Source organism: Quercus lobata, chromosome 7 (genome assembly GCF_001633185.2).
Source record: "Quercus lobata isolate SW786 chromosome 7, ValleyOak3.0 Primary Assembly, whole genome shotgun sequence".
In the NCBI taxonomy this organism is placed as follows: Eukaryota; Viridiplantae; Streptophyta; class Magnoliopsida; order Fagales; family Fagaceae; genus Quercus; species Quercus lobata.
The window spans coordinates 371,670-515,848 of NC_044910.1; the positions used below are offsets into that span (position 1 = coordinate 371,670).

Genomic DNA, 144,179 nt, shown 5'->3' on the forward strand with positions numbered 1-144,179 from the left:
GATTTGTGGGCTACTGGTGTTTGGGTTTGTTTATTTGTTCTTCAGTGTAGATTTGTTCCTTTAGATTTGTGAAATTTGTAACAATTTTGGTCTTTGATTTGTGTCTTTTGGTTGAAGTTGGATCTGACCGCCGTCCACTTGAGCCCGATCTGACTCGACCCGTGGTTTTTTGCAATTGGCGGCGGGCCCGCCGTCCTACCTCCCAACAGGATCGGGTCAGTTTCGGGTTGAGTCCAAACCCAACCGATTCGACCTGTGGACACCCTTACTTCCAATGCCAAACACCAGAATCCAACATTCATTGAGTCCACCACCCCGTTGTTACTTCAAACTAAACTTTGATGATGCGGTCTTTAACGACATCAATGCATCGGGAGTCAGGGCAGTAATTTGAAATGATTTGGGGGAGGTTATGGGGTCACTGTTTGCTAGAGGTCCACAGGTTTTCAACAGTGAGGAGGTAGAGGTACTGGCTTGCCGCAAAGCGTTGGAGTTTGTTGTTGACTTGGGGTTCTTAGAGCTAATAATTGAAGGAGAATGAATATATCGTGAAGACCATTGCTGGATCGTGACCGAGTTTATCTCATCTGGGACACTTGTATGCAGACATCCATTGCATAGTCTCAGGTCTATATTCTGTGTTTATTACTTGTGTACAACTTGATGCAAATAGTGTTGCACACTCTCTAGCCCGACATGCTAGAAACATAGATGATAAAATTGTTTGGATGGAGGACTCCCCTCCACCTTCACTAGAAGCATTGTACTTGGATTCTTATTAATTCAATCAATATATAAGTGTTTCAGTTTCAAAAAAAAAAAAAAAGTGTGGATAAGGAGAAGTTATACATGTACTGAGTATATGTTACCTCTCAGGTAGGTTAGAAATAGAAAAAAAAGTACTTATTTTCTTGCCCAGTGTCTTAGGTGGCAGTTGGGAAGGCAATGTGTCAAACTCTCCAGTCTCTAAACTCTCAATATCACTTCAAGCTAAGTATATCATGCATCTAGTTCATGTATATTTACTAACATGTGTGAGATCTACCTCCATATGAGAGAGAGGAAATATACTTACACTCAATACATGATGTATTTTCTCCACTTTCTATAGGTATAACTCTTTTGGATTGTACATTTACTATGCATAAATTGTTTTACAAAGCCATTACAAGGTTGACATTTTATGTAAGAGTGAAGCTTATGGTTAATATAAATTTTATTATATAAGTTTTATAAATTTATATGTTGAATTTCACATATAAAACTTAAAAAAATACATTGAAAAAAATGTATTTATCATGTTATGGATGCATAACATCCATCAAATATATTCATTATCACCGCTATCTCTCTTCATAGCCGCCAATAGTCCACTGTAAATCCTTCACTTCTTCATTGTTAGGTTTGAATTTCACTCTCATTTCTTCAACCCAATCTGTTGCTGCAATTTGGGAGAGTTCAAACTCTGTGCTCTGAAGCAATTTCATCCATTTATGGTTCAAACTTATCCTATTGACTGTATCTTTTCATTTATTTTCTATCACAAACCTATATGTCACACAATTATAGGGAGAGAGAGCCAATATATATAATCATTCCTAGACAATTGAGACATATTTTTACAAATCTACCCAAAGAAATAAAAGAGTCATATTGACGAAGAGAAGTAATGAGGTAGATTCCAAATTCCAGTGGGTCATTGAGAGAGAGAGCTTTAAATTTTATTGATGAAGATGAGTTCAAGAAGTAAAAAGTAGTCGTTCTATGAGAGATGAAAATTTGGAGATTTCCAACGCGTGAAGAAGAGAGAGAGAAAAACAATTGTGTTTTGTTATATCAACTGACTATGTGTGGGTCTCACGATTTTCACAATATTACAATTGTGCCATTCAGAACTGTTATTTAAATGTTGAATACACTTCTTTAATGGTTCTCTAAATATATGTTTTAAGCCACCTATATTGAGTATTGTTGTCTAAATACCCATGAAATAGTATCCTTACCAAACAACTCACTCCAAAGTGGGACCCATTGTTTTGAGCATTTAAATCATAGAAAACACTCTTCAAAAGCCCTTACCAAAGGAGCCCTGAGAATCATTGTTTTCTCCATGGGCTTTTGCTTTAAAGTTTTAGCTATATGGGTAAAACTTGATTGACTTTGTTTTGAGCCGAAGGGAGAGTTTTATAGTAGCTTTTAGGGGAGAAAATGGGCAAATGCCTATTTCAAAAAAAAAAAATCTAGCATTTTGCCCTATTTCCCAAACTAATTAGGGAAATGCCTCTCTTTTGAAACTCGATTTTTTCAAAATCGAGTTATAAAAAAAAAAAAAAATTCTGGAGCCCTATAGTGGCGTTTTAAGGAGCCTATAGTGACATTTTAAGGACCTATAGCGGCGTTTTTTAACTCGATCTTCATGAAGTCGAGTTACATGCAATTTTTTTTCTTTTTTTTACCTATAACTCGATTTCATGGAGATCGAGTTACAAAACGCCACTATAGGACCTTAAAACGTCACTATAGGTCTTTAAAACGTCATTATAGGCTCCTTAAAAACGTCACTATAGGGCTTAACTCGATTTTGAGAAAATCGAGTTTCAAAAGGGAGGCATTTCCCTAATTAGTTTGGGAAAGAGGGCAAAATGTTGGATTGTTTTTTTGAAAGGGGCAAAGGCCAATTTTTTTTCCGCTTTTAAGTGTCCTTAATGACTGGTTTTTAGGCTAAAAGATGAGGCTATGGACATTCAAGGTGCTAAATTGATCTTTAGTTTCTGATTTGCTTTGCTTTAATTAGGTAAATGAGTTAACTTGCTTTATGCATAATCTGGGAAAGATTTGACTAAGCCCCCATGGGCTCCTCCTTTTCAGTTGTTTTGGACTCTTTATTGGAAGGCTCACCTAAAGTGAGGGTTAACAGCTGTAGTTGGCCAATGAGAGCTAACTATGTTTTAGAGACAAAAATGGGTTAAGTCTTATAACTTCTAGTTTACTCATACTCCATTTGTTTTTCAATGTAGTCCTTGCATCCACTTCAATTAGAGAGATTTCAGTTGTGTCCCAAAACGACGTAATTTTGGTATTTTTTTATTATAAAAAAATTACAAAACAACATCATTTTTAGGATACCTATCTGCACAATGTGATAGAATTAGACAAATAACTGCATTGAATAAAAGTAAAACTCATAAAATTGAAATGAATAAATCTAAAGTTACAAGACTTTATTGAATTTCGAGTAAAGTTAGAAAATCAATTTATAATTGAGTAAAACTATATTCATAATATTTTCACAATAGTAAAGCTTAGATGACAATCTGTTATTAATTATCATCAGGCTTATCATTTAAAATTTTTTGTGAAATTATTGTGTCTCTACTTTATTTTTTATTTTTTTGATAAAATGTCTCTACCTTTATTATTTCCTAGCTTTAGCCCCATGCATATGCATGGATATACTTAAAAGATACATATTAAAATGCATAGCATAATTCTTAAATATATAATTTAAATATTATTGATAGTCATTCTTATATATTTTTTTAACTCTTTAAAAGGTCTTATAAGAATGTTATTAGGTAGAAAATGTAAATTGTCCATTTTTAAAATATTTTTATATTCATTAATTCTAGACTGTTTGGTTTTTGTACAAAATAACTCACTTGACTAGAGATTTATAATATGGTCTCACATTTGATTCAAAAATTGAGAAATAAAACCCTCTCTAAAAATAAATAATTTGGGACACATGACACTAAATTGGACTTTAATTATAGAATCTAATTGGATTTTCTCTAAACTTTACCTATATATATATATATATATATATAATAGGTAAAGTAGAGAGAAAATCCAACTAAATTTCAAATTAGAATTCAATTAGAGTCTAATTTTGCTCCATGTGTCTCACCTAATCTAAATTTTAGAATTTTGTGCCAAGTGAGTTAATTTAGTGTAAAAATTGAATTTCAATTAGAGTTTAATTTTGCGTCATGTGTCCCATCTAATCTAAAATTTTAAATTTTTGTGCCAAATTAGTTAATTTAGTATAAAAAATGATAAGTCCAATATAATAAACCATAAAAAACATAATCACATAACTAAAAAAAAAAAAAAATTCAAATTTATAAGTCATTTATATATGTGTGTGTGTGTGTGTGTGTGTGTGTGTGTATTAATAGGTAAAGGTACCTTTATTATTTCCTAACTTTAGCCCCATGCATATGCATGAATATACTTAAAAGATACATATTAAAATTTATAGTATAATTCTTAAATATATAATTTAAATATTATTAATAGTCATTCTTATATATTTTTTTAACTCTTTAAAAGGTCTTATAAGAATGTTATTAGGTAGAAAGTGTAAATTATCCATTTTTAAAATATTTTTATGTTCATTAATTCTAGACTGTTTGGTTTTTGTACAAAATAACTCACTTGAGAGGAGATTTATAATATGGTCTTACATTTGATTCAAAAATTGAGAAATAAAACCCTCTCTAAAAATAAATAATTTTGGACACATGACGCAAAATTGGACTTTAATTATAGAATCTAATTGGATTTTCTCTAAACTTTACCTATCTATATATATAAAATAATAATAGGTAAAGTAGAGAGAAAATCCAATTAAATTTCAAATTAGAATTCAATTAGAGTCTAATTTTGCGTTATGTGTCTCACCTAATCTAAATTTTAGAATTTTGTGCCAAGCGAGTTAATTTAGTATAAAAATTAAATTTCAATTAGAGTTTAATTTTGCGTCATGTGTCCCATCTAATCTAAAATTTTAAATTTTTGAGCCAAATTAGTTAATTTAATATAAAAAATGATGAGTCCAATATAATAAACCATAAAAAACATAATCATATAACTAAAAAAAAAAATTCAAATTTATAAGTCATTTATATATATATGTGTGTGTGTGTGTGTGTGTGTGTGTGTGTGTGTGTATTAATAGGTAAAGCTTAGAGAAAATTGAATTAGAATTAGAAATTATAATCCAGTCTTATGCCATGTGTCCAAATTTATGTGGGAATTACACCATAATTATCAACTTAAACTTGTGTCATGTGTCTACTTAAGTTTTTTAATCTTTGTGTCAAGTAAGTTAATAAGTGCAAAATATTAAGAATCTAATATTAATGAACTATAAAATAAATAAATAAAACTCACATATACTAAATAAAAATCACCACATATTTCTCAGAAAAATAAATAAAATAAAAATCATCACATAACAAAAATCACCACAGGTTCTATCTTATTCAAAATTAGAAAAAAAAAAGACATAAGTAGTATTAAATTTAGGTAAGAATTTTAATATGAGACTAATCACGTTTATTTTAAAAATATAATTTGACTAATTATCTATATTTTATGATAAAAATTGTGTTTAATTTTAAATATATCTATATGTATGCATGAATGCATGAGTTACATGCTTTAAATAAAAATTAATTTGACTAATTATATATATTTTTATAATAAAAGTTTTGTTTAATTTTAAATGCATCCATGCGTTTGCATGGAGTTACATGCTAGTTAACATATATATATATATATATATATATATAGATGACTTATAAGTTTGAATTGTTTTTAGTTATACAAAAATAATAAAAAAAGGCTCATAAATATAAAATCATTCAAACTCTCTCTTACTCTAATTTTATATATAGTGTTAGATATATGATTATGTTTTTTATGATTTATTTATATTGGATTTCTTGTTTTCTTTACTAAATTAACTCATTTAGCACAAAAATTAATTTTTTTTTGATTAGATGGGACATATATATAGATGACTTATAAACTTGAATTGTTTTTAGTTCTATAAAAAAAAGGCTCATAAATATAAATTCATTCAAAAATTATGTTTTTTATAGTTTACTTATATTTGACTCCTCGTTTTTTACACTAAATTAACTCATTTTACACAAAAATTTAAAAACTTAGATTAATAAACACATGTCGCAAAATCAAACTCTAATTGAAATCTAATTTTTACATTAAATTAACTCACTTGGCACAAAAATTTAAAAACTTAGATTAGATGGGACACGTGACGCAAAATTAGACTCTAATTGAATTTCAATTTGAAATCTAATTGGATTTTCTCTCAACTTTACCTATTATTATATACTAGTTTGTAACCCCATACATATGCATGAATGCATTTAAAGATATATGATAAGATGTATAATATAATTCATATATATATAATTTAAATACTATTGATAGTCATTTTTATATTTTATTAACTCTTTAAAAAATTTTTTAAGGATATTATTAGGTATAAAATGTAAATTGTCCATTTTTTTTTAATTATTGTAAAGCACTTATTTTTTTTATTTTTTTATTTTTTTACGATTCATTTATTCTAGACTCTTTGGCTTTTGTATTTAATAACTCACTTGGATAAATATTTATGATGTGGTCCTACATGTGATTATAAAATTAAAAAATAAAACTCTTTAAGAATAAATAATTTAGGACACATGACGCAAAATTGAAATTTTAATTTGAGTTTCTTTCAACTTCACATATTATTATATATATAGATATATAGATATATAGATTAATTTAGCCTAAAAAATACTGTTTAGAAAGAAGGGTGATTTTGTAATTTCGGCCTCCCCTAAAATAAAATGCTCAGATGCCTCTTCTCGGAGAAATTATACTGTCCTCTGGTAGACCACGTCATTTGTCCACCATTTTACTAATCAGTAATTAGTTTCAATTTAAAAAAAATTTCTAACTCAACAATTTTAAATAGGTAGATCTTTTAGTGAAACGGTGGACTACGCCACTTGTCCACCATAAGAATCTTATCATTTCTCCTCTTCTTGAGCCAATTGCGTTTTGCTTCGATAGTCCGACTTCTCTCTCTCTCCGCCGCTCATCGGTGACACGGGTAAGTCAGTTTCTCTTTCTCTCACTCCTTCAATCATTTCGCTTCATGTTCTGCTTTTCAATTCTTGATAAGTAGGTGGGGCCGGAGTTTCATGTTTTTGCTGTGGATTTCCATTTAATCTTAGTTTGAAATTGTTTCTGTTCGGTTCCCTACGAAAAACTAAAAGTGTGTGTCTTTAAAACTTCCCACTCAAAATACTAATGACCCACTTTGTGTTTTAGAGAAAATCATACTTATTTCACTTTGTCAAAGCTGAATGTGCGACAAAGTTTCCAAAATTTCATTGCAAACCACTCAATTATCTTGATTGTAAACAATTCTGATTGTGCGTTATGTATCCTGAAAATGCTACTGTTATCGGTAGGATTGAGTTTGGGCTTCAATGGCTCAATTTGATTGTGACTATGCTGTATTATGTTTATGTGGATGCATGCTGAGAGCTTTGATTAATTTGTTTAGAATTGAGATGATGTTAGTCTATATAATAATGAGTTAGATGAAGTTATTTTCTCTTTTATTCCTTTTATCTAAAGCTGTCAACCTGAAATGATATACCTATATTAATTGACTAGTATTGAAACATTAATATTTAGTTAACCTTACCAAACTAAAACAGCTTCCAGTATGGTATTCACAAAAATGAATTATCGTATCGGCCGCTAAACAGATTGGAGCTTATATTTGTGTACATACACGTGCATGACACCGACATAGACACACATAAGGGTTATTTAAAATAGAAATATGTACTCATTTGGTACCTGCAGGTCCCTTTTTGTGGGAAACTATAATATTGAATAAAATTCAACGTGTTTGATTAAATGAAATTGTACTTGGCAGAATTTAGAATCAACTAATTTGTGATGCTGGTGCAAATTGTGATTGCTGATATTATATACGGGGTTTTTCCGGTGCAAAAATGTGAATTCTAATTAAATTTTTAATAGGCTCTTTGCTGTTTGTGGAGGATCCCTGTATCAGTTTTTGATCCTTGTTATTTGTTGCTAGGTTGTAGCTCTTACTTTGTTGTTTTTGGATGTTTTCAGCTAGTTTCTGCTTCTTGTTACGTTGGCCTTTAATTAAAAGTTTTCTTGTTCATTAAAAAAAAAAAGAAAAACCAATTCTTCTTTCATGCTTTTTCATCCCAACAAAAATCAAACTTTGATGGTCTGATTATCTGTCAGTTTTTGCAGGATGCTATGCATCTAAGTGGTGTTTGCCCAAGGTAAGATGACTATCCAGAAATTGACAATGTTAGAATGTACTACCCTATATGCTTTCTTTTTTTTTTTTGACACTGAAGATAGAACCCTATATGCTTTCTTGATTTCATTGGTAATGTGCAAACACATGAAAAAATTGCCTCTTAATTGAATCCCTTCAGGAAGGGCTGTAATTGGGACATTCTGACTCAAAATTTTGATTCTGTTCTCTTAAATGATTTGATTGTTGAGAAGGTACTGCTGGAATTGAAGGAGCCAACTAATGCAAAATGGGCTCTAGCTTTTTTCCATTGGTGAGCACAAAGGAAAAAGTTTGAACATGCATGGGAATTGGTCTTACTGTATCACAATTCATATTATGGATGCTCGAGCATTGCTTGAATCAGTTCTGAAAAAAAAAAATGCAGGGAGCCCTTTGAGATTTTTCAGTTGTGGATTCTCTACTTTGAAGTTTCAAGATTACTGTTTCAACTCCATTTGTGTTTGATTTGTTAGTACAGGCTTATGCAAAACTCAGAATGTTTGAGATTGCTTTTGAAGTCTGCTGCTATTTGGAAGAACGTGGCTTCTCTTCAAGCCTTGTAAGTTTCAATACTTTGATTCATGTTGTTCAAAAATTTGATCAAGTCCCTCTAGTTTGGAATATTTATGAACATATGATTCAAAAAAGAACATATCCAAATGAGGTAACAACCCAAACCATGATAATTGCATTGTGCAAGGAAGGGAATTTGCAGAAATATATCGAAATATTGGACCAGATCCATGGTAAGAAATGCTCTCCTTCAGTGATAGTTAATACCAGTTTGATCTTAAAGATTCTAGAGGAGGGAAGAATTGAAGATTGTATGGTATTATTGAAGAGAATGTTGCAAGTGTATGATTCTTGATACAGCTGCTTATTCACTAATTGTTCATGCTAAAGTAAAGCTTGGTAATTTGGAGTCAGCGTGGAAGGTGTATGAAGAAATGCTTGATAGAGATTTACAGGCAAATCCTTATATCTGTACTTTGTTTATAGGAGTACATTGTAAATAGGGAGGAATAGCAGAAGCGCATTGCCTAATGAAGGAGATGGAAGATCTGGGTTTGAAGTTTATAGCAAATGTTTTGATCTTATCATTGAGGGGTGTGCTAAAGCAGGAAAATTGGAAGAAAGTTTAATACGTTGTGAGAAAATGTTGGAGAGGAGACTTGTTCCTAGTTGTTGGGCTTTCAATGAGATGGTAGGAAAGCTCAGTGAAATTGGGAACGTGGAGCAGGCCAATGCAATGTCAACTATTTTGTTAGATAGAGGATTCCTGCCTGATGAGATGACATACTCTCATCTGATTGAGGGTTATGGAAAAAAAGGTGAGTTTCATGAAGTTCTCAAATTCCACTATGAAATTGAGAACAGATCACTGTCTCCTGGATTATTGGTCTATGCGTCATTGATTAGGAGCCTTTGCCTGTGTGGGAAAGCAGAGGAAGCAGAAAAAATATTTGAGGATTATGAAAGAACGTTCACTGGCCCCAACTGCGTGCATTTACGAGACGTTGATTGCAAGCCACTCTAAAAAAAGTGATAGAACAAGGGCTCTTCCCCTTCAGGAGGAAAGTGAGGAAATGGTTTCACAAGGACTGAAGTCTAGTTGTTCGTAGCTTTCTAGTTAAAGTGCAGAGAACATTGAAGACTAGCTTCTTTCAGGAAGCATAGTTAGTATCCACTTGGGATAAAGAGTAACTCCTATTAACTTTAAAAAGCTTGCTCTAGCAATTTGCCAAACAATACTGCTGACCTGGACCCGAATTGCACCTACTCAAGTAAGTAGTACAAGTTGAAAGGATCCCATACATGCACAAAGAGAAGGCCTATACACACGGGAAGGATGGTTTTGGTAGTTCCTTTCCACTTGTACTATTTTTTTATTTTATTTTTTTGGTGTTAATGACTTTGCTGAAAGATGCTACTTTTTTTAACCATTTATACTCTCTCTCTCTCTCTCTCACATAACAAATGGAATAGGAGAATTCAAACCTAATTTTTCAGCAATCGCATAACTTCACAATACCATTGAACTACAGACTCTTATTAATTTATAATTTTCCTCCTTAAAACTGTGCCAAATTGAGGCTTTGGACTTTCTTTCTTGATTATTACAATATTGTAACGATTTGGTCTACTCAAAGTTCCGAACAAACTCAATTGATGGGATGCAATCATACAATGAGCTTATAAGTATTTTTTTTTTATACAAGATAGAATTTCTACTTTTGCATAATTTAAGTATATATGTGTGTGAAACCCCCTTCTGAAGACTTGAACTCCATCTCTTACCCCTACACCCTACAAGCATTTATACTTGTAGAGTGATAACCACACCAAGGATTCGCAGTGGTGAACTTATAAGTATTTTGGTACAAGACAATTTAGTAGTGTCCAATTATTTGTTTATTTTTAATTTATAAGAAAAAACCTTTGATTCCATAAATTCCATGATAAAAGCCAACATTTCCATTTCGAAAGGGAAGAGAAGTACAATTAAGCTATAATAAGTCCATTGATATTTTATTCAATCGCTTGCGTGTCCATAACAAATTCTATTATATTGCATTGGCCAATGGCCACTCATAAGAAACATATGATATTTGCCTCCCTCCCCCTCCCAAAAATAAAGGTTTTTTTTTTAATAATCATGCGCAAAAACATAAATAAATAATAATAAAAATAAGAGGAATATGCATTTTTTCCCTCTCCTTTTATATTTATTTATTTTCTTTTTTCTGTTAGGGTTTAACCTACCTCGAATATTTTTTTAACTGGACATGTTATTTTATTTTAAATATATAATGGCAAGAGGTAGTGGGTTTTAATTTCTACATTTGATTTAGATAGTGGATAATGTGATAATTTCTCATTAAAATAAAAAGAGATTCCAATTAAAAAAGTATTCAAGGTAAGTCAAACCCTTTCTGTTGTATGTTTATGTACATAGGTACATTCATAAACACTTTTTTTTTTTAATGATCAAGTACATTCATAAACACTATTACATTACAAGCTGCCTTTTTTTTTTTTTTTTAATAATTTATTTTTTATTTTTATTTTTTTATTTTTTTATTCCCGCTGAAAAACACTAGCAAGCTGCCTGAGACGTATGTGAGGTAAGGTTTCCATTTCTTAAAATGCAAATACACAACTTAGAAAACATCTAGATTAAGCCAAAGCAAATCCTTGATGACATGACTTGTACTAAAGCGCTAAGATAAGGGAAATTAAAGCATCCGGCAACTCTAATACTCTATAGCTCTAGTGCAATATCAATGCAGAAAATATAAGAACTATTACAAATTGATGTGACAAGTGTTGGAATTATACTTAAAAAGTAATAATTCAAGAGAAACAAATATAATACATCTATCAATTAACAATTATATCATGTGCATATGTAATAAAAATCAATAATGAGATGTGAGACATTTACATACTAGATTATGTTATTCAAGGACCTCACAAGCAATCAGGATGCTCTCCCCAGCTGGTTAGGATTAACAAGAGCTTTATTTTCTCTTTCACACCCCCTTGCAAGTGTGGTCTTAACAATATTTATAACCATAAAATCCTTCCCATCGTAATAACACTTCATGTAACAGAAATGTTACATTTGTTAATAAACAACTTTATTAATTAGATTCATTAATGAAGAAGTTCATTAATGTGTTATTACTTTTGTAACTCCATGCTAATACATGGATTCATCTATCGTTCATATCCAAAACTACTATAATGACAACCTTTAATAGGAGTTCAAGTTACTGGTATTGGCACGATAGATTTATTAAAGCCAACACTTAACGTGCATGAATCTCATTATGGAAGGACTTCCGAGATTATTATGCACTAACCATCGAAAGACTAGCCCTTATTGTCTTCCATAGTTTGAGCAATTTTAAATTGCACCTCCTTTCCATCATGGTCCAACAATGTACTTATCAGAATAGGTTACATCATGATGGATTTGGTTAAGTCAAGGACTACAATGAATGCATTCATAATCTTAGTCTACTTAATCAAGTAGACCTATTTCTATATATCAATATCTTACATCATAAAAACATTGCAAAATTTTACAAGAGACTGAATATTTATTTGTTAATAATAGAGGCATCATATATATTATGTTGGGCCACATTATTCTAACAACAAGAATATGATTGGTGTCACTTAAAAAATATAATAAATAATTGTTTGAATTATAAGTTTCCTATGACTGGTGGCATGTCAATCTGTAAGGTTTATGTTATAAAATTTGTATTATCCCTAACATTATCAATGCTGCATTGCAGTGGCATGGAAGAATATTGAGCAGTGATGACCCACCCTCAAGATATTGATTATAGAGAGGGCATCGACACTGACTTAGAGAATACCCATATGTATGGCATCTTCAGGAGATTTTTGCTTTAACGGTCATATGGTGCCACCATCAGATATGGGGCAGCATTAGAAACTGATGCCACACATCTTCGCTACTCCACCCATTCCAAATAATTAAGGTGCATGATGCCACCACCCAGATCTCCATCTGGAAATTCATTGTGTGATGAAGAAGGTTAATTGAATTGGCATTAAGGGGTATGGAGAAGAGGACTAGAGCGAACTCTCTTGAAAGTGGATTTTGATTTTGGTTTTGAAGTTGGTGGGTGAGTTGTGGTGTTTTGCTTTTTATATTGGTCTTCAAAGAGCATCTATTCCAAACCTCTACTTGTACGTAAAGAAAAAATTAAAGCACAAAAGATAGACGCAAAGTAGATTCCAAATGATTTTTGTTGGTAAAAGAAAACGTACGTGGAATAGGCAAAGAAAGAGGATTCCTACAAAAATTATAATAAAAGGAATGGAACCAGTTAAGTTGCTTCATGAAAAAAGCATGGAACAAATACCAATTTGTAATGCCAAATTTAGTATTTTATAGGTTAAAAAAAATTAAACAAATAAGTAAATAATAAACAAAAGGCTAATAATGTACATTCATATAAGATAAAATGTGAGTTTATTCCATCATTTTCACAGCCCATGTGAATGATTACTTGTCATCTTTCTTCATAGAGAAAAAAAAAAAAAAAAAAATCTTGTCATCTTTAACAACAGATAGATTGATATTATGGATTTAGCCATTTAGGTGAAAGATTTTGATAATCGGAGATACTAATAATTGATTTTATAGCGACTTTGTACTAACTTTACGTGGTGTTCCCTCTATTCCCATTTTTATTTTATTTTTCATCTTTGAAAATTCAACTTTTTATGAAATGTGATTGCTTGATGCTCATTTTGGTAGAAAAGCCCAATAGCAGGAAGAAGCTCAATAATATGGGAAGAAAAGAGTTAATAAATTGGGAGAAAAACCATTAAACCTGAATGATAGGAATAATGGATCGTAAGCCTAGAAAATAATAAATAGGCTTCAGAGGAAGCAGCGGGCCTAGAGAAGTCCAGAGAAAGAAGTAGTAAACTCATGGGCATTATATGGGATAGAAAACAAGCAAGAATGGGCCAAATGGCCCAAAGCAATGAATCAAGTAAGTAAGGGGTTGATGGGAAGCCCATCAACCCCAAAAGTAAAGGATGTGGTAATTGGGTCAGGGAAGCCCAATAGACTTAGCAAAAGCCCATGGGAATGTAAAATTAGAATGGGTCGAGGATGCCCAAGGAGGAAGAAATGGGCCAAGGAAGCCCGTGAGCAATGGAATGGGTCAAGAAGGCCCGAAGAAGCATAAATACAAGCCCAATGATAATACTAGGTCATTGCAATTAAATAAAGGGAAAGCATACAACAGGCCCAAAAAGAGGCCTAGCAAGCACAAACCAAGCAATACCATGGTAGGAATAACAGAAGTGTGTGGCAGAAATGCTAGCAAGTCTACGGAAGGAGCAAAGAATGCGTTAAAGAGAGAAAAGCCCATCATCAGGCAATGCCTAGCCCATGAAGAAAATGAGTCATAAAGAATGAAGGCTCAGAGACCCGTTCACGGCATAAGAGGTTAAGAATAAGCAGTAGAACGCACAAACGGACTCTAGGCCATGGAAACGCATGAGTAGCAGACAAGTTTTGGACACACATGGAAGTGGAGCATGCGCAAGACTTAGGCAACACCAACTTGTATCTAGCCAATACAGGAGTGGTGGGTCATGGGTCAGAGGTAAGAGAGGGTATAGTCTGGTGGTGGAGAGAAGGAGGAGCCTATTCTGGGGTTCCTACTTAAACACTTTTGGGGGAAATGTTCTACTGGGATGACATACCACCAAAAAGAGAGAAAGATGAGTTGAAATTACTAAGTGCATGCCATAAGGGATAGTGAGAAAGAATACCCACCCTTATTTGGATGGGAATGCCACAGTGAACAAACAAATAAAATAGATTTCTTTGTCTGGTAGTAGGATGTGATACAGCCAGCACATATAAGTAATGGTGGCTGGGCAGTTGACAGATTAGTGGGTAGTCTGGAAGAACACCCATACCTAGATAAAGGTGGTTAAGGGGTAAAATGGTAAAAAAAAAGTCATGGTAGGTAGTATATAAAGAGCCTCTGCCGTGCACAATAACACAACACAACAACATTACAACAATCACATCACCATAACACCAGAAAAACAACATCTCATGAGCAAGAACTAAAAAGAAAAGAGTGGGAAAGCAGACTAACAAAACCTAGAAAAGGAAACAGTGAGAAAGAAAAACATAGAGTAGGCAGGAGTGTGATAGCAAGCATGCATCAATAGGCTAATCCCTTCTCTCCTTCTAAAAGCCTACTCTTTATTAAGGATTAAGGATTTCTTGGGCATAAGCCATTTAGAACCATCTTCTCAAATAGGGTAATTTCTATAGCAGGATCTTCTTATGAGATTATCCACATTGAGGAAGTGGTTCCTTCTTTGTTCTTAGCTCTGTAATGCAACTAAGCATGGTAGACTAACATTTTCTTCTTAAATCTTATTGATTGATTATCGGTGTTATCTTTTCTTTTGTTATTATTATTATATCTTTTTTTCTTGTAATACGTTTTCTATTGTTGTGCTGCTCTTTTTGGGAATCCTTTACTTGTTTTGACTAACAGTGAGCGCTTATCATTTATTGTTGTTATGTTGTACTTGCCTCCCATAACTCTTTTTAACAGTTTCATCTACCATGGGCCTATGACCAAAGTTTCAATAAAGGGGCTTTAGTTTGCGTACAAGCTAACTCAAGGTGAGTTGCAATTGAACTGTTCTTGACTCTCCTACCCAGAACCTTTGGGCCGTAGTGTGGCAGGAGGCAGCCTAGCCCACAATCTCAAAAAGGCCCACCACAACATACAAATTATGAAGATATATTATTTTTCAAACCAGCCCTCTTTTGTTTAGCTTGTTTTATTTTATTTTAAACTAAATTATATTTTTAACCCTTAAAGTTTAGAGGTTATTTTCATTGCATGTACTATGTAGTTCTTTAAAATTTTCCTCAAAAATAGTTCTTTAAATTTGAGATTTTTCATTTTGGTCCATTAAATTTTATTATGTTTTCAAGATGGTCTTCCCCTCAATATCCATGACAATTTTTTTTTTTTAGAGAAACATACTAATGGCTAATTTGACCATTAAGAATAAAAGAATAAAAAAGAAACCATCGGTTTGTTAATCTTGATGGCTAGGTTAAGCACGAAGATGGAGATCACAAACTTCTTCTCTTATTTCTGTTGATTATAGATATTTAGCGCGCATTTGGGTAAGAATGAAAAATTAAAATTATTTTACTATCTAGCTTATTTTTGCTATTATTCATAAGTCTCACTGCACTTTTTGGCACTATTCACGACTTCAATATACTATTTCAATTAACTTTTACTTTTATCTACAGCACTTTCAACAATAATTTTTCAGTTTTAACAAATAAGCAGTATCCAAACACATCCTTATTAGTCATAATTAAAAAAAAAAAATTCTAAAGAAAAGCTTTTGTAGTGTGGTTGAGCAATAATTATTTCATGCATTGGATATATACATCATTTTCCTCTCAATATGTGGGTTTTGACTTGAGGCCTGAGAGGAAATATAAAAATATAAAAATTAAAAAAAAGGAGAAGAAGAAATATATAAATTTATAGTACAAATCTTCTTTCTCACCAACATAAATTAAAATTTTTTATAGATAAAAGAAGACACTACAATTGCATATCTTGTTTCACATTTATGAAAAGAATTTCTATTAACATAAATATGTACATTATTATTATTATTATTTTGGATACATACAATGAAATTTAAACCTATAGCATCTACTCTATGATAATTGCTTTTATCATCAGCGTAAAACTCCAATTGGTTGTTGTGTAAGTGGGATTTCAACCTCAATCCCACTTATTGCTAGACATTTCTATATATTATCATATTATTCTACCAAGTTATATATGTGTCATTTTCCATGCAACGATCCAACTTAAGCAATATTTTTTGCAGGAACCAATGGAAGGCGACGTTGTTGATTCACGGGGACCTGCCCATTTACCACATTACGCCGAATGAAATTCTTGAAGACAACAATTAGAAAAATTAGTGACACTGCAAAAGCACCATAAAAAAGGTTCCTATTGAGCAGCAAGTCCAAGCTCAAGTGCATTGTCAACTTAGCCGTGACTTCAAAGATGAAATAGTGGTGGCCAGGCTTCAGTAAATTGATTATAGAGAGGGCATCAACTGTGAAAAGTAAACTCGTTACAACACCTGCAATTTCAGAGAATTTTATCTTTTGGTGATAGGTTGGCCTCAACTGGATATGGTGCCTCAAAGGGACTCATAAGATTGCCCCCTGTTTCTGAAGTCAGAAAACGTAGTCCAAACATAATTATAAAATCTCCAATTGATTTGAACATAAAATGTTTCCTATATCTCTCACATGCAGCATTAAAGAACCCAAATAATAAGAGACACTGAAGTGCAACTGTGTGCAAGATCTCCACCATGAAAACAACACTACATGACCTCCAATCTTTAAAAGGTAAAATGGAGTTGCAGAGTGAAGGTGGAAAGAGCACAAAGAGAACTTATCAAGCCTAGAAGGAACCAAAAGACTCGAACGGGAGTCACCCGGGGATGAACATTTATTGTGAACCATCTCTCTAGAGGGGTTGGGCGCACATGATCGTGGAGGTGATCACCTTCAACTTGAGGAGCCTGTTGGTTCCAAAGATTTCTCCACCAGTATTGTACTGCTTGCCAAAATGTAACTGTTGGCATGTCATCATGCACTTCATTAGTGGATTGGGGATTGGGGGATGGGCCAGTCGGTCAATCATTTGTTATTAATTGTTAACACTAAAAGACAATTAAACAATTAGACAATGGACGATTCTAAAAAAAATATTTAAAAAAATTAGATGAAGGGCGTGGGACAAGAGAGTGATTAGTGTAGAAAAAAAAATAAATGTTAATACAAAAAAAATTTCTTAATGAAATTACAAAAATCAATAGTTGTCAAAATTGAGTTTAATTGTTAAATAAAGTTACAATTAATTTATACTTTTGATCGAATCTGTGAGTGGAGTGGTTGAATTTGAATGTATTTTTAATTTTTTATTTGTTAAGTGGGGATTGAGGCAAGGGCTAGTCAGTCAATCAATATTTGTAAATATTAAACTAAAAGACAATTAAACAATTAGACAATGGGTGATTCTAAATAAATAATAAATAAAAAAATTAGACAAGGGGGTAGGATAAGGAAATGATTGAGTGAAGACAAAAAAAAAGGGTTAAAATAACAAAAATTTTCTTAATAGAATTACAAAGACCAATAGTTGTCAAAGTTGAGTTAACTTTTTTAAATAAAGTTACAATTAATTTATACTTTTGATCGAATTTGTGATTGGAGGAGTGGTTGAATTTGAATGTTTTTTTAATTTGTTATTTGTTAAGTGGGGATTGGGGCAAGGCTAGATAGTCAATAAGTAGTTAATAAATGTTAACATTAAAAGACAATTAAACAATAAGACAATGGGTGATTCTAAATAAATAAATAAATAATAAGACAAGGGGGTGGGACAAGGAAGTGATTGAATGAAGACAAAAACAAATGTTAACATAACAAAAATTTTCTTAATAAAATCACAAAGAACAATAGTTGTCAAAATTGAGTTGAATTGTTATATAAAAGAATTGTATAGAGTAAAGACATAAACTAATTGATAAAAATATCCTAAGCAATAATAATTAAAGTTTACTTAACAACAATATAATTAATATGTTTATTGTATTTTTATTTTTTTAACCTGAGATAAAAATCTCACTCTAACCTAATTTAAATGTATATGTGTGTAAAGTTTCCTTCTAAAAACTTGAACTCCAATACTTGCCCCCCCCCCCCCCACCCCCACCATAACAAAAACTTGTGCTTAAGAAGTGACCATCACACCAATGTTGCGCAGTGATAATGTATTTAGAAATAATAGATTATTCCCAAGATTTAATCTTAATAATCATAATATTATGTTCATTATATGAAGAAATAATACACCAAATTAACTTATAGCTTATCTTTTATTATCAATTTAGTACTATGGAAAAATTTGTAATAAAACCATGTAGACACAAAATTCATCTCCTACTCAACATTCATCTTCTTATTGACCCCTTAGAAAAAATCCTTGGGGCTTTCACTGCAAGAAATCGAATGATGAGACAAACTAGGAGAGAAGCTCTTGACCCTTTGCTCTTAAGTAAAGAAATTGATAAAATATACCTTGACCACCTAATGTTTTACGACTACGCACATACTGAGATAAACATAAGCAACATTCCGGACCCTTTCAGCCCCCTGTAAAAGTGAATTTTCATGCATCCGTTAGCAAGGAGAAATCATGTGGAGTAGTAGTGGGCAAAAATTATAAAAGATAATCAAATTTTGCTTGTAAAGCCCTATGCATGAAATAAGGTGTACCAAGTCCAACAACAAAAATAATCACAAACCAATAAGTGGGTTATTATTCAGTCTTTATCTTTGGTTTTATAAAATTCAAACTTCTTCAATATTGAATAACATCCCTGACCATCCCTACAGTCTTTCTACCTCCCCCATTGAATAACATTGAGAGGTTTATTGCTCCATATACCAAGATCAAAAAGGTGTTGGATATTTGTTGAAACCACACAACTTTCATCCTAATTTTCAAGTTTTTTTTTTAAAAAAAAAAAAAAAAAAAAATTATGAATAACCTATGTTTCCCAAGTAGGAGAGTCAAAAATTTTAAATTAATGTCGGGCAACATAATGCTTAATTATTTGCATTTGTAAAATAATATTAGAGTAGTTTGAGTGTTTAGAAGATTAAGAGAGAAGACCAAATAACCCACTTAATGATTTGTGATTATTTTCATAATTGGGCTTGGTACACCTCATTTCATGTGTATCGGTTATAGTCTTGTATATATGGAGCAAGGCTTTGTGTAATAACATAGTTTTTCTCCTTTTTTTACACTTAGTATGGGTTGGATAAACGTCTGGCATCTGGTGTTTTGAGTCTTGCATTTTCCCTTCTTTTTTCTTTTGGCACGCATTTCAGGAGACAAATGTTTACTGTAAGGTTGAATTTAATTAACCATCTTGTTGGTTTTATTCCGTGCCAAATTTGATTGTATTTCAGTAATTAGTAACCCTGTATTTAGGTGGAATTTTTGTAAGAGTAGTGAGTGAGATAGTGTGGAGAAATGCTCAAGAGTGTGCAAGAAAAACAGAGACTCATGACTAGATCTCGTGGGTGACTCGCGGCTGCAAGCCGCCAGAAGCTGCACACGTGCTAGGCATGCCAGAAGTTGAAGTGTCATGCTAACTGGAGCATTACAGGACAAAATAGGACAACTGGCCGTTCAGTTATCTTGCGGCTAGATCTTGCGACTCAGTCAAGCCGTGAGGCCAATCCATGAGCTAGTCTTGTTTTGAAAAACCTGACTCTTCACATTCCATTCTCACCCCAGTATAAATACCCCTTATACCCACGAAAGAAAGAGAGTTTCCAGAGAGAATTTTGAGAGAGAAACCCCACAGTAAAATAAGGTTGATTCATTCACAATCTTCACATAAAAGACTCTTCAAATTCCTCTACTCTCTTCCTCTCCATTGTTAAATCCTTGAGTGGCTTTTTACCAAAACCTTTTCTCACCATATCCATTACTATGAGAGGGCTATTTGGTGTTCTGGGAAGCAGTTAGGAAGGAACCAATTTGACATTGGTAGATGCTATGGTCAATTAGCGGAATCTGGGAAGCTAGAAAAGAAATAGGTTCGACACAACCTCGTTAGAGCAAGAAACTTGGAGGGCTTAGGTACACTGGGTAAATTAGGCTTGGAGGGTTTATTCTTGTTCATGTATCCCAACTACATTTTCTAGTGGATTACTTACCGCTTGGAGGGCGGTGGAGAGTTTTTACGCTGAGAGCTTTGGTTTCCTCTTTGATAACACATCGTTGTGTTGTCCTTGTGTTTGCATCTCTCTTTCCTTAATCTTTGCCTTTTATTTTTTGCTGTGGATGTGATTTTAATTGGCTTAGATTGTTTACCAATTCTGTTTATAGTTTGTGTTCATTTTCTACACACTTACCGTTTGTCACTAAGCTTGAATTGATATTTTTATTATTGGGGGTCTAAACATTCAAGGGTGTTTTATATGCTATCTGAACTTTCAGATACTGCTCATGCATTGTTCATAAACAGTAGTCACACTATTTGACTTTTTAACCCTTTTTCAGCACATCAGTGGGTCCCGTGCACTGTTCACGGGACCTTCAAATCTCACTTTTCAGCAACTTTTGCTACAATATTTTCAATTTTCATTTCTCAGTTTTAGCAAAATAAGTTCGATCCAAATGGACCCTTAGTAGTCACATAATCTCTCCATGAGAGAGAGAGAGAGCTTAAAAAAAAAAGGACAAAAAAGAGAAGACAAACCCCAAACATAAAAGTTAACTAGAATAAGCTCGAATGATTGTTTTCTTCTTCTTCACCATTGTCTTTCCCTTTAAAAAAATTATTTATCATTTATTTGCTTTTGTTAATATTGTTTTAAATAAGGAAAGATGCAACTAAATTTAATATTCAAGTAAAGTCAATTCAAGATGCAAATCATATTATATATATATATATATATATTATTTGAAAATATTTCTCAAATTTCTAAACATTCATCTCACCAATTTAGTAAATAAACAAGTGTTTTTTCATTTAACTTTCAAATTTTAGATGACTTGATTTGTTTATATCCTATAATAAAATATATATCCTAATTTAACATAAGAATTTGGAAATGAAAAGTAAAATGATTCAAATCCTTTCTTATTCCTTAAACACATATACAAATCACTATCCAGTACAAGCCAAAAAAAAAAAAAAAAAAAAAACAACAACAACAACAACACCACACCCAAAAAAAAAAAGAAAAAAAAAAAAAGAGAGAGAACAAAGAAGGATACAACTTTATATAGATACTATAATTCAATTTTCAAATTTAATATGTAATTGTTTATCTTAGTTTATTAAATGATTAAAATTATCTGTGAATAACTAAGCAAGTCTCTAAAAAGTAACTCAAGGAGATCGTTCAAACATCATCTGTCAACTTAGAAAGAAGCTTATGCATGATTGGGCGTGCTTTGCACATGGCCTCCAATGGCATGGCTTTAGGCATAGTGATCCCACTATCTTCATTTATGTCAACTTCTTCTGTAGTAACCCTTTCCCACTCAAAGCTTTGAATCAATGAACCTAAAGTCAGGCTCACTGTACGTTGGGCGAGACCTGCCCCAGGACAAGTCCTCCTCCCAATCCCAAATGGCATTAGCTTATGTCCTTCAACCTCACTATTTTCAAACCTCTCAGGCTTAAAGGTAGTTGCATCATCCCACAGCTTAGGATCTCTATGTATGGCCCATGCATTGACCAATAACATTGTGCCACTCGGTACATCATATCCTTCAATGGTACAATCAGCAGAGGACATATGGGGTACTAATAATGGTGCTGCTGGATACAATCGAAGGGTTTCTGAGATAATACTTTGAAGGTAGTGTGATAAGGGTAAAATTGTGAATGTGAATATTCATGAATATAGTATCATGAAGCGACGTTCAAAATAGACCCGTCGGCCTCACTTGTCATAAATGGAAAGCTGACACTACTAAGCTGAAGGGAGTAGGCGAAGCTGACGACCTTAACGAGGCTGACGACCTCGACGAGGGAGTTGGCGAAGCTGACGACCTCGACGAGGGAGTAGGCTGAAGCTGAAGGCAGTAAGCTGAAGAGAGTAGGCTGAAGAGAGTAAGCTGAAGATAGTAAACTGAAGGCAGTAAGCTGAAGACCATAAGCTGAAGAGAGTAAGCTGAAGGCAGTAAGCTGAAGGCAGTGAGCTGAAGGGAATAAGCTGAAGGGGATGCACAAAGCTGACGGTCCCGACATAACCTTGACTTGGCTTCCACGCATGGGTATATAAGGAAATACCTTGCACATCACGCTCAGTGTTAAACTCCTACAAGGAAAGGATTCCACAAAATACGCTCATAAAGACTCCTATAAGGAAAAGACTTCTACAGCAAGAAAAAGAGGCCAATCCTCTACTACTATAAAAGCCCCAATATCCTCACTAGCTAAGGTACGCAGAATTTACCCTCTCTAACACTTTAGAGTTGTGAGAAGTTCTAACTTGACCTTCGGAGGGTATTCGGCCGGCACCACACCGGTGCTCTCTGCGAGGTCTTCTCTTTTTGTGTTGTGCAGGCATTGTTTCGAGCACGTGAGTGTCGTGTAGCTCACTGACGATTTTTTGACATCATCAGTTGGCGCTGTCTGTGGGAACGAAGCATACTTTAGCCTATTGCTTCCCGGACAAAGAGTTGCATGATACTTACTCACTCGATGGCAACTACCAACAACGTTCAGGGAGACGAGCTGCGACCCACTACCTTGGAGAGGCAGGTCCAAACCCTCATGACAACAGTGGAATGTCTCACCAAATAGAATCAGGACCTTGAAGAACAGCTACGGCAAAAGAACGCCGCTATGGGTACCCAAGGGGAAAATCAAGAAGGTATCAGTGCCAAGCGAAGAGACCAAGAGGGGCCGGAAGGTAGTAATGCCCCAAGCAGACTTAAGCGACAAGATATGAGCTGTCCATCCGTCACTGATATGGCTCAACCCCACATTGTCGCGGAGATGCAGGCGATGAAGGAACAGATGGATGTCATGATGAACGCCCTCAAAGGACGGGTGTCCAGCGACCTTGATGATCTGGTCCACCGAACCGACTCGCCGTTCACCGCGTCCGTCAACTCCTTCCCCCTTCCACCAAAGTTCCGTATGCCGCAAGTGGAAAACTACGACGGAAACAAAGACCCTCTAGATCATTTGGAGTCCTTCAAGACCTTGATGCACCTTCAGGGGGTACCCGATGAGATCATATGCAGAGCTTTCCCCACCACGCTGAAGGGTCCCGCAAGGATATGGTTTAGCAGGCTGACGCCTAACTCCATCAGTACTTTCAAGGAGCTAAGCGCCCAGTTTGCTTCGCACTTCATCGGAGGACACAGGTATAAGAAGTCTACAGCATGCTTGATAAGCATCAAGCAGCGGGAAGATGAGACGCTAAGGTCTTACATAACACGCTTTAACAAAGAGGCGCTTTCAATTGATGAAGCTAACGACAAGATACTTGTAGCCGCTTTCACAAATGGGCTTCGGAAGGGTAAGTTCCTATTTTCACTATATAAGAATGACCCGAAGACTATGTCGGACGTGCTTTATAGGGCAACCAAGTACATGAATGCTGAGGACGCGCTTTTGGCTCGAGAGAAGAGAGAAAGGCAAGAGGATACACGACAGGACAGAGGGCAGAAGATGGCAAGAACTGGAGACGCTGAATGGACAGAAGCTACACCGCCTGTGGAACACCAAGCACCTACGGAAGTACTACCAGTAAAAAGGATGGCATGAAGAGCAGCACCCCTTTATTTCTAGTTTACCTTAGTGAATTTTAGCTATACTCCTCAGTTTTTCTATTTACTTTAGTTTTTGCTACAATAACTCTTTTTAAAGTCCAAAGGGCAGGTCTTCGTTTTCTTTTTAAGAACTACTTTTTCTATGAATGCATGGTTTATTTTAATAAGAGGAGTTTATTCACGCATGACCAAAGTCGCCTACGGGTAGACGCATGGCCAAAGTCGCCTACGGGTGGACGGTCACTACGCTAAGTTACCTACGGATAGACGCATGGCCAACGCCTACGGGTGGACGGTCACTACGCTAAGTTACCTACGGGTAGACGCATGGCCAAAGTTGCCTACGGGTGGACGGTCACTACGCTAAGTTACCTACGGGTAGACGCATGGCCAACGCCTACGGGTGGACGGTCACTACGCTAAGTTACCTACGGGTAGACGCATGGCCAAAGTCACCTACGGGTGGACGGTCACTACGCTAAGTCACCTACGGGTAGACACGTGACCGAAGTTGACTATGGGTGGATGATCACCATACTAAGTCGCCTACAAGTAAACGACCAAAAAGGTAACGAGGCTCCAAAATTTAGTCACCTCAATTAGTCCACGACCCCAAGTGGACAACTCACAAGGTGACGAGGTACCAACACTTAGTCACCTCAACAAGTCCACAAAGTGGAGGAATCCAAGTCTACAAAATAGACGACCCTAATATGCAGTCCATTAAGTGGACAATCTCATCTCAAGAGGATGAAATATTATCAAGTCCATAAAATGGACAGGCTTATTAAGTCCACAAGATGGACGATTTCATCCTAGGAGGATGAAAAAATTATGAAGTCCATAAAATGGACACAAAGTGGACAACCATGTCTTATTAAGTCCACAAGCTGGATGACCTTATTAAGTCCACAAGCTGGACGACCCTACTAAATCCACAAAGCGGACGACATTGCTAAGTCCAAAGTGGACGACCCAATCCTAAGAATGAAAAATTATTAAGTCCACAAGTAGACGAGTTTATCATTAAGCCTATAGATTGGACGAGTCACTTAGTAATACCCACGAAATGGACGATTGCGCCAAGTCCCCAAAGCGGACGAGCCCATAAAGTTGACGAGTTCGTCCACTAAAGGATATGACTAAGATGATGGTTTTAACATAAAAGACAACGAGATGAACAAGTCTACTAAAGAGACGAGTTGGAATTATCCAAATGAAAAGGACTTTAACTCCATGAACCTGTCAGTTTAAGCTGACGAGATCATGGAGTGGGGGGCAGCTGATAAGGGTAAAATTGTGAATGTGAATATTCATGAATATAGTATCATGAAGCGACGTTCAAAATAGACCCGTCGGCCTCACTTGTCATAAATGGAAAGCTGACACTACTAAGCTGAAGGGAGTAGGCGAAGCTGACGACCTTAACGAGGCTGACGACCTCGACGAGGGAGTTGGCGAAGCTGACGACCCTGACGAGGGGGTAGGCGAAGCTGACGACCCTGACGAGGCTGACGACCTCGACGAGGGAGTAGGCGAAGCTGACGACCTCGACGAGGGAGTTGGCGAAGCTGACGACCCTGACGAGGGGGTAGGCGAAGCTGACGACCCTGACGAGGCTAACGACCTCGACGAGGGAGTAGGCGAAGCTGACGACCTCGACGAGGGAGTTGGCGAAGCTGACGACCCCGACGAGGGGGTAGGCGAAGCTGACAACCCTGACGAGGCTGACGACCTCGACGAGGGAGTAGGCGAAGCTGACGACCCCGACGAGGGAGTAGGCGAAGCTGACGACCCTAACGAGGCTGACGACCTCGACGAGGGAGTTGGCGAAGCTGACGACCCCGACGAGGGGGTAGGCGAAGCTGACGACCCTGACGAGGCTGACGACCCTGACGAGGGGGTAGGCGAAGCTGACGACCCTGACGAGGCTGACGACCTCGACGAGGGAGTAGGCGAAGCTGACGACCCCGACGAGGGGGTAGGCGAAGCTGACGACCCTGACGAGGCTGACGACCTCGACAAGGGAGTAGGCGAAGCTGACGACCCCGACGAGGGGGTAGGCGAAGCTGACGACCCTAACAAGGGAGTAGACGAAACTGACGACCCTAACGAGGCTGACGACTCCGATGAGTGAGTAGGCAAAGCTGACGACCTTAACGAGGCTGACGACCTTGGCAAGGGAGTAGGCGAAGCTGACGACCCTAACGAGGCTGACGACCTCGACGAGGGAGTAGGCGAAGCTGAAGGCAGTAAGCTGAAAGCAGTAAGCTGAAGAGAGTAGGCTGAAGAGAGTAAGCTGAAGGCAGTAAGCTGAAGACCGTAAGCTGAAGACCGTAAGCTGAAGAGAGTAAGCTGAAGGCAGTAAGCTGAAGGCAGTAAGCTGAAGGGGATGCATAAAGCTGACGGTCCCGACATAACCTTGACTTGGCTTCCACGCATGGGTATATAAGGAAATACCTTGCACATCACGCTCAGTGTTAAACTCCTACAAGGAAAGGATTCCGCAAAATACGCTCATAAAGACTCCTATAAGGAAAAGACTTCTACAGCAAGAAAAAGAGGTCAATCCTCTACTACTATAAAAGCCCCAATATCCTCACTAGCTAAGGTACGCAGAATTTACCCTCTCTAACACTTTAGAGTTGTGAGAAGTTCTAACTTGACCTTCGGAGGGTATTTGGCCGGCACCACACCGGTGTTCTCTGCGAGGTCTTCTCTTTTTGTGTTGTGCAGGCATTGTTTCGAGCACGTGAGTGTCGTGTAGCTCACTGACGATTTTTCGGCATCATCATAGTGTAATTTGGAAACATCTGATTCTTCAATCAATTTATCTTCTCCAATTTGACTATCTATCTCATCTCTAGCCTTCTTCAACATATTAGGATGATTCAGTAGATTAGTCATTGTCCACTTTAATGTGACTGTTGATGTACCAGTCCCAGCAAATAACAATACCTGTGCATTATACATGAGGTATTTAATAACATATTAAATAAAAACGGTTTGTTTCTATGTTTTGAGACATTTAACGATGATAATATGTATGTAACTAGTTTTTATTTGATAAACTGTATGTAACTAGTTAGTCTAATCTTATTGTGGATTTTTTTTTGGGACTAAGAATGTCACTTTTTCGCACTAGACAGCAACTCCGATTAAGCTACTAAAGAAAAATAAAACATATAATTGCATGACTGCTTTTTAAGATGCAAGAATCAAACAAAACCTTGATTTCCTAGTTTTCTCAATAAGAGATGAAGCACTATTGAGTGCACTTACCAATATAAGCCCCTTGATGATTTGGTCTGTGTAGTAGTCTGGCTGTGATTTTTGCAAAGAAAGCATATGGTCAATCATAGTGTTACCCTCTTCCTCCTTACGCCTTTGCTCATCAATAAGTGCTTGCAAGAACTCATCCGTCCTCTCGGAGAGACTCTTCAACTTCTTCTCCAAGCCTCCATAATCCATCCACCGCAAGATGGGTACAAACTCCGCTGGATTTGATGCCCCTCCGAACCCTATTGACTCTTTAATTATCCGCCTAAACTGTCTCGCTTCTTCCTCGTCCTTCATGTTCTCACCATACCTGTAGTACCGTTTCCCTGCCACCATTCTCATTATGCTGTTAAATGTCATCTCCAAGAGCATTGATTGTAGCTCCACCTTGGTGAAACTATGGCAAGAATTGCGTGACAGGCTTCGTAGCAAGTGCTTGATCTCGTCCCTTCGGATGCCTGAGAACTTGTTGAGGCGATTGTTTGAGAAGATTTCAAGGGTACTAATGCGGCGGAGGTTGCGCCAGTGATCGCCATATGGAGATTGTATTAAGGTGGTGTTGTTGTAATGCATTTGCTTGCCTAATAGGAAGGGAGGACGGTTGGCTAATACTATGTCATTCTTTGTAAAGCATTCTTCAACTGCTGATGGAGATGACACAATAACCACAAGTTGTGAACCAAATTTGAGTGAGAATATTTGACCATATTTTTGTGAGAGGGCACGGAAAGTACAGTGGAGTGGTTTTTTAATGACATGGAGATGGCCTATAATTGGAAGAGAAGGTGGGCTAGGTGGGAGGTGTATTGGTTAAGTAGTTCTTGTTTTGACGATGAGCTTGATAGCAACAAGAAAGAAGAGAAGAGTGAGAGACAAATATAGTAAGATGGCTACCATGTTTATTTTTAATGATACTGAACTGATTTCTGATGCTTTGTGATTGAAGATGCATGCATGTGGTCACTGTATATTTATAGGGACTAGCTAGTCTGTGTTAGAATATCATTTGTAACTAGTTTTTATTTGATAAACTGTATGTAACTAGTTAGTCTAATGTTATTGTGGATTTTTTTTTCTTTTTGGGACTAAGAATGTCACTTTTTCGCACTAGACAGCAACTCCGATTAAGCTACTAAAGAAAAATAAAACATATAATTGCATGACTGCTTTTTAAGATGCAAGAATCAAACAAAACCTTGATTTCCTATTTTTCTCAATAAGAGATGAAGCACTATTGAGTGCACTTACCAATATAAGCCCCTTGATGATTTGGTCTGTGTAGTAGTCCGGTTGCGATTTTTGCAAAGAAAGCATATGGTCAATCATAGTGTTACCCTCTTCCTCCTTACGCCTTTGCTCATCAATAAGTGCTTGCAAGAACTCATCCGTCCTCTCGGAGAGACTCTTCAACTTCTTCTCCAAGCCTCCATAATCCATCCACCGCAAGATGGGTACAAACTCCGCTGGATTTGATGCCCCTCCGAACCCTATTGACTCTTTAATTATCCGCCTAAACTATCTCACTTATTCCTCGTCCTTCATGTCCTCACCATACCTGTAGTACCGTTTCCCTGCCACCATTCTCATTATGCTGTTAAATGTCATCTCCAAGAGCCTTGATTGTAGCTCCACCTTGGTGAAACCGTGGCAAGAATTGCGTGACAGGCTTCGTAGCAAGTGCTTGATCTCGTCCCTTCGGATGCCTAAGAACTTGTTGAGGCGATTGTTTGAGAAGATTTCAAGGGTACTAATGCGGCGGAGGTTGCGCCAGTGATCGCCATATGGGGATTGTATTAAGGTGGTGTTGTTGTAATGCATTTGCTTGCCTAATAGGAAGGGAGGACGGTTGGCTAATACTATGTCATTCTTTGTAAAGCATTCTTCAACTGCTGATGGAGATGACACAATAACCACAAGTTGTGAACCAAATTTGAGTGAGAATATTTGACCATATTTTTGTGAGAGGGCACGGAAAGTACAGTGGAGTGGTTTTTTAATGACATGGAGATGGCCTATAATTGGAAAAGAAGGTGGGCTAGGTGGGAGGTGTTTTGGTTAAGTAGTTCTTGTTTTGACGATGAGCTTGATAGCAACAAGAAAGAAGAGAAGAGTGAGAGACAAATATAGTAAGATGGCTACCATGTTTATTTTTAATGATACTGAACTGATTTCTGATGCTTTGTGATTGAAGATGCATGCATGTGGTCACTATATATTTATAGGGACTAGCTAGTCTGTGTTAGAATATCATTTGTTTACGCCACATTTAAGACCACGTTTTGGAGTTTGGATAGATGAGGCGCCTTTTTGGCCCAAAACCGACATAATAATGATGCTTATCCAGTGCCTCACGTCACTGACTGCGTATATTTGTTTCTCTGTTTTGATTTGCGTCACCAAGTACGTAATCGCATTTGGCTTTGCTGGGATAAGGGGAAGACTAGAAGTTTTACCTGTACTGGGGATATAAAATATAAATTTTATTATATAAGTTTTATAAATTTACATGTTGAATTTCACATATAAAACTTTAAAAAAAAGTATTTATTATGTTATTGATGCATAACATCCATAAAATATATTCATTATCATTGATATCTCTCTTTGTAGCCACCAATAGTCCATTACAAATCTTACTTCTTCATCCTCAGGTTTGAATTTCACTCTCACTTCTTCAACCCGATCTGTTGCTGCCATCTTATCTACCAACAGCCCACTACAATTCCATTGCTGTAATTTGGGAGAGTTCAAACTCTGTGCTCTGGAGCAAATTCATCTATTTATGGTTCAAACTTATCCTATTGGCTGTATCTTTTCATTTATTTTCTATCATGAACCTACACTTCACACAATTATAGGGAGAGAGAGCCAATATATATATATATATATATATAATCATTCCTATACAAGTGAGACATTTTTTTACTAGGGATGGCAATTTTTGCCCGACTCGTGGATACCCGGTCCGATTCGACCCTAATGGGTTGGGTTTTATCCTATCCGATAAAGAATAGGGTCGGGTTTGGGTTTTAAAAAAAAAAAACCCGAAGTGAGTCCAGGTCGGGTCTGGGTTTTAGTAAAAACTTGGCCCGAACCCGGACCAGACACGATTATGTCCTAATTACTAAAACCCCCCTCATATATATATATATAGATAAACTTATTCAATACCCTAACTCTATCTCATTCTCTCATTCTCATCACACAGCCGTCACCCAGTGAACCCACTCTCTCTAAAATCTCCAGGTGAGTCCATAGCCACAGCCACAGCCACATGGCCACAGCCTCGCCGCCACTGCCCTTAACTCCTCAAGCCGTCACTCTCACCGACCGGCATAGCCACACTCACGGCCTCACTACCTCACCCCTTAATCACTCCCATTCTCCCTCCTCCCTTTGCTTAATATGTTCTTCTCTCTCTCCTTTTTTTTTTTTTTTTTTTGCCATTCTTGTTTGGTTTCGTTAGGATTTGGGACCTTTAGGATCGTTAGGGTTTGGGTTCCTTTTTTTTTTTTTTTTTTTTTTTTGAGAATCTAGTTTGGGTTCCTGTTAGGGTTTGGGTTCGTTGCCATTCCTATTTCTCAATGATATGTTCTTCACTCTTTTTTTTTTTTTTTTTTTTTTTTTTTGTGATTTCTATGTTTGTGTTTGTGATTTTGAAAGGGGAAAGTATAAATCTAAATTTTTTGTGTTTGAGTTTGTGTTAGGATTTGTGTTTGTGTTTGGGGTTTTGGTGGCTACTCTGGTCTAATTGAAGAACATGATCTTAGGGTTTTTGTTTTTGGGTTTCTGATCTAGGTTGATGAACATGATTTTGGGGTTTTTGTTTTTTGGGTTTCTAATCTAGATTGATGAACATGATCTTGGCATCTTGGGGTTTATTTTTTGGGTTTTTGATCTAGGTCTATTTGTGAAGGATTAGGGCTTCAAGCAATTTTTTTTTTTTTTTGATTGGGCCACGGATTGGGCCCTGAAGTGGCATGGGCTGGCCGGGGTCCGGTAGACCGGGTCTAGGCCTTGCATAAAAAAATCGTTTATTAAACGGGCTGGGTTCGGATTTTGGGAGCAGACCCGCAGGTTAGGTTCGGATATGGAAAAACCCAGCCCGAACCCGACTGGTTGCCATTCCTAATTTTTACAAATCTACCCAAAGAAATAAAAGTGTCATATTGACGAAGAGAAGTAATGGGGCAAATTCCAAATTCTAGTGAGTCATTGAGAGAGAGAGCTTTGAATTTTATTGATGAAAATGAGTTCAAGAAGGTAAAAATAGTCGTTTTATGAGATATGAAAATTTGGAGATTTCCAACGCATGAAGATGAGAGAGAGAGAAACAATTGTGTTTTGTTATATCAATTGACTATGTGTGGGTCCCATGATTTTCACAATATTACAATTGTGCCATTTAGAACTGTTCTTTAAATGTTGAATACACTTTTCTAATGGTTCTCTAAATACATGTTTTAAGGCACCTATATTGATAACTGTTATCTAAATACCCATGAAATAGTATCCTTACCAAACAACTGACTCCAAAGTGGGACCCACAATTTTGTGCATTTAAATCATAGAAAACACTCTTCAAAAGCCCACCAAACGGGCTCTAAGAATCATTGTTGGCTCCACGGGCTTTTGCTCTAAAGTTTTAGCTATATGGGTAAAACATGATTGACTTTGTTTTGAGTTGAAGGGAGAGTTTTATAGCAGCCTTTAGGTATCCTCATTGACTGGTTTTTAGGCTAAAAGATGAGGCTATGGACCTTCAAGGTGCCAAATTGATTTTTGGTTTCTGATTTGCTTTAATTAGGTAAACGAGTTAGCTTGCTTTATGCATAATCTGGAAAAGATTTGACTCAGCCCCCACTGGCTCCTCCTTTTCAGTTGTTTTAGACTCCTAATTGGGAGGCTCACTTAAAGTAAGGGCTAGCAGTTGTAGTCGGCCAATGAGAGCTAACTATGTTTTAGAGACAAAAATGGGTTAGGACAAAAATTTTGGGCCACAGATAGCGAGAGTATAAGACCTCTTTTGGGGTGGAAATTTTGGGTACTCCATGAGCTTTCAGTGCTACCAACATCCCTTGCCTACTTGATAGCACACTTGGGTTAGGCTTATGCCAAAGGTCTAAAAGGAACCAATCCATTCCCTCCAAATCACACTTCCTTGATTTTCCCAATATGTTCACATGAGCTTGGGCCATGTTTAAAAGAATATATATATATATATATATATATACATATATATATATATATATATATATATATATATAATACAATAAATGAATTGGGCTTGTAAAAAAATGCATCATGAAAATAAGTATCAACAACTAGTAAACTTTGACTTTCACCTTTGAATTTATGTATTATTATTATTATTTCATCTCTCTCTCTCTCTCTCTCTCTCATAAATAAGTAACAAGTTTTATTGAGAAACAAAAATAACCTTATTTTCATTTCTCTAATCTCTTATTTGTATTAAAAGAAAACAAAAAGAATATGCTCTTCGTTTCTTTTATACTTGGTGATATTTTCATGTAAAAGAAAATTTGAGTCATATTAGATTGATTCAACCTATCAAAGACTGGACAAAGACCATAAATATTTTAGCCCAGTTTTTACCCAATCGATTTGAATTCGCTTGATTTGACCTATTTGTCATGGTTACATGTGAAATTTTTGAGTTTTGAATCAAATACTAGCCCATATGGGTATGAATCAAGTGCACTCAAGGAAATCAACCCATAACATACAGACCCCCCTTCCTTTTTTTAAGAAATGAAAATTAGTTAAATTACAAATTGCACCCTTTAACTTAATTTTTTCATAATTTAATTAAGTCTTATAACTTCTAGTTTACTCATACTGCATTTGTTTTTCAATGCAGTCCTTGCATCCACTTCAATTAGAGAGATTTTAGTTGTGCCCCAAAACGACATAATTTTAGTATTTTTTCAATAAAAAATATACAAAACAACATCATTTTTAGGATACCTATCTGCATAATGCAGTGGAATTAGACAACTAACTGCATTGAATAAAAGTAAAACTCAGGACTGAAATGAATAAATCTAGAGTAACAAGGCTTTATTGAATTTTGAGTAAAGTTAGAAAATCAATTTATAATTGAGCAATATTATATTCATAATATTTTCACAATAACAAAACTTAGATGATAATCTGTTATTAATTATTATTTAGGCTCACCACTAACATTACTTTTTATAATTTGTCATCTAAAATTTGTTGTGGAATTATTGTGTCTCTGGCTCTCTATCTTTATTTTTTATTTTTTTGATAAAAAGTCTCTACCTTTACTATTTATTAATTTAGCCTAAAAAATACTGTTCGGAAAGGAGGGCATTTTTGTAATTTCGGTTTCCCCTAAAATAAAATGCCCGGATGCCTCTTCTCGGGCCAATTTTGTTTGCTTCGATAGTCTAACTTCTCTCCCTCTCTCTCCGCCGCTCATCGGTGACACGGGTAAGTCAGTTTCTCTCTCTCTCACTCTTTCAATCATTTCTTTTCATGTTCTGCTTATCAATACTTCATAAGTAGGTGGGCTGGAGTTCCATATTTTTGCTGTGGATTTCCATTTAATCTTAGTTAGAAATTGTTTCTGTTTGGTTCCCTACGAAAAACTAACCAAAAGTTTGTGTCTTTAACTCTTCCCACTCAAAATACTAATGACCCACTTTGTGTTTTAGAGAAAATCTTACTTATTTCACTTTGTCAAAATTGAATGTGCAACAAAGTTTCCAACTTTCGTTGCAAACAACTCAATTATCTTGATTGTAACAACTCTGATTGTGCGTTATGTATCTTGTATCTTGAAAATGCTACTGTTATCGGTAGGATTGAGTTTGGGCTTCAATGGCTTAATTTGATTGTGACTATGTTGTATTTTGTTTATGTGGATGCTAAGAGCCTTGATTAATTTGTTTTGAATTGAGATGATGTTAGTCTATCTCTTTATATATTAATGAGTTAGATGAAGTTATTTTCTGTTTTGATTCCTTTCATCTAAAGCTGTCAATCCGAAATGATATACCTATATTGACTAGTATTGAAACATTAATATTTAGTTAACCTTACCAAACTAAAACAGCTTCCAGTATGGTATTCACAAGAATGAATTATCGTATCGGCCGCTAAACAGATTGGAGCTTATATTTGTGTACATACACGTGCATTACACTTACATAGACACACATAAGGGTTATTTAAAACAGAAATATGTACTCATTTGGTACCTGCAGGTCCCTTTTTGTGGGAAACTATAGTATTGAATAAAATTCAACGTGTTTGATTAAATGAAATTGTACTTGGCAGAATTTAGAATTAACTAATTTGTGATGCTGGTGCAAATTGTGATTGCTGATATTATATACAGGGTTATTCCGGTGCAAAAATGTGAATTGTAATTAAATTTTTAATAGGCTCTTTGCTGTTTGTGGAGGATCCCTGTATCAGTTTTTGATCCTTGTTATTTGTTGCTAGGTTGTAGCTCTTGCTTTGTTGTTTTTGGATGTTTTCAGCTAGTTTCTGCTTCTTGTTACGTTGGCCTTTAATTAAGAGTTTTCTTGTTCATTAAAAAAAAAAAAAAAACCAATTCTTCTTTCATGCTTTTTCATCCCAACAAAAATAAAACTTTGATGGTCTGATTATCTGTCAGTTTTTGCAGGATGCTATGCATCTAAGTGGTGTTTGCCCAAGGTAAGATGACTATCCTGAGATTGACAATGTTAGAATGTACTACCCTATATGCTTTCTTGATTTCATTGGTAATGTGCAAACACATAAAAAAATTGCCTCTTAATTGAATCAGGAAGGGTTGTAATTGGGACATTCTGATTCAAAATTTTGATTCTGTTCTCTTAAATGATTTGATTGTTGAGAAGGTACTGCTGGAATTGAAGGTGCCAACTAATGCAAAACAGGCTCTGGCCTTTTTCCATTGGTCGGCACTAAGGAAAAAGTTTGAACATGCATGGGAATTGGTCGTACTGTATCACAATTCATATTATGGATGCTCGAGCATTGCTTGAATCAGTTTTGAAAAAAAAAAAAAAAAATGCAGGGAGCCCTTTGAGATTTTTCAGTTGTGGATTCTCTACTTTGAAGTTTCAAGATTACTGTTTCAACTCCATTTGTGTTTGATTTGTTAGTACAGGCTTATGCAAAACTCAGAATGTTTGAGATTGTTTTTGAAGTCTGCTGCTATTTGGAAGAACGCAGCTTCTCTTCAAGCCTTACAAGTTTCAATACTTTGATTCATGTTGTTCAAAAATTTGATCAAGTCCCTCTAGTTTGGAATATTTATGAACATATGATTCAAAAATGAACATATCCAAATGAGGTAACAACCCAAACCATGATAATTGCATTGTGCAAGGAAGGGAATTTGCAGAAATATATCAAAATATTGGACCAGTTAAGTTGCTTCATGAAAAAAGCATGGAACCAATACCAATTTGTAATGTCAAATTTAGTATTTTATAGGTTAAAAAAAATTAAACAAATAAGTAAATAATAAACAGAAGGCTAATAATGTACATTCATATCAGATAAAATGTGAGTTTATTCCATCATTTTCACAGCCCATGTGAATGACTACTTGTCATCTTTCTTCATAGAGAAAAAAAAAAAAAAAAAATCTCGTCATCTTTGACCACATATAGAATGATGATTATGGATTTAGCCATTTAGGTGAAAGATTTTGATAATCAGGGATACTAATAATTGATTTTATAGCGACTTAGTACTAACTTTACGTGGTGTTTCCTCTATTTCCATTTTTATTTTATTTTTCATCTTTGAAAATTCAACTTTTTATGAAATGTGATTGCTTGATGCTCATTTTGGCAAAAAAGCCCAATAGCTGGAAGAAGCTCAATAATATGGGAAGAAAAGAGTTAGTAAATTGGGAGAAAAATTATTAAACCCGAATGACAGGAATAATGGATCGTAAGCCTAGAAAATAATAAATAGGCTTCAGAGGAAGCAGCGGGCCTAGAGGAGCCTAGAGAAAGAAGTAATAAACTCATGGGCATTATATGGGATAGAAAGCAAGCAAGAATGGGTCAAATGGCCCAAAGCAATGAATCAAGTGAGTAAGGGGTTGATGGGCTTCCCATCAATCCCAAAAGTAAAGGATGTGGTAATTGGGTCGGGGAAGCCCAATAGACTTAGCAAAAGCCCATGGGAATGCAGAATTAGAATGGACTGAGGATGCCCAAGGAGGAAGAAATGAGCCAAGGAAGCCTGTGAGCAATGGAATGGGTCAAGAAGGCCCGAAGTAGCATAAATACAAGCCTAATGATAATACTGAGTCATTGTAATTAAATAAAAGGGAAAGCATACAGCAAGTCCAAAAAGAGGCCTAACAAACACAAACCAAGCAATACCACGGCAGGAATAACAGAATGGTATGGCAGAAATGCTAGCAAGTCTACGAAATGAGCAAAGAATGTGTTAAAGAGAGAAAAGCCCATAATTTTGCAATGCCTAGCCCATGAAGAAAGCAAGTCATAAAGAATGAAGGCTCAGAGACTTGTTCACGCCATAAGAGGTTAAGAATGAGTAGTAGAACGCACAAACAGACTCTAGGCCATGGCAAACACGAGTAGCAAACAAGCTTTGGACACACACAGAAGTGGAGCATGCACAAGGATTAGGCAACACCAACCTGTACCTAGCCAATACAGGAGTGGTGGGCCATGGGTCAGAGGTAAAAGAAGGTATGGTCTGGCAATGGGGAGAAGGGGGAGCCTATTCTGGGGTTCCCACTCAAACACTTTTGGGGGAAATGTTGTGCTGGGATGACATACTACCAAAAAGAGAGAAAGATGAGTTGAAATCACTAGGTGCATGCTATAAGGGATAGTGAGAGAGAATGCCTACCCTTATCTGGATGGGAATGCCATGGTGAACAAACAAACAAAATAGATTTCTTTGTCTGGTAATAGGATGTGGCACGACCAGCACATATAAGTGATGTTGGTTGGGCAATTGACAGACTAGTGGGTAGTTTGGAAGAACACCCATACTCAGACAAAGGTGGTTAAGTGGTAAAATAGTAAAAAAAAGTCATGGCAGGCAGTATATAAGGAGCCTCTGTCATGCACAATAACACAACACAACAACATTACAACAATCACATCACCACAACACTAGAAAAACAACATCACACGAGTAAGAACTAAAAAGAAAAGAATGGGAAAGCAGACTAACAAAACCTAGAATAGGAAACAGTGAGAAAGAAAAACATAGAGTAGGCAAGAGTGTGATAGCAAGCATGCATCAATAGGCTAATCCCTTCTCTCCTTCTAAAAGCCTACTCTCTATCAAGGATTAAGGATTTCTTGGGCATAAGCCATTTAAAACCATCTTCTCAAAGAGGGTAATTTCTACAGCAGGACCTTCCTATGAGGTTATCCACACTGAGGAAGTGGTTCCCTCTTTGTTATTATTATTATATCTTTTTTTTTCTTGTAATACATTTTCTATTGTTGTGCTACTCTTTTTGGCAATCCTTTACTTGTTTTGACTAACAGTGAGCACTTATCATTTATTGTTGTTATGTTGTACTTGCTTGCCGTAACTCTTTCTAACAGTTTCATCTACCATGGGCCTGTGACCAAAGTTTCAATAAAGGGGTTTTAGTTTGCACACAAGCCGGTTCAAGGTGAGTTGCAATTGGACCGGACCTGAAAAAGGCCCACCACAACATACAAATTACGAAGATATATTATCTTTCAAACCAGCCCTCTTTGTTTAGCTTGTTTTATTTTATTTTAAACTAAATTTTTTTTAACCCTTAAAGTTTAGAGGTTATTTTCATTGCATGTACTATTTAGTTCTTTAAATTTTTCCTCAAAAATAGTTCTTTAAATTTGAGATTTTTCATTTTGGTCCATTAAATTTTATTATGTTTTCAAGATGGCCTTTCCCTCTATATCCATGACTATTTTTTTTTTAGAGAAACATACTAATGAGTAATTTGACAATTAAGAATAAAGGAATAAAAAAGAAACCATTGGTTTGTTAATCTTGATGGCTAGGTTAAGCACGAAGATGGAGATCACAAACTTCTCCTCTTATTTCTGTTGATTATAGATATTTAGCGTGCGTTTGGGTAAGAATGAAAAATTAAAATTATTTTACCATTCAGCTTATTTTTGCTATTATTTATAGGCCCCACTGCACTTTTGACACTATTCACGGCTTCACTATACTATTTCAATTAACTTTTACTTTTATCTACAGTACTTTCAGTAATAATTTTTCAATTTCAACAAATAAGCGGTATCTAAACACACCCTTATTAGTCATAATTTTTTTTTTAAAAAAAAAATCTAAAGAAAAGCTTTTGTAGTGTGGTTGAGCAATAATTATTTCATGCATTGGATATATACATCATTATCCTCTCAATATGTGGGTTTTGACTTGAGGCCTGAGGGGAAATATAAAAATATAAAAATTAAAAAAAAAAAAAGAAGAAGAAGAAATATATAAATTTATTGTACAGATCTTCTTTCTCACCAACATAAATTAAAATTTTTTATAGATAAAAGAAGACACTACAATTGCATATCTTGTTCCACATTTATGAAAAGAACTTCTATTAACATACATATGTACATTATTATTATTTTGGATACATACAGTGAAATTTAAACCTATAGCGTTTACTCTATAATAATTGCTTTTATCATCGGCGTAAAACTCCAATTGGCTTTTTGTGTAAGTGGTATTTCAACCTCAATCCCACTTATTGCTAGACATTTCTATATATTATCATATTATTCTACAAAGTTATATATGTATCATTTTCCATGCAACAATCCAACTCAAGCAATATTTTTTGCAGGAACCAATCGAAGGTGACGTTGTTGATTCACGGGACCTGCCCATTTACCACATTACGCCAAGTGAAATTCTTGAAGACAACAATTAGAAAAATTAGTGACACTGCAAAAGCACCATAAAAAAGGTTCCTATTGAGCAGCAAGTCCAAGCTCAAGAGCATTGTCAACGTAGCCGTGGCTTCAAAGATGAAATAGTGGTGGCCAGGCTTCAGTAAATTGATTATAGAGAGGACATCAACTATGAAAAGTAAACTAGTTACAACACCTGCAATTTCAGAGAATTTTATCTTTTGGTGATAAGTTGGCCTCACTGGATATGGTGCCTCAAAGGGACTCATAAGATTGCGCCCTGTTTCCGAAGTCAGAAAACGTAGTCCAAACATAAAATCTCCAATTGATTTGAACATAAAATGTTTCCTATATCTCTTGTAAGGTTGAATTTAATTAACCATTTTATTGGTTTTATTCCGTGCCAAATTTGCTTGTATTTCAGCATTTAGTAACCCTGTATTTAGGTGGGTTTGTTGTAAGGGTAGTGAGTGAGATAGAGTGTTGAATGCTCAAGAGTGTGTAAGAAAATAGAGACTCACGGCTTGCTCTCACAGGTAGCTCGCGGCTTCAAGCCGCCAAATGCAGCACACGTGCCAAGCATGCCAGAAGGTGAACAGTCATACTAGCTGGAGCACTACAGGACAAAACAGGACAACTGGGCATACGGTTATCTCGCGACTGGGTCTCGCGATTTAGTCAAGCCGCGAGCCACCCCTGTTTTGTAAAACCTGACGTTTCACATTCCTCTCTCACTCCAGTATAAATACCCCTTATACCCACAAATGTAAGAGAGCTTCCAGAGAGAATTTTGAGAGAGACACCCTAAAGAAAAACAAGATTGATTCACCAACAATCTATACATTAGAGTCTTTTCAAATTCCTCAACTCTCTTCCTCTCCATTGTCAAATCCTTGAGAGGCATTTTACCAAAACCTTGTTCTCACCATATTCATCACTGTGAGAGGGTTGTTTGGTTTGTTGGGAAGCAGTTAGGAAGGAACCAATCTACATTGGTCGATGCTATGGTCTAGTAGCGGAATTCGGGAAGTTAGAAAAGAAAAAGGTTCGGCGCAACCTCGTTGGAGCAAGAAGCTTGGAGGGCTTAGGTGCATTGGGTAAATTAGGCTTGGAGGGTCTATTACTGTCCTTGTATCCCAACTACATTTTCTAGTGGATTGTTTACCACTTGGAGGGCGGCGGAGAGGTTTTACGCCGAGGGCTTCGGTTTCCTCTTCGATAACACATCGTGTGTTATCTTTGTGTTTGCATCTTCCTTCCCTTTTATCTTTGCCTTTTATTATCTGCTATGGGTTGTGATTTTAATTTGGCTTAGATAGTTTTATCCAATTCTATATTATAGCTTATGTTCATTTTTCGCACACTAGTTGTTTGACATAATGCTTGAATTGGTTAATTTGTAAATTGGGGGTTTAAACGTTCAAGGGTGTTTATACACATATTTGAACTTTCGTCTCTCACATGCAGTATTAAAGAACCCAAATAATAAGAGACACTGGGGACTGGAGTTCAACTGTGTGCCCTGTTTATCTCTTACATGTCATCATGCACTTCATTTGGTACACTCCACGATGCGTTATGTGCGTCACCTGGCTCAGGAGGTACATTCCTATTCCCAATTGGTAGTTGTGGATTCATGTGGAGAATAAAAATGGTTTGAATTTGCCAGCCACTATAGAGAAAAGGAGAGGAGGCAAAGATTGAATTTTGGGATTTGGTTAGGGAGCTAATGGGGGTAGAAAAGCAAAATTCTTTATCAGTCTTCAAGGCATTTGCTCCTATGAATGGGAATAATAAACAGGTGAACTCCTTTTAACATTTTCATTTGGGAATCATTTATATGTACATTGAATAGGAAAAGGAAAGGATAAAAGAAGAATGAGAAGAGATTATTCCAATGTTCAGAAACTTCTAGTACTTGATCCAAAACGTAATAGTTTAAGCAAAGAAAGTAACATATATATATCACACATCTTTCATTCACATTATCTGATCATGTAATTGCATGTGAATAGGTATGATTAAGGGTTTTTACATATGAAATAAAGTCAAATAACCCACTGAAACTACATTTTTTTGGAGTCGGGTGGAAGTCTCATTTTCTTGTATATATGGTACATCTAACTTTGTTTGCTTCACAGTTTCAGATTCTCAAATGCATATTTCTTTATCTTATTATCACTTTCTCAAATTCTTGTCTTCATTCTCAAATTTTTCTCCCTTTCATTCACACTTTCTTAAGGTTGATCTCCTTCTACCAATATCACGACATATCATCACCCTTTTAGTCTGGTACTCTCACTTAGCAGTCATCTATCTCCAATCTCCCCCCACTAGCTAGGACCACCACATAACCGTCATATATATTGTTTTAAAATATGAGTAAATAAACAAGTTTTGATTCAACAATGTAAACCCTAAAAAATTAGCAATAATAAAAATAAATACATAGAGTTAGAAAGATCTTACAAACTATAGAATCACGTAAAATGCATTGTCCTTAAAGGTTGATTTGTGCCACCCAGAGTAAAACTCTGTGTGAATGGCTCTTTTCACCGAACTACCCTCCAAGATTAGATTATAGTAATTTCTTCAAGTTGAATGCACACTTAAACAAAGAAACAAAGGAGTAGAAAAGCTGTGGAGTGAGGTTGGAAATAGGAAAGATGTTAAGAGGAAAAATAGGGCTGAAGGGTTTATAAGCCGAAGGAAAAGAAGGAATAGTGGGGGCTGGCTCCAATAGTCACTATGCATGCCCAACGGGCTACTTGGGTATTGCCCAACAGGTTGAACAGAATTGGGCTAGACTGAAAAGGAAGGAAAAAAAGATACAGCCCAAGAATGATAGAGACAAGCCTAAACCCAACCTAAGCCCAACTCTAACACCTAGCCCATTATCTTTCAAGTTACCACTTAAGATGGATAGTGGCTTATAAACACATAACATGGTTCACCCCTAACCAACGTAGGACACAAAGTACAATGCTAATTGCTAAGTGAAACACAATCCACTCCAACATATATGTCATTGCATTCATTTGTCAACCTTGACGATAATTTTTTAATTCAAAAGCATGACATTTTTATTACTTATGATGTTAAGATTGCCTCCACTCAACCTTATTATTATTTTTTTCTTACTTTTATTTTTTTTAAGTTTGCTAACAAAATGAAAGAAAATAACAGTAGCTATAAACTTCAATTATTCATTTATTTTGTTTGTTTTTAATTTTTATTTTGAGTTTTATTTTGTCATCCATATTACATAATATGGGATTAAAATTATTATGTAAATTCACTAGAAATAAAAATTATAAAATTTGAAGATAATTTAATAAAATTTATGTAGTATGCTTGTAATGTTAATTATTTATCTATTAGATATTATTATTGTTTAACATTTTTTAAATTACTTGGGGTAAAAAAAAAGTCCTATGCATCCTATGATTATGTCCCATGCATCCTATTTTTTACTTGATTTATCTCTATTTCATGATTTAATATACAATTTTAGGGGTATCTAAGGTCAACTATTTGGTCCACGATATCTTTTTTTCTCTTTTTGAAATTATTAGACTAGTATCGGGGACGTTTTGATACAAAGGTCAAAAATGTAAGAACAGCCTAAATCCCCCCTTGGTTTGTTAGATTTGTTTGTTAGTGGAGAGTCAAACCCAAAATTCACAATGTATAGCAAACAAAGGCTAATGGTGCTTTGTAGAAAGAGAAAACAAAATAAGCTGAAATACAAGAAAATGCAAAAAAAAAAAAAAAAAAAAAAAAAAAAAAAAAAACACACATACACACACACACACACACATAACTCCGAAACTTTGACCCATAGTTAGCTAGAAGTGGAAATTGAGAGAGGTCGTGAGGAAGAGAGGGAAAGTTCCCCTATACCCATATTTTCACCTCCAAACTTTGGAATAGTGAGGACCCGTTTGGTAGGAGTATTGTGGTTTTAGTTTTCAAAATAACATGAAAACCGTGATTTAAAAAGTGTACTAAAAACATATCTTTTAAGTACTCATAATAAAAAAAATGTGTTTGGCAACATGTTTTTATAACATTTTTTTAAAACTGAAAACACATAATTGAGTGTTTGGTATGAGTATGTATTTTTTTAGAAAAGGGTGTAATTATCTAATATGAATAGTGTAAAGTGTATTAATGATATTGAAGAGAGAGAAAAATCCCTCATGGACCCAACTACTTCTATTGTAACTTCACTTTGCCCTTTGCTTCCTACTGGCCTCTCTTAAAAAGTAAAAAAACATTAATTTTAGAACATTGATGACATGGCCTTGGCCTTAGCCTTCGTTTGGAAGAATGGAATGGAATGAAATGTAAATGAATGAATAGAATACTTTTAGAATATTTTTCCCTTCTCTTGTTTGAGAGTTTCATTTGAGGTAATGAAAAGTCCATTATCTTATTTAGGAGTTTAAATGGGAGGAAATTGAATGGGTAGCTGGAAACACTCATTCCTCTTTATTCCCTTAAAACCTCAAATTTCATTCCCCCAAATTTGAGAGGAATGGGAGGGGATGAAATTAGATTTAATGAATTTTTTACTAAAACTCCCAAAATACCCTTATATATTCAACCATTTATTTTAAAATAGGATTCTAATAGTAATATTGTCATAAAATAATTCAATTCCATTCCCTTTATGTTACTTCCAAACAAGATTACTTACATTCCATTCATATCCATTCTTTTTGTTTAAAACATCCAATCAATGTTACTTAATTCCATTCCATTCATTTCCCTTACTTAAATACATTCTATTCTGTTCTTTTCCATTCCCTTATAAACTTCCATAAAAAGTCTTAGTATATTTTTAACCATTAGAATTGTTAAGAATTTACAGCGTAAAAATAATGTAACTCTTCTAAAATTACTCCAGATATAACTTGTCGGACCGTGTGCCTTACCGATCCATTCAACAACCAATTGGTGAAGGATGAGGGGGCACAAATCATTTATAGCATTCAATCACAGACCAAGGTTATTGGTATTAGAGCGAATTGTGAAAATCCCTCACAATCCCTCCCTCACAATGCGGCTCCAACGACTCGAACTTGTGACCGGGCTCTGATACCACTTGTCGGACCGTGTGCCTTACCGATCCATCCAACGACCAATTGATAAAAGATGAGGGGGCACAAATCTTTTATAGCATTCAATCAAAGACTAAGCCCATTGGTATTGGAGCGAATTGTGAAAATCTCTCACATAACTTAAACTAATCTCTTTTTATTGTTATTATGCATGAGTTGATATTTGTTTGAATGACACAATATAATGATACAACTAATTAAAAGATTGCCAAGTTGAGCTTTGAGTTGTTTATATTTGATTTTGTAGTACTTTATTAAAAGTTCAAGCTCGAGCTCAAACTTGACTTAAGATAGCTCACTTTGAAAATGTATTTATATATATATATATATATATATATATATATATATAAGCAAATGAATATGTTTATCCCATAAAAGATCAATTAAATGATATCATTTTAAATTAACAACTGTAAACCATAATGTCACATAAAATAGTAGGAAAGCAATATGCTAATCTTTCCAAAACCTTTCTTATTCCTTATGCCTATAAACAATAAAGTTAATACAACTTATTATATAGGGCAAGCTAGAAAGAAAAAAAAAAGGGTTAAAAATGTATGAATACAATAATACAATATAAATACTAGCAATATACTTATTACAATAACGTCTACTAAGTAACTAATATTAACGTAATCTCTGGAAATATAGCTAGAGTATTCTTACAAACCTCAAGAACATTGTTCAAAACTCATCCTCAGACATAGAAAGAACCTTAGCTATAATTGGGCGTGCTCTGCACATGGCTTCCAATGCCATAGCTTTGGGCGAGGTGAACCCATTACCTTCAACCATGTCAACTTCTTCTTTACTTATCCTTTCCCACTCAAAACATTGAATTAATGACCCCAATGTCAAGCCTATTGTGCGTTGGGCAAGGCCTGCCCCAGGACAAGCCCTCCTTCCTAGTCCAAATGGCATTAACTTGTTTACATCACTCTCTCCACTTTCAAATCTCTCAGGCTTAAAACTAGTTGCATCATCCCATAAATTAGGGTCTCTATGTATGGCCCATGCATTAACAAATAACATTGTCTCACGTGGAACATCATATCCTCCAATTGTACAATCTTCAGAGGACATGTGGGGTAAAAGCAATGGGGCTGCAGGATACAATCTAAGAGTCTCCAAGATTATATTTTGTAAATAGTGCAATTTAGAGACATCCAGTTCATTGATTAATTTTTCTTGTCCAATTTGATTATCCAACTCAACTCTAGCCTTCTTCAACACTTGAGGATGATTGAGTAAATTGGACATTGCCCACTCTAATGTCATTGTCGATGTGTTAGTCCCAGCAGATAACAAGACCTGCTTATTATACATTCAATAAGTTCTTAAAATCATGACAATAATTTAAAAGTAGGGTAAATTGCAAATTATACACCTAAAATTTGGGAGTATTTAGATTTTACACTCTGAAATTTCAAAATTTAGATTTTACTCCCTAAAGTTTGGGGGTGTTTGGATTTTACTCCCTAAAATTTGTGGGTGTTTGGATTTTACTCCCTAAAGTTTCATAATACGGGATTGCAAAATTCAAACACCCCTAAATTTTAAGGCGTAAAATCCAAATTCTGAGATATCAGGTTGTAAAATCCAAATACCTCAAACTTCAGGAGGTAAATTCTAAATTCTGAAACTTTAAGGTGTAAAATCACGCCAAGAATTTTATTGATAGCTAATATTTTTATTTTTCCAAATATCGATAGCTAATATTTATTTTAGAGATTCTTAAAATCACGCCAAGAATTTAAAATAAAAATGGATTAATAGCTAATATTTATTTTTACTAATTGATTACTAGTATTCTGACAAAGGAAATCCTAATAAAATATCCCTGAGTCAAAAGGTTGAGATATTGTTGGGGTTCATTCTAAATTTCTACGTTACTATTGACGCAACAAAGTGGGCTCCAATGCAATAGATAGTCATGCTAGATAGCACAAGTAGGGTAATATGCATTGCCCTAGTGTTTCGTCTGGTGAATATGGAAGAGCATTGGAAAAAAGAATTAACCCAACTTTAGCTTACCTCTAGATGGTAAAAAACAAAATTTATATTTGTGAAAAAGAACAATAAAAAATGAAATAATTAATATGATATGATATGATTAAAGATTAATAAGTACCACAAAATTTCATTTCGTAAATGACTTATAACTCTCTATACTATAATATATAAAACTAGTCGCTGATTTGTGTGATGCATGGAAAAGTCGAACAAAAGTTGTAAATTTTCACTTATAAAAGTTACATCAATAAGAGAAAAATACAAAGACCAATAGTGATAACTCCAACACCAATACTGTTATATAATCTCAACCTTTAGACAAATAAATTGACTTTGTTAGAGAGTGAAGAAAAATAAATGTACTGAATATTAAGTAAAGGTTGCTGTAGTCATCTGGCTTAAATAGTAGAATTATTATATTTATAAAAAAAAAAATCCTTTGAACACTTTTAAGCCAATAAATAAAACAAACTCTCGTCCGACACACAAATAAGAGAAATTTGGAAAGAATAGATTTTGAAATATCTAAATGTAAAAAAAGAATAAGAAGTACCAGTTGGATTGTGATGCCCTCATTATCTATCTTCTCTTTTCCTACCCCCATTGCTTATTTGTCTCAATCAATTCCAGTTTTTTTTTTTTTTTAAACATTTAAGAAAAGGAATTTTGCATAAATTAGAAGTTATCAATTAACAATTCTAACTTTGTTTAAAACTTTTAACTTTACTAAAGCTGTTTGTAATCCAAATCCTGAAACCAACAATTCAATTTTTTAATTTTTAATAAAGAATAATACAAGAATTCAAATTGAATTTGGAAATTATCACAAAAATTCAAACATAAAATGAAATATATGAGTATTTAGTTCCCAAATTCCTTGGTTCCATTGTTTTGTTTGAGAAGTATCAAAGAGATTAGATTATACATCATATGTTCAGAATAGTGAAAATAACTTAATTGGTGTTGGCCGTTTTGGTCTGGGTTCTCAAAAAAAAAAAAAAAAAAAACTTAATTGGTGTTGTAAAAGGAATTTTCTGTAATCACACTCCAATGAGAATATTAATCCACAGAAAAAGAGAGGCAAAACTTCAGTCATGAAGGTATATTAATTATTTCATTAGTTGCTGCACAAAACATGATAGTACAATATCTTATGTCAAACTTCCCAGGCAGCTTTGACCGCTTGATTTTTCATACCAAGATTGGAACAAAACCGGCTCTAAAGATTATATTGAAATTAATTAATGTTAGTTATCATTATAAATTCAATACTACTGTAAAGAAGTTATGATTTACGTCCTACTTCGGAGAAGAGAAAAAAAAAACTCACCATAAAGTCCCCACTATGTACTATTTTGCTTGACCAATTTCCATCTTTGAGGCTCCATTAGTGGGAAGCAAATTTCTTCTAGCATGTTTAGCTGTTTAGGGTTTCTTGCTAGACAGGGTTTTGAAATCCGGACTGTTCATTGAACTGTAAAAGGGAGAGGTTTAAGGTTTTTAAGATCGAACCGAGATTGAACCGGGATCGAACCGTGATGACGTCATAATTAATTTAATAATTATTTAAAATATAAATAATTACATTAAATTAGTACAAACATTAAAAAAAATTAACTAAAATAGTGCAATTAAATATAGAGATATATTATTCCATTATAGAAACAAAGAGATCTATCTTTCAAATATATTTTCTATATCATAATTTATAACTTTAAGAAATATTAAATCCTTGTATTTTTTACATTGATTAGTTAAATTTGTGATAATATCTAATAATATAATAATTAGAATAAAAATATACATATAAAAAATGGTTTTTGTGTAATTGTGTTGCATGACCGCAACATGGCACTTATAAAATTATGAATGCATTAATTTTTTTTTTTAAGAGAAATGATATGTCCATAATATTTTCACAACATATCTTAAGTGGTAGATTGTTACTAGTTGTTATTGTTGGAGCAAGAAAGTAATCTAAATGTTATGTTCAAATTTGAACCAATAATAACTAACCACCTATAATTTATTACAAAAATATTATAAAACTATTGTAAACATGGTACCTCTCTTCTTCTACTTTCTTTTTTTCTTTCTTTCTTTTTTTTTTTTTTTAAGAGACGAAATAATGATATTTAGGTTGCAGTGCATGTCTACAACGTGGCCACCAGTAATATAAGAATCAACAATTTTCTTTCAAAATAAAAACAAAACATAAAAAGTTAAACACTTCAACCACTAGCAAAACAAAACGTGGACCTCCAATAAATTCTCCCACCTACCCCACCTACTACCTTGACCACTTCTCTTTCTTTACTTTTGGCCGCTGAAGCCATTATTCATTATTCAATATTTTTCCTTACTGTTCTTTTGTGAGCTCTCTGTCTCTACATCTGTTTGCTGGGTTTTCTCCACAATCAACAATTTGCTCTTTCATCAGTGATCTCTTTGTGTTTGTGTCTGTGTTTGTGTTTGTGTTATCAATCAAAAAGAGCTCCTTCTCATGATTATCAAAAAAAACAAAAAAGCTCTCAATCCCTCTCTACTGCAGATTTGAAGATTGTGAATCAGTAAAGCTTAAGTCTCAACCTTGCAAGAGAATCTTATTCTAAAAATATACAAAGATAGTGAGAAGAATATAATTACATAAACAACTTCCTGCTTAGAAATCAAGGCTACGAGATATTTGCAGTTGACTTCAAATTTGTGTTATAAATGTTTTATTTAAACAATTGGGACATATTTGGTTATTTGATTACAAAATTTCCATTATATATTTTCATCGTCTTTAACAATTAATCTTGTTATTGATGTTATCAACTTTTTAATTAGCATCTATTTCCAACAAAATAAATAAATAAATAAGAAGGAGAAGAAGAAGTAAAGAGAAATGACCTACACATACCTGTATAAGCCCTTTGATAATTTGATCCGTGTAGTATTCGGGCTGTGATTTTTGCAAAGAAAGCAGATGATCGATTATGGTGTTCCCTTTCTCTTCCTTACTCCTCTTCTCATCAATAAGACCTTGTAAGAATGCATCTGCCCTGTCGAACAGTTTCATCAATCTTTTCTCCAAACGCCTACGATCAATCCACCGCAACAAGGGCACAAAATCTTGTGGATTTGAGGGCCCTGCTGACCCTATTATCTCTTTCATTATCCCCATGAATTGCCTTGCTTCTTCCTCATCTTTCATGTCCTCCCCGTAGTATCTCTTTCCTGCCACCATTCTCATTATGATGTTAAGTGTCAGCTCTGAGAACATTGATTTCAATTCTACCTTAGCAAAACCTTGGCACGAGTTTCGTGACAGCTTGCATAGCAAGTGCTTGACTTCATCTCTTCGGATGCCTAGAAACATGTTGAGACGATTTGTTGAGAAGATTTCTAAGGTACTGATGCGGCGAAGGTTTCGCCAATGGTCTCCATAAGAAGTTGTTGCCAGGGTGGTGTGGTTGTAGGTAATGTACTTGGTGGCTGGGAAAAGAGGACGATTGGCTAAAATGATGTCATTCTTGGTAAAGCACTCTTCAACTGCAGATGGGGATGATACAATGACCACGAGTTGAGACCCAAATCGTAGAGAGAAGATGTTACCATATTTTTGTGAAAAGTGGTAGAGAGTACGATGGAGGGGTTTCTTGATGAGATGGAGATGGCCTAGAATTGGTAGAGAAGGTGGGCTTGGTGGGTGGTGTTTGTGTTTTGTTCTTGTTCGGAGCAAGAACTTGAAAGCTACTGCAAGGAGGAGGAGAAGAGAGAGGGATGAGTATAGCAACATGTCTTCCATGTTTGATTTGTTGTTTTTGATATGATGCTTAACTACTCCTTACTCCCATGTCCTAACTGGTCCTGAATTTTTATGTTGTTTCTATTTTTTATTATCCTTTCACTTTCCACTATACACAATGGATTGGGTTTTATTAGTGCACACCTTCTTTTACCACGTTTTTCTTTTGCTTTCTATCCGCTGATACTCAATGGACTGGGTTTTGTTAGTGCACACCTTCTTTGACCACGTTTTTATTTTCCTTTCTAGCATAGTAGAAGTTTGAATAATTCTAATACCATATAAATAAAAAAATTTCAATTTTTACTAAAATTATCTTATATTATAGGTTTTAATTAGGTGTTCGTCATTTTTACTGGATTCACCACTAGTATTGAAATTGTGATTATTCTTTTTTATGTGCTTTTAGAATATTCAGTAGTAAGTTCAGTTATATAAAAAATTCCCATAAAAAAAAGTAATACAAAAAATAAAAAAATAGAATTGATGTATAAATCTACCAAAAAAATAAAATAAAAATTGATGTATAATAAAAATAGTATTTGTGGCATGGCAATGTAAAAGTGATGTTACAATAATTACATATTATTCTAAATATTAATTAATAATTTTAAGTTTCTAGTATAGTTTTTAGTATATAAGAGGAGTAATGCTACTGTCACAAACTATTTTATAACATTTTTACAAACTGTTGATGTGTCCAAATTCTTATTGGTTTTCATCTTGAGCAAGACTTAGGTATAGTACTTAGGTATTATTCCTTAGGTTCTACTTTTAAGATTCTGCCATGTAGATTTTCCTTATGAGAAGAAAGTATATTTTTTAATTAAGTTATCACTTGGCTGAATCTTAAAAAGGGAATCTAAGGAACAACATCTAAGGTACTGTACCTAAGTTTTGTCCTTTCATCTAAACCCACCATTAAAATTACTTTTTCATTTATCAATAACCACTCATTACATCAGCAGTTTATAAAAAATTTTGTAAAAAAATTTTTATTTCTATCATTACTTGTATAAGAGATAAGCCTTTTCAACATTGATTAGTATAAAGTCATGAATTAATTGATATTTAAATATAAAAGATACTACTCAGGACCTCATATTGGATGCTTTTGTAAATGATGCTATTGTTTTTTTTTTCGTAAGAATCTTTTTTTTTTTTTTTTTCTTTTGTGTTGAAAAAATATATACTTTACTAGAGGTCATGTAGACATACCTTTGGTGAAACAAATCACCAAATTGCTGGATCTTTCTCTTTGCTTGCTTTACAAACTCCTCACGATCTCCTTTGTGGAACACCTCCAAGTCGCAAAAAAGGCTACTAGAGTCTCTCCTGATTTCCACGCTCCAAATTCTAGGGAATAGTAGATGATGTCCCTGAGAGATGGCTTATTTTGAGAAAAATGGAGTGTGCGACCTAACGAGAAGGTGTAGGGTAAGAATACTATATTAAGTCACCATCTAAACTAACATAGTACATCACTCATAGTATCTCATCTATGCCCCAGATTATTTGATCACACCTGATCGAGTTTCTTTAATCCCTCATGAGTTCAAAACTCAAAGCAAAACTTGATCCAATACCATATAATATGCTCATGATTATGTTGAAAAACAAATTCCTCATAATCGCCCGAGCTATGAGCCATAAAATAAATGGTGTGTTCTAAATAATCTTCCCCAAACACTCATGTCAATTCATTTACACTTGACTACTTTCCTAGACATGCTCCGCGAGACCGTATATATCATGGCCTTGAGATGACATGCTAAAGTAGCGACATCAAACATTCACTTCATGACATAGTTCTAGGTTGAAAAAGGGCACAAAATGGACCATATAATGGTCGACTAGGGCTCACATAGTGACGGAGTAGGGATCTATCCAATCACTCCCTTAATTGGTCGACCATAACACATACAGTATAATTTGTATGCTACGGTGGAGCTCCCACTCAACTGGGCTTGTCACACTCAAACACCGTACAAATCTTAGTCCAATTGCCATAAAAGCAACCAACCTGAGTTTCTTAGCACAATTACACATCAAGTTCCTGTCCAAGATCTCACATTTGGCTTTATTCAGGCTTCATGAAGTTGTGGATACACTTCAATTGCGACTCCCATAAGTCTCATCTTAGCCTAGCTAAGGCAACATTCATTATATTATCTTGCACGCCTCTCTAAGCATCAAGATGATCACTTACTTGATTTATAGAAAAAACAAAGTGATCACTGTGTCTCATCCTGCTCGCTACTCAAGCACTAGGGTGATCGTCTATGTGAGTAGACTGATCTAAGCCTGGTGACATATTCTCAAATAATGTGTGCTCAGTATGCAATATCAATTACATCACAAGATGAATCAAAATGAATAACATCATTATTGCATAAAGTATGAATAAACATAAATGTCCATAAGGTATCCAAAAAACATATCAAATCCTACAAAGTCCCAAACTCCTAACATGAGTCTGAAAGGCATCTCTAGCAATGGCTTTAGTAAGTGGATCAGCCACCATCTTGCTACTGGAGATATGTTGGAAGATCACCTCTCCTTGTGTAATAGCAAGACAAATGTAGTTATAACGAGTCTGTATGTGTTTGCTTTTGCTATGATACTTAGGATCTTTAGCATGAGACAAGGCTGCCATATTATCATAATACATCTTTACAGCTTCATTTGCAAGAGATGTCACCCTTAGGCTTTGGAAAAATCTCTTTAACCAAACAGCTTCTTATGCTACTGCTGAACAAGCAACATACTCAAACTCCATTGTGGACAAAGCAATGCAAGATTGTTTCTTACTGCACCAAGAGATAGCTGCACCACTAAGTAGAAATGCATAACCTGTAGTGGACTTGCGCTCATCTCTATCATTGGCCCAGTCAACATCAGAATAACCTCTCAATCTCAAATCTCCACCTCGATAGCAAAGAATGAGATCCGATGTCCCACGAAGGTATCGAAAAATCCTCTTAACTGCTTGCCAATGAACAGGTCCTAGATTACTTTGATAATGACTAACCATACTAACTGCAAAACAGATGTCTGGTCGAGTACACAACATAGCATACATCAGACTTTCAACTGCACTTGCATAGGGAACTCTTGCCGTTTCTCTCTTTTCCTTTTTTGATTTTGGGCAATCTTCAAGGCTTAATGTATGTCCCTTCTCAATTGGAGTGTTTATGCGTTTGGAATTATGCATATGGAATCGCTCTAGGATCGTCTTTATGTAAGTTTCTTGAGACAAACCAAGAAGCTTCTTTGAGTGATCCCTGAAGATCTTAACTCCAAGCACATAATTAGCCTCTCCCATGTCCTTCATTTCAAAAATAGAGGACAACCACCTTTTGGTGGTGACAATCATCTCCATATCATTTCCAGCCAACAAAATGTTGTCCACATACAAAGATAGGATAAGTAAACTCTTTCCTGATCGTTTGACATACACACAATGGTCTTCTTCCATCATTTTGAAACCAATCAAAATAATAGCCTTATGAAATTTGAAATACCATTGTCACTACAACAAAAAATGTTTATTACAACAAAAAAAAAAAATCGTTGCAATAACATCGAAGTCATTGTAATAGTTTATGCAAAGTGTTGCAATAAAATTTGAGGCAATAAGTTTGTGCTACAAAAAAATTTTGTTGCAATAAACCTTAAATATTTTAATGAAATTTTGATGTAATAATATTTTTGCTATTGTAATAAACAATTTATTACTTCGAATATCTTGTAGCAATAGGCTATTTTTTCATGAATTTTATTACAATAGATTGTAAAAAATTGACAAAAATAATTTGGGTTCAAATTATTACAATGGTATATTTATTGTAATAGTTAAATTTTTTATATTTTTTCTTACAATAGATTGTAAAATAATTGGAATTAGATCATTGTAATAATATATTCATTGCAGCTTCATGTTTGTCATTGTAATAGATTGTAAAATAATTGATATTTTAGTTATTGCAATGTTAAATTTGTTGCAATAAGCCATCTCTTTGAAATTTCGATCTATTATAATATATCGCAAAAGATATAATTGGCATCAACTTATTACAATGGTTTCTTCAGTTTAAGTTATTAAAAAAAATTAATTTCTTCAATTTAAGTTATTACAAAAATTTTCTAAATTCAATTTAGTATTAAAATCTCTATTGCAACTAAAAATTATAAATTATTACAACTAATTATTATTAATGTAATAATTTACAATTTTTAAGTTACTTTTACAATGACTTTTAATTTTTAGATATGATATTATGTCCAATACCATTATACTAATTTTGTTGTATTAACACTTGATATAATAAACTTATTTTGGTGTAGTGTGTCTAGATGCTTGCTTCAGGCCATAAATGGAACGCTTAAGGCGGTACACTTTGCGCCCTTGTTCCTTAACCTCAAAGCCAATAGGTTGATCCAATAGATCTCCTCGTCTAGTTCTCCATTGAGAAATGTAGTCTTTACATCCATTTGGGAGAGTTCCAAATCCAAATGTGCAACAATATCTAGAAAAAGGTGAATAGAGACAAATCTCACCATTGGGGAGAAAGTCTCATCATAGTCTATCCCTTCTTTTTGGGTATAGCCTTTCGCCACGAGACGAGCCTTATATTTGCCAATTGATCCATCTGCCTTTTGCTTTATTTTTAAAACCCACTTGTTTCCAATGGTTTTGCGCCCAGGCGGAAGGTCAACCAACTCTCAAACTTGATTCTTTGCCATAGAATCCATCTCACCCCTCATAGCAATTATCCACTCATGTGAAGCAGGTGAAGCTAATGCTTCCTCATAGGAAGCAGGCTCATCAAGGTCTAGTGAATCACATATAAAAGATTCCCCCTCAATCTCAAAATGACGACGGGGAATAGTTCCACGTTCACTTCTACGTACCTTGGATCCTTGTGTGTCACTATCTAGTGGTTTGCTCCCACTAGGAGCAAAATCACTCCCACAATCTTTGGCAATTTCAGGATGAAGTTGTGATTCTCCACCCTCGCCCAAAGATAATATGACACCTTCAAGTTTTTGCAGCTCATAAAGCTGAAGATCTTGTTTTGCTTCACTGATGCTTGGAAAATCATCTTCAATGAAGTTGACATCAAGAGACTCTATCTCTGTCATTCCACCATCAGAATGTTCACCATACATTACATACCCCTTTGAGCTTTCTGAATATCTTATAAAGATTTTCTTACTTGCTCTAGGGCCCAATTTCCCATACTTATGGGAAGTACTGTGAACAAAAACTGCACAACCCTAAGGCCACAAGTTCTCCAAATTGGGTTTTGCACCAGTCCATAACTCATATGGTGTTGTGGGAATTGACTTAGAAGGCACACGGTTAAGGATGTAGGCAGCAGTCAACAATGCAACCCCCTAAAACGAATTTGGTAAGTTAGCTTGCGCCATCATCAATCTAACCATCTCTAATAAAGTACGATTCCTTCTCTCTGCAACACTATTTTGTTGTGGAGTACCAGGAATCGTCAATTACCTGCATATCCCTTTTTCATCACACAGTTCCTGAAACTGTTTAGAAAAATATTCACGACCCCTATCAATTCGAAAAATCTTTAGGTTCCTTTCTTTTTGATTCTCAACTTTTGCCACAAAGCGCTTAAAGCAATCTAATGCTTCAAAGCAATGGGAAATCAGATAGACATAACTGAAACGTGAATAGCCATCTATAAATGTGAGAAAATAAGAGGCGCCATGGCGTGCCTTAACATTCATAGGTCCACATATGTCCGAATGAACTAATTCCAAAGGATGAGTTGCCCTTAGAGCCTTACCAAAAGGCTTCCTACAGGCCTTTCCAGCTAGACAAGGTTCACACATAGGTAGGCTTACATTAGTGACAGACCCCAATAGGCCTTCTCTAGCTAGTCTAGCCAATCTATCTTTTCCTATGTATCCAAGTCTAGCATGCCACATTACAGAATCAGAAATATCATCATTATGAGCAATAAAAGAAAAAGAGGAATGATCTAAATCCAACATAAATAAATTATTAGATAAATAACCATGTCCATACAAGGTTTTATTTAAATAAAAATCCAACTGAGAACCATCAAAACGGAAACTAAATCCAAGTCTAAGCATAGTAAGTACTGAAAATAGATTACATTGGACACCAGGTGCATGAAGCACATCATGAAGAAGTAACGTATGTCCCAAACGCAATTTGAGTTGGTAGGTTCCAACTCCTATGACTTCTTCTTGAGCTCTGTTACCCAAAATAATGTACTACATGCCTGTTGGTATCTTTTTGTAATCCACACACCCAACTCTATCTCTGGCTATATGTTTGGTTGCTCCTGAATCTACAATCCATCCAGGAATAGTATGAGCAACAAAAACATGTGTACAAACATAAGTAATAGCAGAGTTGTTAAGAATGGATACCTTCTTCGGCTCAGTGCACTCACGAGCGAAGTGACCCTTCTTACCACAGTTGTAGCACTTGATCTTTGCCTTGTCCTTCTTAGCACACTTGCCCTTTTGGCGCTTTGCTATCTTGCCCTTTTTAGGCCCAAGGTTACAAGCTCCTTTGACATTCCTCCCTTATCCTCTGCGTTTAGGCTTGAATGCCTTTCGCTGCCCAGATGAGGCGACAAGGAGGGTGTTTTGGTGTGCCCCTATGCGCTCTGCCTCAAGCTCGAGATGATGAGAAATATCAACAAAAGTCTTGATATTCTCACTATGTGCCAAAACAAGCTTCATTTGCCCCCAAGTAGGTTTAGGCAATGAACGTATCATCATTGTGACCTGTTGTTCATCAGAGAGATTATTGCCAGCAGCCTTTAGGTCACGGATTAATGCAGACATTGTCCTTAGATGTTTAGCTATGCTATGCTTTGAATCCATAACATATTGCTCAAACTTCAAAGTAAGAGCTCCCAATCTAGTTGTTGAAGTCCCTCCGAAGGCAATCTTAAGCTGGTTCCACATCTCTTGGGCATTTGGGTAGTTCTCAAACTCCCCAATAAGATCATTGTGCATGCTACTCAGCATAGTGAAGCGTGCACAACGATCTTTCTTGACCCAAGACCCATAGGCCTCTAAGTCACGGCGAAGTTGGGAAATATTCCCATTTTCAGGTTGCATCATCACATTGGTTAGGGTTTCAAGGACCTTTTGTTCATTAAGCAGATATTGAATTTTTCTATGCCACATATCATAGTTGGTTCCATCTAGTTTCTCTCCCTTAGTTAGATCAGCAACTACATTTTTAGTGGCCATGTTCACTACATTCATTACACAAATTGACATTAGCACATACATTTTTAAATTTTATTTCCAAAAAATCCAACTAGACCATGATATTCCTTTCTACATAGTAAGATCAAAAATTTCGCTAAGCTCATAATCATCTCTCATTATGTAAATTGGAATAACACATCTAATTGATTTCTTAATAAAATTTTGTGAAGAATAAAACATCACACCATCCACATATTAAATCATAAATATAACATGTGTCCATATATTTTTGTGCACAACACATTGTGCATGGGCTCCACTATAAGCCCTATTGGTAGTTTCATATAACATGCTAAGACAAAATTTGAAAATTATAGGTAACCGTGAAACACATCCCCTTACATGGCTTTCAAAATTAAATTACATAGCCTTAAAATTACATTGCCAAAAACAATGGCCCAAATAATTGCCAACAAAACATTGGCCCAAAAAATTACATATTTAAGTATCCTACTATAAAGATTCTATTTGTAATTAAAAAAATTGGGGATGTCACATTACCAAATAATTTCAAAAATTGTCTTATCCATCCACAATAACAATAAATAAAAATATACATGTTGTATAATTTACCAATATAATCTCTAACTATAAAGATGAGCCAAAGAGTCTCATAAACCCTTTGGACACATATTCATCACATAATGCATTCATATAATATCAATTCAATCATATCACAATATGTTAAAAAGACATCATAAATTAATTCAAAAATTAAAAACATGCATAATTATACAGAAAATTAGAAAACTAATTTCACAATTTTCTCATGTTATCACAATTATATTTTAACATCACAGTTAAAAAAAAAAATTGCCACTACAACTACACATATGTCACATTAGAAAAAAATGTGGTCTAAACAAAATTAAGAATATATATAGTTTTACTATAAATTAAAAATAAAAAAGTCCACCGTACGAGTTATGATTAACTGTGCAAGTAATATATTAAGTTTTCATATAACTCAATTCCTTTGTAACTATGTTACAAACTCACACAGTATTTGTAAACAATATTACAAACCTACACAGCCACTTGCATGTGGCTTATCACTTGCACAGTTTCCTTGTTGAAGGAAACAACAACAATATGTGATACACCAACGTGATATGCACATTATCTTTATCAAGGTGTAACTAATACAGTAGCGTGGGGCCCTTATATTTGAGTGTATCTGAAACAAGGATAGTGTTCTTGTGTAACTAACACACTAACATCAACGTGGGGCTCCTTCTTTTTTTTTTTTGGTGAAAGCAACGTGGGGCTCTATACATTACACAATTATTATATTAGATAACCACTCAAACAATTAGTGGTTAGTGGAACCCACACGGTACGCTATTACAAAACAATTTTCCCTTTATTGTTCATCATCTTCCACGTTAGACATCAAATTTTCAAATTTTATCAAATACAACCATAATCTTTAAAAGACCATAACTTTCTCATTTCAAGTCTAAATTAAGCATGTAAACTGTCGTTTTAAAGCTTATGGAATGTACTTTCAAACCATTGAAAAAAATATTTGACATTAAATAAGATTTGATGGGTCAAAATAAGCCTGTAAATTTCGGATTACATGTAAACAATCAAAAAATTACAGCTTTTTATTTCTCTCTCTACATGCCGTAACATGCCTAAAAAAAAATTACAGATCTGAAAAATTAAAAAATTACTTAAACTTTTAACTTTAGCATGCATATAGGATTATATATTTCAGAGATCATGGCATCATTCAAGAGTGAAAACAAGCATAAAATGGCTCTAATACCAATGTTGAAAAAATATATACTTTACTAGAGGTCATGTAGACACATACCTTTGGTGAAACAGATCACCAAATTGCCGGATCTTTCTCTTTGCTTGCTTTACGAACTCCTCACGGTCTCCTTTGTGGAACACCTCCAAGTCGCAGAAAAGGCTACTAGAGTCTCTCCTAATTTCCATGCTCCAAATTCTAGGGAACGGTAGATGATGTCCCAAAGAAATGGCTTATTTTGAGAGAGCACTCAAAACTATATGTATATTCACTCACTGTGTCTAACTTCTATCTGACTGATGTAGGAGTATTTTAAATACTAGTAGAGATTCACTTATTATCAGATATATGTGATCCCTAAAAAATCTCATCTTTTAAGTTTCAAATTGCTTCACCACTGATATTGATAACCCATATCAATATCTATTAAGTTTAAATTACCCCACTATTGATATTGATAACTCATACCAATATCAGTTAGTTTAAATATAAACTTACTTATCAGATAAGCCATGTGGACAATCCATGGGCCATGGTTTATGGGTTGGATCAAAACCAGCCCAATTTCTAACATTTTGGTAGAAAGGGAAATTCATTCAAAACTAAGCAATAAACAAAGTATTTTTTTTGTAGAATCAGTAGATGATTTTGGTCTGTTTGTCTTTTCCTTTTTTTTTTTTTTTTTTTTTTTTTTAATAACGAAATGATGTTTTATAAGAAAAGTAGTTGGTGTGGGGACCATGTACACAGACTATTGCCGAATACATTTTATGTGGCCCAATTAATTGAAAAGCAAAGAATTAAAGGAGGAAATTGTGAAAAGTCAAGATCCAAGAAGGACATTTAAACTACTTCTTTGGAAGATAGCGTGGCTGCAAATAATCCCAACTTAGCACATCATATTATATTATACTAGTCGCTAATCTGTGCGATGCACGGAAAAGTTCTTATAGGGTTAACCTACACGGTGGAGTCATACCATGGCTGCTCGAGTTTGTTCCTAAGGTTGGACTCAAAATTATCAAAAATGGAATTTTGAACTTTTGAGGTGCCAATATTTTAGAGCATCTTGCTAGCTCTTTCATTGAGGCACTATGTCATTTGAGACAACAAAGTAACTATTATGAGAATTTGATAAGAAAATTTTATTTTGCATTGAAAGAAAATGAATGTACATCAAGTATTTATACAAAGCCTGAGAGTAACTAACTTCTTACTCACTCCACAATATACGAATCTAGCCTTTACAACCAATCAGATTAATAAACATGTATATAAACAATAACTATGAATTAAACTAATCCTAAAGTACAGGTAGTATAGCTGTTTTAAATATAAACACTGTCGTTTATATAGTCACGGCTATAATTCTTCCATTGCACTATTCTGATACTCTGCCCTAAGTCAACAGCTACAATCCAAACTTGCTTGACCTTCAACATGAGTCCTTGATCTTGTCCTTCTGATAACTATGAAACATCATTGGTTTCTTTGTCTTAATGGAATTGTCCAGGTTGGTGTAAAGATTGACAAAAACACAAAAGCTTAAAAGAAAATACTAACCTCTTTACATAGATATGGAGAGTGCCACCTAATTGAAATATAAAAAAGTAACGAAACCCGAAAATGAAAATTCCAAATAACAATTTAGGTAGAATTTGATCTTCTAGGTGTATACTTCTTTGACCCACATGAACTGCACTTGCACATAACTCTAAGATGGGGGGGAAATATAATAAAGAATCATCTTAATGAATCCTTCAACAAAACAAATAGAAAGTTGCTGCAAGGATTGCATAAGAAGAAAATAAATGTGGTGGTAAGAAAGGAGTGCATAAAGGTCCTACAAGAATATTAATGAAAAATATGTCAACGTACATGTATTATTTAGAAATGAGTTCAAGGCTTACATATGAAGGTTTGGAATATATGTTCCTTCCATGCCATTGCACACCACAGCTACCTTCTCAGGTAGAACATTTTGTCCACTATTTTCTAAAGACCTACTTAAAAAATTGTCACAAAATTAGGCTTAAAACCTGATGATAAACTCCTTAGTCTATAAAGTCAAATATAAAATTGCCCCAAAAATCAACTAGAGGGAAAATAATTGTACACACACAAAAAAAATAGGACAGACATACTTCACATTTGGCTAGCATTTTTCTGAAGCTGTGACTCATAATTAGACTTTGCTTTACAATCTGCGCAATAGTTCTCTACGTTCTCTAGATCCTTTAAACCATACACAAGTTAGTGAATAAACACATATATGATAGGAATAGAAATTGAAATCACAATTCATAAATTAAGTGTATTAAGCACCTTTAAAAGCTTGCTGGAAATATTCTCACACTCGGCATGCACCCAAACATTACAACCCCATCACAACACCCTTGATCAACATCTCTAAAAGCACAAAACATTGTAGAAGCTTACCCAAACTATCTTTAACTAACCAAATTCTCCTAGAGTTCTATGTACTGTCTACATATAGAAAGAAGCCAAATGCTGCACTGTTGAAGATCCAAGCCAACAGATCAATTATGTATGTGCATATATATACACTATGAGGGAGAGAGATTCTCTAGTAATCCCAAATGAAAGACTGAATCTTATCCTAGAAAAGTATATATGATTTTGATTTAGAGTCACCATAGTGAAACAAAACAATTCACATTAATGTTCCTATAAAACTGAACACGGGGTTCACTTCATTATGATATCTAGAAACTGAACAGTACATTTATAAAGCCGATATGTAGTAAACATTGAATATATCTCAAACAAAAAAAATTAAGTATCAAACATACCAAAGAAGAATGAGCGACTTTAATTTATTCAAAGAATTATTCTGCTAAGTGCTAACTTGGTTGTGTGCTATTTAAACCTTATCTAGAAGAAATCTTAATGAGATATGGGCCACTTTCCCTATTTAGTCTTCAACAAATTCAGTAAGTAAAAGATCTTCCAAGATTAGATGCCAAGACACGCTGTCATAAATTTAGTGAATTGTAAGTAAAAGATCTTCCAAGATTAGATACCAAGGAAATTGTTGTATACAATTGGATGCAAATTTGGCCGTAACTATAACATTTGATTAATGAACAATAAAACTACAACAAAAAGCAAGCCTTAACCCCAAAAGTTTGAGTTCAGCTATGAATCCTCAACGAGCATAAATTTTGAATAAGAATAAGAATACCATAACAATTATACATACCAAAACGGAAAAGTTTGGAAAAACTTGGGTCAATCGGACAGATTATGCATATGTACATACGTATATGTTATAAAGGAATTTGCTTTGATTTTTTTATTCCCAACTTGTACATATTCAGGCACAAAATTAAGCATTTGGACAAGGCCTATTTTGTCCTAAATCAAGCATTTGGAAAAAAAAAAAAAAATCAGAAATAAACACAAAGAGAGTATATCACTATATTCTCAGTCTTCCATTTAAAATTACAAATTTCATAAAGCTTAGTTTGAGTTAAACTCAAGGTCTAAGCCATGGATTCAATCAAAACTGTCATGTTAGAGAAAGGGTACTGAACCTACAGAAATTGAAACTGAAATTTAGCTCCACAAATAGAACCAAATTTGGTTACCAAATAGAGAAGTAGATGTGCAGGACCAAAGTAACCAAAACACAGAAGTAGGTGTGACCTCCCCAGTGATCACAAACAAGTGACTAATTCCAGGTCCACAATCTACACATTTTATTCCAATGATCAAATATAGACTTTCCCAAAAATGAAAACCCAGATAGTAATTTAAACTTTCTCACCCTCATAAATTGACAAAAGCCACCCGTGTCATCACTTCAAAACATTACCACATTCAATGACACCAAAACCAATTGTCAACAAAGCTCATAATTGGAAACAAAACCTTGCTAGCATAGGATTTAGACTTTCACAGATTTCCCCATCCAATTATCTTCATTCTATTTTTTCCATTGAAGTACTATCTGACTCTATTCCTAAACTGAATCAACCTTATGACTCTTTTTTTCCCCATTCAATACATATGAAGCAATTTTCAATTATTTGACATAAACTTTCTAAAGTCGGGTCTCTTTTTCAGTTTGCCTCAAGAATTTTGTCAAACACTTTAAGGGTGAAGGGTTGGGATTCTGTTCTCTTGAGCCACACCCTCAAGTGGGGTTGTTCTGCCTCGGGGTGCTGGGGCTTCTCTGATTTCAATCAAAATACAGCCATGTATAAATCCAAGATGTAGTTTTGATTGAAATTAGAGAATATCTGTTTATACATGTTTTCAGAGGCAGTTTAGCTCCACTATCGCCTCCAAACCCATCAATCTATGCTAATCATTCAAAAGAAACAAACAAAATTGAAAACTTACTAGTAATGTTTTCGGAGAAGTGACGATGGTTGTGTGAGATTTTGCATCATTTAGTAGGCTGCCTTTCTGTAGTGGCAGCAATCCGTAGTGGCGACAATCTGTGGCGGCAGCGGCAACGGGGGGAGAATCTGAGTTTTGGGTTTTGATTTTGGAGGAAGGAAAGGGTGAGTTTTAGGTTTAGGGAAGGAGATGTTTTAGTGTGTGAGTGGAGGAGAGATTTTTACAATTTTTTTTTAAAGAGTATTGGGTTTTACAACGTGTATTTGGTGGGGGAAAATTTAGATTTATTTTTAAATTAGATTTAAAAAATAGAAAAAAAAAAATTAAATGCTGACGTGGAAAATCATGGGAGCTGCAGAGGCTTCGGTTTTATATATATATATATATATATATAAAATAAAAGTTGAGATTAGACGCCGTGGTTGCGCCACGTGACTTCACCAAATTGCAGAAATTTTATTAAATTTTTCGATTTTTAATGGACTAAAAAGAAATAGTATACTACCAGAACTCTAATTCATTCTTATCATTAAATAGAATTAGATTAACATTTTTTTTTGTTAGGATATATTTCTTAAATTAAGGGATAATATTTAACATATAAAAATTTAATTTAGATAATATATATCATCTAATTAACATTTTTTTATTTGTTAGGATATATTTCTTAAATTAATGGATAATATTTAACATACAAAAAATTTAATTTAGATAATATTTATCATCTAAATTTTCAAAATTTTAAAAGTCTATTTTTAAAAATTTCTAAATTTAAATCTCATCTCACGTTTTTGTTGTTTCTATTTTCCTCAAGTTGCAACTTAAATTTTATTAATTATTATTATTATTATTATTAAATTAATATTATTTTATCAGAATATCAGGAAACAAAACTTGATTATTAAGGGATAAACAAAATCCAAATTCTTCAAGAGGTGATTAATATAAATCTATCCCAAGAAATAGTATATATCTCCATTAATTTGATAATCTTTATCAATGCCAAAAAACAGTATATATCTCCATTAATTTGATAATTTCTACATTGATGACATTTTAAAAAAAAAAAATCTATCAAAATAAGAAATCTGAGAATCAGCCTCCAAAGGAAATTAAGAGGTTCGACTTGAAGAAGCTTTCATACGAGAAAAGGTAGGCCAAATTGATTGAGAGATTGAATGTTTTAACTCCGTAGCCAATGATGATGAGGATGATGAGTGAAAGTAGTGTTGGATTTAGTGCTTAATAGTTTTTGTTATCTATGATACATTTTGTTTTTTTGTCAACACAACTAAGAACCTGGCTGTGTTTTTCTTTTTGTTAAATTTGTCATTTTTGTAAGTTTCTTTCATCATCTAGATGTTTAACTAGATATGAATTTTTGCATCATTTATATATATAAATATATAAATATATATATCAACCACATTCTCTTTCTTTAAAAAAAAAAAAAATTTATTAGCATTACATTGACTCTTCATCTCAAAGATGAGACTTCCATTGCTACTATGGACAAATACGTATCTCATGCAAGCATATATGAACTTAAATTGCCTTTCAATATTTTGAATGCTTTATTATTTTGCTAGATGTGATTAGGCTCAAAAATATATGCTTCATTATTTTTCTAGATCATTTAAATACATTAAAACTAAGTTAATAGGATTTATTTTATATAATTTATCAAACAAAATGAAATAAATTTTGTCAAGTATGATTTATTCATGTTGTTCCCTTTTTACTTTTTATTTTTATTTTGAATATCAACATTTATTTATATAAAGTGTGCATAGAATTATGTATCCATTTGCAACATTAATTAATATTTTTTTTTGCTAATTATTAGTATAATTTTCTATTCCCAACAAATTCTTCATTAATCTTTTTATATTTTTGGTTTTAAATTGCAAAATTTTGGACCATCATTATAAAATAGTGTACAAATAAGTATTCAAAGATTTTCCAAAGGAAAAAAAAAATAATTCTAACATTTTTTAATCATCGATATTATTTTTAACAGTACTTCAATTCACTAACAAATTAGTACTTATTTTGTTATAATTATTAAAATATATAATTATTTATACATATATTTTATAAGTTTTTTCATAAAACCGTGCAACACACAGGCCTATAACTAGTTAGCATGTAAAGTCATGCAAAATAGAAAAAGTTTCTCATTTTACATATTTTGAGCAAAAAAACACCCATATCAGTGGGTGTAAAATTGTACATTTATGCACAACTGCTACAGTAACCTTGCATATATATGCATGGTTATTGTAACTCTTCTATGTATTATTTTATATTTTTTCCTCTCTCCTCTCTCTTGCCTTGTCAGACTCTCTCTCTCTCTCACCCACTCTTCAATGCCAAGAAGAAGAAAAAGCTGACCATCACAACAACCCAGCACCGCTAACCACTACCATTGCAACCCAGTACCGCCAACCACCACCACAGCAACACGAACACACCACAAAATCATCAAAATCATTCTAAATCTAGATCCAAATTCATCAAACCCATATACAAATTCATATAAATAATCAAATTGAAATTGAAAAAAGAAGGAGAAGAAGAAGAAAGAAAGAATAAGATGCTGAAGAGAAGAAGAAACTGCAGATCCACCCAAAACCACCATTTTCTCCACCCAAAATTTTTGCTTTCTCAGCCAAAATCACTACCCTTAATCAAACCCAACCCAAAATCATCATCTATAATAAAAGTATAAAACCTAAATTGTAAAAGAAGAAGAGGAAAGAAAAAATTCTAAAAAAAAAAAGAAAAAAAGAAGGAGAAGAAAGAGAGGCGGAGATACAGATAAGGACAAGAAGAAGAAGAAGGGAGTGTATTCAGAGAAAAAATAAGTAAGTGTTAGGTGGGGGTAGGTGGGAAATAATAAAAAAAAGTGAGGAAAAATAATATTTTAATAAAAAAGTGTGTATAATAGATAAACTGATATGTGTGTTTCTGTAAAGTGTATATGTAAAATAAAATAAAAAAAAAGTGGGTTTTTATGCTAAAATAGAAGGAAAATTTTAGATGGACTAATGTGGTTGCTCTAAACATGTGTTCCAAAAGAGGGGTGGAAACTTTAGTTCATCTTTTTATAAAATGTCCCTTTCACCTTGTGTAATTAGTAGAAACTAATTTCTACAGGAAAAAAAAAAAAAAAAAAAAAAAAAAAAAAAAATCAGTAGAAACTAACTTGCAAATAGCAATAGAGGAAAAGAGAAAATTTATATTGTTCGCAACTATTTATTATGGGGAAATATTAAAGAATGCTCTAAGGGCATTGATTTATAAGCTATTTTTAAAAATATTTTATGGAAAAGTGATAAAGTAATTAATTTTGTTGATAGTTTTTTAGATTTCCCATAAAAATAATGTCAAAATTTTCCTAATATAGTTTATTAATAATTACTTTATGGGCACCCATTAACATGACCATTTGTTATAATATGATATAGATGACAAGAAATCAGGGGTAGTAAAAATCAGCAACAATGGCATTTGCTTTGTTCCAGGGGATTCAAATGACCCCTGAGCTAGCATATATATATATATATATATATATATATATATATAATTTTATAATTTATTTTTTTGTTTTGACTCCATAAAATAAAAATTTGAACATCTTGAGTCTCTAACTCTAAATCTTTTCTAAGTCTAAGTCCAATTGAAATAAACTTGAATATTATCTCCTTAACAATCTATTTTAACAAATAAATTTACAATTAATTAAAACCTTTTGAATCTACAAGTGGAGTGGCTAAATTTAAATGTGTTTTTTATTTGTTATTTGTAAGTGGGGTTTGGGGCATGGGCCAGTCAGTCAATCAGTAGTTAGTAAATGTTAACACTAAAAGACAATTAAACAATTAGACAAGAGATGATTTTAAAAAGGATATAAAAAAATTAGACAAGGGGAATAGGACAGGGGAGTGATTGAGTAAGGACAAAAACAAATGTTAACATAACAAAAATTTTCTTAAAAGAATTACAAAGACCAATAGTTGTCAAAGTTGAGTTGAATTTTTAAATAAAGCTACAATTAATTTATACTTTTGATCGAATCTGCGAGTGGAGTGGCTGAATTTGAATGTGTTTTTAATTTTATTATTTTTTAAGTGGGGATTGGGGCATGGGCCAGTCAGTCAATCAGTTGTTAGTAAATGTTAACACTAAAAGACAATTAAACAATTAGACAATGGATGATTCTAAAAAAAATATTTTAAAAAAAATTAGACAAAGGGCATGGGACAAGAGAGTGATTGAGTGAAGACAAAAATAAATTTTAATACAACAAAAATTTTCTTAATCAAATTACAAAGATCAATATAGTTGTCAAAATTGAGTTTAATTGTTAAATAAAGTTACAATTAATTTATACTTTTGATCAAATCTGTGAGTGGAGTGGTTGAATTTGAATGTGTTTTTAATTTGTTATTTGTTAAGTGGGAATTGAGGCAAGGGCCAATCAGTCAATCAATATTTGTAAATATTAAAACTAGAAGACAATTAAACAATCAGACAATGGGTGATTCTAAATAAATTTAAAAATAAAAAAATAAACAAGGGGTTAGGATAAGGAAGTGATTTAGTGAAGACAAAAAAAAATGTTAAAATAACAAAATTTTTTTAATAGAATTACAAAGACCAATAGTTGTCAAAGTTGAGTTGACTTTTTTTAAATAAAGTTACAATTAATTTATACTTTTGATCGAATCTATGAGTGGAGGAGTAGTTGAATTTGAATGTTTTTTTAATTTGTTATTTGTTAAGTGGAGATTGGGGCAAGGGCTAGACAGTCAATCAGTAGTTAATAAATGTTAACATTAAAAGACAATTAAACAATAAGACAATGGGTGATTCTAAATAAATAAATAATTAGACAAGGGGGTGGGACTAGGAAGTGATTGAATGAAGACAAAAACAAATGTTAACATAACAAAAATTTTCTTAATAGAATTACAAAGACCAATAGTTGTCAAAATTGAGTTGAATTGTTATATAAAAGAATTGTACAGAGTAAAGACATAAACTAATTGATAAAAATATCCTAAGCAATAATAATTAAAGTTTACTTAACAACAATGTAATTAATATGTTTATTGTATTTTTATTTTTTTAACCTAAGATAAAAAATCTCACTCTAGCCTAATTTAAATGTATATGTATGTAAAGTTCCCTTCTAAAGACTTGAACCCCAATTCTTGCCCCACTCCCCCTCCACCCTTACAAAAACTTGTGTTTATGAAGTGACCATCACGCCAATATTGCATAGTGATATTGTATTTAGAAATAATAGATTATTTCCAAAATTTAATCTTAACAATCATAATATTATGTTCATTATATGAAGAAATTATATACCAAATTAACTTATAGTTTATCTTTTATTATCAATTTAGTACTATGGACAAATTTGTAATAAAACCATGTAGACACAAAATTCATCTCCTACTCAAGATTCATCTTCTTATTGACCTTGTAAGGTTGAATTTAATCAACTATCTCGTTGGCTTTATTTCATGCCAAATTTGCTTGTAATTTAGCAATTAGTAATCCTGTGTTTAGGTGGGAATCATGTAAGGGTAGTGTGTGAGAGAGTGTGAAGAAATGCTCAAGACTGTGCAGTGAAGCAGAGACTCATAACTGGATCTCACGGTGGCTCATGGCTTGCAAACTACTAGAAGATGCACACGAGTGAAGCATACAGAGAAGTTAAACTGTCATGCCAGCTATAGCACTACAGGAAAAAAAGTCCAGACTGGCCATTCAGTTAGCTCGCAGCTTGAACTCTCGACTCAGTCAAGTCGCGAGGCCAAGTCGCCAGTCCATTCTGTTATGAAAAAACTAACTCTTCGCATTTCTTTCTCACTCCAGTATAAATAGCCCTTATACCCACGAAATATTGAGAGATTCTAAAGAGAATTTTGAGAGAGAAATCCTAGAGAAAAACAAGATTGACTCATCCACAATCTTTACATAGCGACTCTTCAAATTCTTCAACTCTCACCCTCTCTATTGTTACATCCTTGAGAGGTTCTTTACCCAAATCCTTTTCTCACCTTACCCATATATGTGAGAAGGCTTTTTGGTGCTTTGGGAAGCAATTCGGAAGGAACCAATTCATATTGGTTGATACTATGGATTATAGCAGAATCCGGTAAGTTAAAGAAGAAATAGGTTCAGCGTAACCTCGTTGGAGTAGGAGTTTGGAGGACTTAGGTACACTGGGTAAATTAGGTTTGGAGGGTCTTCTGATATTCATGTATCCCAACTACATTCTTTAGTGGATTATTTACCTCTTGGAGGACAGTAGAGAGGTTTTACGTCAAGGGCTTTGGTTTCCTTTTTGATAACACATCGTTGTATTGTCCTTGTATTTGCATCTCTCTTCCCTTAATCTTTTCCATTTAATTTTTGTTATGGATGTGATTTCAATTGGTTTAGATTGTTTATCAATTCTGTTATATGCTTATGTTCATATTCCGCATATTAATTGTTTGATAATAAGCTTGAATTGATAATTTGGAAATTGGGGGTCTAAACGTTCATAATGTTTTATACACATATTGAACATTCAGACCCCTTAGAAACAATCCCTGGAGCTTTCATTGCAAGAAATTGAACGATGAGACAAACTAAGAGAGAAGCTCTTGACACTTTGCTCTTAAGTAAAGGAATTAATAAAATATACCTTGACCACCTAATGTTTTACGACTATGCACATACTGAGATAAACATAAGCAACATCTGGGACCCTCTCAGCCTCATGTTAAAGTGAATTTTCATGCATCGGTTAACAAGGAGAAATCATGTGGAGTAGTAGTGGGCAAAAATTATAAAAGATAATCAATTTTTTGCTTGTAAAGCCTTACGCATTAAATAAGGTGTACCAAGTCCAACAACAAAAATAATCACAAACCAATAAGTGGGTTATTATTCAGTCTTTATCTTTAGTTTTTAAAAATACAAACTTCTTCGATATTATTTTACAAATGTAAATAATAAGGATTAAGGTAAATAATAAAACCACTAAACATCCCTGCAATCTTTCTACCTCTCCCATTGAATAACATTGAGAGGTTTATTGCTTCATATACCAAGATCAAAAAGGTGTTGGATATCTGTTGAAACCACATAGCTTTCATCCTAAGTTTCAAGTTTTTTTTTTTTTTTTTTTTTTTTTTTTTTTTTTTTTTTTAATGAATAACCTATGTTTCCCAAGTGGGAGAGTCTAAAATTTTAAATTAATGTTGGGCAACATAATTCTTAATTATTTGCATTTGTAAAATAATATTAGAGTAGTTTGAGTGTTTAGAAGATTAAGAGAGAAGACCAAATAACCCACTTAATGATTTGTGATTATTTTCATCGTTGGGCTTGGTACGCCTCATTTCATGTATATCGGTTACAGCCTTGTATATAAGGAGCAAGACTTTGTGTAATAACATTTTTTCTCCTTTTTTTACATTTATTAATCACACAATCTCTCCGAGAGAGAGAGAGAGAGAGAGAGAGAGAGAGAGAGAGAGAGAGAGAGAGAGTAACCAAAAAAAAAAAAAGGACAGAAAAGAGAAGACAAACCCCCCACACATAAAAGTTGACTAGAATAAGCTCGAATGATTGTTTTCTTCTTCTTCACCATTGTCTTTCCCTTTAAAAAATTTATTTCTCATTTATTTGCATTTGTTAATATTGTTTTAAATAAGGAAAGACGCAACTGAATTTAATATTCAAGTAATGTGAATTCAAGATGCAAATCATATTATATATATGTATGTATATATATATATATATATTATCTGAAAATATTTCTCAAATTTCTAGACATTCATCTCACCAATTTAGTTAATAAACAAGTGTTTTTTCGGTTAACTTTCAACTTTTAGATGACTTGATTTATTTATATCCTATAAAAAAAATATCCTAATTTAACATAAGAATTTGGAAACGAAAAGTAAAATTTTCCAAATTCTTTCTTATTCCTTAAACACATATACAAATCACTATCCAGTACAAGCCAAAAAAACAACACCACACCCCCCCCCCCCCCCAAAAAAAAAGAAAAGAAAAGGATACAACTTTATATAGATACAATAATTCAATTTTCAAATTGAATATGCAATTGTTTACTTTAGTTTATTAAATGATTAAAATTATCTGTGAATAACTAAGCAAATCTCTAAAAAGTAACTCAAGGAGATTGTTCAAACATCATCTGCCGACTTAGAAAGAAGCTTATGCATGATTGGGCGTGCTTTGCACATGGCCTCCAATGGCATGGCTTTAGGCATAGTGATCCCACTACCTTCATTTATGTCAACTTCTTCTGTAGTAACCCTTTCCCACTCAAAGCTTTGAATCAACAAACCCAAAGTCAAGTTCACTGTACGTTGGGCAAGGCCCGCCCTAGGACAAGTCCTCCTCCCAATCCCAAATGGCATTAGCTTATGTCCTTCTAGCAAGAATTGCGTGACAGGCTTCGTAGCAAGGGCTTGATCTCGTCCCTTCGGATGCCTAAGAACTTGTTGAGGTGATTGTTTGAGAAGATTTCAAGGGTACTAATGCGGCCGAGGTTGCGCCAGTGATCGCCATATGGGGATTGTATTAAGCTGGTGTTGTTGTAATGCAGGTGCTTGCCTAATAGGAAGGGAAGACGGTTGGCTAATACTATGTCATTCTTTGTAAAGCATTCTTCAACTGCAGATGGGGATGACACAATGACCACAAGTTGCGAACCAAATTTGAGTGAGAATATTTGACCATATTTTTTGTGAGAGGGCACGGAAAGTACGGTGGAGTGGTTTTTTAATGATATGGAGATGCCTATAATTGGAACAGAAGGTGGTCTAGGTGGGAGGTGTTTTGGTCGAGTAGTTCTTGTTTTGACGATGAGCTTGATAGCAACAAGAAAGAAGAGAAGAGTAAGAGACAGTTATAGTAAGATGGCTACCATTTTTATTTTTTATGATACTGAACTGATTTCTGATGCTCTGTGATTGAAGATGCATGCATGTGGTCACTACATATTTATAGGGACTAGCTAGTCTTTTTTTTTTTTTTTTTTTTTTTTTGAGAAAGTAGGGACTAGCAAGTCTGTGTTAGAATCTATGTTAGAATATCATTTGTTTACACCACATTTAAGACCACGTTTTGGAGTGGATAAAAAAATTGTGCAAGACATGATAAGTTAGTTAGGCGGGGCCAGATGTTAATTCCAACCCTAATCCAAGTGCACACTAAATGAAATAATTTGAAACTAAATTTGTTTTTAAAAAATACCATTGAATTTTTACATTTTGTGAAAGAAAAATAATTTTTTCTTCTTACAATCAAATACAAAAAGAAAAAGAAAAAAAAAATCCAAATACGTTATTTCCTAGTTAATTTCTTTATGTTCCACTTACACATACAAGGGCAGAGCTACAGCAAGGCTTGGGGGGGCCATGGTCCCCCCAAAATTTTAAAAAATTATTTTATATTATGTATAAGTATTAAAAAATTTAAATATTTAGCTAAAAAATAGAAGTTGCCCCCCCCCCCAAATGTTTGAGTTAGTTCAATGATACTCTTAAAAATCAATAGAAATTTTCAATTGATCTAGTAGTTATAGAGACAAGGTAGTTTTTGTTTTCTCTAATTAGTATTTTTGTACATGTTTAATATTAAACTAGATAGCATTTGTATAGTATTGGAGTTTAAAAGATGATAAATTCCCCTAAAAAATTATCTTGCGAATATACAAATGCGAAAGTCATTAATTTTATATACAATATATTTATAAATTATGACCTACTTTAGTATCAAAATATTAATGTTTATATTTATGTATGTGCGTTTATGCCTAAGTGTGATGGTTTATCTTGACTCGAGGCTAATATATTAGTAATAAAATTTGGCCCCTCCCCCCCCCAAACAAAAAATCCTAGCTCCGCCCCTGTGTAACACATATATTCCCTTTTTCTTTTATTACTTACTAAAACATTCTATTTCAGTGGCAATTTGCAACGGTCAATGTAATGACCAAAAGGCTTAGGTTTAAATTGAAAAAGATATAAAACTTTAGGGTTTCATTAAAATTTGTAAAACTATAAAGTTTAATTTTGAATATCCCTTAAACTGATTTTATTTATAACTTGGGAAAGCACACGGTTTGCTAGACGTCATTCTTAGTGTACGTTTCGCGGCAGGCATTTGTGTTTTTTTCTTAGGTCCTATGTACTGTTTACAGATCAGCAAATATAGCAAAACATAATAACTTTAAAATTGAGTCTCATAGGCACTATCTATAGTTAAAAATTATTTTATTATAGTATTTTCAGTAATAAATTTTCAGTTTTAAATAATAAACTATATCTAAACAAACCCTTAACGCGGCAAAATAAGAGGAAAAAAAAAAAAACCCTCATAAAGATATAAAATGTAAATTTTAATTTCAGCAAGATTACTTTTCCCATAAAGAAAAAAAAAAAAGATTACTTTTGTTTCTTGAGCCACGCGAAAGGTCCGTGATTTATGCTAACATGTTATGTAATCAACGTTACCGCGTGACCCCACTTTGCTTTATACTTTGCTTAAAGCAAGGTGCGTCAAATAATATCTTTGCCACTCCTGTCCAAAACTACTACAAAAGAAACCTCCATTCACAAGCGATACATATTTATAGGGACAGATGAGGAGCCTTTTTGGCCCAAAACGGACATAATAATGATGCTTATCCAGCGCCTCACGTCACTGACTGCGTATATTTGTTTTTCTGATTTTTTTTTTTTTTTTGATAGCCAACATATAACTGGATTCATTGATAAGGACCAAGGTCCATTGCAATTACATCATTTTGAATGTGGAGTTCAATAACAAGGGGAGTATCCTCCACCCATACATTACAATCATCAACAAGCAAAGCATTCCTAGCAAGAGAGTGCGCAGCCCCATTGATGTTTCTTCTAACGTGCTCAGCCCTCCACGACTTGAAATGACTTAAGCACCACCGAGAACCTTCAACAATCTTTTGGATAGCCAAAGCAGGAACAACATTCCCTTTAAGCGCTTCCATCACTAATTGAGAGTCCCCTTCCACCACTACCTCCTTCAAACCCAAGTCCCAAGCGAAAAGAATACCAATTTCAGCAACTTTTGCTTCGGCTTCTAAAGCACCCCAAGGCAGATTTATCTTCTTACATAGTGCACCCATCATCTAGCCTTTGTCATTTCTGATTACCACACCAATTCCACAGCACCTCTACTCCTTAAACACAGCAGCATCAATGTTTGCCTTATACATACCTTGAGGGGGAGGGGTCCAATGATGAACCCGAGTGGCTGGTTGAGTTTTTTGGCTCTCAGGCAGCCATGCTACACGGAACTCTTTCACATACTTCCTTGCTTCCCTTTCAATGGTCTTTCCACTCTTACATGTACCCCCAAACCTGACAGAATTTCTGTTATTCCACAGTAGCCATGTCGTGACAGCAAACTTCTCCCAGTCCTTCTCCCCTGAAGATGTCAAAAGCAGACAAACCACATCAATGAAATCCTTAGGGGGGCGGTCTAGACTGCCAATCCTGAACTTTGTCTCGCTCCAAGCTTCTCTTGCTACTCTACACCCCCATAAAATATGACCCGAAGACTCACACTCCCCACACAAGTCACAATTGTCCTCCAAAATAACCTTTCGGTACATAAGACATTGTTTTGTAGGCAGGGCATTTTTGCAAGCACGCCATAAGAAGTGCTTAACTTTGTTTGGGCACTTTAAGCTCCACACCAGCTTCCAAATCATCTCCATTTGGGATGTATCAAAGCATCCAGGTCTGCCTTCACTTCCCTTAGAGACCTCAAGGTACCGGACAGCCACTTTGTAAGCACTCTTGACAGATAAGGTGCCATTGGGGGTAAAAGCCCACACTTGGGAGTCAACCGGGTTCATGGAACTTAAAGGAATGCTTAGGATGGCCTCTGCTTCTATAGGGAGGAAGATGCTTCTTACCAAATCACTTTTCCATTCTGCTTTATCGTGTGCAATCAGGTTGGCCACGCACTCCCCAACATCCATTATAGGCCTGGGTGAAATGATTCTGCCTGACCCCGAAAAAGTAAGCCATGCATCTTCCCAGATCTTGATGCTCTTTCCGTCACCCACACACCATCTAACCCCATCCCTAAGCACCGGTTTGGCTACCATCAAGCTTCTCCATATGTAGGAGGGTTTTTTCCCCACTTGAGCATCCAAAAAAGAAGTTTTTGCAAAATACTTCGCTTTGAGCACTCTGTGGATTAGAGAATCAGGTCTCTGCTGAATCCTCCAACCTTGTTTGGCCAGAAGCACAAGATTGAACGCTTTCAAGTCTCGAAAGCCCATAGCCCCATCCTTCTTTGGTTTGCACAAGTTTTCCCACGAAACCCAAGCTATCTTCCGAGCACTTTCCTTCTTCCCCCTCCAGAAACCCCCAACCAAAGAGTTTATCTCTGAGCACAAAGTATCAGGAAGCTTGAAACAATTCATGGTGTAGGTAGGGGTGGCTTGTGCAACGGCCTTTATCAGGACTTCCCTACCGGCATTGGACAGTAACTTCCCCTTCCAACCCGCTATTTTTCTGCTTACTTGGTCTTTGATACAATTGAAAGCCTTTTTCTTGCCCCTTCCCACCATCGGAGGTAAATCCAAATATTTCTCATGTTGTTGTACAATCTGTGCACCGAACATGTTCTTCACCCCATCTTGGATATCCGCCCTTGTGTTCTTGCTGAAAAACAAGGACGTTTTATCCTTGTTGATCTTCTACCCCGACTCCTTCTCATAGGTATCCAAAACCTCTGCCACCTGCTTGCATTCCTCCATTGTAGCTCTACAAAATATTATACTATCGTCCGCAAAGAAGAGGTGCGAAACCATCGGAGCTTGTTTACTCACCCCCACTCCCCTTAGCAGCCCCATAGCCTCCTTCTTTCTAATCAACGCCGACAACCCTTCCGCATACAAAAGGAACAAATAAGGGGAGATGGGGTCGCCTTGGCGAAGTCCCCTAGATGGTGTGATTTTCCCTCTTGGTTCACCATTGATAAGAATCTCATAGGACACCGTAGTAATGCACATCATGACAAGAGATATCCATCTCTCGCTAAAACCCATCTTTCTCATAATGGCCTTAAGATAGCCCCATTCTACCTGGTCGTAGGCTTTGCTTATGTCCAATTTAATGGCCATTAAACCTTCCTTCCCTTTCTTCCTTTTACCAATTGTGTGCATGGTTTCGAACGCCACCACTACATTATCCGATATTAGTTGCCCCGGCACAAAGGCACTCTGTGCATCAGTAATCACCTCATTAAGAATCCTTTTCAATCTATTCGCTAAAACCTTCGAAATCAACTTATAAATCACATTACATAGGCTGATTGGGCGATAATCCGTTATCTTTTGTGGATTTTTGATTTTCAGAATTAGACAAATATATGTATTATTAAAGTCCTTTGGCATTACCCCTGTATTCAAGGCTTGCAGCACATAATTTGAAACACAAACACCAACAATATTCCAATATTTTTGGTAAAAGATGGGAGACATACCATCCGGTCCGGGAGATTTCGTGGGGTGAATTTGTTGGAGCACATGCCAAACCTCATCCGCTTTAAAATTTCCCAGTAGCACATCGTTCATCTCAGGTGTCACCCTTTCGCCCACAACCTCCAAGCTTGCTTCAAAACATGAAGGATGGTCGGAACTAAATATCGAAGAAAAATATTCCAGAATGATCTTCTCTGTTGCTCCCTGTTCCTCTTGCCAAATGCCTTCCTCATCCATCAAGCCTCCAATCCTATTTCTCCGCTGTCTTTGGCTGGCGGAAGCGTGGAAAAATTTTGTATTCCTATCTTCGTTCTGTAGCCAGAGTAACCGAGATCGCTGGTTCCACATGATTTCTTCCCTGATATGGAGCTCATTTAATTCCATACGGACTGCACTTATCTCCTCTGCTGTATCGTGGAGCAAGTTAAGGGATTCAAGCTATTGGAGGCGATCTTGTTTTTGTTTTAATTTCTTATTCACATTCCCAAATTTATTCTGATTCCACCCTACTAGATTACTTTGACACCTTTTGAGCCTATCTTGGACAGACATAGCAGCCTCCTCTGTATGCAAATTCCAAGCCGTATCCACAATTTCTTTGCACTCTGCCTCTCTCACCCACATTGCTTCAAACATGAATCTCTTTTTCCTTTTCTTCTGCTGCTGATTCTTGTTCAGGGATAAAGCCAACAAACAATGGTCCAATGTCGACATCGAAATGTGGAACACTTTGGCTTCAGGGAAGAGCTGGAGTCAAGCTTCATTGGCCACCATTCTGTCAAGACGAAGAAGCGTACGTTGCTCCCCATGCCGTCCGTTGCACCAAGTAAATTTCTGCCCCACAAATCCTAAATCAACCAGACCGCACCTGCTGAGAACATCGCGAAAGTCCCTGATCTGATTTGCATCCCTCTCCCTCCAGCCTAACTTCTCATTTGGATGCAAAATCTCATTAAAATCCCCACAAACCACCCACGGCATACTACATTGGGCATAGAGGGCTTCCACGGACCATTCTTACTCTCACCATGAACTACAACATCAATGTGCGAGTGCGAACAGCTCTTAAACTGAATATCCGTGCCTTCTCTCTAAAGCATCGCTAACCCACCACTCTGCCCATCACTCGAAACAATAATCCCCTGCGTAAAACCTATCTTCTGTTGAAAACCCTTCATCCTGTTGGTGTTCGCCTTTGTTTCTGCCAGAAAAACCACCACGGGGTTTAATTTCCTCACCTCCTCGGTGAGTGTTCGAATTGCCGGAGGAGTCCCCAACCCTCGGCAATTCCAAGCTAACACACTCATGTGGCTCGGCGATGCTGCAGTGCAGCACCGCCTCTCTGCCATCCATATTCTCATGCTCGTCCGTGATCTCATCTTCCTGGAATTTGCCCTTTCTGTGTTTTAAGCTTGTAACATTCGGGTCTAACTCTTGTAGAGGAACCTGACCTTTACATTTGGCTTTGCTTGGGCTAGACAGTTTTTTTGGGCTTGGAGTGGTCACTTTCCTGGCCAGGCGCTTCCAGTGGCCACTCGTTGGGCCCAAAGGCTCTGTGACCCAACCCTTTTCTTGGTTATAGGTCATGGCAAGTGGGCTTGAATTGTAATTGGCCCAAGACCCCCCTGCACTTGAGTCTAAGCCCAAATCCTTACCCACTTCCTTGCGTGTGTACTGCTTATCCGGTTCTTCTTCAGTCTTCTTGCCTACATCCTCATTCTTCGATGTTTCCCAAGACATCTCACCCACTAGGTCTGCTTCAGGCAGTAAGGGACGCACGCCATCCTTCCCATTTGAAGTAAGGTTACAATTAACCTTTTCTGTTGTCAGGTTGACCTTACCTTCATCGTGCAAGGTCTTCTCGCTCTGTCCCGTCACCTGTAACTTCTTTGAATTCACGCTAGGGGCAGCCCCCTAACAGTGGGTCAGTTCGGTCACGTGAGTATCATCCATTTCCTTTCCTCCCTGTTTCCGGAGCGTGTCACCGTCGTGCTTCTTCCATATCGGTGCTCCATTATACGGTCTACCTTCCCTGACGTTCTTATCTCCCATATTTCCTTGATCCCTTCCGCCCCTTCTTCTCGGATCCCCTCTAAGCCACGCTCCATATTGCATCTCCCCTCCACCTGCTCTGTTTTCCGTCCCTGCTATTTCCTTGCATTCTTTCACGCCATGATCTAGTCTCCCACACTGGTAGCAAAAGTTGGGTAGCCGTTCGTATTTGAAAAACACCCATCTAGATCCTCCTCCTTCGATGGTTACCTTCTTCCCTCTTACCAGCTTTTTCGTAGCATCAACCCGGACTCTTACCCGCAAATACTTATCCCACTGAACTCCCTTCTCAGGCACATCCACATCGAGCATCCTTCCGATTTTTTCACCTATCTCCATGCCAGATTCTCGGGTCATGCTCATCAAAGGGAGATTGTATATCTACACCCAAAACAGAGTCCACTTTATGGTAATATCCTTTGGAACTCTTTCACCCTCAAACTCCTGTAGAAGTACTAGTTGTTTTTCATAACTCCAGGGACACATATCCAGAATTCGTTTTTTGTCCCTGCCATCTCCAAACTCCACCAAGTACAAATCCTCATCTATTTCAGATATCCATAGACCCCTATTTGGTTTCCATAGCATTTTCAAGTGTTTACGCAGTGCATCCAGGACAATGATACGCTGCGTGAGGATCTTCATTACCAGACAATTTTTCCCAATCTCCCTCGCTGCCCTCGTGCTCTCACTTCCCAATTCTATATCCTCTCCCTCTTCTTCTGTAAATGTTAACTTACTCCACAAAGCTTCCAACTCGTCAGCCATCCTTCAAACAAACCACCCACCCTCAGAATCAGTCGAGAGGGGTTACCTGTACTAATCTCACCATGCACAGGAGACCACTAAAACTCTTGCAACAGGGGAGAGCGCAAGACTGCCATTGCCCCTACATGCAAACGCAAGAGAGAGCACTGTTTTTCTGATTTGATTTGTGTCACCGAGTACATAATCGCATTTGGCTTTGCATGCATGATTATATATATATATATATATATATATATATACACACACACATATATACACATATATACACATATATCTTTATGGATGCTCAAGCATTGCTTGAATCAGTTTTGGAAAAAAAAAAGCAGGGAGTCCTTTGAGATTTTTCAGTTGTGGATTATCTACTTTGAAGTTTCAAGATTACTATTTTAGCTCCATTTGTGTTTGATTTGTTAGTACAAGCTTATGCTAAACTCAAAATGTTTGAGATTGATTTTGAAGTCTGTTGCTATTTGGAACTTGGAAGAACACGGTTTCTCTTCAAGCCTTATAAGTTTCAATACTTTGATTCATGTTGTTCAAAAATTTGATCAAGTCCCTCTAGTTTAGAATATTTATGAGCATATGATTCAAAAAAGAACACATCCAAATGAGGTAACAATCCAAACCGAATGATGTACAAATGCAGTGGCTTCTTACAAAGAAATTAAGTACTTGGTCACTATATCCATATATGACGACTTTTAAAATAAGTCTTATATATGTTTAAGATTGTGAGAAAAGAAACCTCACACATACACATAAGCTTGGATTGGATTTCAGATCTGGAAATTCTGAAATCATAATTCTTGATAGATTGGGCTAGTGTTGAGCTATCTATCGAGTTTGGAATTAAGTCTTAATAGCAGCTATCCGTCGAGAATTAATGAACAACTTTTCTTTACTTGTTTCTTGGATCAATTTTCATGTCTTTAATACTTGACTTAAACAATATGTTTCTTGAAATACTAAATTTATCTTAGATCTACCCAATTACAAGTAAAGTGCATTTTGTCAAAGGATTAGCCAATTACAAAAAATATGACTGTAACAACAAAGACCAATAGTTGTCAAAGTAGAGTTGAATTTTTAAAATAAAGTTACAACTAATTTATACTTTTAATCGAATCTGCGAGTGGAGTGACTGAATTTGAATGTGTTTTTAATTTTGTTATTTTTTAAGTGGGGATTAGGGCATGGGCTAGTTAGTCAATTGGTAATTAGTAAATGTCAACACTAAAAGACAATTAAACAATTAGATAAGTGATGATTCTAAAAAAAATTAAAAATTAAAATTAGACAAAGGGTGTGGGACAGGAGAGTGATTGAGTTAAGACAAAAATAGATGTTAACACAACAAAAATTTTCTTAATAGAATTACAAAGACCAATAGTTGTTAAAGTTGAGTTGAATTTGTTAAATAAAATTACAATTAATTTATATTTTTGATCGAATCTGTGAGTGGAGGAGTGGTTGAATTTGAATGTGTTTTTAATTTGTTATTTGTTAAGTGGGGATTGGGGCAAGGGCCAATTAGTCAATCAATAGTTAGTAAATATTAACATTAAAAGACAATTAAACAATAAGACAATGGGTGATTCTAAATAAATTTAAAAAAAAATTAGACAAAGGGGTGGGACAAGGGAGTGTTTGAGTGAAGACAAAAACAAATGTTAACATAACAAAAAATTTCTTAATAGAATTACAAAGACCAATAGTTGTCAAAGTTGAGTTGAGTTGTTATATAAAAGAATTGTATAGAGTAAAGACATAAACTAATTGATAAAAATATTCTAAGCAATAATAATTAAAGTTTACTTAACAACAATATAATTGATATGTTTATTGTATTTTTTTTTTAATCTGAGATAAAAATCTCACTCTAGCCTAATCTAAATGTATATGTATGTAAAATTCCTTTCTAAAGACTTGAATCACAGTCCTTGCCCCTCCACCCCTACAAGAACTTGTGCTTATGAAGTGACTATCATGCCAATGTTACACAATGATATTGTATTTAGAAACAATAGATTATTTCCAAGATTTAATCTTAGCAATCATAATTAGTATGTCCATTATATGAAAAAACAATATACCAAATTAATTTATAGTTTATCTTTTATTATCTTTTTACAATCTGTTTGTTTCGGCATTAATGTTTTCTAAAAAATGATTCATTTTTCAAAAAGTATTTTTTGGAAAATTATCTTATTTTCCGGTGTTTGATAACAACTTTAAAAATGAGCTTGAAAATGTTTTCTGGTGTTTGGTATTCATAGTTTTTATAACATTTCTTGTATAATTTAAAACATGTATAATATGTGTATTGTGTAAACCCACCTAATGTAATCAATATAAATAAATAAATAATAAAAAAAAAAAACCAAGAATGAATTTGGGAGAAATCATGTGGAGTAGCAGTGGGAAAAAATTATAATAGATAATCAATTTTTGCTTGTAAAGCCTTATGCATGAAATAAGGTGTACCAAGTCCAACAACAAAAATAATCACAAACCAATAAGTTGGTTATTATTCAGTCTTTTTTCTTTAGTTTTTAAAAATTCAAACTTCTTCGATATTATTTGCAAATGTAAATAATTAAGGATTAAGGAAAATAATAAAGCCATTGAACATCCTTACAATCTTTCTACCTCTCCCTATTATTTGAATAACATTGAGAGGTTTATTGCTCATGGGCAAGACTTAGGTACAGTATTTAGGTGCTATTCCTTAGGTTCCCCTCTTGAGATTTAGTCATGTGAATTTTTTCTCATAAGATGGAAGTGTATTCCTTAATTAAGTAGCCACATGGCTGAATCTTAGGAGAAAAAATAGGGAACAGCACCTAAGGTACTGTACCTAAGTTTTGTCCATTACTCATATACCAAGATCAAAAAGGTGTTGGATATCTGTTGAAACTACATTTGAATGTTTAGAAGATTGTTAGGACATATGTGTTTCACATGTTAGGATCATATGTCACTATTTTATGTTATTGGTTAATCCTTTGACAAAATGCATTTTACTTGTAATTTGGTAGTTCTAAGATGTGTTCAAATACTTTAAGAAATAAGGTTTCAAGATCAAGTGTTGAAGTCATCAAGTCTGTCCAAAAAACAAGTTAAGAAGTGCAAATTCATTAAGTCTCGACAGCTAGCTCGACAGCTGCATCTATTAAAGCTTAAGGAAGCTATTCAGCCTGTGGCTCAACACCTGCTCGACAGTTGCTCAACAGCTTATCCGTCGAGATTTAAGAAATTCAAGGTTTTGATCTGATTTCTTGGAATCCGTGATTATGTGTTTAAGTCTTCTTTTCTCCTAACTCTAAACATATAAAATGATTATTTTAAGGGCCATCAAGTAGTTCACAAGCTGCACAAGTATTGAGCAAACTCTGTTCAAGCAAATTGTGACCGGAGACGAAGTTCTTGCCCTAGTTCATCTCTTTCTCTTGAAGAAGTTGCTATGTATGTGCACCATAAGGTTTTGTAACCAAGCATCTTCTTGATCTTCATCGTGTGGATGAACTGAAAAACTTTGCAGCCAACAACCTTCTTAGTTGGTAATTGAAGTCACGTATTGGGATCCACGCAATTGGTTAGTCACGTACTTCGGAGCCATGCAACAAAAGGAGAACTGTCACTACATAATAAGTCTAATTGGATATTGGGGTAAGGGTTCAACTGTAGGTTGGTGAGGTACTTGGGATTCCTTTACTTGTAACCGTTTATTGTAATAATAGTGGAGTTTCAGGAATGGTGACCTAAAAATCACCTAGTGGGATTTTTGCTGTGATTGGTTTTCTCTATTCGTAAATAAATCACTGTGTTAATTTCTTTTCCGCTGCATACTTAGTTTAATTGGTGATTTGTTTGTGCTACCACGCGCTTTGCATGCTAATTTGATTAATTAATAAACTTGATTAATTCAATTAATTCATCACAAGGAGTCAATACGTTTTTGGTCTATCAAAGATTAATAGAGAAGACCAAATAACCCACTTATTGATTTGTGATTATTTTCATCATTGGGCTTGGTACACCTCATTTCATGTGTATTGGTTATAGTCTTGTATATATGGAGCAAGGATTTGTGTAATGATATAGTTTTTCTCCTTTTTTTACACTTAGTAGTCACACAATCTCTTCACGAGAGAGAGAGAGAGAGAGAGAGAGAGAGAGAGAGAGAGAGAGCTTAGCAAAAAAAAAAAGGACAGAAGAGAAGACAAACCCCACACATAAAATTTGATTGGAATAAGCTCGATTGATTTTTTTCTTCTTCTTCACCATTGTCTTTCCCTTTAAAAAAATTATTTCTCATTTATTTGCTTTTGATAATATTGTTTTAAATAAGGAAAGATGCAACTGAATTTAATATTCAAGTAAAGTCAATTCAAGATGCAAATCACTATCCAGTACAAACCAAAAAAATAATAATAATAATAAACAACACCACATCCAAAAAATAAAAAATAAAAACCAAAAAAGAAATCAACTTTATATAGATACAATTCAATTTTCAAATTGAATATGTAATTGTTTATTTTAGTTTATTAAATGATTAAAATTATCTGTGAATAACTAAGCAAGTCTCTAAAAAGTGACTCAAGGAGATCGTTCAAACATCATCTATCGACTTAGAAAGAAGTTTATGCATGATTGGGCGTGCTTTGCACATGGCCTCCAATGGCATGGCTTTAGGCATAGTGATCCCACTACCTTCATTTATGTCAACTTCTTTTGTAGTGACCCTTTCCCACTCAAAGCTTTGAATCAACGAACCCAAAGTCAAGCTTACTGTACGTTGGGCGAGGCCCGCCCCAGGACAAGTCCTCCTCCCCATCCCAAATGGCATTAGCTTATGTGCTTCAACCTCACCATTTTCAAACCTCTCAGGCTTAAAACTAGTTGCATCATCCCATACCTTAGGATCTCTATGTATGGCCCATGCATTAACCAATAACATTGTGCCATTCGGTACATCATATCCTCCAATGGTGCAATTAGCAGAGGACATATGGGGTACTAACAATGGTGCTGCTGGATACAATCGAAGGGTTTCTGAGATAATACTTTGAAGGTAGTGTAATTTGGAAACATCGGATTCCTTAATCAATTTCTCTTCTCCAATTTGACTATCTATCTCATCTCTAGCCTTTTTCAATATATTAGGATGATTCAGTAGATTAGTCATTGCCCACTCTAATGTGACTGCTGATGTATCAGTCCCAGCCAATAACAATACCTGCACATTATACACTAGGTGTTTAGAATAGAACAATATATATTAATGGCTAAAATCCAAAACTGGCATTTTAAGTTTCAACTTTTGTCATTTCAGTTCTCTAAGTTTTCAATTTTGTCAATTCAGTATTCCGTTACCCTTCAGTTAAGTGCTACTGTTAACTAAGTCAAAACGACGTCGTTTTGGACTTTTTTATTTTTATTTTTTTTATGTTTTTAATTTCGCAATTAAAACAAAATAGAAAATTGTTATTAAAAAAAAAAATCAGAGAAACGACATTGTTTCTCTGCCCCTGAAAATCAAAACAAAAAACCTACCCCACCAATACCCTAGCCTCACCGATTTTTTAGAAAATAATTGACAAAATAGTGAGAGATCGAGAGGGGAAAAGAAGAGGGAGAAGGATTATCCACAATTCTCTTGTCACAAAGTAAATCCATATCTTTGCTAGTTTTGATAAGTAAAACTAACATATCAATGTAAGCAGTGAAAAATTGAACGGCACAACTTGTTAGCTCAAATGCTATAATATTCTGAAATAGAGTTTCCCACAAATCAGATAATTCTACGGGTGGGATTTCCAACACATTGTTTTTGAATTCTAGGTCAACTAAGCGTTTGCCTAAACGAACCTGAAACTTTACTCCTGCCTCCTCTAGCTGTGTTGCAGAGTACCGAAGTTCTTCATAGCCATAGTCTATTGACGATAGGCTTTTTAATGGAGATAGCAAAAAGGTTCAAAGCAGGTTTGTGATGTGTTCTATTTGCCATGCTTCATCAGGGCATATTCGCTGAATGTTAAGGTTATCAAAAAAGTGAAAAGTAAGCTTTGACAGACTTGGGTAATTGCCACAGGGAATTACAATTTTGAATAGATTCTCAATAACAAAGAATGGAAGTTGATTTTCAACAATAAAAGTATTTCACCCTCCTCCGTTCTCTCCCTCTTCCTTTACCCCTCTCAGTCGCTCAATATTTTGTCAATTGTTTTCTCAGAAATCGATGAGGCTAGGGTATCGATGGGGTGGGGTTTTTTGTTTTGACTTTCAGGGGTAAGGGAACGACATAGTTCTCCTGATTTTTTTTTTTTAATTATGAATTTTTTTATAGAAGAAGCCCAAAATAACGTCGTTTTGGCTTAGTTAATGGCAACACTTAACTGAAGGGTAATAAAATACTGAATTAATAAATTTAAAACTTAGAAAACTAAAATAACAAAAGTTGAAACTTAAAAGGTCAATTTTAAATTTTAGCCTATATTAAATAAAAATTGTTTGTTTATATGTTATGGGACATTTAACGATGATGATATGAATTTAACTAGTTTTTATTTGATAAATTGTATGTAACTAGTTAGTCTAATGTTATTGTGGATTTTTTTTTTGGTGACTAAGAATGTCACTTTTTTGCACTAGACAGCAATTCCGATGAAGCTATTAAAGAAAAATGAAACGGACAATTGCATGACTGCTTTTTAAGATGCAAGAATCAAACGAAACCTTGTTTTCCTAGTTTTCTCAATAAGAGATGAAGCACTTTTGAGTGCACTTACCAATATAAGCCCCTTGATGATTTGGTCTGTGTAGTAGTCTGGCTGCGATTTTTGCAAAGAAAGCATATGGTCAATCATAGTGTTACCCTCTTCCTCCTTACGCCTTTTCTCATCAATAAGTGCTTGCAAGAACTCATCCGTCCTCTTCGAGAGACTCTTCAACTTCTTCTCCAAACCTCCATAATCCATCCAGCGCAAGATGGGTACAAACTCCGCTGGATTTGATGCCCCTCCGAACCTTGCTATCTCTTTCATTATCCGCCTAAACTGTCTTGCTTCTTCCTCGTCATTCACGTCCTCACCGTACCTGTAGTACCGTTTCCCTGCCACCATTCTCATTATGGTGTTAAATGTCATCTCCAAGAGCATTGATTGTAGCTTCACCTTGGCGAAACCTTGGCAAGAATTGCGTGATAGGTTTCGTAGCAAGTACTTGATCTCGTCCCTTCGGATGCCTAAGAACTTGTTAAGGCGATTGTTTGAGAAGATTTCAAGGGTACTAATGCGGCGGAGGTTGCGCCAGTGATCACCATATGGGGACTGTACTAAGGTGGTGTTGTTGTAGGCAACGTGCTTGCCTGATAGGGTGGGAGGACGGTTGGCTAATACTATGTCATTCTTTGTGAAGCATTCTTCAACTGCTGCTGGGGATGACACAATGACCACAAGTTGTGAACCAAATTTGAGTGAGAATATTTGACCATATTTTTGTGAGAGGGCCAGGAAAGTACGGTGGAGTGGTTTTTTAATGATATGGAGATGGCCTATAATTGGAAGAGAAGGTGGGCTAGGTGGGAGGTGTTTTGGTCGAGCAGTTCTTGTTTTGACGATGAGCTTGATAGCAACAAGAAAGAAGAGAAGAGTGAGAGACAAATATAGTAAGATGGCTACCATGTTTATTTTTTATGATACTGAAATGATTTCTGATGCTCTGTGATTGAAGATGCATGCATGTGGTCACTACATATTTACAGGGACTAGCTAGTAAGTGTTAGAATATCATTTGTGTACACAGGAGACTTAGGATTTCAAGCTAAGGAGGGCTGAAAGTACAAGAAAGAAAAAAAAAAAAAGTCTAAATAGGTATTTATATAGTACTAACAAACTATCAATCAAGATCAATACACAAAATTATTTTTAATACTTTAAGATGTAATTATTTACCAACAAAGACAAAAAAAAAAAAAAAATACAAAATAATATTGTTTCTTAAGAGCATCAACTGTTGAAAAAAAAATATTTTCACAAATCAAAACTTACTTTTGCTACTTTAATATAGAATTTGAAATGTTTCGTATAGTAGTGTTTTAGATATTTGGTATTCTAAATACTAAGGGGGTGTTTGGTGAGTATTTCTAAACAACAATTTTCAGTTTTTAAATAACATTTCACGTATTTTTACACACTTTTTTACCCACACATATTTTCACAAAAGTTTTTAAATAATAATTTTCAATTTTTAAACACATATACCAAACGGGCCCTAAATATTTACCATTTAGAGTATCTTATTCTACTAATTTAATACTTGGTTGACTGAGATTTTTTATTTTTATTAAGTTTTTAAATTGTGTAGTTTCTATCTATCAAAAAAAAAAAATTTGTGTAGTTGCTAGTTGGGTTAGGTTAATTAAAAGAGATGGAGTCTAAATTTTTAAAAAGAGGGATGCACAACTCTAAAAATTAAAAAATAAAAAAAATAAAATAAAATAAAAAAATTCTTGGGAATTGGGGGCCCAAAAATTTTTTTCCCTTTTTTTTTCTTTGGGCAAGGGGCCGGGCCCCTTGGCCCCCTGTGGGTCCGTCCCTGTGTGTACATCACATTGATTGAAGATCACGTTTCACGTTTTGGAGTTTGGACAGATGTGGTGCCTTTTTATTTCTCTCATTTGATTTGCGTCACCGAGTACGTAATCGCATTTGGCTTTACATGCATGATTTTATATAGATATATATATATATATATATATATATTTAGAGGTAAAGGTAAGCAAAATATTATTAAAAAAAGAGTAAAGTCAGAATAAAATACATTATCTAAATCACTAGGTAGTTCTTCTACCCAAACAATCGTATCTGCATGATATATATATATATATATATATATACTAGTATTATGCCCGTGCGATGCACGGCTTAATCAAAATTTATATGTAAATTATTTTTTTTAATTTACTTAAAATAAATATTAAAAACAAATGAATATTTTACTTTTAAGTTGCATAATGAATGCATCTTGTGTGAGACTAAAATATCATAAAATTGAATGGAAAATAGTAGAGGTACCTAAATATATATATACATATATGATGATTTTCAATAATACATTGAACTTTGAGGCTTAATTAATCAAATCTATTTAAATGGAAAACCTTTAAATTTAATAGTTAAAACCTATCCAAAATAATAATTGAAATCATGTTTAAGTGAAATATCAATTCAATAATTAAGAACAATCTAAATTATTAAACATTTAAAAATTTGAAGTACAAAGAGGCTGACATGAGAATTTAATTTTTGTCCTTGAAAGCATGGAAAAAGGCACTGAAACTTGAGTGAGTTTCACCCTACCAAGTTTAAGTTTAAACTTAAAGTTTAAGTCTTGTGTATTGCATGCTACATGTGTGTGTATATGCATGAAAAATGACATGAATTTAACATTTATTGTAGAAAGGAAGTGGTGTAGTCTTACCCATATCTAACTAATTCTTGTTCTAATCCCTCTGTGTAGCATGTGTATATGAGTGAAAAATTATCTGAATTTAACATTTATTGTAGAAAAGAGGAGGTGTAGTCCTACCCCTGCCTAGCTAATTCTTGTTATAATCCTTTTGTTTTGCAGGGAGAGAGAGAACCCTTTATTTTGAAGAGAGAGAGAGAGAGAGAGAGAGAGAGAGAAAAAAAGGTCAACGTATAATAAATAATAGCTAAAATATTAATATTTGGAAGTGGTATCTCATATAGATTAGTATTTCAATTGTGGGTTTTGGTAGTTAGAAATTAGCACATAGTAGTTAATAATTAGAAAATTACTTTGAAATTTTTTTAAAAATAATCCCTTAAAAAAAGTTTTAGTGGAGTTTAAATCACATTAAACATTTCTTAGGCTTATCTATTTAGCGTTGTTGCCAGATTTATATAAACCCTTTTATTTCTTTTTTTTCGAAGAATATAACACAACCAAAAACCTATATACAACAATTTACATTCAAAATAAAGAATATAATCAAACTTATTCATAATTTAAAATTAAGAAATTAACACAAATTATAAATTAAGATATAAATTTGGAAAAAGAACAAAAAATAAACCTGTTGTTTTCTCCATCATTTTGAGAGATGAGAGTGTGAGTATGTAAATAAAACCTGAACCAATTATTGTAAAAGAGAATAAATGAGTACAAAATTTTAATATTAATTATGAATTGGGTTTAAATGTATGTGAGAAGTTTTTATTAATTTTTTGAAGTTAAAGAAAAATAGCTTAAACAAAATGAAAAAAGAATGCACACCTATCATGGACTTTAGGCATTCACATACTGGAATAAACTATATAAATATATATATATATATATATATATATAGGTAGAGTTTCATTTGATATAGAATTTAAATCCTATTGGAATTAAGATTTTTAATCAATTTGTTTGTTGCTATCTCATAAATCCCATAAAAGGTGGATTAAAAAAAAGGTCATATGAATAGAAAGAAAAAAGAAAACATTTTTTTCTACAAAAAAGGTAACTTTTCTTTTATAAACCAAAAAAAAAAAAAACAAATGTTTTTTTAGAAGAACAAACTTTTATATATATAGATACCTTTTTTTTTTTTTTTTTTGAAAGGAAGAGAAGGTATTTACTTTAAACTCAAAATACTTATTACCTTATTTACAATTTTTTTTTTTTTTACTATATGTAAAAACATTTTTGGTAAATTGTTATGAACAATAAATATCAATAAAAAAAAAAAGTCACTTATGAAGAGGAAGATTTTGCTGTTGAATACATTACTGTTTTTATTTTTTTTACGGGTATTATGTTGTTTTGTTTTTTTACACGAAGTAATACAATTTAAATAAAAAAAAAGGATTAGATGAATAGTTTGAATTGTAATCAAATTAAAAATTTTTATCAACTTATAAATTATAATAATAAAAGAATTAGATGAAAAGTTTGGATTGTAATCAAATTTTTTTAAAATTCTAAAAAAACTTATGCAATTTAGTGCAGCTACTTGGCGCAACCACAAACTTTATGCAATTTTTTTTTTTTTTTGATAAATCAGTATGAACAATAATTATCTAAAAAAAAGTCACGTGTGAAGAGTAAGATTTTACTGTTGAATACGTTGCTTTTTTTTTTTATTTACACGAAGTAATATAATTTAAATTTTAAAAAAAGAATAGATGGAGATTGTTGATATTTTTTGCTTTTTATGTGTACTATGTTGTTTTTTTTTTTTTTTTTTTTTTTTTACACGTAGTAATATAATTTAAATAAAAAAAGGATTAGATGAAGAGTTTGAATTGTAATCAAATTAAAATTTTTTATCAATTTATAAATTATAATAATAAAGGATTGGATGAAAAGTTTGGATTGTAATCAAATTAAAATTTTTATCAATTTAGAAATTATAAGAGAAAAAGATAAGTACAAAAAATTATATTTATTTCTAAAAAATTCTAAAAAAAGATTCTGTAATTTAGTGTAGTCACTTTGCACAATCATGGCTTTAAAGCCCAACTTTTATTATATAGTATATAATATAATATATATATATATATATATATATATAATGTGTGGATAAGGAGAAGTTATACCTTGTACCGGGTATATGTTACCTCTTAGGCAAGTTAGAAATAGGGGTGGTACTATAGCCAACCAAGGGGGTTCAGGCCAATTTTTTTTTAATATATATAAAATTTAAAAAAAAATGTTTTACTTCCAAAAATAAAAATTTGAACACCTTGACTTTAAATTTTGTTTAAACCCTACTGAAATGAGCTTGAATATGATTACCTTAGTCCTATTTCCACAATATTTTTCATAATAAATTTACAATAAAGGTTAAGTGGCAAGTTGTAATTGGTTTTTATCTAAACTCACAATTTACATCACTTTTTTACATACCTTTAACAACTTGCCACCTAGATTTTATTGTGAAAGTATTGTGTTAGTAGCACTACTCTTAAAATTGCTCATTCATTAAAAATAAATAAACATTCTCTCTAGAAAATAAATAAATACACTTCAAAAGCAAAAATTTATATCAATTTTTTTTTCTTAGTTTCATGTTTACTCTCAATTTTACTTCCAGGTGTTTTACTATTCTTTTTGTTCATATATTTTTATATAATTGATATTAAATATAATAAATTATTATTAATTTGACAAAAATATATGATTAGTTAGTTAATTATATTTATTTATATAGGGGGTCCAAAACCTCAATAAAAAAAATTCTTTAAAATACAAATTAGCATATATTTAATGTTAAGAAAATATCAACAAAAGAGAGGAGAAACAAAATAATCATTTATTAATACATTTTAAATTAATAATTTAAAAATAGAATTCAACATTCTTTTAAATAACAAAAATCATCTATAGTTGATTTTGTACTAAACTTTGCAACAATCTCCCTTTCAATCCTAATTTTCTTTAGATTAATGAAACATGAATTTATAAAATTTATATAATAAAATTTGTAATACTAATGACTATACACTACATAGCACCAATTTATTAACACAACTATTCAATTCTATAATACCCCACATAAAATTAAACTAATTTACTAATAAACAACCAACTAGTAAGTAGTAAGTTCCTATGAAAAAAAAAAAGTAAGTAGTAAGTTAAAAAAAAAATAAATATTTTAAGTTAAAAATTAATAGCCAAACACACATGCCATCCCACCCCACACACTGATTAATGGCCACCCACACACCCCACTCTCACTCACTACAAGTACATTAACTTGGTTTGTAATTTGGTTTCATCTATCTTTCTTCTTCTTCTTTTTTTCTTCTCAGCAAAATTAGTCATAAGTTTTTCACGAAAATTCAAATAGTCAATCCTAACACTTATAAAAAAATAGCTTGGATCTAAGAAGAAAGAGTAAGAAACAACCAACACAGTAACACAGATGTTGTAGTATAGTTGTTTGCCAGTTGGGTTTTATCATTTTCATGGGCCAATTTGTAACTTATTGGGAGGAGGGGGGCCAAAAATAATTATTTTGGGCTCAATGGTTAAACTATTCATTAAATGTGTATAATATTACTAATTTGATTGTTTAAAGTCACCCCCACAAATTACATTTTTCTATATATTAGACACGTTAATATATATACTGAAAGTTCAATTAGTGTATAAAACACTATGAACGTTTAGACCCCCAATTTACAAATTACCAATTCAAGCTTAATATCAAATAACTAATGTGCAGAATATGAACATAAACTTAAAACAGAATCGATAAACAATCTAAACCAAATAAAATCACATCCACAGCAAAAATTGAATGGAAAAGATTAAGGGAAGAGAGATGCAAACATAAGGATAACACTCGATGTATTATCGAAGAGGAAACCGAAGCCCTTGGCGTAAAACCTCTCCGTCGACCTCCAAGCGGTAAACAATCCATTAAAGAATGTAATTGGGATACATGAACAGCAGAAGACCCTCCAAGCCTAATCTACCCAATGTACCTAAGCCCTCCAAGCTCCTACTCCAACGAGGTTACGCCGAACCTATTTCTTCTTTAGCTTACCGGGTTCCGCTACTTGACCATAGCATCTACCAATATGAAATTGGTCCCTTCTTAACTGCTTCCCAAAAACCAAATGGCATTCTCACAGATATGGGTATGGTGAGAAAAGGTTTTAGTAATGTACCTCTCAAGAATTTGACAATGGAGAGGAAGAGAGTAAAGGAATTTGAAGAGTCTCTATGTGAAAATTGTGGATGAATCAATCTTATTTTTCTCTAGGGTTTCTCTCTCAAAATTCTCTCTGGAAACTCTCATAATATCGTGGGTATAAGGGTATATATATAGTAGGATGAGAAGGAATGTGAAAAGTCAGTTTTTCCCAAATAGGGTGGTCTGGCGACTTGACCTCGCGACTGGGTTAAGTTGCGAGTTCAAGCCGCGAGCTAACGGCCTGGCCAGCCTTGGACTTTTTTCCTGTAGTGCAATAGCTAGCATGACTCTTCAGTTCCCCCGCATGCTCCACACATGTGCCAACTTTGGCGGCTTGCCAGTCGCGAGTCACTCGCGAGTCTAGCCGCGAGTCTCTGCATCCTGACACAATCTTGAGCATTTCTTCACACTCTCTCTCTCTCACTACCCTTACTTAATTCCCACCTAAATACAGGGTTACTAATTGCTAAAATACAAGCAAATTTGGCACGGAATAAAGCCAACAAGATGGTTGATAAAATTCAACCTTACATATACTCCTAAATGCACAATTGAATAAAAATCCAAAATGCACAATTGAATAAAAATCTTTTGTTAATATATATATATATATATATCATTGATATGCTTTGTCGCCAAATTGGCTAGCTGATCAATGTCACTGTTTCGAATCTCAATATCATAGAACCTCACAACTATACAAATATCAAATATGGCAAATCTGAAATTGTTATGAATAACAAAAACAGAGGGCAATACCTATAAAAATTACAAATCTAAGGGCAGAAAAACAAAATCTTGAGAAGAGAGAGCAAAAACTGAGGGTGAGAAAAAGGAAGTACCCATACAAATAGATCTCTAGTTGCAGAAAACAATAGAGAAGAAGAGAGAGAGGGAGCAATACCTGTGGAAATTGCAGACCTAAGAGAAGAAAGAAAGCAAGAAAGAAAATTCCTTGAGAAGAGAGAGTTGCAACTGAGGGTGAGGGAAAGATAATACCCATATAAATAGATCTCTAGTAGTGGGAAAATAAAATTTCAAAGATCGAAGAGGGAGATAGAAAATTTAGGAAGGAGATGAAATTTTGGAAAAGATGCAGGTAGTGGGGGATTATGGGAATTTTGTTAACAGAGCAAGAAGAAGGAATTTTGGAGCAGATGCGGGTAGTGGGGGATTTTGGGATTTTTGTTAACAGAGTAAAGAGAAGCAATTTTGGAGAAGACGCGGGTAGTGGGGGATTTTGGGAATTTTGTTAAGTAGAGCCGATTACATTTAGCAATGGAATAGGAATTCAATACTTTTAATGAGTGCCTATTCCTCATTTTAAGGAATAGGAATTCATATGGAATAATTATTACATGTAATAAAAATATAACCAAACAACTGTATAGCTAAACCATAGGAATAATTATTATATTATAGTGTCTATTACAGTCTACTAAACGTACTCTTAGTTAACCTTACCAAACTAAAACAACTTCCAATATGGTATTCACAAGAATGAATTATTGTATCGGCCGCTAAACAGAATGGAGCTTATATTTGTGTACATACACATGCATGACACCAATATAGACACACATAAGGGTTATTTAAAACAGAAATATGTACTCATTCGGTACCTGCAGGTCCCTTTTTGTGGGAAACTATAATATTGAATAAAATTCAATGTGTTTGATTAAATGAAATTTTACTTGGGAGAATTTAAAATCAACTAATTTGTGATGCTGGTGCAAACTGTGATTGCTGATTTTATATATAGGGTTTTTCCAGTGAAAAAATGTGAATTCTAATTAAATTTTTAATAGGCTCTTTACTGTTTGTGGAGGATCACTGTATTAGTTTTTGATCCTTGTTATTTGTTGCTAGGTTGTAGCTCTTGCTTTGTTGTTTTTGGATGTTTTCAGCTACTTTCTGCTTCTTGTTACATTGGCCTTTAATTAAAAGTTTTCATATTCATATTCATAAAATAAAATAAAAACCAATTCTTCTTTCATGCTTTTTCATCCCAACAAAAATCAAACTTTGATGGTTTGATTATCTGTCAGTTTTTGCAGGATGCTGTGCATCTAAGTGGTGTTTGTCCAAGGTAAGATGACTATCCTAAGATTGACAATGTTAGAATGTACTACGCTATATGCTTTCTTGATTTCATTGGTAATGTGCAGACAAAAAAAAAAAAGACTCTTAATTGAATCCATTCAGAAAGAGTTGTAATTGGGACATTCTGACTCAAATTTTTGATTATGTTCTCTTAAATGATTTGGTTGTTGAGAAGGTACTGCTGAAATTGAAGGAGCCAACTAATGCAAAACGGGCTCTGGCTTTTTTCCATTGGTCAGCACAAAGGAAAAAGTTTGAACATGGGAATTGGTCTTACTGTATCACAATTCATATTATGGATGCTCGAGCATTGCTTGAATCAGTTTTGAAAAAAAATGCAGGGAGCCCTTTGAGATTTTTCAGTTGTGGATTCTCCACATTGAAGTTTCAAGATTATTGTTTCAACTCCATTTGTATTTGATTTGTTAGTACAAGCTTATGCTAAACTCAGAATGTTTGAGATTGCTTTTGAAGACTGTTGCTATTTGGAAGAACACGGCTTCTCTTCAAGCCTTATAAGTTTCAATACTTTGATTCATGTTGTTCAAAAATTTGATCAAGTCCCTCTAGTTTGGAATATTTATGAGCATATGATTCAAAAAAGAACATATCCAAATGAGGTAACAATCCAAACCATGATAATTGCACTGTGCAAGAAAGGGAATTTGCAGAAATATGTCGAAATATTGGACCAGATCTATGGTAAGTATAGCAACATGTCTTTCGTGTTTGATTTGTTGTTTTTGATATGATGCTTAACTACTCCTCACTCCTATGTCCTAACTGGTCCTAAATTTATATATATATATATATATATATATATCCTCTCTCACTTTCCACGGATACTTAGTGGACTGGATTTTATTAGCGTACCCCTTCTTTGACCAAGTTCTTATTTCCTTTTTTAATATATTAGCTTGAATAATTCTAGTATCACGTAAATAAGTAAAACAAAATCTCAATTTTTATCAAAATTATCTTATATTATAGATCGTAATTAGGTGTTTGTCATTTTCACTAGATTCACTACTAGTATTGAAATTGTAATTTTTTTTAATGTACTTTTAGTGTATTCGGTAATAAGTTTAGTAATATAAAAAATTTCCATTAAAAAAATGCAATACAAAAAATAAAAAACTTCACTACTTATTTTACCATATTGATTGAATTGAGATATTATAATTGTTAAATTGTTGATATATGATAAAAATGGTATTTGTGGTATGGCAATTTAAGACTAAGTCTATCTAGTTGAAAATAAAATTGACAATGAATTGAAATCATCTTGATCATTGAAGATCTGTTCACACATATGTAACATGACCATGGAAAAAGGAAGAAAGACCTCTTCTAGGCTTCTAGTTTTTCACATCTAGCTTTAATTTTTATCATTGATCTTTGTGAAAAATCACTAATTTTTTCAATTTCAAAAGCATACAAAAGTAACATATATAGGAAAAAAAAAACGAAAATAACAAAATATAAGCAAAAACCAATCTTAATACTTAGGAATCTACTCAAAAACCATCAAGATATAATAATTTGCATAAAAAAAGTAAGTTTCAAAAAACAATAAGATTCATTTAACCCTAACACTTAGGAATCTAATCAAAACCCATAAACCCAGAAAAACCCATTAAAATAATTCGAAATCCAAATTGGAAAAAATGGCTGATAGTTTTTAGACCCCTTAAAAACACAATTGGATTAACCTAGGCAATTAGCCAAGTTGTTACTTAGTCCAATTTAACAAATCTAGGTTATCACAATCACAAAGATCATATCATGCAAAGTAGCAGAAAAATAAATAACACAAGATATGATCACCCAGGAAACCAAACCGGTAAAAACCTAGGAAAGATTTGACCTAACTATCCTCAAGGTAAACTTGAATCCACTATCTTGAAAGAATCGAAGTTCATACAATAAGACTTACAAGCCCCCACACTCAACTTCTTATTGCTACCAACCAATGGAACTTATTAACACAACCACGTGCAAGCTCCAAATCCACATACTCCTTCTTTCTTGGATTCACCACCAGATACAAGCACACCCACTTGTATTTTATTTAAGCTTCAATGGTAGCAACTGAGTTGATCATCAAGGTGTAGATAATATCTCCTCTTTGAAAATCCTAAGTTTGTGTAAAGGAAAACTCCTCTAAATCTCACAAGAGATTTACACAAATAGCAATATAAGCAACACTAAAACGTGGTTAGGGTTTGCCTTTCATATTTAGGACAAATTAGAAAACTCTAAACGTTTTAAACAACTAGGGCTGAGTTCGAAATCTGCAGAAAAAAACATTCTATCCAAGATTCGATCGATCGAGCCTAAGCTTCGATCGATCGAGCCAGACTGAAATGCACAATACTTTCTGCATTAGCTCGATTCCAACTTTACATAAAATGTACAACTTTGAGCAAGACTAAAACACTTCTAAACACATTGTTTTGATCATGGTTTGCCAACAATACACATTAGAGTTCTAAATACATAAATACCTAAGTCTTTAGAACCTAACAATGGTAAATCATGAAAAACAAACCGTTGGATCATAGCTCATGGCAACTCCTATAAGTTTACAAGATCCACGCATAACTCCGGCGACCTGTGTGTCGGTGTGATTTGGTATGTGGTGTGGTGGAGGTTTGGGCAAGCAAAGGACGGCACAACCCCAGAGGAGTAAGTAGAGGTTTGAGGAAGCAGTAGGCATGGCGAGAACTCTTTCTTCTTCGAAATCGTTCTACTCTAGCAATCTGTGTGGCGGTGGTGGAGGTTCAGTGTGAACAAAGCAAAGGAAGCAGAGGTGAACGACGTGAAGGAAGCAGAGGCTGTGAGTGTGAATTTTTTTTTTCTTTGGAAGTCATTCAGTTTCTTTAGAAATAGGTTAATGAAAGTAATCAATGAGATCTTAATATGAACATTTGTAATAATGAAAGTCTTTTTTTAACCATTGGATCTACTTAAATCCAACGGTTTAAAAAATGTATAACTCTTTAAAGTTACACCTGGTGTAACTTGAACCCATCTCTTATTCTAAATATTAATTAATAATTTTGAGTTTCTAGTATAGTTTTTAGTATATAAGAGGAGTAATGCTACTATCACAAATTATTTTACAACATTTTTACAAACTGTTGATGTGTCAAACTTCTTATTAGTTTTCATCTAGGCTCACCATTAACATCACTTTTTTATTTACCAGTAACCACTTACTACATTAGCAGTTTGTAAAAACTTTTGTAAAAAAATTTGTATCTCTAACATTATACTTGTATAAGAGATAAGCCTTTTCAACATTGATTAGTATAAAGTCAATTGAATTAATTGATATTTAAATATAAAAGATACTACTTAAGACCTCATATTAGGATGCTTTTGTAAATGATGCTTCTTCCTTTTTGGTATATAGGGAAATTCATTCAAAACTAAGCAATAAACAAAGTATTTTTTTCGTAAGAATCAGTAAATGATTTTGGTCTGTTTGTCCTTTTTTTTTTCTTTTTTCTTTTTTTTAATGAAATGATGTTTTATAAGAAAAGTTGTTGGTGTGGGGACCATGTATGGTTTAAAAAATGTATAACTCTTTAAAGTTACACCAGGTGTAACTTTAACTCATCTCTTATTCTAAATATTAATTAATAATTTTGAGTTTCTAGTATAGTTTTTAGTATATAAGAGGAGTAATACTACTATCACAAATTATTTTACAATATTTTTACAAACTGTTGATATGTCCAACTTCTTATTAGTTTTCATCTAAGCTCACCATTAACATCACTTTTTTATTTATCAATAACCACTTACTACATTAGCAGTTTGTAAAAATTTTTGTAAAAATATTTGTATCTCTAACATTATACTTGTATAAGAGATAAGCCTTTTCAACATTGATTAGTATAAAGTCAATTGAATTAATTGATATTTAAATATAAAAGATACTACTTAAGACCTCAGATTAGGATGCTTTTGTAAATGATGCTTCTTCTTCTTTTTTTGGTAGAAAGGGAAATTCATTCAAAACTAAGCAATAAACAAAGTATATTTTCGTAAGAATCAGTAAATGATTTTGGTCTGTTTGTCCTTTTTTTTCTTTTTTCTTTTTTCTTTTTTTTTAATGAAATGATGTTTTATAAGAAAAGTTGTTGGTGTGGGGACCATGTACACAGACTATTGTCGAATATATTTTATGTGGCCCAATTAATTGAAAGCAAAGAATTAAACTACTTCTTTGGAAGATAGCGTGGCTGCAGATAATCCCAACTCAACATGGGTTCCAAAAGAGGGGGAAATTTTAGTTCATCCTTTTATAGAATGTCCCTTTCACCTTGGGTAATTAGTAGAAACTAACTTCTACACTTAAAAAAATAAAAATAAAAATAAAAAATAAAAAATCAGTAGTAACTAACTTGCAAGTACCAGCAGAGGAAGAGAGAAAATTTATATTGTTCGCAACTATTTGTTACGGGGAAATATTAAAAAGGTGAAAATATTTTTCATCCATATATTTTTATTCTATTATCAATTTGGTCCTTATTTTTTTATTTTATCATTTTTAGTCTTTAAATGAAAAAAGTGTTTCATTTTAACCTTTATCGTTACTCACTTAACAGAAATATTCTACATAGCAAACAGAATGCTAACGTAACCAATAAAATAATATTAAAAAAATTATTTAGCATTAAAAAATTTCATGTTAACATAAAATAATAATTAAAAAAGGAATCATAAGCATCCACATATACCTTTGATTCTTAAAAAATTAATTTATCCATTCTAAGAAAATAAAAAATAAACAAAGAACATGTTCTTCCTCAAATAATATGTTTGGTTGCCGAGGACATTAAAAAAATAAAGAACAGACCCAACATGGAACACGTAAAATCTAAGGGCACTAATCTACAAAATACAAAGACTTTCAAAGATTCAAAACACAAAGAACACAAACCCAAACCCAACAATCAATCTCTAGCAAACCCAGAACATCACATGAACCCGAAAAAATGAAAAATCAAACCCTCCACAAATATCAAACCCAGAAAACAAACCATAAATTTCAAACCCAAAATAATTCCAAAAAAACAAAGACCATAAGATCTAAATCTCTTTAAACCCAACTAATTCTTGCAATTTCCCAATACCAAAAAACCCACATGAAACTGAAAATCCAAACCCTGATGAAACTAAAACCAAAACCCAAACACGAAGGAGTTTATTGTGGAGATGAAGAGGTGGGGGCTTGACCGCACAAACTTAAATTCAACAACCCACACCACCTTTAACCCCAAATTCGAAGCCGCCAATTTAGTTAGCCCATGGGTTTAGAGAGAAAGCCACCGTTGGTTTTGGCCATGGATTTAGAGATAGAAAGTTTGGGTTTTCGTCCATGGGTTTAGAGAGAGAGAGAGGGTTGGGTTTTCGACCACGGGTTTAGAGAGAGAGAGAGAGCTAGGTTTTCGGCCAAGATTTAGAGAGAGAGAGAGAGAGAGAGCTTAAGAGACTTCCATTTGATCTTGTAGATTTTTGTAGAGAGAGTGAAAGCTTGGAGTATTTCGTAGAGAGAGAGAGAGAGAGAGAGACCTTGGAAAATAATCAAATTAGCTTGTAACTCCGTACATATGCATGGAAATATTTAAAGATATACAATAAGATGTACAATATAATTCTTATATATATAACTAAATATTATTAACTATCATTTTTATATTTTGTTAACTCTTTGAAAAATTTTGTAACAATATTATTAGGTATAAAATGTAAATTGTTTATCATTTAAAAAAAATATTATTGTGAAACACTTTTTTTTTTTTAAATTCATTTATTCTAGATTCTTTAGTTTTTGCACTTAATAACTCACTTGAATGAATATTTATGATATAATCCTACATTTGATTTTAAAATTAAGAAATAATACTCTTTAAAAATAAATAATTTAAGACACATGACACAAAATTGGAACATTAATTTGGAATTCTAATCTGAGTTTCTCTTAGTTTCGCCAATTATTATATATACATAGAGTAGTTTTTAAACCCGTGCATAAGTACATGCATTTTTGGGTTCTTGGGGGGAAAAAAAAAAACAATACATCTATTTTCAACAAAATAAAAATAAAAATAATGAAAATTTTGTAAGAGTCCACAAATAAGTTTTTGTACATAAAAATAATTAGAATCTGAGAAAGCAAATATATTCAAATAATTTTAGGTAAATATTTGGAGAAACATTTTGTTTCAAAAGTCTTACTTAAATAAATTTAATTAAATAAGTATGTAGTTAATGCAATTGAATTTATAAATTTTAAAAAATAACACTTGGTATGAATTTCAAATTTAAAATGTATATAACACTCAGTATGCTATCCATAAAAATATGTGTTGTCTTACAAATAGATCTTCTTTTAAGCCTATTCTAAACAACTAAAACGGTAACATCCACTATGATGGAGAGAAAAATATTTCTAGCAATTGAAGAGAATGGTTTGATCATCCTTCCTTGGAAGCAAATTGATGGAGAAGCAAGATTGTTGTCCGTTTCACATCCTTCGTCTTAATACTTCTTTAACTAAAGAAATTGAACCCATGAACCTAAGTTTAACAGGAAAAAAAAAATCAAAGAGATTTAGACATCAAATTTAGCACTAACTTTAATAAGACAATTTTAATTATAAAAATAAAAACCGACCTCAAGAATATCTCATCATCTCCCAATCTAAATAAAACTCGCTTAATTTAATGCGCATGATAGTGGATGACAAAATCTTTGGTTTATGCAACGGTGAAAGACTAATGATTCCATAATGACATAAGACTTGATATGCCATGTTAAACTTTACCTTGAAACTACCCAACTACACATCCAAGCCCTTTTTTTAACTAACAAAATAAACATTTCCAAGATGCATGATACTAAGAAAAAGTATGTAGTCCTTTCCTTACCTTGCATAGATTATAGAAGTATCTTTAAAATTCAAATGTAAATATAATGTAAAGTGAAAAGTTCATCCTAGCAGTTTGATGTCATATTTGCATAGTTCCTGACTTGACAAAGAATTTTGGGATCAATCCTATTAGAGCCAACACTTCTTATACTGGTTAATAGACTTTGAAGGTTACCAATAGCACCTGAACTCACCCAGTCCTAAATTTGTCTGTTTTCAAAAAGTTTCTCAAGCTATTTACCCGTTGAGAGCACAAAAACACTTAGAATTCCCATACCATATGCTTCAAGAGTTACAAAATAAATAATAGATACAAATGGAAAATTAAGTTTTCTTGACCTTTCAATTTAATCTAGTAGCTCTTCTCAAATAGTAGCCAAAGGTCTTATAAGTCAAGAATGACTGATTTGCATTAACATGTGGGGGAAAATATATCATTGTAAATACAAAATTCTTGAGAAAAGTCAACTTTAGTCTATTAAGGGGCATGTGTCCTTGAAGCCGATTATTGGAGAGAATCCAACATCTATTAAGTTAAAAGCTTAGTTCAAGACAGTATTTTAACATAATTTTCTCATTCAGGGTATTTGGACACTGGGGATAAAATTATTCCATTTTTTGGCTTCCATAGCATATGATGTATATGCTATGCAAAATCCAACAGAATGATAGGGCTGTTCCTCTAGTGATAAGCAAAATGTACTTCTCACGTAATGTGGAAATTAATTCTCTCTATAATTCACAAAGAAAGTGCTATGAAGACAAATGGTGTAGTTTTATTGCATAAACCCAACATACCTAACTGCTGATTGAGTATTCATTCATGTCAATGATCATCTGCATATATGGTAGAGATGAATCTTAAATCTTTTGTGCTTTGTGATACTGCAAAATGGTTATTACATAGAGATGTTTATGTAAAAGGCATTACCTTTGCCAGAAGCATAGTTATAGATGCATAGACATGCTAGAAACCTGCCTTCAAGCTCTGATCTAGGATGCAAAAATTGCTCAATTTCATTTAGTAAGATCTCACATGCAGACTATCTTATACTATTTGGGCACTTTGTTATTTCACATCCAAGCCATGCAATGGCTATTAGACAAGCCTAAGACCAGGGGCGGAGCCAGGAATTTTTGTCTGGAGGGGCCAAGTTGCAACACTAATATATTTATCAAGACAACCCTATACACACACATAAATACACATGTTTTTTTTATTATATATACACACTTTTTTATTTGATAAGTTGTATATATACACACATCCAACAAAAAAAGAGCTTAATATTTTCAATCAAAATTATGTTTGATAGCTATCTTTCATAAAATTAATAAAATACATTTTCACAATTTTCATGGTGAAATTCTTAAAAAGTTTCATTTTCTATAAAAATTATCAAATTTTATACTATTGTAAGTAAAATTATTCAATTGAACTAATGTAATTTTCAAAAACAAGAATGATCCAAAACTTGGAGGAACAAATTAGGCTCCAAACATATTTGAAACTATTTTGCTTTGACCCATTATGTGGCAACTAAAGAGACATTTCATGTGTAGTTTTAGTGACAATAATTTTATAATGAGTCAATGACTTGTTAATCGCCACATAACAGGTTGAAAAAGATAAATTCAAACATGTTTGGTGCCAAACATTTTCAAATATTTAACATATATAAAAGCACACTTTACAATAAAAAATAGAATTACGAAAAATAAAGTTGTCACTATAACTATTAAACTATTTTTTTTTTTTTTAAAGCATCATTGGACTAATTCAAATACTTAGGGGGGGCAACTCTTATTTTTTAGACTAAATTTTAAAAACATTAAAATAATTATATATATATATTTAAAAAAATTTCAAAATTTTGGGGGGGCCATGGCCCCCCCACCCTTCAACGTGGCTCCGCCCATGCCTAAGACACCCTTCTTATTTTGCTATTTAGTCCCTTCTCTAACGCATGGAAGATAGGATTCTGAATATTAATGACGCCTCTAGCAACCTTGCTGCACCAAGGGCCTGTGGAAGTATCTTGCAAATCCATGAAATTTTCTTTGTCTATACCTTTATTACCATAAAAACCAATAGATTTTTCCTTATATCTCACATGTAGGCTTTTATCCAACCAATTAGAATTTCTTATCATATTCCGATGATATGGAGAGGTTAAACCGGCCTTTTTAACCAACCATGCTAAGGTATATGGTTCCCTGTCCAAGCATATGTTCCACCAAGATTTGATAGGATGAATGCAGATAAATGCTGCATACCAAAACTTTCTTCAGGTGCTAGATATTTCAGAAGGAACTGCATAGCCTTTTCTCTGAAAATAGTTAGGCCATGTGAATTACCCTGCACATATTAATAGCCTAACTATGTTAATTAAAGCTTCTTGTGATGCTCAGAGTTAAAATTGATTCGCATGATATAAAATCCTTACTTGATAGTAAGCAACTAACAATGATATGAAGCAACTAACTAACCATGCTTACACCACAAGGTTATATGACCTTGAAGTTCTATTGCCTAAGTAGAATTTATCCATTAGATCTTAATCATGCAGCCTATCATATCTGTTTGCATGCAAGGACAGGTACAATGAGTTTCTTGAAAAAGTTAATAGTCATACTGATAAGGTTGGTATAGTTTTGATTTGTAAGTTCCCTTTGTTGAGAATTCCTAACATATTTGGTCCTAAGTTGAGCATTTGTGGTGAATTAAGATTCCTTAACAATGGAATCTCATTACCTATCTTGAAATAATCGTTCCTCTGAATGCATCTTAGAGAAATTTACAGTATTTATCAACTTAAACTTTTGGGATATGTGGTGATTTATTAGTACTATATATAACAATTCAAGCCTCATATTCAATTGCATAAACATGAAGGAAGAAACATTTTATCATCTTCATCATCTACCTAATTTGCTTGTTTATTATTATTGGTTCTAAACGTATGAATCACCTATGGAGAAACTACAGTGAAAAAAAGAGGTAAGCTATAGCACTTATAAGTAATTTTAACTTAGCTTTCTTATGGTGCCGAATTTTTGGTCTTCAATTTAAAAACTTTGCGTATAGGGAAAACCAATTAAATATAGAGTGTAGGATTGATGACCTCATAGATGTTATAGTTGGCTACAGTTCTACAGGAATTGCAATATCTATGCCCATAGATCCTGACTTGGTCTGTCAACAACTAAAAATGCAGAAGAGAATACTATATTATATTCAATCATTGACAGTCGTTCTAAATTTGGGCCTATTGACTTTCATATTCAAAAAATCTCTCAACAGGAAAAATTTAGTAATTTGCATAAATCAAATCTTGACAGTTGCAAATTAGCAATTATTATGGCATCCAAAACCAAGATCATTATCAGAGAGGACCCCATATGCTAAATTGGTACACAAGAAAAAACTATCATAGATTAAAAAATAAACGGAAGTACAAGACTAAAATCAAACCAAAATAGGGAAAAAAAAAGAAAAAAGAAAAGAAAATATCGAAAAATTGAGAAAACAAACATTTTCATGGAGAACCCAAAAACCCGAAACAAAAAGGAATTAAACCCAAAATCAAATCTAAACCTATCCAACAAAAAAACTAATATTTCATACCCAAACCTAAAAAAAAATGGAGAAAAATGTACCGAATCTGGTTCCGACAATCTGATGGTGGCAGATATATAGCCTAATGGTGATGATACAATAGATTTTTCTTTCTCTACGTGCTTGCAGTTCCAGTGTCTAAGTCTGGCAAGGGAACGGCTTACGAACTCTGTCTCCTCTCTGTATCCTGCGTTTTATTTTATTTTATTTTTTTTTTTAGTATTGCAAGTATTGTTTTTTAACCAGTTATATTTACCTCTATGCTGAGAGACTATCAAATAGTGTTTTAACACTACAAAACAATATAATTTATCACATTTTAATTGTGCCTCTCAAATGGTGTTTTAATCCTATGAAACGATATAATTTATCGTTTTTTAATTGTGAAGGCGGCAGATTTTTAGATGAGTATTTTTTTTCTATGTTGCAGTACCAAGAAAGTTTCAAAAATGTAATAAAGAGTTCTCGGTAGGGAGTAGTCTTTTACTCTCTCTACTGTAGCAGTTTGTTTCCCTTCTTTTGTGAAGGAGGCTGTGGTCCCTCTAGTATCGTAGCTACTAGGAGGGTTTGTCTCTAGTGTAGTAGACTGAGGTAAGTTTGGGTTTTGGTGGGGCAGTAGTTTTCAGAATGGAGGAATTAACCAATAGGTGGCAGAGTCTCTCGCTAACAAAGGAGGAAGAAGTAAAAATGGATCTGACAAAGGAAAAAAAGGTAACTGGCGCAGTTTTGGCTGCGAAATTTTTTACCCGGAGAAACGTAAACGTTGAGGCGGTGGCAAAGACCTTCAGGCCATTATGGCGTACTAGAGGGAGTTTTGAGGTTTGTGAGGGCATCGACAATGTCCTCTTGTTCGACTTTGAGTTGGAAGCAGATGCGGAAAAGGTAATGCAGGGACAACCTTGGGCGTTTGATAGGCATTTGGTGGCGGTGCAGCGGTACGATGGGTCAATACCGGTCCAAGAGATAGAGTTTAAGACGACCACCTTCTGGATTCAAATTCATAACCTCCCATTTCAGTTGTTAACGGTGGAAGCGGCGGTGAGTATTGGCGAGACTGTTGGAAGAGTCTTAAGGCCGAAGGACTCTGGCGAGATGAAGGGTGGGAATTTTATGAGGGTCAGAGTGGAGGTGGATATAACCAAAGCGTTGTGCAGAGGGCGGAAAATATCGTGGGATCAATCAGGTGAAGGATGGGCAGCGTTCATGTATGAACGGCTGCCAAATATCTGCTACTGGTGTGGGTTCCTCTCCCATGACGATAAGGACTGCTTGCTTTGGCTGAATAGTAAAGGCGCGCTAAGGGTCGAGGAACAACAATTCGGACCTTGGCTTAGAGCTCCGCAGTTCAACCATGGCAGGAAGTCCGTTGTTGAGGTGCAAGGTTTCGACCAACCACGACGGATGAAGATGCAGTCCACGGTTACTGGGTATGCGAAATCGGGGTCAGTGGTGATGGAGAACCAGACTAGTGTGGATCACGCAACTGCATGCGCACCAGATGCTATGCCTGAAACGGAGACAGCGACGTTAATGGTGGTAAACGGCGGTGGAGTTGAGCAGAGGTTTGGGGAACGTATGCATGACGTGGCTGTACGACATTCTCGGGAGCAAATCCCGGATTTTGAGGAAACTTTAAAAGCACTTGATGAGGAGATTTGTAACGGACCAAAGCGACCGAATGTCAAGGCTGCAATTACTGAAAAAACGGCAGAATGCACTAATAGCAGCGTGAATCTCGTTGATGTCGTGATCATGGAGGACGATACGGGATTCGAAACTCAGCAGGAAGATCGGAATGGAAAGCTGGTAGATTTAAGGGTGGATGAGGTGTTGACTAACTTTGAATTTAGTGTGGGCTGGGCTGATCCGGGCTTGAAGGGAATGAAAGACAAAACCAAGCCCACTAAAGGTGGAAATAAAGGGAAGCAAATTACAAAGCCCAATAGTCTTAGTGGAGGGTCCGGAAATATTGTTGCAAACAAAGGGGTTTTGGGCTTACATGAAGGGACTTGGAAAAGGATGGTGAGACAAAGCCCATCAACTAATATGGATCAAATGAGGAGTGTTGATGTTGGGCTGAAGCGAAAAGTTGAAAGCTCAGACGGAGACCTACTTGACGTAAACTTGCATGGAAAAAAGAAGAAAGTTGCAGAGGAAAATAATGGTACAGAAATGGCGGAGGTTGCTGGGCAACCCCGCCGAGACCAATGAGTCTCTTAAGCTGGAACTGCCGGAGGCTTGGGAACCTCCGGACAGTTAAAGCCTTGGAAAAGGTGGTGAATAAGGAAGAGCCCAAGATTGTGTTTTTGATGGAGACAAAGTCGAAACGGGAATGGTTAGAGAAAGTGAAGGATCGTTGTAAGATGAAACATGGTTTAATTGTGTCTAGTGATGGGAGTAAGGGTGGGTTAGCTCTGTTGTGGAAGGAAGGAATCACTGTGAAGATTAACACATATGCTCAGGATCACATAGATGCTTGGATTGAAGGAGGATGGGATGGCGGTAGCTGGCATTTCACCAGGTTTTATGGTAATCCTGATACAGCGCAGCGACCGGAGTCGTGGGCCAAGTTAAAATCCCTTAAGGGAACGTCCTCGGTGCCATGGCTCGCCATTGGAGATTTCAATGAAATAACGGGACTCACGGAGAAAGAAGGTGGCCGTGCACGTCCAAGGAGGCAGATGGAGAATTTTATTGATGCTATAAATTACTGTGGTTTCAGGGAGGTGGACTTCATTGGACCGAAATACACTTGGTGGTATTATCGAGCGGATGGGATGCATATTCGGGAACGACTTGATAGAGCGTTGGCTAACAAGGAATGGATGGATTTGTTTCCCGCTGCAAAATTATACCATCTCTCTTCCTCAGCATCGGACCACTCGCCACTCTCACTTCATCTGGTGCCAAAAAGGAAGAAAAAGAAAATAAGGAAGAGTTTTAGATTCGAGTCGATGTGGCTAAAGGATAGTAGGTGTGAGGAGATTGTTAAAGCTGCATGGGAGATGGGGGAACACTCTGGTGCAGAGGGGGTACTGAAGAGTTGTTTGGAGCATTGCAGACATGACTTAGAGAATTGGAATAAGGAGGAGTTTGGACACATGGGACGGAAAATTTCTGAGCTTCAACAAAAACTGGAGTGGTTGGAATTACAGCCATCTAGTTCGAGTATGCTTGGCGAGTTAAGGACCACGAGAGCTAACCTCAACATTTGGCTAGAGAAAGAAGATGAAATGTGGAGACAGATCAAGATTGAACTGGTTTCAAGGAGGCGACAGGAACACTAGTATTTTTCATGCGAAAGCTTCGGCTAGACACCAGAAAAATTATATTGATGGTATAGTTGATGAGCAGGGGAGGTGGCAAGAGGATGAGTTGAAGATTGAGGAAGTTGTTGTGGCCTATTTTGAGAAGCTTTTTACTTCAAGCAAGCCAGAAGAGTTCTCCGAAATATTGCATGCTGTCCAACCGAAAGTCACAACTGATATGAACGTTGAACTGACCCGAGTGTACACGGCACAGGAAGTGAGATTGGCCTTGAAGCAGATGTATCCCCTGAAAGCCCCTGGCCCCGATGGTATGCCCCCCCTTTTTTTCCAACATTTTTGGAATACTTGTGGTGAAGTTGTAACAAGTACAGTGTTAGATTTCCTCAATCATGGTATGTCTCCTCCAAATTTTAATGAGACTCATATTGTGCTTATTCCAAAAATAAATGAACCGAAACATGTTTCTGATTATAGGCCGATTAGTCTTTGCAATGTAACCTATAAGATAGCTTCTAAAGCAATAGCAAACAGGCTGAAAAAATTCCTCCCATCCATTATTAGTGATACCCAAAGTGCCTTTGTGCATGGAAGGTTAATCACAGATAATGTTCTGGTAGCCTTCGAGACTATGCATCATATTAGTAGGAAAAAAGGGGGTAAAGTGGGTGAGATGGCCATTAAACTTGATATGAGTAAGGCTTATGATAGGGTAGAGTGGGTTTTTGTGGAGAAAGTTATGGAGAAATTGGGTTTTGATATTAAATTGAGGAGTTTGATCATGCAATGTATTACCACAGTATCCTATGCTATCAAGATCAATGGTCGCCCTAGAGGTCGCATTATTCCTTCCAGGGGTATCCGACAAGGAGACCCCCTATCACCTTACTTATTTCTATTGTGTGCAGAAGGGTTATCTGCTTTGATTAAAGCCTCAGTGTGTAATGGCAGCATGGAAGGGATTGCTATCTGTCGTGGGGGTCCTAAGCTCTCCCATTTATTTTTTGCTGATGATAGCCTCATTTTTTGCAAAGCAACTATTGCAGAATGTGACGCTTTGCAAAGAGTGTTGGGGGTTTATGAGCAAGCTTCGGGTCAGCAGTTGAATAGAGCAAAAACTTCCCTATTTTTCAGCAGTAATACTCCGAAGGAGATCCAGGAAGAGATCAAAACAAGATTTGGTGCCCAAGTAATCAAGCAGCATGAAAAATATCTTGGCTTGCCGTCTCTTGTGGGCAAAAACAAACGCAGCACTTTTAATGATATAAAGGAAAAGCTGGGTAAGAAATTGTCTGGATGGAAAGAGAAGTTGTTATCCAAAGGCGGAAAAGAAATATTGATTAAAGCAGTGGCGCTAGCTGTACCAACTTACACAATGAGCTGTTTTAAACTGCCAGATAATCTTTGCGATGAGTTAACAGCTATGATAAGGAAGTTTTGGTGGGGCCAAGTGAAGAACGAAAATAGAATACCTTGGTTGAGCTGGGGCAAAATGTGTGAATCAAAGTCAAATGGAGGTATGGGTTTTAAGAACCTTAAACTTTTTAATTTGGCTTTGTTGGCAAAACAAGGGTGGAGACTCTAGGTAGGCCAAGACTCTCTAGTTTATAGAGTGTTGAAGGCGAAATATTTCCCAAGGTATGAGTTTATCCATGCATCACTTGGCAATAACCCATCATACTCGTGGTGAAGTATTATGGCAGCCCAATCATTAGTCAAAGAAGGCTTGAAGTGGAGGGTTGGGAATGGAGCAAGCATTCGCGTATGGGAGGACAAATGGCTGCCTATTCCTCCATCTCATAAAGTTATTACCCCAAGGCTTTTCCTCCATGCGGACACCAGGGCGGCAGATTTGCTAGACAGTGAAAAAGGGGAGTGGCGGACTGAGGTTATTGATACGGTGTTTCTACCACATGAGGCTGACAGTATAAAAAGTATCCCCATTAGTGCCCAACTACCACCGGATAAACTTATTTGTTCCGAAACACCGAATGGTTTATTTACGGTGAGGAGTGCGTACAAGCTGGCTGTGAACCTGCTCTCATTGCCTAATAAAGGTGCCACGTCGGATGCTAGCAAAGTGAGGAGTTTTTGGAGAAGGATTTGGAGCATCCCGGTACCTCACAAAATTCGCCATTTTATGTGGCGTGCATGCCGTAATGCCTTGCCAACAAAGGACAACCTGCTGCGCCGGAAAATAGTCCAGGATGAGGTGTGTGAAGACTGCAAAGAGGCGCCGGAGTCGGTGTTTCATGTCCTGTGGGAGTGTCGGAAAGCTAAAGAGGCAAGGGAGTGTTCCAAGATGGTGTTTCCAGACCTGGGTGGCTCATCCCTGTCCTTCGTAGACGTAATGTGGAAGCTGATAATGCAGGAGGATGTGGGTGAGGAGCACGTGGCTCAGGTTGCCACGACGGCATGGGCAGTATGGCACAACCGGAATGAGGTCAGGTGTGGCGGAGTAAGTAAGACGGGGAGGCAGATATTCAGCTGGGCGACAGAGTATCTTCGGGAGTACAAAGCGGCGACTTTGCTTGACCGACCAGTTGCTCCGACGCCTCAGCGAAGTGTTAGGTGGACTCCTCCACGGGATGGTCTTTTCAAGATCAACGTTGACGGAGCAGTGTTCATGAAACATAAAGCAGCGGGCGTTGGGGTAGTAATACGTGACAGTGAAGGTAGGCTTGAAGCAGCTCTAAGCAGGAAGATCCAGTTGCCGTTAGGAGCAGCAGAGGTCGAAGCCAAAGCGGTTGAGGTGGGCCTGCTCTTTGCAAAGGACGTCGGTGTAAGGGATGTTGTTGTGGAAGGTGATTCAACAGTAGTTTATAATGCTTTATGTAACTGCTCCCGGGCCCCATCCACAATAGCTGCTGTGACTAATGGGATTCAAGACATAGGCAAAGAATTTAGAAGTATTGAGTATTCCCACGTGCGGAGACAAGGGAACTTGCCGGCCCATATTTTAGCAAAAAATGCATCTAGCATAAATGATTATGTTGCTTGGATTGAAGAGGAACCTTGCTGTATTATGCAAGCTCTTATCCATGATGTAACCTCTTTTTCGTAGTCGCAATAAACGTATATCTATCTTTCGCATCAAAAAAAAAAAAAAAGTTTCAAAAAAATTAAAAAAAAGTTATGCAAACAATTTTTTCCTAATCTTTAAAACTGAAAAAAAAAAAAAAAAAAAAAAAAAAAAAAAAAAAAAAAACAATTTAAATTTAAATTTAGAAATTAGAAGTTATTAATTTTTACTTTAAAAAAAATTAAATTGATTACGTGGCATTCGTTAAAGCCAAATAATTTTTTTAATATTATTTTAATGGACACGTCAATATTTACTATGTCAATAGTACATTCCATTTGCCACATATGATATTTTTGTTAAGTGAGTAACGGTAAGAACTAAAATGAAACGCTTTTTTCATTTAGGAACTAAAAGCGGTAAAATAAAAAAGTAGGGACCAAAACGGAAATAGGGTGAAAATGTAAGGACGAAAATAGTATTTCTACCTACTAAAAAAATGCTCTAAGAGCATTGATTTAGAAGCTATTTTAAAAAAAAAAAATTTATGAAAAAGTGATAAAGTAATTAATTCACACACATATACACTTAGATTAGGTTAAAGTAGAAATTATATCTTGTATTATAAAAATGATATCAAAACTTTTCTAATATAGTTTATTAACAATTATCCTAAAGACACCCATTAACGTGACCCTTTATTATAATATAATATAGATGATAAGAAATCAAGGGCAGCAAAAATTAGCAACGGTGGCATTTGCTTTGGTCCAGGGAATTCAAATGACCCTTGAGCTAGCAAATATATATATATATATATATATAATTTTATAATTTCTTTTTTTTTTACCCCCAAAAATAAAAAATTGAACTTCTTGAGTCCCTAACTCTAAATCTTTTCTAAGTCTAAGTCCAACTAAAATAAACTTGAATATTATCTCCTTAACAATCTATTCTTGCAAATAAAATTACAATTAATTAAAACTTTTCAAATTCACAAGTGGAGTGGCTAAATTTAAATGTGTTTTTAATTTGTTATTTGTAAGTGGGGTTTGGGGCATGGCCCAGTCAATCAATCAATAGTTAGTAAATGTTAACACTAAAAGACAATTAAACAATTTGACAAGAGATGATTTTAAAAAAAGATTTTAAAAAATTAGACAAGGGGAATAGGATAGGAGAGTGATTGACTGAAGACAAAAACAAATGTTAACATAACAAAAATTTTCTTAAAAGAATTGCAAAGACCAATAATTGTCAAAGTTGAGTTGAATTTTTAAATAAAGTTACAATTAATTTATACTTTTGATCGAATCTGTGAGTGGAGTGGTTGAATTTGAATGTATTTTTAATTTTATTATTTTTTAAGTGGGGATTGGGGCATGGGCCAGTTAGTTAATTAGTAGTTAGTAAATATTAATACTAAAGACAATTAAACAATTAGACAATGGATGATTCTAAAAAAAATATTAAAAAAAAAATTAGACAAAGTGCATGGGACAAGAGAGTGATTGAGTGAAGACAAAAATAAATGTTAATACAAAAAAAAAAAAAAAAAATTCTTAATAGAATTACAAAGATCAATAGTTGTCAAAAGTGAGTTTAATTGTTAAATAAAGTTACAATTAATTCATAGTTTTGATCGAATTTGTGAGTGGAGTGGTTGAATTTGAATGTGTTTTTAATTTGTTATTTGTTAAGTGGGGATTGAGGCAAGGGCCAGATAATCAATCAGTAGTTAGTAAATGTTAACATTTAAGGACAATTAAACAGTAAGACAATGGGTAATTCTAAATAAATAAATAAATAATTAGACAAGGGGGGGGGGGACAAGGGAGTGATTGAGTGAAGACAAAAACAAATGTTAACATAACAAAAAATTTCTTAATAGAATTACAAAGTCCAATAGTTGTCAAAGTTAAGTTAAATTGTTATATAAAAGAATTGTGCAGAGTAAAGACAAAAACTAATTGATAAAAATATTCTAAACAATAATCATTAAAGTTTACTTAACAACAATTTAATTAATATGTTTATTGTATTTTTTTTTTTTAATTTAAGATAAAAATCTCACTCTATCTTAATTTAAGTGTATATGTGTGTTAAATTTTCTTTTAGAGACTTGAACCCTAATCCTTGCCCCCCCACCCCCACAAAAACTTATTCTTATTAAGTGACCATCACGCCAATGTTGCACAATGATATTATATTTAGAAACAATAGATTATTTCCAATATTTCATCTTAACAATCATAATATTATGTTCATTATATGAAGAAACAATATACCAAATTAACTTATAGTTTATCTTTTATTATCTTTTTATTACTATGGACAAATTTGTAATAAAACCATGTAGACACAAAATTTATCTCCTACTTAAGATTCATCTTCTTCTTGACACCCTAGAAAAAATTCCTGAAACTTTCACTGCAAGAAATCAAATGATGACACAAACTAAGAGAGAAGCTCTTGACCCTTTACTCTTAAGTAAAGAAATCAATAAAATATACCTTGACTACCTAATGTTTTACGACTATGCAGATGCTGAGATAAACATATGCAACATCTAGGACCCTCTTAGCCCCATATGAAAGTGAATTTTCATGCATCTGTTAGCAAGGAGAAATCATGTGGAGTAGTAGTGGGCAAAAATTATAAAAGATAATCAATTTTTGCTTGTAAAGCCTTACGCATGAAATAAGGTGTACCAAGTCCAACAACAAAAATAATCACAAACCAATAAGGGGGTTATTATTCAGTCTTTATCTTTAGTTTTTAAAAATTCAAACTTCTTCGATATTATTTTACAAATGTAAATAATTAAGGATTAAAGTATAAATAATAAAGCCACTGAACATCCCTGCAATCTTTCTACCTCTCCCATTGAATAATATTGAGAGGTTTATTGTTCCATATACCAAGATCAAAAAGGTGTTGGATATCTGTTGAAACCACACAGCTTTCATCCTAATTTTCAAGGTTTTTTTTTTTTTTTTTTAAATTATGAATAACCTATGTTTCCCAATTGGGAGAGTCTAAGATTTTTAACTTAATGTTAGGCAACATAATCCTTAATTATTTGCATTTGTAAAATAATATCAAAGTAGTTTGAATGTTTAGAAGATTAAAAGAGAAGACCAAATAACCCACTTAATGATTTGTGATTATTTTCATCATTGGGGTTGGTACACCTCATATGTGTATTGGTTACAATCTTGTATATATGGAGCAAGACTTTGTGTAATAACATAGTTTTTCTCCTTTTTTTACATCTCTCCATGAGAGAGAGAGACAGCTTAACAAAAAAAAAAAAAAAAAAAAAAAAAAAAACAAAAGAGAGAAGTACAAGCCAAAAAAACAAGACCACTCCCCCCCCAAAAAAAAAAAAAGGATACAACTTTATATAGATACAATAATTCAATTTTCAAATTGAATATGTAATTGTTTATTTAGTTTATTAAATGATTAAAATTATCTGTGAATAACTAAGAAAATCTCTAAAAAGTAACTCAAGGAGATCGTTCAAACATTATCCATCGACTTAAAAAGAAGCTTATGCATGATTGGGCGTGCTTTGCACATGGCCTCTAATGGCATGGCTTTAGGCATAGTGATCCCACTACCTTCATTTATGTCAACTTCTTCTGTAGTAACCCTTTCCCACTCAAAATTTTGAATCAAAGAACCCAAAGTCAAGCTCACTGTACGTTGGGCAAGGCCCGCCCCAGGACAAGTCCTCCTCCCAATCCCAAATGGCATTAGCCTATGTCCTTCAACCTCACCATTTTCAAACCTCTCAGGCTTAAAACTAGTAGCATCATCCCACACCTTAGGATCTCTATGTATGGCCCATGCATTGACCAATAACATTGTGCCACTTGGTACATCATATCCTCCAATGGTACAATCAGCGGAGGACATATGGGGTACTAACAATGGTGCTGCTGGATATAATCGAAGGGTTTCTGAGATAATACATTGAAGGTAGTGTAATTTGGAAACATCTGATTCCTCAATGAATTTCTCTTCTCCAATTTGACTATCTATCTCATCTCTAGCCTTTTTCAATATATTAGGATGATTCAGGAGATTAGTCATTGCCCACTCTAATGTGACTGCTGATGTATCAGTCCCTGCCAATAACAATATCTGCACATTATAAACGAAGTGTTTAGAATAGAACAATAATATTTTAAATAAAAAGGGTTTGTTAATATGTTCTGGGACATTTAACTATGATGATATGTATGTAACTAGTTCTTATTTGATAAACTGTATGTAACTAGTTAGTCTAATGTTACTGTGGATTTTTTTTTTTTTTTGGGACTAAGAATGTCACTTTTTCGCACTAGACAGCAATTCCGATGAAGCTACTAAAGAAAAATAAAACAGATAATTGCATGACTACTTTTTTAGATGCAAGAATAAAACAAAACCTTTATTTCCTAGTTTTCTCAATATAAGAGATGAAGCACTATTGAGTGCACTTACCAATATAAGCCCCTTGATGATTTGGTCTGTGTAGTAGTCTGGCTGCGATTTTTGCAAAGAAAGCATATGGTCAATCATAGTGTTACCCTCTTCCTCCTTATGCCTTTGCTCATCAATAAGTGCTTGCAAGAACTCATCCGTCCTCTTGGAGAGACTCTTCAACTTCTTCTCCAAACCTCCATAATCCATCCAGCGCAAGATGGGTACAAACTCCGCTGGATTTGATGCCCCTCCGAACCCTGTTATCTCTTTCATTATCCGCCTAAACTGTCTCGCTTCTTCCTCGTCCTTCACGTCCTCACCGTACTTGTAGTACCGTTTCCCTGCCACCATTCTCATTATGGTGTTAAATGTCATCTCCAAGAGCATTGATTGTAGCTCCACCTTGGCGAAACAGTGGCCAGAATTGCGAGACAGGTTTCGTAGCAAGTGCTTGATCTCGTCCCTTCGGATGCCTAAGAACTTGTTGAGGCGATTGTTTGAGAAGATTTCAAGGGTACTAATGCGGCGGAGGTTGCGCCAGTGATCGCCATATGGGGATAGTACTAAGGTGGTGCTGTTGTAATGCAGGTGCTTCCCTAATAGGGTGGGAGGACGGTTGGCTAATACTACGTCGTTCTTTGTGAAGCATTCTTCAACTGCTGATGGGGATGACACAATGACCACAAGTTGTGAACCAAATTTGAGTGAGAATATTTGACCATATTTTTGTGAGAGGGCAAGGAAAGTACGGTGGAGTGGTTTTTTAATGATATGGAGATGGCCTATAATTGGAAGAGAAGGTGGGCTAGGTGGGAGGTGTTTTGGTCGAGTAGTTCTTGTTTTGACGATGAGCTTGATAGCAACAAGAAAGATGAAAAGAGTGAGAGACAAACAGAGTAAGATAGCTACCATGTTTATTTTTTATGATATTATGATACTGAAATGATTTCTGATGCTCTGTGATTGAAGATGCACGCATGTGGTCACTACATATTTATAGGGACCATCTACTAGCTAGTTAGTGTTAGAATATCATTTGTGTACACCACATTGATTGAAGATTGTCAAGTTTTGGATTTTGGACAGATATGGTTCCTTTTTCTCTCTCATTTGAGATGCGTCACTGAGTACGTAATCGCATTTGGCTTTGCATGCATGATTATATATATATATATATATATATATAAATGTTACCTCTTAGGCAGGTTAGGAACAGGGGGGGCACTATAGCCCTTTTTTTTAATACTAGTGGGGAAGCACGCGCTTGCCATTATATTAAATAATAATTCTTTATGAAAAGGTGGGCGCTTTTTATAGAAAATCTTGTCAATAGATTTTCTATACTCACAAATTTTTTTTTGAAAATGGACTTGGTTTTCATTAAACCACAAAGAAGGTACAACCATACAAAGATCTGCAGAAGCAGAACCAGACAGATTACATATTAAGCAGCATCCAATTGAATTAACAAAGAAATAAAAGGGGGAGTTACACCCCTCCAAAGTTGGGAATTTCCAGTCCTGCGCACATAGTGGGCCAGTTCATGTGCCACTTGATTGAAGTCTCGGCTTATGTGCTGAAAGGAGCAGGACTCAAAGGAGCTGTGAATATGCAGAATTTCCAGGATAAGGTGACCCGAGCTGCTGCCTATATACTTGCTATTTATGGCCTGGATTGCTACCAGCGCATCTGACTCCAAAATAACCCGAGGGAGGTGTAAGTCTTGGGCAAGCAAAATGCCTTGAAGCAGGGCCATAATCTCCACCAGTTCTGCAGAATAGCATGCTTTTAGGAGCTTGCAACTAGCTGCAACTGTCTGGCCAGTGCAGTCCCTGACTATTACTCCAACGCTTGAATTCCCCCCATGGTCCGAGGTTGCCCCATCAACATTAACTTTGAAGATTCCTAGAGGTGGGGGGGTCCATTTGATAGGTAGAGCCCTTGGTTGAGAGAAGTCCCAATCAACTACATTATTGAAGTCCTCCACCACACTCTTAGCCAATTGCCATACTTGTTGGTGAGAAAGGCAGCCATCCTCATGGACTACCTTATTTCTGTTATACCATATTGCCCAGGCAATTCCAAAGAACAGTTCCAGATCTTGCTGAGAATGGTGGGAGAGGATGAACATGGCTGAGTCAATAAAAGACCACCGAACCTCTTGTGTGCCTAAGGGGTTTTCCGACCATTGATTCCAGACGAGGGTGGGGAAGTCACAACTGAGAATGGCGTGGTTAATACATTCAGGATCCTTTTTACAGATTGGGCAGCCCCTATTACTGCTGATTCCTCTGTTGCAAATAGCTTCCATGGTGGGGAGACCATTGATACAAGCTCTCCAGGCAAAGATCTTGACCTTGGCAGGAAGATTAAGATGCCAAAGTTTCTTCCAAAGTGATTTATATGGGTCTCCTGAAGAACATTCCCCAACCTTCTTTGTTTCAAACAGATTGAAAGCAATGTGATAAGCACTTTTCACCGTAAATTCTCCTCGGTTATTACCCAACCAGATTAGCTTATCTTCAGGCATGCTATGAGACAAAGGAATCCTTAGAATAGAGTCCGCCTCAAAGGGGAGAAACGTTGCTCTGACCAAGGTGACATTCCACCACTTTGTGAGAGGGTCAATGAGGGCAGAAACCATGGGAAATTCAGGATTATTGTTTCGAGGAGAAATAACCTTGTAAGTGGAAGGGGTAGGCAGCCACCTATCCTCCCAAATGTGAATCAGCTTCCCATTGCCAACTCTCCACCTAGAACCCCTCCTTATGACTTCAAGGCTGCTGTGAATACTTCTCCATGAGTATGAAGGCAAACTCCCAAGCTTGGCATTAAGTACATCACCTGTGGGAAAGTATTTTGATTTAAGGACCCGGGTAACTAAGGAAGATGGATTGGATAGAATTCTCCACGCCTGCTTTGCAAGCATGGCTTGATTAAAGGCTCTCAAATTCCGGAACCCCATGCCTCCATCAGCTTTCGAAAAACACATCCTTTTCCAGCTGACCCAACTCAATTTTGCTTCGTTTTGCTTTTGACCCCACCAGAAATTTCTCATCATACTCTCCAAATCATCGCATAAGCTTTGTGGGAGTTGGAAGCAGCTCATAGTATATGTCGGGATCGCCTGGGCCACTGCTTTGATGAGAATTTCTTTCCCTCCCATTGAAAGGAGTTTTCCTTTCCAACCAGCTAACTTCTGACCAATCCTCTCTTTTAATATGGAGAAAACCTGTGTTTTAGACCTTCCAATGAAGGAAGGAAGCCCTAAGTATTTAGTATGCTTTGAGTCTTGCATTGGCCCCAGAATGCTAAAAATCTCATTCTTAATACCATGGCTTGTGTTTGGGCTAAAAAACATTGAGGATTTGTCGGTGTTAATTTTTTGGCCCGAGGCTTCTTCATATCCACGGAGGATCAACTTTAACACTTGGCATTCAGTAGGGTTTACTTTGCAGAAGAGGATGCTGTCATCCGCAAAGAAGAGATGGGTCACTCTAGGGCAGCCACGAGCAATTGAGATACCAGTTAGGCACTGATTTTGGGCTGCTTCATGGATGAGGGCAGAGAGACCTTCAGCACAAAGGAGGAAGATACTAGGGGAGAGGGGATCACCTTGTCGGATCCCGCGAGTTGGTTTGATATTTCCATATGCAGCACCATTAATAAGGACTGAATATGAAACTGAGCAGATACATTCCATAACCAAATTTATCCACCTAGTACTGAAACCCATTCTTTCCATCACTCTTTGAATGAAACACCATTCAACCCTATCAAAGGCCTTACTCATGTCAAGTTTGGCTGCCATGAAGCCGTCCTTTCCTGCAGATTTGTGGTTTAGAAAATGCATTAATTCAAAAGCCACAATCACGTTATCAGTGATAAGGCGATCAGAAGTGAAGGCACTCTGATTCTCAGTGATGATGTGAGGCAGAAGGGGTTTTAATCTATTGGCCAGAATTTTTGAAATGAGTTTATACACTACATTACACAAGCTGATGGGGCGAAAATCAGTCATTTTCTTTGGGCTGTTTGTTTTTGGGATGAGGGATATATTAGTTTTGTTGAGATCAGCCACAGATAAATTATTATTGAGAACATTAAGGATCATGTTAGTGATACCATTACCCACTACATTCCAGTATTTTTGATAAAATAAAGCAGACATACCGTCAGGGCCGGGAGCTTTGGTGGGGTGAATCTGTTTAAGAGCAGCAACAACCTCTTCTCTGGTGAAAACCCGGTCTAAGCTCTCATTCATGTCATCCGTTACCCTTGAAGGAATGGCTGCGGTTATTTCCTCAACTTGTGCTGGATGGGTTGTTGTGTAAATGTTCTCAAAATAATTAATGGCTGCATGGGCTATACTTTCCTTTTCATCACACCAGTTACCAACTTCATCCCAAAATCCAGCAATAGTGTTCTGCTTACGCCTCTCCGAAGCCTGAGCATGGAAGAATTTTGTATTCTTGTCCCCTTCCTTGAGCCAGTGTGCTTTAGCTCGTTGACCCCAATAGAGTTCCTCATCATCAAGAAGGGTATTAATTTCTCTCTTTAGGCTGTTGATTTCATTACTTAGGACACCATCCTTGTTACCCCTATTTAGATTGTTCAAAGCAGTCCTTTTTGCCTGAATTTTTTTCGGAATTTGCCCATACACTTCTGAACTCCAAGTCTTAAGGTCAGCAGCGCATCGTTTGATAGTCTCCATAATTCCCTCCGGAGTGCTTAAATCAATTCCCATGCCCCATGATGACTCTATAATGGCTTTACAGTCGTTGTTCTTTACCCACATTGCTTCAAAGTGGAAGCGTTTTTCACTGGAGTAACGTTTGGGTATTGAGTCTGTGACTAGTAGTGCGTGGTGATCCGATGTGGAGTCAGCAATGTGGTGCACTTTTAAACTTCCAAACTTTTCCACCCAACTCAGAGTAGCCAAAGCTCTATCTAATCTTAGACTTATATTGTTATTTCCCCCCTGCATATTACTCCAAGTATAATCAGCCCCACAATAACCCAAATCCTGAAAATTGCAGTAATTAACTACCTTTCTAAATCCATCCATTTGCTGTTGGGTTCGAATAGCACCCCCCTCTTTCTCAGTAATTGATAAAATTTCATTAAAATCTCCCAGGCAAAGCCATGGGAGTTGAAGCTGATTATTGAGAAAAGCTAAGAGTTGCCATGATTCATACCTTCGGTGGGTTTCCGGATGCCCATAGAAGCCGGTTAACCTCCAACAGAAATTGCTGTTATGCTCCTTAATCACTACATCAATATGATTCTTTGAATAGCTCTTGATTTCAAGATCGATTTCTCGAGCCCAGAGAAGAGCAAGTCCACCACTACGGCCTACGGAAGGAACACTAAGGCCATTAGCGAAACCCAGTCTATTTCTAATTCTCTCCATACGTCTAATTTTTGCTTTTGTCTCCATGAGGAAGACCACTTTGGGATTGTAACGCCGCACCAAGTCCTGCAGCGCTCTAACTGACCGGGGGTTCCCAAGTCCCCGGCAGTTCCAGCTTATGGGATTCATGGCTCCCGGCGGTGCTGCGTTGCAGCCACCGCCGATCTCTCTGCAGACTCAGTCTGGTTTGTGCTAACTGCTGTGCATCGTCTCTTCTGCATAATGATTTCTTCCTCTTCATCAAATATAAGCTTCCCTCCCCTTTTTTTTCCCGCAGGTAGTAATTCCATATCAGATTGTGTGTTTTTATTTCTATTGTGCTCCCTTGCTATCTTTTTCAAATGGACTTTGGCATTTACTTTCTTTTCAGCTATTGGGCCAAACGAATCTACCTTAGCTGTGCTTCCTCCGTTTGCTTCAGTGGGCTATTAACTTCCATTGGGTCTTTTTCAGTTTGGGCCGGCTGGCCCACTAAGGACATGGCATCCACTGCTTCCTTTTCAATTTTGAAACTTCGCGGGAGACTAAGATGGGGAGTACCAGCAGCATCACGTGCCCCTGACACATGCATTGGAACCTGCTCTAGACGTGCGGAGTTGTCCCATCCATTCTGTGCTTTCTCTGGCTGGTTCTCTCTATCTCCAATGATGTCATTCTCTTTCCCCGTATTCTGATTTTTCTCAATCCGGCCACCGATGCCTGAAGTGCTTCCTCCACCGTCCATGGCAGAGGTGTATGAATTCTTGGCCGTGGATGGAATATGCTCTTCAACCTTATCTTCATTACTATCATCTTTTCCCCCACTGCTTGTGGACCGTGATCTATCACCACCTGTTTTAGAGCTTCCCTGAGCTCTGAGCCAATCGCCATATTGATTGGATGAACTTTGGTTGTTTGAAATTTCCTGACAGTGTTTTAAATCATGCCCAAGTCTACCACAATGAAAACAAAAGGTCGGAAGTCTTTCATACCTGAAACTTACCCAAAATTTTTCACCCTCCACGCTAGCTATTCTGCCCCCACGCCTAAGAGGCTTATCCAGTTGAAGGTCCACTCTAACTCTCATAAACTTGGCTTGATCCGTTTGCCCAGATCGTCGATCAGTTTCTATAAACCTCCCTAGGCTATTTCCCAGGTCTCTACACACCTCCTCTGCCATAAGCTCAAAGGGGAGCCCCCAAATCTGAACCCAAAAGGGGGAATGGGTAAAGGTGATGTTTGTGCTTGATAGGCCTCTTCTCCATCTGCACAGCAACAAGAGATTGTTATCAAAATTCCATGGCCCATTCTTTTCTACCCACTGCAACTGGTATTCAGAACTGAATTTGAACTGCAAGACATTGTTTCCCACATCCACAATTTGCAAGTCCGAACCCATCTTCCAAGCTGATCTCAATGTGGATTTCAGAGCTCTCTGATTTTGGTGTCTGTCCGATAACAACCGGCCAAACAGACTTAGGTTGCATTCTTCTAGTAGATCTGATCTGCACCTAGTTGTGATTGTGATTTCTTCTTCCTCCTCCCTGGTAAGGCGGAGGTTAAGCAAGCCATCCACCACGGCTTGATCCATGGTGATGCTTAGGAAAAGCAGGATATACCTTAGAGAGACCCTCACGGCGAGAACAGAGGGAGAGAGGACTCTTAGAGAGAGAGAAGTCTCCTACAGGGGAGAGTCTCGATTAATTATACTCACAAATTTATAGAAAATAAAAACTTTATATATCATTTTTGTGTTTGTTTTTCTTTCGGTTGTCCTAGCTAGCATGTTCTATAGTTATAGATATATCTCTCTTGTTAATTTATCTTTTGCATGAATGTACTCATTCCACCCCCAAGTGGTCCAAGTCTCCTTAGTTGACTCTACGTCCTTCAGATTCTCTAAGTACTTTTTTTTTATAAGTACTCTAACTTCTTCTTTGGCTACTCTTCTAATACAACTAGCCATTTCATTGCTGCTACTTTTTAGTTTGCAACCTCATGTGATTTTCTTTGATGCGAATTATGTTGATAAATTCTCTATTATGCCCATTTTCTAAAATTACACAGGTCATTTGATGATAGATCATTGATGCTTGGAACTGAAATCATCCAAATTATGTATTCCAAATATTTTAAATAATATTTCCTTGTTCTCTAGTATAATGGCCACTTCTTTTGGGCCCCATGCATGATGGGTCCAATATGAGGTGAATATTTTTTGTAGGACCTACTGGCCGCCTCCAGCCTGTTGTTCACATTAGTTGGTTTCTTGTGTGTATAAACTTTGATGGGTTCATCTAGAGCTGGGATCTGGGAATGAAATAAGCATGTGTGCATTATATCCTCCCACGACGTTAAAATGGAAAATTTTGGGGAGCAATAGATTCCAAATGGTCTTTCATTGCTACTTAGTTATATCTCTATTTAGGGCGCTGTTAGGCTGAGTGAAGATTCTAATTCTTTTCTTTCTTATTGTGGTTTGAAATTTTCTAATGTTGTTCTTTATTCCATGATTCATGTGCATCTAGGTTAACTTAGATTATTTGCTTTACTTGAGGTTGATATCTTTTGCGTGTGCAGAGAGGAGATTAATCGCAGAAATTCCATATATCAGCATAGAAAAGAGAACAATCAAGAGGTGCTGGTTACTAATGGTCATTGATGGGGTCATACAATTGATTGTCAGAGTTCCTTCAACTGCCCCTGCAAAAGAAAAGTTAAAAGTTGAAAGCCAGACCATGGCCATCATTTTTGTTTCACATTTAAAGGGTATGACCATCTGTTACTTTAGAGGTTCCCATGGTTGGTGTCATAACCATATGCTCATTCCTAATAGCCTTTTTTTGCAAGAGCTACTAACTAACATGACCGATGAATCTGCAGCAATAGCATTATCATCAATAATGCTTTGCACTTCATCAACTCTTGATATGGCTTTCCTTTTTGGGATAGATTTATAGGAATTTCTCCTAGCTGAACTATCATCTATGTCCGTAGGCTCCATATAATATTATGCTACTAAGCTAAAAATGAACAGCAAAATTAGAAAAGGGGAAAAACATTTTTTTTTAAAGTAACCAAAAATTATGCAGCAATGAGGAAAAACGGAATACACATGAATGATAAAAATTTGAGTGCAAAAATTGAGAAAGAAATGGCAGGATATATAAAACAACATAAGAGTTTATGATAAACAAGAATATCAATGTTAAAAAATATGACCAAACAAACAAAATACAATACAACTGGACTTACTCGTTACTTTGAAGCTTTAACGCAAATCAGATACAATCCGAAGATTAACGCATCCAATGAACTGTTAAGAAAGAGACAAGAATTTCGTTTTGGAATCAAAGAAAGAAAAAAGGACAGATGAAAGAGTTTATGAAATGCATTTACATGGGAAAACATCACGCACCTTTCTCTCCGGCCTTCTTTTTATTTTTTATATTTTCTCAATCCCTTTGATCCTGTGTTTGTGTTTATCAACAGAGATAACTCTAACTATTCAAATTATAAATTGTTTCTCTCTCGTTTTTTTTTTTTTATGATTTACTCATAGCTGCTCTCTGTCAATAAGTGGAGTCGTTGGTAAAGCAGAGTCCTCCTCTCCAGCGTTGTTCCTCTCCCTCAAACACGTGTCCTGTGTTTGTGTCCATCAATAGAGTAGTTGGCTGACCAAAAAAGCTAACAAAGAGATAAAGATCAAATAAAATAGGAGCAAAGAGTCCAAAGACCAAAAGAACTACGCTCTCTAAATGTTCAAATTAAAAACTTTTAAGGATAGAAGTGTAAACCATCTACACAGAACAAACAAACCAACTCAGCTCTCCTTTGTTCGTTGCGTGGCTATAAATTTGTTAGATTAATGGATCCAACGAATTGTTAAGAAAGCGAGAAGAATTTTGCTTTGGAAAAAAAAAAATGATGGAAGAGTTTATGAAATGCATTTACATGGGTAAGAATCACGCACCTTTTCCCTTTGGCTTCTTCTTTTCCTTCTTTCTTTTCTTTCTCTATCAATTTGGTCATGGCTGATTTTTTTTTTTTTTTTTTTTTTTCCTTATCTCTAACCTGGATCCTATGTTTGTGTTCATCCATAGAGAGAAGTCTAGCTATTGTGTTCGTGTCCATCAATAGAGTAGGTCACTGACCAAAAAGGCCAACAAAGAGATAAGATCAAATAAAATAGGAGCAAAAGACAAAACAAGCCATCTCAATCTGCTTGTATATTAAGGGTAAAAAAGTTAAGAAGATGCTGGACAAAGTCGGTCCAAAAAAAAAAAAAAAAAAGGTGCTGAAACAATAAACAAATAGCAGACAAGGTGCTCGACAAAAGCACTATTCACAGGTGCATTCGCGCTTTTTAATATAGGTAATAGATATATAAAATTAAAAAAAAAAATTACCTCCAAAAATAAAAATTTGAACATTCTCACTTTAAATTTTGTTTAAATCCTATTGAAATGAGCTGAAATATAATTATTTTAGTGCTATTTTTACAATATTTTTCATAATAAATTTACAATAATGGTTAAGTGGTAAATTGTAATTGGTTTTTATCTAGACCCACAATTTACATAACTTTAACAACTTATTACCTAAATTTTGCTGTGAAAGTGTTATGTTAGTAGAACTACTCTTAAAATTGCTCATTCATTAAAAATAAATAAATCAATAAACACTTTCTCTAGAAAATAAATAAATACACTTCAAAAGTAAAAACTTATATCAATTTTTTTTCTTAGTTTCATGTTACTCCCAATTTTACTTCCAGGTGTTTTACTATTCTCTTTTATCATATATTTTTATATAACTGATTTTAAATATAATAAATTATTATTAATTTGAAAAATATATATGATTAGTTAGTTAATTATATTTATTTATGCATTCAATGGTAGTTTTCTTACCAATCTTTAAACTATTATTAATTTTTTTAGACTATATTGTATATAATATCTAGAATACTATTTTAGAGTATTGTATATAATACGAAAGTTGTACATACAAAAAAAAAAAAAAAAAAAATCAATTTATTTTTTACTTCACAACAAATTTCTAATTCCAACACTATTGACCCCTCTAGAAAATAATCCTAGAGCCGTCATTGGTTAGAAAAAAAAAAAAAAAAAAATGTCAGGAATGAAAAGAGAGAAGATTCAATTACGTACTTATTTTCTCGCCCAGTGTCTTAGGTGGCAGTTGGGAAGGCAATGTGTCAAACTCTAGTCCAAAAACTCTCAATAGCACTTAAAGCTAGGTATATCATGCATCTAGTTCATGTATATTTACTAACATGTGTGAGATTTACTTCCATATGAGAGGGGGGAAATATACGTACACCCGATACATGATGTATTTTCTCCACTTTCTATAGGTATAAGTCTTTTGGACTATACATTTACTATGCATAAATTGTTTTACAAAGCCATTACAAGGTTGACATTTTATGTAAGAGTGAAGCTTATGGTTAATATAAATTTTATTATATAAGTTTTATAAATTTATATGTTGAATTTCACATATAAAATTTTAAAAAATACACTAAAAAAAGTATTTATCATGTTATTGGTGCATAACATCCATCAAATATATTCATTATCACCAATATCTCTCTTCATAGTCGCCAACAGTCCACTGCAAATCCTTCATTTTTTTCATCATCAGGTTTGAATTTCACTCTCACTTCTACAACCCAATTTGTTGCTACCATCTTATCTGTCAACTTATCTACCAACAACCCACTGCAATTCTATTGCTGCAATTTGGGAGAGTTCAAACTCTATGCTCTAGAGCAAATTCATCCATTTATGGTTCAAACTTATCCTATTGGATGTATCTTTTCATTTATTTTCTATCACAAACCTATACGCCACACAATTATTGGGAGAGAGAGCCAATATATATATATATATATAATCATTCATATACAAGTGAGAAATATTTTTACAAATCTACCCAATGAAATAAAAGAGTCATATTGACGAAAAGAAATAATGAGGCAAATTCCAAATTCTAGTGAGTCATTGAGAGAGAAAGCTTTGAATTTTATTGATGAAGATGAGTTGAAGAAGTAAAAAATAGTCATTCTATGAGGGATGAAAATCTGGAGATTTCCAATGCATGAAGAAGAAAGATAGAAAAACAATTGTGTTTTGTTATATCAACTAACTATGTGAGGGTCCCACGATTTTCACAATATTACAATTGTGCCATTCAAAACTGTAATTAAATGTTGAATACATTTTTCTAATGGTTTCCTAAATACATGTTTTAAGCCACCTCTACTACGTATTGTTATCTAAATACCCATGAAATAGTATCCTTACCAAACAACTCACTCCAAAGTAGGACCTACGGTTTTGAGCATTTAAATCATAGAAAACACTCTTCAAAAGCCCTTACCAAATGGGCCCTAAGAATCATTGTTGGCTCCATAGACTTTTGCTCTAAAATTTTAGCTATATGGGTAAAACGTGATTGCCTCTTTTTTGAGTTGAAGGGAGAGTTTTATACTAGCCTTTAGGTGTCTTTAATGACTGGTTTTTAGGCTAAAAGATGAGGTTATGGACCTTTAAAGTGCGAAATTGATCTTTGGTTTCTGATTTGCTTTAATTGGGTAAACGAGTTAACTTGCTTTATGCATAATTTGGGAAAGATTTGACTAAGCCCATGTTGGCTCCTCCTTTTTAGCTGTTTTAGACTCTTAATTGGGAGGCTCACTTAAAGTGAGGACTAGTAGCTGTAGTTGGCCAATGAGAGCTAACTATGTTTTAGAGACAAAAATGGGTTAGGGCAAAAACTTTGGGCCACAGACAGCGAGAGTATAAGACCTCTTTTGGGGTGGAAATTTTAGGTACAAGACCTCCTCCATGAGCTTGAGATGCTATCAGCGTCCCTTGTCTACTTGATAGCACACTTGGGTTGGACTTATGCAAAAGATCTCAAAGGAACCAACTCATTCCCTCCAAATCACACTCCCTCAATTTCCCCAATATATTCACATAAGCTTGAGCCATGCTTAAAAGAAAAAATATATAAACTTTTAAAAAAATGTGTCAAAAAATAGGTATCAACAACTAGTAAACTTTGACTTTCACCTTTGAGTTTATGAATTATTATTATTTCACCTCTCTCTCTCATAAATAAGTAACAAGTTTTATTGAGAAACAAAAATAACCTAATTTCGTTTCTTTAATCTCTTATTTGTATTAAAAGAAAACAAAAAGAATATGCTCTTTATATATATATATATATATATATATATATATATATATATTTCGTTATATTTGTATGTGAAAGAAAATATGAATCATATTAGATTGATTCAACCTATTAAAGACTGGACAAAGATCATAAATATTTTAGCCCAATTTTTATCCAATCGAGTTGAATTTGCTTGATTTGACCTATTTGTCTTGGTTACATCTGAATTTTTTTTAGTTTCGAATCAAATACTAGCCCATATGGGTATGAATCAAGTGCACTCAAGGAAATCAACCCATAACATACAGACCCCCCCCCCCCCAAAAAATATTTTTAAGAAATAAAAATTAGTTAAATTACAAATTGCACCTGTACGGCCCCTCACATCCAAGTCCATTTGGGCTTTGGGCCATGGATCAATAGTATGGCCCAGGGGCCCAACCTCCGTTCTGCTCGGGATCCCAACCCGAGCCCACAAAAGCTACGAGCTTAAGTTGGGTGTTGTTCAAATGCCTGAGAAGCGAACAGTGGGTGTTGTTCACATACTGCTTGGCAAGTCATCCCTGGACAATATGCATATGTTCGGTTACATCGCCCTCTCCCTCTGTGTGCCCGGCAGTGGCCTTAGGGAACTTCGCCGTCGAGCACATTTGCTGCAGTGGGAACCATTTCTAAAGCCACTCACACCTAAACATCCACTTACAATTAAAGACATTAGACCTCTCATTGCACTAGTTTAAAAGTAATGATCATCCCCCCACTAATAATTGGCTATAAATAAGAGAGGATAAAGAGGGGATGGGGGATGGAATTTTGAGTGGAGAAAGGATAGAGAGAAAGAGAGTCTAAGAGAAAGAAACACAGAGAAAGAGAGAAAAGTGATCTCATTGAGTCTCAAAATCTAGAATGACCCAAAGTAGGATACCCAAAACCCACCATACAAATAAGTTGTGAGCCTAAGTGGGATTCAGCCCAGTAACCCTGTCTTTGGTGCGCACATATATACTATGTAGTTCTTTAAAAGGTAAATTATGTATTTAGTCCATATCCTTTACACCATATTTCAATTTGGTCTTTAACATTTCAATTGTGTCAATTTGGTCCCTAACCATTTAGTTCTGTGTCAATTTAGTCACTAAGATTATTTTTTGAATGGAAATTGTTAACGTGGCTAACAGTCAAAATAATAAATTAGTTTCTGTTGATGTGGCAATAAATTAAATTTTTTTTATTTTTTTATTTTGGCCGTTTGCAACATCATCAGTTTCCATTCAAAAGATAATAGCAATGACTAAATTCACATGTCACAGAAAGGTTAGAGACCAAATTAACACAATTGAAAGGTTGAGGATCAAATTGAAATATAGTGTAAAGAATAGGGACCAAATACGTAGTTTACCATTTTTTAAATTTTTACTCAAAAATAGTTCTTTAAAGAGTGAACTACATATTTGGTCCCTATCTTTTACACCATATTTCAGTTTGGTCTCTAACCTTTCAATTGTGTCAATTTGGTCCGTAATCTTTCAATGTTGTGTCAATTTAGTCTCTTCCGTTATATATTGGATGAAAATTGCTGACGTGACAAATGACCAAAATAAAATTTTAGTTTATTCTCACATCAACGAAAGCTAATTTTTTATTTTAACCATTACACATTATCAATTTTTATCCAAAAAATAACAGCAGAGACCAAATTGACATGGTACTTAGGGATGGCAATGGGGCGGGGCGGAGCCGAAGGATTGGGTCTTCGTCCCAGCCCCGCATGATTTTGTCTTGCCCCATCGCCGCCCCACCCCGCATGACAGGGAAAACTTTCTCACCCCATTCTTGCCCTTGGGGCCCTACAAAGCCTCTTCCCACCTCGTAAAACTCTACTTTTTATTAATTTTCCCTACAACTAGTACAATTTTTTTAATGAAACCTATTTTATTAATAAAATTATACTTGAAATTACAACTAAATTTATCCCATCAAATCAAATCAATTTTTAGAAAAAATTGAATAATATATCTAAGTGTTTAACAAGACAAACATAAAAAATAAAAATAAATAAATAAAAAATCTCATAGTATAATACATGACAATATAAAGGCAGAGAACCACATTGGGTAGAATAAAATAAGCTAATATTGATATGTTTGTTTAAATAGTTGGGTTTTAGGGTATGAAAAATTTATAATTATAACCCTTAGCAATGCGGGGCGGGGTGGGGTGGGTCTAAAAAGTTTAAACCCATCCCCGCCCCGCCCCACCCCGTGGTGTGGGACTAAAATCTTGCTCCATCCCTGCCCCACCACCTTTGCGGAGCAGGGAAAACCTGGGCGAGGTAAAGCGGGGAGGGGCGGGTTAAGCGGGGCGGGAAAAAATTGACATCCCTAATGGTACTGAAAGATTATGTACCAAATTGACACAATTAAAAGGTTATTGATTAAATTGAAATATGGTGTATAGGTTAGGGACCAAAAACATAGTTTACCCTTCTTTAAATTTGAGATTTTTCATTTTGGTCCATTAAATTTTATTATGTTTTCAAGATGGTCTTTCCCTCTATATCCATGACTTTTTCTTTTTTATAGAAACATATTAATGGCTAATTTGACCATTAAGAATAAAAGAATAAAAAGAAAATTAACTATCGGTTTGTTAATCTTGACAGCTAGGTTAAGCACGGAGATGGAGATCACAAACTCCTCCTCTTATTTCTGTTGATTATAGATATTTAGTCATAAAAAATTAAAAGAATAAATCTAAAGAAAAGCTTTTGTAGTATGACTGAGCAATAATTATTTCATGCATTGGATATATATACATCATTTTTCTCTCAATATGTGGATTTTGACTTGAGCCCTAAGGAGAAATATATATATATATGAGAAATATATAAATTTATAGTACAGATCTTCTTTCTCACCAACATAAACTAAAATTTATTATAGATAAAAGAAGACAGTACAATTGCATATCTTGTTCCACATTTATGAAAAGAACTTCTATTAACATACATATGTACATTATTATTATTTTGGATACATACAGTAGAATTTAAATCTAAAGCATCTACTCTATGATAATTGCTTTTATCATCAGAGTAAAACTCTAATTGGTTTTTTGTATAGACGGGATTTCAACCTCAATCCACATTTCTATACATTATCATATTATTCTACCAAGTTATATATGTATCATTTTCCAAGCAATATTTTCTGCAGGAACCAATGGAAGGCGACGTTGTTGATTCACAGGAACCTGCAAAAGTCCAAGTTCAAGTGCATTGTCAACGTAGCCGTGACTTCAAAGATGAAATAGTGGTGGCCAGGCTTCAGTAAATTGATTATTGCGAGGGCATCAACAGTGAAAAGTAAACTCGTTACAACACCCGCAATTTCAGAGAATTTTATCTTCTGGTGATAAGCTGGCCTCACTGCATATGGTGCCTCAAAGGGACTCATATGCTGGCGCCCTGTTTCTGAAGTCAGAAAAGTAGAAAACATAGTCCAAACATAATTATAAAATCTCCAATTGATTTGAACATAAAATGTTTCCTATATTTCTCTCATGCAGCATTAAAGAACCCAAATAATAACAGACACAGGAGTGCAACTGTGTGCAAGATTGCCACCATGCAAACAACACTACCATTACCTCCAATTGTGTGATGATGCCACACATCTTTCCTACTCCGCCCATTCCAAATAATTAAGGTTCATGATGCCATCACCCAGATCTCCATCTGGAAATTCATTGTGTGATGAAGAAGGTTAATTGAATTGGCATTAAGGGGTATGGAGAAGAGGACTAGAGCGAACTCTCTTGAAAATGGATTTTGATTTTGGTTTTGAAGTTGGTGGGAGAGTTGTGGCGTCTTGTTTTTTATATTGGTCTTCAAAGAGCATCTATTCCAAACCTCTACTTGTACATAAATAAAAAATTAAAGCACAAAAGATAGACACAAAGTAGATTCCAAATTATTTTTGTCGGTAAAAGAAAACGTAGAGCAGGCGAAGAAAGAAGATTCCTACAAAAATTATACTAAAAGGAATGGAACCAGTTAAGTTGCTTCATGAAAAGAGCCTGGAACCAATACCAATTTGTAATGCAAAATTTATGGTACGTTTGGATTGAGGGAGAGGGAGGGGGAGTAGAGTAGAGTAGATTTAGTACAAAATTAACTTATTTTTAACCAACTCTATTCTACTCACTTCCACTCCTCCTCTTTCCCCCTGCATCCAAACAAACCATTAGTATTTTATAAGCTAAAAAAAATTAAACAAAAGGCTAATAATGTACATTCATATCAGATAAAATGTGAGTTTATTCCACCATTTTCACAGCCCATGTGGATGACTACCTGTCATCTTTCTTCAGAGAAAAAATAAAATAAAATAAAAAATCTCGTCATTTTTGAAAACATTTAGAATGATGATTATGGATTTAGGTGAAAGATTTTGATAATCGAAGATACCAATAATTGATTTTATAGCGACTTGTTACTAACTTTACGTGGTGTTCCCTCTATTCCCATTTTTATTTTATTTTTCTTCGTTGAAAATTCAACTTTTTATGAAATGTGATTGCTTTAACATACAAATTATGAAGATATATTATTTTTCAAACCAGCCCTCTTTGTTTTGCTTGTTTTATTTTATTTCAAACTAAATTATACTTTTAACCCTTAAAGTTTAGAGGTTATTTTCATTGTATATACTATGTAGTTCTTTAAAGGGTAAATTACGTATTTAGTCCATATCCTTTACACCATATTTCAATTTGGTCTCTAACCTTTCAATTGTGTCAATTTGGTCCCTAACCATTTAGTTCTATGACAATTTAGTCACTAAGATTATTTTTTGGATGGAAATTGTTAACGTGGCTAATAGTCAAAATAAAAAATTAGTTTCCATTGATGTGGCAATAAACTAATTTTTTTTTATTGTGGCCGTTTGCAACATTATCAATTTCCATCCAAAAGATAATAGTAGGGACTAAATTGACATGTCATAGAGAGGTTCGGAACCAAATTAACACAATTGGAAGGTTAATGATCAAATTGAAATATAGTGTAAAGAATAAGGACCAAATACGTAGTTTACCATTTTTTAAATTTTTCCTCAAAAATAGTTCTTTAAAGGGTGAACTACATATTTGGTCTCTATCTTTTACACCATATTTCAATTTGGTTCCTAACCTTTCAATTGTGTCAATTTGGTCCCTAATCTTTTAATGTTGTGTCAATTTAGTCCTTGCTGTTATATCTTGGATGAAAATTGCTGACATGACAAATGACCAAAATAAAATTTTAGTTTATTCTCACATCAACGAAAGCTAATTTTTTATTTTAACCATTACACACATCATCAATTTTCATCCAAAAAATAACAACAGAGACCAAATTGACATGATACTGAAAGATTATGGACCAAATTGATACAATTGAAATGTTAGAGATCAAATTGAAATATGGTGTATAGGTTAGGGACCAAGAACATAGTTTACCCTTCTTTAAATTTGAGATTTTTCATTTTGGTCCATTAAATTTTATTATGTTTTCAAGATGGTCTTTCCCTCCATATCCATGACTTTTCTTTTTTATAGAAACATATTAATGGCTAATTTGACCATTAAAAATAAAAGAATAAAAAAGAAATTAACCATCTGTTTGTTAATCTTGACGGCTAGGTTAAGCACGGAGATGGAGATCACAAACTCCCCCTCTTATTTCTGTTGATTATAGATATTTAATCATAAAAAATTAAAAAAAATAAATCTAAAGAAAAGCTTTTGTAGTATGGCTGAGCAATAATTATTTCATGCATTGGATATATATACATCATTTTTCTCTCAATATGTGAGTTTTGACTTGAGCCCTGAGGAGAAATATATATATATATATATATATATGAGAAATATATAAATTTATAGTACAGATCTTTCTCACCAACATAAACTAAAATTTATTATAGTTAAAAGAAGACACTACGATTGCATATCTTGTTCCACATTTATGAAAAGAACTTCTATTAACATACATATGTACATTATTATTATTTTGGATACATACACTAGAATTTAAATCTATAGCATCTACTCTATGATAATTGCTTTTATAATCAGAGTAAAACTCTAATTGGTTTTTTGTGAAGACGGATTTCAACCTCAATCCCCTTTATTGCTAGACATTTCTATACATTATCATATTATTCTACCATGTTATATATATATAAATATATATATATTTATATCATTTTCCGGGCAACGATCCAACTCAAGCAATATTTTCTGGAGGAACCAATGGATGGCGACGTTGTTGATTCACGGGGACCTGCCCATTTACCACATTACGCCAAATGAAATTCTTGAAGACAACAATCAGAAAAATAGGTGACATTGCAAAAGCACCATAAAAAAGGTTCCTATTGAACAGCAAGTCCAAGCTCAAGTGCATTGTCAACGTAGCCGTGGCTTCAAAGATGAAATAGTGGTGGTCAGGCTTCAGTAAATTAATTATAGACAGGGCATCAACTGTGAGAAGTAAACTCGTTACAACACCTGCAATTTCAATGAATTTTATCTTTTGGTGATAAGTTGGCTTCACTGGATATGGTGCCTCAAAGGGACTCATAAGCTTGCGCCCTGTTTCTGAAGTCAGAAAACATAGTCCAAACATAACTATAAAATCTCCAATTTATTTGAACATAAAATGTTTCCTATAGCTCTCACATGCATCATTAAAGAACCCAAACAATAAGAGACTTTGGAGAGCAACTATGTGCAAGATTGCCACCATGAAAACAACACTAACATGAGACCTCCAATCTTTGAAAGGTAAAATGGAATTGCATTGAAGGTGGAAAGAGCACAAAGAGAGCTTGTCAAGCCTAGAAGGAACCAAAAGACTCGAACAGGATTCACCCGGTGATGAACATTTATTGTGAACCATCTCTCTAGACGGGTTTGGCGAACTTGTGCATCACCTGGTTCAGAAGGTACATTTCTAGGCCCAATTGGTGATTGTGGATTCATATGGAGAATGAAAATGGTTTGAATTTGCCAGCCACTATAGAGGAAAGAAGAGGAAGCAAAGATTGAATTTTGGGATTTGGTTAGAGAGCTAACGGGGGTAGAAAAGCAAAATTCTTTATCAGTCTTCAAGGAATTTGCTTCTATGAATGGGAAAAATAAATAGGTGAACTCCTTTTTAACAGTTTCATTTGGAAATCATCAATATGTACATTTTACAGGAAAAGGAAAGGATACAAGAAAAATGGGTTAAGAGACATTCCAAACGTTCCGTAAAAGAGAGGGTAAATGATGTTGCGGAAGCCTAAAGAAAGCACACACAATGCTCTCTTGATGGAACAAAAACTAAACTGGTAGATCCTAGTAGTAAATCTCGAATCCATAAGGGGTTTCCTTGAATCCACAAGGAGAACAAAACTAGAATCCACCAGAAGATAACTTGACCAAACGTCTGTGTTTATTGATAATAGTCTCCTTTGCTACTGACGGCTACAAAACATATAAATATTGAGAAAAACATCTAAAAACCCTAATTCGCACTAATTACGTGATTAGGTCACAAAAATACCGAATTTTACCAAAAATGGCAAAATTGAGTTAAATGCAGAATCATAAACTACTGACCTTAAGGGTTGTCCCAAAATAAACGAAACCTTATTCTGACTTTTAAACTAAAAGTTATTAAGGAAAAACAAATATTACTATAAATAGCAAAAACACTTTTTTCGGGGCCTTAATGAAGGAATTCGCCTAAATTTCGGCGACGTTCATGGCAGTCATGAATCTAGATCAGAATGCCGTTTCCCTTCAACCTGCCAAATTTCATGCAATTCCGACATTATTACCCCGATGGCCCCTACTGGCACTCCCCTTTGATCTTGTGTTGTGACTTCCTACGCCCCTGCTGCTCTAGGAATGCATGTGCTGTCTGTTCTACATCAGTAAAGAAGAATATGAAGCAAGATTATTTCAATGTTCAAAAACTTCCAATCACTAAAAGAATTTTGGTCTTTTGTGACCAATGTTTTAGCGACAACCAAAAAGTCGTTGGGTTCGGCTCCTCTCTTGTTAGAAACCCTCCCGTTCTCTCCATTTTTCGTATTTATAAAGGACACGTGGCAATTAAACTTCAAGCTATCCTATTTCTTGCAATCTCCTATTCTTCGCCTCCCTTCTCTCTGCAACATCACCACCACCGGACCCATTCTCTCCTTGGTTTTTTTTTATTTTTTTATTTTGAAGTGGCACAATAGTGAGTGGTTAGGAAGGCTTCCGGCAGAATCTCGATGGCAGCATGATACTTCGTGGAGTGGCTTGACTAGATTAAGGGTAAGCGTTCACTTTATTTGGGTTTCTCTGCTGAAGATGGCATAAATAGTGATATTGGGTTGAGGGACGGGTAACCTGTATGTTGTGATTTCCAATTTGAGTAATTTCTTTGTGGTGTCAATGGTAACAGAAAGGTATGGCAATGGTTATGAAGATGGGATTACGACATAGAAGTAATTTTTCTGTTTTTGTTTTGTATTTGTTTTGTGGGTTTTTGATGGGTAGAAGTGTTAAAAATATGAATCTTAGTAAATCACCATTTGTTGAAACTATTGAAGATAAAATTAGAGAAAAAGATAAAGTCGCACATAACATCAGATAACTAGAGTTTATCCCTTTTTGTTGTAATCTTTTTATTTTTCAAATGCTTGTAATTATCCTTATAAATGAAATCCATACAGAAGCCCGGAGATTGATTTGGCTATTAGCTTTCTTTACACTCTGTTTTTCAAACTAGATGAACACTATGGAAGGGAATGATTTTATTTTATTTTATTTAGAACCCAATATACTGCTACTTGGGTATTTTTGCATCTTAGGATGCAAATTGGTGAAAAGATTAAAGATTTCATCATTCATTTTCATATTTTGACAGTAAAAGTTAGCCAAATTGGTTGAATTTCTGTGAAATTTTCTGGTTGTGATTATAACAAGTCTTCAGTTTTTTAAAGTGGTATTAAACCTTTATACCTGCATTCTTATAGTAAAAAAAGGTTCTTTTTGTTGATTCCTTTGAAAAGCTCAAGTTCATAAGTGATGAAGTTTGAAACGATGATGTGTTTGTAAAAAAACAAGGAGAGAACGGGAGGGTTTCTAAAATTCATTGTTTAATGCATAATTTTTTTAGGTTGATTTTTAAAAAAAAAAAAAAACATTGTTTCAAGTTTTTTTTTTTTTTAAATAATAAAAACACACGCACACACATATTGTTTTACACACACATAACACACACACAAATTGACAAAGTAACACTTTCCTCCTTTATGTTCGGGGTAGTTGCATTCCCCCCAAAACTAAAGTTGAATATTTTCATCATTTATATTTTGTAAATGAGCATATACCCCATATTGTTTCTTTCTTAGCTAAATCCTAACAAAATCTTATAATTACTTAAATATTCCATTGTGCAATGTCTAATATACTCCTACTAAATTTTAATGTCCCAAAAAATTTCTGTGTATTTTGAATTTTATGTGGTAGACTGGTAGTCATGCTTGGAAAGTTAGAATGATGATATATGGTATTCTATTTGTTACCTAGAGAACACTAATTTATTAGGTTTAAATCTTCTAGACTTATAATTTTATCTAATAGAAACTTTGATAACATATGTCTTTTGTTATTTTGTTCTTTTTTTAATTTATTTTCCTGCTTAAAAGGGTATTCATTAAAAATAAGTAAGCTAAACATCGTAGTTAGACTCATAAAATAAGATAATAAAGAATGAAATATGAATAACAAAATCTTCATTGTAGATGATTGCAAGTATTTAATTTAATAAAGATCTTCAAAAAAATTGTAGCATATATTATCATTCATTGCAAAAATTTAAATATTGTAGAAAGATGATGACATTCATTATCATTCTTTGTAGCATTTTTTGGTGAGTAGATATTACATTTAGTAAATAAGTTCTAGAAATTGTCATAGTACATAGATATTCAAATAACTATTTTAGATTTAAGTACATGACTTCATACTTCTTCAACAAAAAAAAATCTATATTAATTTTCTCACTAAAGGGCCAGCACATGCCTTGCATATGCAACCCACACTAGTATATATATAATGTGTGGATAAGGAGAAGTTGTACCTGTACTGGGTATATGTTACCTCAGGCAGGTTAGGAAAAAAAAAAAAAAAACAGAGAAGATTCAATTATGTACTTATTTTCTCACCTAGTATCTTAGGTGGTAGTTGGGAAGGCAATGTGTCAAACTCTCTAGTCTCTAAACTCTCAATAGCACTTCAAGCTAGGTATATATCATGCATCTAGTTCATGTATATTTACTAACATGTGTGAGATCTACTTCCATATTAGAGGGAGGAAATATACGTACACCCGATACATGATGTATTTTCTCCACTTTCTATAAGTCTTTTGGACTTTACATTTACTAACTGGTGGAGCCAGGGGGACATGGCCCCCTGACTTTTTGAAATTCCCATTAGATTTGTCAAAAACAAACAAAAATCAATTACAACTTACTTCTTGGCCCCCTGAAATTTTAGATTTTGACCTCCCAAAATAAAAAATTTAGAACTTTTTGTTATTAGCAAATAGATAGAGTAGAGTTTACTAGTTTAGTCCTTAAAACATTTATATTTGATCCTCAAATATTTAAACTTATAAAAAGAAATGGAACAGAAAACCCAAAACATTAAATTGGAAAAGAAAAACCCAAAAAACAAAATATTGCCTTGGCCCATTAATTAGCTGTGGGCGTGGCCTCTTTAAATACTTACAAAACCCCAATTGTCTAAAATCCAAATCAACAGTGTCTCCAAAAAAAAAAAATCCAAATTAACAAAGAAAAAACTACAGATAAAATAAAGCAGATCAGTTTGTTATGTGAGAACCCGTCAATCGAATCGCCTCGCCGACGTGGTCCGCTCAGTTCATGCCCCAATCCAAGTCGATAGCAACTGGTTTCTTCCCTACTCTCTTCGCTCTTCTTTTTTTTTTTTTTTTTTTGGGCGATACCATGAGCTCTTTTAGTAGTTTACTGTTGTCATGTAACTTTAAAGTTTAAACTGACTGTCTCTAAACTTTGGCTAAAACACATATATGGTTGTATGTGTTTACAAAGCCATTACAAGGTTGACATTTTATGTAAGAGTGAAGCTTATGGTTAATATAAATTTTATTTTATAAGTTTTATAAATTTATATGTTGAATTTCACATATAACACTAAAAAAATACATTAAAAAAAATTTATTTGTCATGCTATCGATGCATAACATCCATCAAATATATTCATTATCACTGCTATCTCTCTTCGTAGCCGCCAACAGTCCACTGTAAATCCTTCACTTCTTTATTGTCTTTCATTCTCACAACTTCAACCCGATCTGTTGCTGCCAACTTATCTGCCAACAGCCCACTGCAATTCTGTTGCTGCAATTTGGGAGAGTTAAAACTTTGTGCTCTGAAGCAAATTCATCAATTTATGGTTCAAACTTATCCTATTGGCTGTACCTTTTCATTTATTTTCTATCACAAACCTATACGTCACACAATTATAGGGAAAGAGAGCCAATATATATATAGATATATAGAATCATTCCTATACAAGTGAGACATATTTTTACAAATCTAACCAAAGAAATAAAAGAGTCATATTGACGAAGAGAAGTAATGAGGCATATTCCAAATTCCAGTGAGTCATTGAGAGAGAGAGCTTTGAATTTTACTAATGAAGATGAGTTTAAGAAGTAAAAAGTAGTCGTTCTATGAGAGATGAAAATCTGGAGATTTCCAACGCATGAAGAAGAGAGAGAGAAAAACAATTGTGTTTTGTTATATCAACTGACTATGTGTGGGTCCCACCATTTTCACAATATTACAAATGTGCCATTCAGAATTGTTATTTAAATGTTGAATACACTTCTTTAATGGTTCTCTAAATACATATTTTATGGCACCTATACTAAGTACTGTTCTCTAAACACCCATGAAATAGTATCCTTACCAAACAACTCACTCCAAAGTGGGACCCACGATTTTGAGCATTTAAATCATAGAAAACACTCTTCAAAAGCTCTTACCAAACAGGCCCTATGAATCATTGTTGGCTCCATGAGCTTTTGCTCTAAAGTTTTACTATATGGGTAAAACATGGTGGACTTTTTTTTGAGACAAAGGGAGAGTTTTATAGCAACCTTTAGGTGTCCTTAATGACTGGTTTTTAGGCTAAAAGGTGAGGCTACGGACCTTCAAGGTGCTAAATTGATCTTTGGTTTTTGATTTGCTTTAATTAGGCAAAGGAACTAGCCTGTGTCGGGGGCAATTTTTGCGCATAGCCACGTGTCTCCTACTAGAAGTGTGACTTTGCTAAGCCCGGATTTGTTTTAGGAAGTTCAACCCAGAACTCGACAATGGGCCGCATAGACCAATGGCTTCCGGTGTGTTTTTAAGCCTACAAAATAGATGAAACCCAAAGTCTTAGAATCATGATAATGATTGAAATAAATAAATAATATGCTTAGCATGATAGCTTTGATTAAATGGTGAGTTGATACGTTATTATTATGTATATTAAGTGATATCCAATATTAGAAAATAATTAATTAGGTGTCAAATGTCCAACAAAGGGATGAGTCCAATAGTCTATGTCTAGTTGCGGTTCATGGTTCATGTTCAACATAATAAGGTATGTCCGGCAATGGAAATTCATTTCCAAAAAATATGTGTCCAATGGTGGTTCATGTCCAAATAATATATGTGCAATGGTATAATAACATTAGTCGAGCGGTATAATGATATTGAACAAAATATACTTAATAATATAAATTGAAAGACAAAAATATAATGACTTATCTTCATATTCTGTAACTCCAGTCATATCACATCAGTGGACTTAGCATTTCAGTAGCATGATGAAGTGAATCCTTTTATGGTAACTTCATGTTTGAAAGGGAAAAATGGGTGCAATTGAAGGGAGAGAGAGCATGTCCAGCCGTGTGCATTGGTTGGTTAAGTTTGTCCCCTTCATCATGCATTTAAATGATTTTCCCCATGTAATGCTCTTTTAGTTTTTAGTTAAGTATGAGTGATATTGTCTTTCATAAGAAGGGCTTTTAATTTCATAAGTTTGTGCCTTTCATAAAAATAGCTTTGAGTATTAGAAATGTATGTCTTCAATGAGAATGACTTTAATATAAAGTCTTTATGCCTTTTAAGAGAAAGGTCTTAGTATTGATGTTCATATGTCTTCCATGAGAAAGGGCTTTTGTAATGTGTTCTTGGAAGAGTGTTTGATATGTTTTAAGATGTGTGGAGATGGTAAGAAAGCATATATATTTTGTGAGATATGGTGTTTGTAATATATATAGGAATTATATGTAGATACTTTGTTGGACATGGATCTTGTATATGTATACAATGTGAAACATGGAGTTTAAAGATATATGAGGAGTATGTATGGGTATTTTGTGAGGAATGTATTTGTAAAATATATGGAAGTGTGAGATAAATAATATGAAGGTTAAATATAGTAAATACTTGAGATTATAGATACTACTAGAGTGGTTTTTTGTTTTATATCATGGGTTATGTTGCTTTCTAAGAAGGGAGATTTTGTATGAGAAGTAAAGAATGAGATGGAGATGTGTTTTTGGGTAGCAAAATGATGAAGTTTCAGAATATTATAGTGTGAGAGAGATGGATAGTGTGTAATGGTATGGTATAATAGGTGTGATGTAATGGTGCTATCAAAGAAGAGATATTTTTGTAAGGGAGATGGAGAAGTATGAAAGAGTTTAAAGATATATGCAGCAAAGTAAAGTTTCAGAATATTAGGGATAAGAGGGGGGATCCCCTTGGTGTGTGGCTTGGTCCTCTTTATATAGAACCAAGCATATAACTAGATTAGAACTAGTTGAAGGAAAATTCAGCAAATAAGGAAAAGTCTTTGACAAAGTAAGTGATTTCATTAGTGGGATTTTGTTTTTTAGCCAAAACAAGAAAGTCAGAGACTTAATGATACTGTCACAGCTATTACAGCTGTTAGATGTCAAATGACATCATCTGAAATGAGATCTTTTACTTGGAGGGAAAATATTTGGCATTAAGTTCATGGTTTGGGTAAAAATGGTAAGATAATCTTTATGAGATCCTTCTATTTCTGGTACCACAGCTGGAGCCACTATAGAATGTGTTGGAGTTGTTGCAACTTCTGCAGAAGCTGTTTCTGCTTCTGCTCGAGCTGTTGTTGTTATTTTTGGCTAAGTTTCTTCTTTTGAAAAATTATATGCTT

At 34.6% G+C, this 144,179-nt stretch overlaps 4 protein-coding genes, 2 long non-coding RNA genes and 3 pseudogenes across 6 annotated transcripts; 1 reads left to right on the forward strand and 8 right to left on the reverse strand.

The window, feature by feature from the left end:
- The window catches only part of LOC115953164, a 14,883-nt pseudogene extending 4,713 nt beyond the window's left edge, over positions 1 to 10,170 (forward strand).
- An 11,430-nt stretch (positions 10,171 to 21,600) lies between these two features.
- On the reverse strand, positions 21,601 to 28,351 carry LOC115952853 (annotated as a pseudogene).
- Positions 28,352 to 28,520: 169 nt separating this feature from the next.
- On the reverse strand, positions 28,521 to 29,460 carry LOC115953165 (annotated as a pseudogene).
- Positions 29,461 to 45,029: 15,569 nt separating this feature from the next.
- Positions 45,030 to 50,381, reverse strand: LOC115952852 (cytochrome P450 81E8-like). Its single transcript, XM_031070184.1, has 2 exons — positions 49,392 to 50,381; positions 45,030 to 45,784 (listed from the first exon to the last, which is right to left on the reverse strand). The coding sequence occupies exons 1-2, from the start codon at positions 50,277 to 50,279 to the stop codon at positions 45,158 to 45,160; spliced, it is 1,515 nt and encodes a 504-aa protein (XP_030926044.1). The 5' UTR covers positions 50,280 to 50,381; the 3' UTR covers positions 45,030 to 45,157.
- Positions 50,382 to 60,585: 10,204 nt separating this feature from the next.
- On the reverse strand, positions 60,586 to 60,948 carry LOC115952854. Its single transcript, XR_004083582.1, has 2 exons — positions 60,892 to 60,948; positions 60,586 to 60,797 (listed from the first exon to the last, which is right to left on the reverse strand). It is a non-coding gene; the product is annotated as an uncharacterized LOC115952854 (long non-coding RNA).
- A 23,662-nt stretch (positions 60,949 to 84,610) lies between these two features.
- LOC115952851 (cytochrome P450 81Q32-like) lies at positions 84,611 to 87,832 on the reverse strand. The gene is made up of 2 exons (XM_031070182.1): positions 86,893 to 87,832; positions 84,611 to 85,340 (listed from the first exon to the last, which is right to left on the reverse strand). The coding sequence occupies exons 1-2, from the start codon at positions 87,784 to 87,786 to the stop codon at positions 84,714 to 84,716; spliced, it is 1,521 nt and encodes a 506-aa protein (XP_030926042.1). The 5' UTR covers positions 87,787 to 87,832; the 3' UTR covers positions 84,611 to 84,713.
- Positions 87,833 to 102,244: 14,412 nt separating this feature from the next.
- Positions 102,245 to 103,973, reverse strand: LOC115952350. Its single transcript, XR_004083394.1, has 2 exons — positions 103,663 to 103,973; positions 102,245 to 102,511 (listed from the first exon to the last, which is right to left on the reverse strand). It is a non-coding gene; the product is annotated as an uncharacterized LOC115952350 (long non-coding RNA).
- Positions 103,974 to 116,203: 12,230 nt separating this feature from the next.
- Positions 116,204 to 118,325, reverse strand: LOC115952826 (cytochrome P450 81Q32-like). Its single transcript, XM_031070127.1, has 2 exons — positions 117,266 to 118,325; positions 116,204 to 116,923 (listed from the first exon to the last, which is right to left on the reverse strand). The coding sequence occupies exons 1-2, from the start codon at positions 118,157 to 118,159 to the stop codon at positions 116,297 to 116,299; spliced, it is 1,521 nt and encodes a 506-aa protein (XP_030925987.1). The 5' UTR covers positions 118,160 to 118,325; the 3' UTR covers positions 116,204 to 116,296.
- Positions 118,326 to 123,048: 4,723 nt separating this feature from the next.
- Positions 123,049 to 124,230, reverse strand: LOC115953166. The gene has a single exon (XM_031070698.1). The coding sequence runs from the start codon at positions 124,228 to 124,230 to the stop codon at positions 123,049 to 123,051; it is 1,182 nt and encodes a 393-aa protein (XP_030926558.1).
- Between the last annotated feature and the right edge of the window lie 19,949 nt (positions 124,231 to 144,179).

Bases quoted from the DNA above. Each gene is read 5' to 3' on its own strand.
- LOC115952826 (XM_031070127.1), bottom strand. From the start codon at position 118,159: ATGGTAGCTATCTTACTCTGTTTGTCTCTCACTCTTTTCATCTTTCTT. The intron at 116,924-117,265 runs GTAAGTGCACTC...TATAATGTGCAG, and splicing joins TCATCAAGGGGCTTATATTG to ATATTGTTATTGGCAGGGAC.
- LOC115953166 (XM_031070698.1), bottom strand. From the start codon at position 124,230: ATGGATCAAGCCGTGGTGGATGGCTTGCTTAACCTCCGCCTTACCAGG.
- LOC115952851 (XM_031070182.1), bottom strand. From the start codon at position 87,786: ATGGTAGCCATCTTACTATATTTGTCTCTCACTCTTCTCTTCTTTCTT. The intron at 85,341-86,892 runs GTAAGTGCACTC...TATAATGTGCAG, and splicing joins TCATCAAGGGGCTTATATTG to GTATTGTTATTGGCTGGGAC.
- LOC115952852 (XM_031070184.1), bottom strand. From the start codon at position 50,279: ATGGAAGACATGTTGCTATACTCATCCCTCTCTCTTCTCCTCCTCCTT. The intron at 45,785-49,391 runs GTATGTGTAGGT...TATAATAAGCAG, and splicing joins TTATCAAAGGGCTTATACAG to GTCTTGTTATCTGCTGGGAC.